This window comes from Paramisgurnus dabryanus, chromosome 1, assembly GCF_030506205.2.
Source record: "Paramisgurnus dabryanus chromosome 1, PD_genome_1.1, whole genome shotgun sequence".
Classification (NCBI taxonomy): domain Eukaryota; kingdom Metazoa; phylum Chordata; class Actinopteri; order Cypriniformes; family Cobitidae; genus Paramisgurnus; species Paramisgurnus dabryanus.
In genome coordinates, this window is record NC_133337.1 from 51,903,994 (window position 1) to 52,013,663 (window position 109,670).

A 109,670-nucleotide genomic window follows, 5' to 3' on the forward strand; every position below is an offset into this window, starting at 1 on the left:
GTCGTGTTTGATTTGTACCGAAACAGCACCTCTCTGTGGCGAGCCGGGGGCATCGAAACTGCAATGTAGCAGATCCTGCATCTTGATTTATGATGATACCAGAGATCAGTTACTACTACTACTAGTACTACTACTACTACTACTACTACTAGTAGTAGTAGTAGTAGTAGTAGTAGTACTTTATTGTCCCGTAGGAAATTTGTCTTGGGCACGTACAATACAGTGATTGCTGTTACGATTACATAAATCATAGAACTTAAAAATATCAGTTACAAAAAATTAATAAATAAATTAACGTTTTTACAATTATAATAATTTTCACTAGAAAAGGAAACAAGATTAAATAAATACAATATCTACTCATAATTAAGATTACTTACATCATTAACCAACATTTATAAAATATACATTTAAAAAAAGTTGTGTACTAAAAACACGGGAAGACTTTTTAACAACAACAATTTTTTATAATTATTTTATTGATATACATGTGCTGACATATAATTAGAATATCATCAAAAAGTTGATTTATTTCTCTAATTCCATTCAAAAAGTGAAACTTGTATATTATATTCTTTCATTAGGCCTACACACAGACTGATATATTTCACATTTTTATTTCTTTGAACCTTTTCCCAATATTAAAATTTCTAAGATGCTGAATTTGTCAGTTATAATCATCAAAATTAAAATAAACATTTGAAATATATCAGTCTGTGTGTAATGAATGAATATAATATACAAGTTTCAATTTTTGAATAGAATTGGTTAAATAAATCAACTTTTTGATGAGATTCTAATTATATGACCAGCACTTGTTTATAACATTATCAGAAATAATAATTTATGTAATGAAAAATTATTTATAAAATGTATAAGAATTGTAAATAAAATAAAATATTAGAATAGCTTATTAATATTAATTACTATATACACTATATAAAAGTTCATTTAAAAATATATATTTTAATTTTTAATACACTGTATTAATAAATATATACACTGTATTAATAAATGTATACAATTAAATAAATAAAATGTACTAATTTATTTAAATAAAATAAATAAAAAAATATGAGCTGATGTCCTTCCTTAGATATAACTTTACACCAAAAACCACTCCACAATGATAAACACATTTTTCAACTCTTTTAAAACACTTTCAGTATGAATAAACGTTTAACATATTTGGAAACCGTGGCATATGATGTAAGAGAGGCACGAGTTGAAGTCGGTGACGACAGATTTTTTGGTGTTGTGAGAAATTGCTGAGCGTTGCTAGGCAACCATCCAGCGGTCCGAAAGCGCGTTGGAAACCCAGAGGGAGAGGGTTGTCAGAAGAGGACACGGATTCTGCAGGACCGCTAAACTTGGTATTGTTCAAAATATTTATGGCTCTGCATATATAGTCGTTTTGGCAAGTTTGAATGCATGTTTATTGTGAGATAAAATAGTATTATTAGTTATAGTTTTGAAGGACATAAGGTTAGTTTGTCAATTGTATAGCCTAATAGTGGTCTAAATGTATCACGATTGTCCAGTATTAATGTATCCTATCAAACTAAAATGGCTCGTGTTGTTACAATAATTATTTTTTAAGGCGGTACTAAATCTACACTGTCGTGTAGGCTAATCTTCGTTTATGTGCAGCTCTGAAATCAGTTCAGTGTTTATTTCTTTATGAGTGTCATGACAAAGGAAACATCTCAGCTTGTAGTTTTACATTACATTAATCAGGAAACGTTCTCACGTTACGTCGCATTGAGTCTGCTCATATAACTCGGTCTCTTTTACAGCTGGTGTAATATGTCAGCAATGCACTGGGAGGCCAGACGCCGCCAGCAAGTGCTGGACCGCAGATTATCTGCAAAAGTCAAGCAGGTGGCCTTACCTGTTCAGATATACCTATACATAAACTGCTTGTTTGATCATATTTATATATATATATATATATATTAATTATATATATGTGGGGAACTAGGTGACACCTTTCCAATCATCTCATTGACAAAGTGTCCAACTTTACCTAAAATCACCATATGGAATTAAATGGATTTTGTCTTTTTTTGTCTTCTCTGTACTTTAGGCAGAGATGAAAGGAAAAAATGAAGAGCAGTCACACACACACAATGTACCTACAGGATCCAGTAACACTCGGGGTATGCTTGTATGAAAGGTTACAAATTAAAAAATTGCCAATTGTTGCATTAAATCTTCTTCATGGGATTTTTAGTAAAAAAAAAAAAACAGACTCATACAGAATATTGGTTTTCTTTAGAGGTTGACAAGAAATGCATTTGTAAGTGTCAGCCTTCTGACGAGGAAACATATATCAAGAATAACAAAAAATACTCGGTGAGTACATTTCTTCAGAGACTGCAATTGTGTAATAGACTTCTTTAACCTGCAGACCTTTGTGTGAAAAGTATTTTGCATGAAGCCACATTTAATTGTATCTAAAATTGTATTAATTTACTCAAAAGTACTGATGCTATATTTGATCCAGTTTTATTATTTTGTCCATCTGCTGTATAATGTACAGGTGCTGGTCATATAATTAGAATATCATCAAAAGTTGATTTATTTCACTAATTCCATTTAAAAAGTGAAACTTGTATATTATATTCATTCATTACACACAGACTGATATATTTCAACTGTTTATTTCCTTAAATTTTGATGGTTATAACTGACAACTAAGGAAAATACCAAATTCGGTATCTCAGAAAATTAGAATATTGTGAAAAGGTTCAATATTTAAGACAACTGGTGCCACACACCTGCAAAGGCTTTTAAATGGTCTCTCAGGCCTTGTCCACACGGACACAGGTATTTTTTATAACCGTGACTTTTTTATACGGTTATAAAACATCACTGAAACCGAACATTTTTGAAAACCCCTGCCAGGGTTAGGTTTTTCAGAAACTGCGGTTGTAGTGTTGTCATGTAGACAGTTGTAAACCGTTTTTGCTTCTGATTGGCCAACGTGGCTTTACAATTAGGGTTATATCACCACCTGCTGGTGTGGCATGCTCTTGACAGTGCATGATCGCGTGTTTTTGCGTGTTCATGTAGGCGTTTTTTTTTTACTTTTAACCAAGCATTTGTGGAGGGGATTTTATTTAAACTGCAGGAGGAAAAAAATACACTTGTCCGTGTGGACTAGGCCTCATGCTAGTTCTGTAAGCTACACAATCATTGGGAAGACTGCTGACTTGACAGTTGTCCAAAAGACCACCATTGACACCTTGCACAAGGACACTAAAGGTCATTGCAAAAGAGGCTGGCTGTTCACAGAGCTCTGTGTCCAAGCACATTAATAGAGAGGAAAAGGGAAGGAAAAGATGTGGTAGAAAAAAGTGTACAAGCAATAGGGATAACCGCACCCTGTGGAGAGGATTGTGAAACAAAACTCATTCAAAAATGTGGGGGAGATTCACAGAGTGGACTGCAGCTGGAGTCAGTGCTTCAAGAACCACTACACACAGAAGTATGCAAAACATGGGTTTCAGCTGTTGCATTTCTTGTGTCAACCCACTCTTAAACAACAGACAGCGTCAGAAGTGTCTCACCTTCAAAAAGCACTGGACTGCTGCTGAGTGGTCCAAAGTTATGTTCTCTGATGAAAGTAAATTTTGCATTTCTTTGGAAATCAAGTTCTCAGAGTCTGGAGGAAGAGTGGAGAGGCACACAATCCACGTTGCTTGAGGTCCAGTGTAAAGTTTCCAGAGTCAGTGATGGTTTGGGGTGCCATGTCATCTGCTGGTGTTGGTCTACTGTGTTTTTTGAGGTCCAAGGTCAATACAGCCATATACCCAGAAGATTTAAAGCACTTCATGCTTCATGCTGCTGACCAACTTATAGGGAAGCAGATTTAATTTTCCAACAGGACTTGGCACCTGCAGACGGTGCCAAAGCTATCAGTACCTTGTTTGAGGACCATGGTATCCATGTTCTTAATTGGACAGCAAACTCGCCTGACCTTAACCATGAAAATCTATGGGGTATTGTAAAGTGGAAGATGCTGTGTGCCAGACCCAACAATGCATCAAAATTAAAATAAACATTTTTAAATATATCAGTCTGTCGTAATGAATGAATATAATTTAAAAGTTTTACACTTTTTGACTAGAATTGGTTAAATAAATCAACTTTTTGAGGATATTCTAATTATATGACCAGCACCTTTACTGTATAATAGTGCAGTGATTTGACAGTTTATTGACAGTCCCTACAGTACTCCCAGCAATGGTGAAGATGGGGGCCAGACCAATGGGCAGAACCAACGCCACATATAAAGATCTGTATTTTAATAATAAAACATCTGTATTAATCTTTGCAATTCAAATAAAATTGGTTTCTCGAAAGGCTCTGATTGGATCTTGTACAGTACCTTACAAGTTTAAAACACAAATAATTAAATGGAACTTTTAATGTACAATAATGTGCAATTTTAAAAAAACATGTTTATATTATATTATTTACAAAAAAATTCCAAAATCCATTCATTACTCCATTTAAATAGTATGATCTGATGTTTTACTATCGATATAGTCAACAGTTTAAATGCAAGACTGCCGAAATTGTGTAACAAAATGAAAGCACTTTTAAAGCGGACTAAATATTGTTCGAATTTTATGGCATCTGCATTTAAGGACAAACTTTGGCAATTGTCTCAAAGCAGAGGGATGTAATGAGGTATAGTAGAATTCACTCCACAGTCAATATATTCATAGGCATCTGTAGACAACTGTTCTGAATGGGACAAGTAGGAGACGTTGATAGTCAGTCTGTAGTAAACAAAAAGGATTTAACATTATTAAAGTATATATATATATATATAACACAAAGTACTTTAATATGAAAGCCATTCATATTTCAATAGATAGATAGATAGATACTTACTGCAAATGCAAGAATAAGGTGTGAATCTGAATGGCGGGTGATTTGCAGTAACTACTGTAAATAAAATGAAAGTTTATTGACATTACAGAAGGTTTTATGGATATTTTATGCAATAGAGCCAATACATGATGTCTAAGTGTATTGGATCAGCCGGGAAACAATATGCAGTAATAAATTTAAAAGAACTGTAACACGTTTGTAAAAACATACATTACATCACCCTATATAATGTAAAGAACATTCATTGAAAATATAATCTTAGTATCTTTAATATTGACTGAGTAAGGTCATGTTAAAGATTTAAATTAAAATAAAATCAATAATTGAAATAAAATTTTGATGCTCCTAATTTATTATGAGGTCGAATATAGGGTACATACTGATTTATTTATTGTTGATTGTAGCATTACTTACTTAAGACCTTTGTCTTCAATAGCAATGTCCGAAACAACTGTGATCTGTGAAAGGTAAAAATGTATGTTAAAAACTGTATTCGTTCAAATTTATTTGTATTCTCAGTACAATACAAAAAGGATTTTTGAGCATTTTGTTCACATTTGTTGTTTTGCCATGTCTTGTATAATGCATTCAAGAACATTTGAATACTTATTTTGTACAACAGTTAGCATACAATAACGTTTTACCGTCTTCTGTGATCGAGGAGGGAGTATGGTCACATTGGTGAACTTGGTCTTGCCAACCACCATTTCAAAAATCAGTGCCTGCACATTAAGATCTTTAGCCACAATACTAACAAAGTTATGATTGGTGATGTTGAGTTTGTTCTAAAAAAAGAGAGACAGAAAATTGTGAGGATTATAAAAAGTAAACAACATTAAAAAAGCAAGTCTTAAAGTGTGATTATTGCTCAAGTTCACTTACAGTGACCACCATGTTTACTTTATCTGGAGTGAGATAGACAATAGATGACTGTAGTTCCACGGGTGACATGTCAATGCTCCGTGGAAAAAGGAAAAACAGGATCAGAGCACAGACCAGAAGGCAAAGCCCAACGGATATGCACACGTACAGTTTCCTGTGGGACATTAAATCATGTTATACACATTCACCTTAGAATAAAATGAAGTGCCAATAATACAATTACACTCTTAACGTGCAATAAAGTATGCTTTATTGATCCCTCCCTTGGAGAGAAGATATTGCATAAGTAAACTTATCCGTGTGATACTCACGTGTGGTGAGGCTTTAGTCTTTGATCACTGCAAGGAATGACAGCCACGAGTTGGTTCTCCTGACCTGAAGGTGTTTTAAAAAGAGAGGATAAGGGTTTTTGCTTAACAACAGAAAAAATAAAATCAGAAATAAATAAATAATACTTACCTCGCGGTATACGCCCAGTACCCTGGCAGGTAGGGCATGGATCCGACTGTCCTTCCCCATTAATACTCCCATAGTCCGTCCATTTAGAAAGCCTCCGTTTATCTCCATATTTATTTTGGGTCATAATGGTCCGTTTTCAGAATGATGTTGGATCTAATGTGATTAAATCCAAAGGCATCCACCCTGAAGAAGAGACCCTGTCTATTATAGGTAAAATGCCTGGTTAGCATCATACAGTAAAGCTTGTATTGATCTAGTTAAACATAACTGTAAAACATCTTCGTAAAACTACAGTAAATCAGTAAAAAGAACAGTAAAACTCAAAATCAATGTCCAAAGAATTTACACGCCATTATAAAACATGGCAAAGTTCACAATATTTCACAATATAAAATTTTCTTTGGTGCCTGCTGAAAAACCTTTTGAAGAAATCTTCAAATTTTAATGGCTTCAATTATCAAATATTTATCTATGAAAACACTTCTGCGTAGTATGTTTTAGGCCTTATTCCAGTAATTCCCCCTATGTTTCCCATCTATCAGAAAACAACCAACCATCAGATTCCAACACTTTACCAGGAGAAACCCTCAGAGACCATAATAACTTCAATTAAAACCAATCAGTGATTCTTGGGAATTTGGAGAAAACAGGTTTAAATGTTGAAAAAAAAGTTAGTTAAATTACAAAATCTGAAGGTATATCATTATAGACCAAGGTCTTGACTGTTCAGCAATTTACCGGTGCAACCTCCCCTGTTTGTATTTTTTTCATAAAATAGGCGTTTTTCCAGTTATTACTCATCATACAACGTTTACTTTAAGCCTAAATAGAAAAAGTAATGGTTTTTTTATTTAACAAACATATTTTTGTATAAAGAGAAACTATTACTTTAATAACTCAACAGCACTCAAGAAATATATTGTAAGCATATTCATTTAAAACAAATAAAACTCCGTCTGACAGTGGTGACACTAATCTGACGGTGGTGACATTGGCCTCATTATAACATACAATTCCAAAATGTATACCACTCAAGTCAATGGCTTCTTGCTTAAACTTTATGTAAATATTTGGTCCAAAAAATAACAATCCTGAGCACTGTGATGAACAAATATCAAATCATAACTTCCTAAAATACATAAAACCTGACAGAAAAGACAGAAAACCTGACGGTGGTGACAAAAACCTAATATAGATAAAAAAAAATAGATGAGTTGTTCACATTAGCCATCTTATTTCCCTTCTGTTGCTAGCTACTTCAGACCTCTTCTTAAAAATGATACATTTATTTCATAATCTAATATTTTTTTATACAAAGATGACTGTGTTGACATGTTAAGGTTGTCACAATAGCAGTGTCCAAAAATATGAACAAGTTTAAGAGAAAATGGCAAACATACAGGAGCTTGAGTGATCTTGAAGATTGCAGTAGAGCTGAAGGTTTGAAAATGGGGTCCTCAGAAATGCATTTGAACCTGTAATTGTCTGATTTTATAAATATCTGAGGGTGGTGACGAATATGTGGGACACATTTTGAGCAATCACAAAATAATAGTAAATAGTTTTTAATACATATTACAATGTACTCTTTCATGTGGTAAATATATTATTCAATTCAATCATTACTTTTGGCTTTTTTAATCAAGTTGAAATGATTATCTCTTAACCGACGACAGCTGTGTAGGCAATGGGCCAGCATATAATCATTAAATTAATAAAAAATAAACGTATAAAAGAACTTTACATATGTGCAATAGACCCCCTGATTATAACATTGATTCTTTTTCTTCATGAAAATTTTATTAATTTCCAACAGAATTAGCACTTTTCTGGACATGTTTTTAGTTTCAAGAATCAGTGCAATACACTTCCTATTAACGTTACAACCATTAAGTACATTTGCATTTCCGTGATAGTTGTTTTATTGGCAGGAAGATCATTTATGGTTTACTTTGAAATGTGTAAAAATTTACAGATATGTGCTATGTCTCAAAAGTGAACAGCTGTCACTGGTTAGGAATGCGCATGTGACGATGCAAATAACGTTAGCAGGTTCATTGCGTTTTGATACGTCACCATAATGTTTAAAAGAAACAACAAATAAAGATAATACAATCGTATAGCGTTTTGAAGATGATTGAATGTTTTAAACCACAAGACGGGATGAACTTAAGTTTCCTTCATGTAAACACTCGTCGTAGCATAACATTACAAAACTTGTTCATGTTGAATATCAACAAAACAATCTTCCACCTACCGTTAAATCATCGAAACATTCTGGCTTGATATCTTGACTTAATTTATCTGTCGACTATTATCACTCGCCGCTTAAGTGAACTTAGTTGAACACTCTGCATGCGACTTGAAGACTTGTGGCGTTGCGTGCGCGCAGCTCTGCTACTTCCTCCTTTGATCTTCATCTGTTCGATGTCGCCCCTCTGTGGTCACCATTTGTATCGCGTGCCTCCATTATGCTTTTAAGTTGTTTGGTGGACAATGCAAAGGCAACAAAATCTTAAAAATGTATTTTTGTAATGTAATACAAATTGTGGGCTTTACATGTACACTATAAAGTTTATTATTTAGTACACTGTCCTATGTTTATATGTTTTGGTGTAGACTACTGTACATTTAAATGTTTCTATGATCTTTAAAACTTTGACCATAAATATCTGAAATAAGTTGATCTGTTAAAAAAACTTTGACCATAAATATCTGAAATTAGTTTTACAATCAAAAACATAACTGTGCCAAAAAAAAAGAAATTCATTACAATTCCAATATTTTGTTTACAATTATATTTTGTTTATTGGATGGTGTGGGAACATTAATGAAGAAAATTCAGCAAAGAGCCAAGAACACTATCAGAAAAAGTTGTCACTGGAGTGTTACCTTTTATTAAATACACTTTTGTACCTAAAATTGGTACCTCAAATGGTACATATTAGGAAGTTTAAAAGGTACCATCCCAGTAACAAAAAGTTTTTTCTGTGAGTGAACAGAATAATTTTTTTAAACTGGTTTATAATCTAATTATCTTATTATGAGACCTCAAGAAGCTGGATGATAAAATGCTAATATTGTATTTTTGCAATTCTAAGCAAAGAATGCTAAAGATGATAAAATATAATGTTTTTATTTTTTTATTTTTGCACCCAATATAATTCCCATAGTTACATTTGTGTTATTCCATAGTTTTCCAAAATGTCCAAAAAAAAAAAAAAACATTATATATATAAATTACCCTAAACTTTTGAACAGTAATGTTTACGTAATTTATATGTATTAAAAACATAGTCAAATAAGAATCATGATTATTGTATCGACTGGTTTTGATATTCATGAAATGAAAGTGTAAAAACTCAAACAAGGAGAAAGAGAAGGGTTAAAAACAAAACTGTGCTTAGTTCCTGTCCATTTTGGAGGAAGCTGAATTTGGGAATAACGGTTTTAACCTTTAGAACATTCCACTGTTTCAGCAGTTCCGATGTTTGTACATTAACCTTCTGTTTGGGGCAATTTGAACAAAAGCAAATGATTCATGGTGCTGTATAAGCAAATACCACACTTATTTCAGTCATGTGTAGATAAAATCCAGCACGTCCTGAACACACAATTCCAACAAAGGTTTATGTGGAATGTTTTTTATTCACCGTGTTGGACACCAAAAGCCACTGATAACCTTTGAGCTGATAGTAATACATTGGTAGCACATGAAAATAACAAAGATGATCATAAATGACGCCTAGCAAAAACTTCATCTAATCCATCACTGGTTTTGTCAAGCATGACGAAAAAAATCTCATTGCACACATTCCTATAAGTTTAATAGCCAAACACCTTAATTAATGTGATCAAAAATAAGCTTTACAAATATAGAGGTCACTGTGACAAATATCAAATCAACACAGGCAATAGTTTTTCCCTTCCTCTAGGAGGCTAAAGTGTCCAAACAAACTAAAACTTTCAGGACACCGTCTCAAATTATGCTTAGCTTATCAAGCAGTACAAAAGATACCTGAAGCCTTTCTAATAGAAGTCTATACATGTCAGTAGGGCACAGATAGCATAAAGACTGCTAAATAAACCATATGCTGTTACCCCATTCATTACGTCTTATAAACATTAAAAGTATACAATCACGTAATTGCATCATAGCAGCTATTAAGTAGACCCTTTTTAAGGGTCCATACTACGTATATCTCTAACAAAGAACATTAGAAGCGTTTAACACCATCCAGCTCCTGCAGAGATTGCTGCGGCACAATGAAATCATTTACAATTTTATTCTTCATGTACTCATTGAGGTTGCCGTGTTACTTCCTAGTGTCTCGAGATATGCCACTCGCTGTCGGTCAACTGCACTAGCTCACTGACCACATCAAGCAAATTGTAGTGATGCTTTCTCAGCAACCTCTGGTTTAGCAGCTGGTTACTAAAGCCCATCTCCTGTAATACCACCATCAAGGAGGCATCTTCACTCGCTGGGTCAACGGCAGGCCGCTGTAAGTAAATGAGCATGTTAAAAATCAATTGCATGCAAAGTTTAGTGATAACCAAAAATGAGAACGAATCAAGTGCATGAAGCATGGGGCTAGCAACAGCAAGCTTGCAGGTTCAATTTCTGCACGGTACACCTCAAATGCACTGTAAATCACTTTAGATACATGCAAAATACATCAAAAAGTGATGTTATTCTGTGTGAGAGAAAAAAAATTACCTGAGGTGTGCTCTGGCCTGTGAAGAGAGCTTTATAAGCAGAGGCGGCCACAGAAAGCGCTCCCTTTACCAGCCCCTCTGTCAGCCCACCGTTACGTACCCTGCAGAAAAACAAAAGCGTGTGAAATAATGATGACTGAAGAGATTGTGAAACAACAGGAACAGAGCAAACATGCTTTACTCAGCAATATTGTTAAATATTTGCCTCTGTTAAATGACGTGCCAAGAAAGGTTTTATGCTAACCACACTATAATAACATTGAAACCTGAAATGTCTGCAGAGCCATTTCCTTTGTGGTTAGAGTCAAACAACTTTATCTTGAAACTTGGCTATGTTTACTATATCTAAACACTATGTTACACTTGTAATGTTTAGAAGTTAAAAAGTGGATTATTTGGTTTTACCTGAGATCCTGGGAGCTGCAGGTCTCAAAGGCACTAACATGGGCCTCTGAATGAGCCGTTATGCAACCTGAGGCGAAGCAGACACATAATTCTGAAACAAACTTTCCAAGACTACGCAACCACTTTCAAAATATCACATGAACTACATCATGGTCCAAAATTAACATTTGAGAAGTGAGCACCAAATGCGAGTAAAAATAAAATAAAAAGTTTTCAAAAGATACTTAAAGATATATTTCGCGCTCAAAAAATAAAATCCTGTCATCGTTTTCTCATCCTCATGTTGTTTAAACCTTTTATTTTTTTTCCGATGATCGCAAAAGAAAATATTTTAAAAAATAATGTTAAAGGAAAACACCACAGTTTTTCAATATTTTACTATGTTCTTACCTCAACTTAGACATATTAATACATAACTATCTTTTTTCAATTCATGCAATTAATCTTTGTACAGCACCTTGTGAATGTGTTAGCATTTAGCCTAGCCCCATTCATTCCTATGGCTCCAAACAGGGATGAATTTAGAAGCCACCAAACACTTCCATGTTTTTCCTTTTTAAAGACTGTTGCATGAGTAGTTACGTATGGTGGCACAAAATAAAACTTTTGTTTGGAGCCATAGGAATGAATGGGGCTACGCTAAATGCTAACACATTAAGTAGCAAAAGATTAACAAAACTGTACAAAGATTAAAAGTGCACGCATTGAAAAAAGATAAGTATGTATTAATTCATCTAATTTGAACTGAATTCCATCGTTTTTGTTTTTTCTACTATGAAAGTCGATGGTTACAATCAGCTGTATGCTTACCATAATTTCTCAAAATATCTTCTTTTGCGTTCATCAGAAAAAAGTAATTCATACAGATTTAGAACAACATGAGGATGAGAAAATGATGACAGAATTTTCTATTTTTGGGTGAACTATCCCTTTAAATATATTTTTCCATGACTGACAACTTACCACTTGTGTCATCGTCAGGCTGGCGTGATGTGCTCTCTTCAGAGGTCCCTGGTGCCAACTCAAGATCATGAGATCTTACCGATCTTTAATAATAAAAAATCATTAATATATGACATCATATTATAGTTTTTGCATTATTTACTATTATTAACTCTTTCCCCACCAGAGTTTTTTTAAAGTTGCCAGCCAGCGGCAGCATTTTTTATGATTTTCACATAAGTTTAATGCTTCCATAAAATGTTCTTCTTTAAATATATAAACATATAATATATCAAATGAAAGAACAGACCCTCTGCTTTCAAATAACCCAATTTTATCCTACCTTTATATGTTTTCTTTTTATTACCTCTCAAATATGTGTAGGTTTCTTCAAAAATACAAAGTTTTGAACAAAAACCTGAGATAATTGCATTTTTGAAAAGAACTTTAGATAGAGATCAGATTCAGACCGATTATCAAAACATACACAGAGTTTGCCCTTTTTTATAAGTTTGGTAAGAGTGCCACCTGGTCAATAATAGCGGAAATACGGATTGCCGGAAAAACTCGTCATTGGCAGCCTTTTCTCAACTACGGGGAAAGAGTTAAGAAAATGATTAACACTCTTTTTCATTTTTACCTATGGGATCGAAGAGTTGGAGCTGGTGACAGAATTATGGAAGGAGGTACCACCTCTGGAATTAGAGGAGGGGTGTCCAGTATCTGAGAGGTGCAGAGCATCTTATTCAGGCTATTTTGAAGAGCTGGAACAAGGGTGGTCTCTTCGGTCTCTCCTTCTGTGGTGCTCTGGACTTGTGGTGCCTCCGGTTGGTTGGCGAGAGGGACTGCACTCTGGGACATTGCTGAGCTATACATGGAGTCTCCGAGGGGCCTGGAAGTATCGAAGCAGTCAGGCAGGATGACAATGTAGTCCTCTGATGAGGCAGAGGACACCTGGCTGCTCACCTCATCCCACTCTCCCACTTCTTCCTCTTTCTCATGATCATTTCCATGTGCCTTTTGTTCCACTTCCTCTTCGTTCTCCTCCTGTGCCGCTGGGTCGGTGTAGATGTTCTCATTCGAGCCAATCAAGGCCTCTGAAAATACTGCGGTAATACCACATGTTTTTCAATTGAAAACCATATAACTCGAAAGCAGAGCACATCTAAGTACATTCAGCAAGTTAAAGTTTGGCACATTACCTGGCATGACCGGCTCTTCTGTTATGACTGGCTTTGGTATAGGGGGTGGAGCCTCAGGTCTATTAACGATTGGCAAAGGTCTGTCGTTCTTCATCAGCGACAATCTTTCCTGAATGCGAGTAGTGTCGTGAACTGTGAGGAAAATTACAGCCAGAATTAACAAATAAAAGTAAAATGATCAAAACCTCTATAGGTGTTAATGCAACAAACTAAAGCTCACTGTCAGTCTTATTCAAATTGGGCCGAGTCCTGCGCTTAGGCTTGCGCTCTGGCTCCTCCTCCAAAGTTAGCGAACGAATCACAGTCTCGCAGACGAACTGCGTCCCACTGATGTCTTCATCTCCTTCCTCATTGGCTGGAATGTCCTGGAGATCGTTTTGTCTCTGTGGCGGCAACACTAAGAGAAAACAAAAAGTCACAAGTTCATTAAACCATCCATCAACAGGCTCTATATAGGCAGTATACTGCGATATGGGCTGCGAAGAATTTATTATAAAAATCATAACTATGGAGCTGTGACCATTCCAGATTGGGATGCTTCAATTCTCTAACCTTGATGTTTTTTCCCGCCCAAATGTCCAACTTTGACTTTGCTCGGTCCCGTTCCGTGCTTTCCAAATGAAGATCCGTGATGAGGGGGAGGAGATTGGGTCATATCTGAGAAGGACACACAATAAATCATAAACAATAAGGCTGGTCTAATTATTCGCATGACCCTGAGGATGTGTTACATAATTGCAAATGAAATGAGGCCTTACCAACTGGAGTGTTGGCTGGGACTTTCTCCAGTTCTTGCACAATATTTATATCCAACAGCTCAAAGGACAACAGGTCCTGAATAACAAGAAACACATTAATGAACAAACACATTACACATCCATGATACGGAAGTGTTTTTGTGTCCGGCGATACCCACCTGTGCTGTAAGTAAGTCCACAGAGGGGATGCAGTATTCTCTCCTGGAGCTAGTAGACACTTGAGCATCACAGTTTTTGGTGCCTGACCAGAAAATCCCCTCTTTCCCCATTAGATATAGATCAGTCCTCTACAAATAAATAAAAATATTTTTTAAATATTTAATAACTACATCAGGAGCCACACATCATTGTATGCGTATTTAACAGTCAATATTTCAGAACATTGGACTCACCAGTGATTTGGTGCAGTGAGAGCTGAGTTTCTGCCCTGAGTTTGGCACCACTACAATGCTACACCACACTCTCGGTCCAAACTGCACCCCGCAGTGTGCCAGGCGCCAGTGGGAGGTGTAGGTGCCCTCCAGAATGGGCGCAACAAACGCCACACTCACCACACCGACCTGACCTGGCTGCAGAAAGGGCACTGCAACCTCTTTCTGTTCCCGTGAACTCAGAGTCAGGTTCCCCCACATAAACTTCAACTGCAAAGACAAACACACAGTGCAAAACTGCAACATACGACAGGAACATCTAAACGGTTCTGAAATGTCTGTTTGATTTAAGTACCTTGGTATCTGAGGTCCAGCTGATGTTGCCAGTGTTCCTCATCTTCCAGTACTTGATGAACTTGGTGCCCGGCTCCAGACATGTGCCATCTGGTAGATTCTCATCCAGAAACAAGGCAGTCATTGTGGGCACCAAGGTGGAGCAGGAGACCTTGGGACCCCTGGTTTGAGTGCACAGAGGATTGTCAGAACAGCTTTGTTTCAGCGTCTGTCTTTTCCTTGAAGCTCATATCAAAAAAAGCAAAAAAGGACGTAATACATAAAGGCAGCAGGTGCATTTTGAGGTAGTTCCATCCACTTGCCAGCGATAACTCAACTATAACAGACAATGTGATAATCTTGAAAATGATTGTTCTGGGCTGGGTGGGTAGGTAGGTCACCCAGCCCTGACCCCTCTCAGTGTGGCCCTTACTCTGGACTGGAAGTCTGAGGGTCTGGGCACAGGGCCGAAGCCGGTGCTGGTCCTAGAGACGCGGCAGGAGCAGGGGCAAGGCCCGAGGTGCCGGTCCCATTAGAGGCTCCACTCCACAGCAGACCTCTCTTCTCCAGCCGCAGCTTCTTCTTGATCTCCTTCACCTCTGCCTTCAACTGCCTCCTCTCAGCTTTCAGCCGCTGCCTCTCTGCCTTACGCACTGTCCTGTCACCCCGCCTCAGAAACCTGGGTGAAAATGAGCCAAAGTGAAGTTCGTCCAAAGCTACTTACAGTGCATTTAATCATCACATGAATACCGAAGGAGAATCAAACCCATGACCTTTGTGCTTTAACTACAAAAACCTCCACACAAAATTCTGGAGGTTTGTTTAGTATTAAAGTAGCAAAAAGCATTTATATGGCTTGCCTGGGTTCTGGGGTGACTCCACGTTCAGGAACAGACAAAGGAGTCCTTGTTCTCTTTAGGTTGTGGCTGGGGTCGTGTTTATGACTGCAGGGCTCACATAAGATACAAGATGGGCAGACACTGTATATAAAAAAAGAAAGACACGTTTAAGGACTTAGATTTGATATCCTTTGATAACTTGATTATCCCATAAACAGTGCATGTTGACACACTAAGCACTAAACTTATCAAAGTGCATCTCTGAAACATTTCAAGGACCGGACGAACCTGATAAAGCATCAGGACGTTCTTACCTGCACTGATATCCTCCACCGGTTGCTGGACCTTTGCAGCTACTGCAGTTTGGAGTCGAGCTGGAGGCTCTTTGTGTGGTGGAGCTGGTTGCTTTCTGGGTACCGGAGGTGCTTGGCTCCTCTGCAGGAGGATCTGAGGCTTTGTGTGTGCAACATTGGCCAGAAAACTCACTACACATCCTGTCCACCACCTCCCGCACAACTTGGTCTTTAAACTGCAAAGTGCATAAAAAGCAGTTTGGAAACATGAGAATTCGAGAGAGAAGTTTCCCCAAATTTTTGTTATTTAAATAATAAAATTACCCTATCCATGTAAGACTTAAACCATGTTGGGACTGCTTCCTCTTCAGTTTTCATCCCTTTGTTTTCCTTTGCAACGGCCTGCTTAATAAAAAAAAAAAAAGTAAGGTTTTAGTCAATAATAAGCCTGAGTATTATTCATACATTTTATAGCTTGCACTATATGAATAACTATACAATTATTTGAGAATACAGTATGTCTAATTACACACAATTTTTAAAATAATAAATGTAAAGGGCTTACAGATTCCCGCTCGGGGGTCACCTGGGTCTCTTTATCTGCCATTTTAACTCTTGCACGATATGGAGGAGCAGGTCTGGGATCGATCTTTAGTTCCTTTAGCTCCGTCTTTACAGCACCACCCTCTGCTTGGCCTTTCATCTTATACACATTCATATGTAGCTGGTTGCTTTGTTTAAATGAACTCTGGATGGGAAAAATTAAGAAAGTCAAAACTTCTGTACGAAAAATAGAACAAATAAAATATGACAGAGCTTTATCATAGCACTACAATCACACAAAATACTACAAAATAATTTATATTTTCAAATTTACCTTTAGTGCTTCTGTGTATTCATCTGTAATGTTGATATTAATAATAAAAACAATATTTAATGTTTATTATGAATTAATATTGTCACATTACACAAGTAACATATTTGGTTTAAACTGTATTTTATGCTAAATACAAACCTTGACTGTTTATGCACACCTGTAAAGGTAAACATAAGAGGACAATGTCAATAGAAGACTCATAAAATATAAATAATAAATTAATTACTGTAACCTGTATAAATATTGTGTAAATTGAAATATAAAAACACATTAAGAAACATTATTTACCTCCTCGTTGTCCTCGTCAAAATATTTCACTTGGAAATGAATCAAGCCAAATGTAGTTTTGATCTATATCATAAAGACGAAACTACTGTCAGCTAATCAACAAACAAAATTACAAACTGTACGGTACGAAAAATAATTATTTAAATAATGACATCGAAGATTGACAGACAATACAGTAGATCAAAGTAAAAATAAAATATTTTCCAAAATGACACTTTATTTACAACCTGTAATCTGATTTATGTTCGAACACAAAGGTCAAAAACCTAATGACACACATTTTGTTATGATTCAATAATATTTATTGTATTTAGACGTATGATCCTATTGATGTGTTAAACCATAGCTGCTATCATAGGATCATGTGTCTCGACTTAGGTTTAAACGTCTTATATCCCGATTAAGGTTTATTTATGTAGGCCTCGGCTACTTCGGCCTTCCAAGAACAAAAATCTAAACGTCCCCACATAAACGCCACCTAGCAAGGCTTAATGACTCCTTACCCAGGCCTCTACAGTATCCCACTGTGCTTTGTTCGTGTCCAAGACGGGAAATTTCTTCACATTGCCCCTAAAGTTCACTTTGACAGTGACGGGGAGGTTCATGACTGTGAGCCAAAGTCAGATGAACCGTTTGATGCGTGGATGTGACGATCTGAATGCCCGTACTGGTGTCAATACTGTCAGACTTGTCTTTTGCGTTGTTGTTTACATCGCTGGAATCGTACACGCCCCCAACACACGTGACAGGAAGTGTTTCATCTTTACGTGTGATTTACAAAATATATTTTTTTATTGTTTGTAAAGTTTCATACGGATAAATATGAAACTGTCTAAAACCAAAAAAACATATGTTTTACATGAAATTATGCCGTCTCTTAATAAATATAAACAGTAAGAGTACCAAATCTAAATAAAAGCATTACAACTGAGAAGGTGGGAAATATTTTTTTCACGTAAAAATATTAACATTAAAATATTTTAAACCATCTTAAAGTATTATATGTGCTGTTACATGTGTTAATATTTCAATCACGCAATATTTTTTTACAAAAAGGAAAATAATACTCGGGCATGCGCCTTGTGTCTTTAATGGTGTGTACGTCATCTAGAAGCGCGCCAGAGCCTTGTGGCTGACAGCAGTTTGTGAGCCACACGTATAGTTAAAGCTTTTAGGACAATCTCTATCTTTTCTCGTTTATTGAATGAATACGATGTCTTCGCTTATTAAGGTGGATAATGAAATCAAAACAAAGGTAATCATTTTCCAGTTACCTTTATTCAAAATTAACGATTAGATGAGCAACGTTAGCAGGCTAGTAACGGGCAAGCCGGCTTGCGCGTGAGTCATCTCGCCAACTTTCACACGCGTGTTTACTTTAAAAACTACTTATTAAGAACTTGCGTATTGTGATGTAAAATTAATTTACATATAAAGTCTTTATTGGAAAATTGGGGCTCTCACATGCAGTGGGAGAGCTAGTGACCTGGAGTGCGTGGATGAAGCGTGTTTGTAGCACAACAGCATGCGCTGCGGCAGTTAGCAGAGGAAAAACGGGCACACGAGTTTGTACTGATCGGAGAGATTAAAGTATGTTTGTATATTTAACCATGTTACATTAACATGTGATTACACAGAAGATCGTTTAGGACTTCAAAATTCATATCTCTGTAATTTTGGGATGAATGGCGATATACGGTAAATACGGCCTCATGTGAGATGTAACCATTAACTTCACCTTTATTGAAAGAGCCTATGATGAAAATAAGGTTCAAAGACCCGGTTTTCCTCATTGATTGAAAATATACAGATGCACAACATGCAAGCTATTTGGAAAGCTTATGTCTGACCTTAGTGTATATTTCTGGCAGAGCTTCTGTTACAAAGACTGTATTGTCTCATTCCATATCCCGCTATGAAAAATACCGATTTATTACCAAAACTCGATATACCGACAAGCCCTACTACCTGTAGTCTAAAGAGTGAGAATTGGTTTGTTCAATTCATGTCCAATTTTCCCTTTCAAAGATTTCTTACTCTTGACTTCTGACTCACGTGACATTTTGAATTGTAACTGGGACAATTTTTGTTTTGCAATTAAATTTCATTTTGTCTTTTGTCCAGGTTGATGCTTTCAGGGAACGAATTACAGCAGAGGTAAATTACAGTTTGATAATTATATAACAGTATTTACTGTATCTAGTTTGATAAAAGCTTATTGTTTCTGTTAAATTTTTTATTTAAATTTAGGCTGAAGACCTGGTCGCAAACTTTTTCCCGAAGAAATTGTTAGAGTTGGACCAGTTTTTGAAGGTGTTGCATTCTGGAAATTAAAGCTATTTTTTCTTACCCACCTGTACAAAACACACGTGTAATCGTGGTTGTTATAAAGTTTGTTTTCTTTTTTTAGGATCCCACAATTAATATTCGTGAGTTGAAAGAAATTCATTCAGAAATCAATTTGACGGTACCAGACCCAATTCTACTTGCAGACATCCATGATGGACTTGAAGGAGTAAGCTATTTAAAAAAAAAATTGTTGTTGTTGAGAAAATGTAATATCCAATCTATTATTGAAATGTTTAAGAAATAGTTTATCTGTATTGTGTTAAAAAAATGTACATTTGTTTTGTATTAAAAGACTAGTCCATAACCTTGACATTTTTCCTCGATAGCAAAATGCTAAAAAGAGGAAACTGGAAGATGGTGCAGGAGACGACAAAGGTGAGTTCTCTTGTCTAGAAAACTATCAAAATGTGGCAGTTGTTTGCAATACTCTGCAATAATTTGATTCTGGTATGTTTGTAGTTGGCGGGACCAAAGTCTTTGTCATGCCTGGTGGAATGATGAAAAGTAATGGCAAGCTGGTGGACCTGATTGAAAAAGTCAAGCCTGAAATCAGAACTCTTATTGAGAAGTGCAACACGGTGGGTTCATGCACTCATATTTTCAGACACCCTACTGCTTATTGAAAAGCATGTTCTGTAACTAATGTTATTTTCTTTGATTTTCAGGTCAAAATGTGGGTTCAGTTGTTAATCCCAAGAATAGAAGACGGCAACAATTTTGGCGTCTCAATTCAAGTAGGTTTCCCTTATTTTTTTTACATTATCAGAAAAATGGTCAAAAATGATCCCACTTTTGAGGCAGTACTCTGTTAAAGGTCCAAAAATGTCCCTTTAGGTACAGATATGTATGCATTTGGTACCAATATGTACCCGTGAGGGAGGTATTAATATGAACTCTAGGTGCAAATGTATACTTTTTAAAAGGGTTCAAATTATGTACCTCGGATAAGAATTGAAAAAACACATTTATACCTGTGGAAGGTGTTTCCTGCAAAAGCAATTTTTATTACTAAATTCTTACTTATTCCATAAATATTACAGTATGCTCTTTGGGTGCACAGGTGTACTTTTTAAAAGGGTACAGTGTTTCCCACAGGATATTGAGAGACTGTGGCACTGATGATGTCACACACTAATTAGCATATGTGACATCATGTTTGCCTTTGATCGAGTGTTGGCACCTAAAAATGTGTTTCACTTCTACTCTTTGATCTGTCACATTATATTGCACTTTAAAACAACTGAATGCCATTTTTACATATCTGTTCTGTTTTCAGACATAAAACGAGTAGACTATAAAATAGTGACTAAACACGATCCAGTTACACCTCATGTTGCTCTTCTCAAGTGTTGTTGTGTTATGAGCCCTTTTTAGTTTTAAATGCGTGTGATAGTTTTATTGCGTATAGTGCAGATAATTTGGTGCAAATTCAGAAATATGAGAGAATACATTGTTGCTATTACAAAGAGTTACACTACAGAACACATGCGCTGGCATAATGCGTCATAGGGAGGGAGAAAGCTTGCACACAGACTCGCACCAAGAGAACGGGGGTGTGTGTGGGAGACACTACTGCTAACCTTTCTTTAAGTCATGATAAACTCGATCAGCTGACTTTTCTGTCAGTAACATCCATGACTGTTTATGTGAAAAAGAAGTTCCCATGGGTCATGGAATTTCTGGAATATCATGGTATTTTAAAAGGTCTTTCAAACATTAAAAATCAGGGAATTTTGTATAATTTTAATACCATATCGGGTCCAAGGCTCCACTGACTACAATTTAAACAGTTGTTTATTGGCACGGTTTATTCATTTCATGCATTAAAGCTACAAACTCGGTGTGTACACTGTTATCAAGGCTCACGGCATCCTGGACATATTTTGCTTTTTAGTCAGTAAAAGTCAGAAATTTTGAAACTTGACTTGGCCTGGGAATCCTGGAAAATATATGGAGGAATGGACATCGAAAACACTGCCACCTTTTCACTGTCATGTGAGAGAGAGGCGCGCACTGAAGAGGTGCAGCACGCAACATAAGAGAGAGGGGACAATGAATTAAGCCGTTTAAATTGTAAAATAAAAATGTAAATGCGAGTCATGAAAAATCTATTTGTGGCAGCCAGTGTTGATTCTGTGGCGGGCAGCCACGAATAAATCAATGCATGGTCAACACTGGGGTATCACCACAGTTACAGCCAGGGACCATTTTTTCTAACAATACAGTTGTACTTTTATGCATATTGCAAAAGCTTTTGTATTATATTTGTTGCATGTAATGATTAACCAATGAAATTGGACTTCCTACCTTTTAATGTGAAATCTTAGATTTGTGACTTGATGTTTGTCATTTTCTTCTTCAATAGGAGGAGACCGTTGCAGAACTGAGAACGGTTGAAGGCGAGGCAGCATCTTACTTAGACCAGATATCAAGGTACTTCACAGTCAGTGCCCATCATTAATGTTGTCAGGCAGATTCAGCTTTTTAATATCCATTTTCTTTCCAAAGATACTACATCACAAGAGCAAAGCTGGTTTCCAAAATAGCTAAATACCCTCATGTTGTAAGTTTCTGTCAGTAAATCGAAGCGTAATAAATACTTTATTTTTAAGCCTTAGTTTTGTTTAATAGACCGAATTATTTTTCATAGGAGGACTATCGTCGTACAGTGACAGAGATTGACGAAAAGGAATACATCAGTCTTAAGATTATAGTGTCAGAATTGAGAAATCAATATGTAAGTATTTCCAAAACAAACAAAAATGCAAATACTACTATTCTCCTCTTGACATGGCATGGTAATAATTTGTATAAATACTTAATTGTCCCGCAGGTAACATTACATGACATGATCCTGAAGAACATTGAAAAGATAAAGAGGCCGAGGAGCAGCAATAGTGATGCTCTTTACTAGGATCACCATCCTCTTTTATTCTTAGCCAATTGTTCCCCGCTTTGGAGTTGGCGTTGACTTTCGCCTTCAGTTCCAGAGTAGTCCCGTCATCCATTATAACCAGGCCTGTTCATATAGGCCTGAGAACATGCCACTTAAGATAGAATGGTAAAATATGGTTACTATTTTAAACCCTTTAAAACTAAGCCCTTTTGTTTTGTTTCTAAACGGACAGTGTCAATGTATTAAGGCAGAGCCTAAACATGCGTCCCAAGGAAACTGTCTCAAATTTTCTTTATTAAAGAAACATCTCACCAGTGGGTTTCTTTTTATCTTTTGCAAAGCCAAATTACACATTGTTCTGTAGGACTTCAGGACATTTTAAGTATTTCTGGGCCTCTTCAGGGGTAATATGATTTATAAGAGTCATCCACCCATGATGGTCAGTTTCTCCAATCGGAAAGAAGAAGCTCTCATCAATGCTGTATTTCACAAGTGGTTTTATGTTGTTGTATCTGACATGTACATGTAGGCTAAAGTGGGAGCAGTTTTTGTGCAAAAGTTTATTTGGACTGAGCTGACAGTTGTTATTACAAAATGAGTTACATAGATTTTTCATCTGAAACTTCAAATTCTGGAAGCTTTTTATGGTTCTTTTTGTCCAGTTTTGAGTGATACATTTTGCTGAATAAACTATTGTTTTTACAATACATTAAGAGGACATCTTTAACTGCTCTTCTTTGTTCTTTCATTTTATTAGATTTTAAAATATTTATGACCCTGAACCACAAAACCAATAATAAGTAGCACAGGTATATTTGTAGCAATAGACAACAATATATATTGTATGGGTCAAAATTATCAATATTTTTAATGCCTTAATGAGAAGAAACAAAGTAAAGATCATTTAGATTTTTTTTTTTGCACCCCCCCCCCCCAAGATTTTCAAATAGATGCATCTCAGCCAAATATTGTCTATCCTAAAAACATATATATATACAGCTTGCAGATCATGTGTAAATCTCAATTTCAAAAATAGTTTTGTGTTCCAGGTTCACGTTTATGTTAATTAAGAATTTGCCACAATGCAGTATGTGAATGAATACATGCATGTTAAACGTCACACAGGACACAATACACTTGTTATGCAGCCTTGATTAACCTTTTTAATTTTACTATAGTTCGACAGGTTACATTTTTACTGTGATGTCCTCAGCATTCATTCACAGCAAAATCTCCAGTGTTAAATTAACACTGCTTGGTGTGTATATAAACTTGGGTATTTCTACACCAAATTTCCCATTTGTTAAATGAACACTGCTTGGTGTTTAGATATAGATAAAAAATGAACACTGAATCATTTTTTGCATTCTTCATATAAACATAATCATGACACATAATAAACTTCAACACCTATTCAGTGTTACTCTGGGTGGATATATATATATAAACACACCAAGCAGTGTTCATTTAACAAATGGGAAATTTGGTGTAGAAATACCCAAGTAAATTATTGCAAAAACATGAACGTTGGTATACTGTAAAATAACTAAAAACAACCAGTAGAGGGCTCTTAAGACAGTATGGTACCCTTTAAATTGCATGAAATTATAATGTTTTGAGCTGCTAAAATATGACCTGGTAGCAAACTACTGCTAAATGAATTAAAGGGGTTGTTTTGAATGGTGTTTTATACATGCTTCAATTGAATAAAGGTTGCTTATATTTAAGCAGATCATAAAACTGATATTAATATAAAACAGAAGGCTTTTGTTAAGCCCATTAGTGTACATTAACCAAGTTACCAAGAGATAATCTCAGGTATTACTGTTTTATGTATGCTTCTAGGTAATAAAACTAAATTTACAATTCATATCTACTCAAAGACTTTAGAAAAAACACAGAACTTATTCCAAAACATAAATGTTGCACATGTCGAAATTCCATATATTACACAATTATCCTATGGACCTAGAAGAGAGAGAGAGAAAAAAACAAATTTAGAAAACAATATATAAAAGTGGTTTAATCAATATGTGACCCAGTCTGTGTCTATTATTGTATTTACTTTAATTACATAAAATCATCTTATATAATGTAAAGAACGTTCTGTGAAAATATAACTTTGACATTTTTAATATTGAGTAAGATTATGTCAAAGATTAAAATTAAATCAATGATTGAAATTAAACTTTTCTAATTCTCTAATAAATGTTTCTAATTGCTAATTTACATTATGAGACTTTAGCTACATTTCATAGACAGGGCACAGGGTCACAAATTTTCTAATTTGCTCCAAACACAGACTGTAAAAATAGGCTCCAAACCCTAATATCATGCGGCCATGTATTTTTGGGTAGTTGCAGTTATTTCCAGCAGGTGTCAGCATGGGAGGGTTGGTTTCAATGTTTCAACATTTTAAAATAATAATTGTCAATTAAAACAAATTCTTTATAACTGTGTCAACCCATTAATACACTGATATTTAATCCTTGAACTAAAGGTTTTACTATACTGTTTCAGTCATAATGTAAAACAAACAATGAATAATTGTGAATGTAAGTACCTCACAGGATATAAGCAGGATGTAAAAATTCTTTTGGGACAATGCCAATATCACCATCCAGCTCCCCGACCCACCATCCATGAATGTTATATTCCTAGATTAGAATGAAAGAGGTAGAAATTTACTGGTGGTTAACAATAATATAAGGGCACTTATAAACACTTATAGGCTCAACACATTTTTATTTAGTGCATTTGCGTAGATAAAAATAAAGTATGTGTTTCTAAATATTTAAAGATGTAAGAATTCTGTTACTTAAGCTTTTTCTCAGAATAAAATGTACTTTTTGTTTTTATTTAAATTTTCTCCGTATAAAACTTTGTAATATTATCAATATATTTTAAAGACTTAGTTTTTATTTATGCCTGTAGTACCGTAAAGCTGCTTTGCCACAATGCCAAATTGTGAAAGCACTATACAGAAATACACATCTGAATTAAAATTAAGTGTCTATTTATTCTTTTTTATTCTTTTTTTTCTTATGAACAGTTTACATATTATTTTATGATTGTCAACCCAACAAATTAGATTTTTATGTTTTTTTTACATTTTTGTACTTTGTTGCTACTTATGGTGTGTTAAAGATTTTAAACGCACATACAGTGAATATAAAATATTTAAATATATATTTGCTGAAATAATGTATTAAAATGTTAACCATATTAAAAAGTGCACCATTAATACAATATGTGAATTGGATGTGAACTAAGCCACTAAAATATTAATGTGAATTTAAATACAGATCTGAATCTTAAAATGTTTTCCCTCCTCTCCTTAATCAAATACCTTCTGGATTTATTTCATGCCAAAGCTCTGACACTTTATAGTAAGTGGTGGAGAGCCACAGATCTGAACTTTAATGAATGATGACAGATTCCACGGTGGTCCAGATTCAACTGGACAGAAGGTTATAAATGAAGAGCTTAAAGAACTAGGAGATGAAGCGATGTTGAGAGACGCAAGGTTTTAAGTGCTTAGGTATTCCAGGAGCACACACTGTACATTTAGACATGATGAGCATGTCATTCATCCACTGCCTGCTGTGGAGAGTAGGAACTAATTACCATCCTCTCTTTAAGCACACCCACAGTGCTGAGAGCCTAATGTAGCTTCAGCCCATGCAGATGAGCTGTTTTAATGATGCTATATGGAATAAATTCCATCTGGACAATGAGATGAAAGCCGCCGGGGCATCAACGCCTCCGTAGCATAAAGTGCATCTAAAAACTTCAACTGTTTCAGACACATACAGCTACGGACAGAACTGAAGTAAATGAATAAAGAAACAAAGCATTTTGTTTCGATTCCTCCTAAGCTGATTCATTTAAAATGAGGTTGCAAACTGAATACAAAATTGTAAATAGAATTAATTTAAATTGAAAGAAAATTGCTATTAATTGTAGGTAAAAAAAATTCAGTATAAATTATCAAAGTAGTCCATTCTCTAAAAAATGCTGGGTTATATTCAACCCAGTGTTGGATCATAAATAGACAAACCAAGCCATTGGAGATGTTTATATTTGCCCCAACAATGGGTTAAAAAACAGCATTTTGGGTTGAAATATCCCCTGTTATCCCAACAGGTAGGGTTCATCCTTTTTGCTGGGTTGAAAATAAAAAAGGTCATTCTACAAAAAACGTCCACTTATGGCATGGCAAGATGTTATAAAATGTATTTCTTTTTCTAACATTTAAACTTAGACCACATTATTAGATTACTCTTTGACTTTATTAGTACACATAAATGACAGCTTAATGATTTTTTTATTTTTTGTGTGCATGTACTTCAAGACTGTATAGACCGTTTTTTTTACCTTACTTGTTTAGCAATATTAAAGGCGTTTATGAAATATTATATTACATTTTTTCAGCTTTAAAGCTTAATTCTTAAGTGTAGCATTCATTGCATTACAATTTATTATCATGTCACATGTGAAAGATTTAATTTAATGTGAAAGAAAAAAACACCAGTAACACCAGTGACACAACAAATCGCCAGTCACTGGTGTTACTGATCTTCACTGCTGTTACCCAAAAGAAAGGTAACACCAGTGACAGTAACACCAGTGACAATTCATGAAAACTGCATTTTACAAAATTTCTGCTGCAAAGTATCAACCCACATGTTGTCAGTCATTGTATATTCACTAAATTAAGTAGTTTAATCCATTTGTATTCTAATTTTTGTTTTTTTTTGCAATTCCCAAACAATAAAGGAGGTCACACCAGTGACTTAAACTAAAAGCTTCATATGAAATCATGAGATAAATGAGAAGATTTCTGATAACGGAAAAGAGACAGTGGACTTATATGGGCGTCTCTTCATAGATCTCCAGGAAATTGAAAGAAGAAAGTCAAGTGATGTCATCAGTGTGATTTTTATTTAAAAATAAGAGCTTTTTTGTTAAACGGTAACACCAGTGACACAACTCCAGGGGACCACTACTCTCATTATATATTTTATAATATTTATTTAGCATTTTGTCTTTTAATGTAATTTACATCATATTTGATAGTTATGGACACATTATTGTATTTTAAATGGAAGAAAACACTGTTTTTGATCTCAAAATAAAGCATTTTCTCTATGTACATGACTGTGGGGACGAGCAATTCTGTGGTGCTTGGAATTCTAATTAATTAATAAAAATCAAATATTGCTACATTGCTACCCAGTCTCACAAAGTTTCGTGATATAGTCACATATTTTTTTGATTCTTTTTTTGTGATATTATCACGAATTTCTGCGTTTTTTTCGTGATCGTATAACGAATTCCTGTTTTCGTGTGATTATCACATATTGGTTACTCAACTGCTTTTTCCTATATTTAAACCATTGTCGCTTCGGTTTAGGGTTAGATTTGGTGCTTGCATTAGAATGTCACTTTATACATTGGTTTATACAATTGTTTCTGATTAATTTTTTTATATGTCACCTGGTGTTGGGGTTAGAGTTGGGTTTGGGTAGGGATGTCATTTTATGTAAATCTAACCCTAAACCGAAGCGACAATGGTATGAAAATAGGACAAAACAGTTGAGTAACCAATACGTGATAATATCACGAAAAAAGAATAAATGAGAAGAAATTTCGTGAGACTGATGGCTCAAGAGGGTGTAATTGTTTAAATAACATATTGTTTCATTTTTAAATAAAAAAAAATTAAAGGGTGTTTCAAGTGTAATATTTCTGTAAAGGCTAGGGACAGAAAAATGGACATTTCCGTAGAATGACCCAAAAAGAGAATTCTTTAAAGTGGAATAATCAATCTGATCCCATTCCTGGAATGAAGATGATGTGGAAAAAGATGTGGATTGAAATTGTGAAAAGATCTTTTAGCCCAGATTATCAATGATGGAGTATAAATACTTACAGGTGTGCCCAATACCGATCAGCCCAACACCTCTCCCCCTCCGACACACCTCTATACCGTCCCGCCTCAACCCCCCACCCCTCCAACACGACGTAACTACGGGTTCAAACAGAGTACACGCGCAGTACAAGAAAGAGAGTCAATACATTCCATTGCAGTCCTTCTCATTTCGATGACTCGTGTCCTTTTCATGCCTGCCTCATTTTTCCTTTGCAATCTGTTGTTCTGCAATGCGTCTGTCAACTAGAGGCATTTGGGAGACATCCAATCTGTGCCCGACTAGAGAGAGGGTTGTTACAGAGATTTACCCAAAAGGACTCTATAGTTTGGACTGAGATAATAGGTGCCTTTTGGGAGGCTGCTGCGCTCTTGCTCGGAGTATCAGGGCAGGGTCAGGTGTGTTTTAGTTTGGTCTAGAACTGAACTGCTTTTAATAGGGGCCGTGCAAGGCGGTGGGCAGCTGTTGTTTGTGGGCTGTGAAAGTGAAGTGCGTCGCTCCGATGGCGCTGACCTCCGTATGACCTTCTGACGAGGAAGGAGGATTTGGCACGGGAGCTATCGAGAGTGTGTGTTGCCATGACAACACCTGCAGTGTGCCACTGTTATCATTTATTTCTGACTCAGGGGGGTGGCTAGCAATGGTATTCAGATGGGCCCATTGCTCTCAAGCGACCAGGAGACAGATTGACAGCTAATGACGCCTGGCTTGACTTGAACAATGTCATGTGGTGTACGACAGGCTGAGTGGTGACTCCTGTCTCTATTAAAAACTACAACATCCGTGCTAGAATAGCGAGCACTGTCGTATAGTTTCAAATTGATCACTTTACGCTGGGTTGTTTCAACAAATATAGACATTTTCTGGGTTCATTTAACATGATTATCACCAACATCATGCATTTGGATTTTTTTATCCAAAGCAACTTACTTTACTTCGTAAAATAATTGTTTTTACTATTTGTGACCCTGTCTGTAATAACCAGGCTCATAATCTAATTATGAGATATTTAGTAGCATCAAAGTTTGATTTCCCTCATTGATTTCACATTGATTTCAATCTATGACATGACCTTACTCGGTCAATATTAAAGCTATCAATGTTATATTTTCACAAAATTATGTGGGATGATTTAGCTGGGTTTTCACATTTAACATTGTCGTCTTAAATTGTATTGCCGTGCCATTTTTTTAAAAAGCAATAAGCTACTTGAGTTGCAGATTTACATTACAGTGACTTTTCGAGGATGTTCTCCGCAAAATGCAAAGCAGACGACTCTCGTGGATTATTATTTATTTTCTCTCTCCTTCCTTTTATTCTTCCCCCTATTCATTTTCCCGTAAGTCTACACGTTCAACACATTTTGCACCATCCTCGATCGCGTTTTTAATCATTTCCCTTATTTGCAAAATCTCCCTCAGTGCCTCTCAACATTCATTTTTTTTCTGTTGTAAGCAGAAACACATTCACACACACACACACCGCGGAGGCAGGAGCCATGGTAATAAGAATGAGACATGAGGCCTCTGCCTCTGGCCACCAGCTGACTGAGGTAGACCTTGGTGTGATGGAGCACAGGAAGTCTCTCATTGCCCTGCCGCTGAACCCGCTACTCGGGTGCTACAGTCCCCCTCCCTTCATCTCTCTCCAGCATCTCTTTTCCAAACTCGCGTCATTAGGCGTCAGCTCCGCACACTCGACGCTGCACGGGGACTCACTCATCCAGCCGTCTTAAAAAACAAACAGCCATACGTCACGTTGTTTGCTGCTCCTAAGCAGCCGACACGACAGGTGGCGAACAGGTATTGATCTGCCTCTTGAATAAAGACAGCCGTCGTTCAATTTATCTCAATCAGCCCGTGTGATTTGCATTCATTTCCATCTTAGCTTGCCCATAACATCTCTTCATATTTGTTTGCCGTAGACTTACTTTTTGTTATTTAATTCAAAGCGCCGGTGATGCAGCACAACAGACACTGTCTGGAAGGTGTGATTGTGGACAAAATGTGGAAGACCAGATAATCTGCCAATGTAAAAATACGCTTGGGAATTACTGATGGCACTTAAACTTAATAGGCATTTAAAGTGGATTGTGTATGCTGCTGAGCGCCTGTAATGATGGCTGTTTATGTGGCCTTCCATTTATAATAATTATGCAGAGTACGGGAGGGGGGATGGCCGTGCAGTTCTGGACTATTGGCTTAGGCTGAATAATGACCTACTGTAGTTGACCGGGAGATGACCGTTGCCTTCGGCATGACCCCAGAACCCCAGACTCACCCCTTGATGCCTGTGCTGGTAAATAGAAAGCTCAATATGTCTATACAGCTCTTATTGCCACAAAGAAAGCTGGTCCTTAGATGAGTGTGTGAGAACTGGTCGAAAGGAGGGACTAAAGATCGCCTCTGTCTATTTCCACTGGATTTTCCTTTGCTTTTATGGCACCTTTTCCTTTTCTTTGGACATTTTGTAGGAGACTGACCCCCTGGGCAGAGGGCCAACTGAAGCAACCATTCGTCTGAAGTTTACGAGGTTGTGTCCCGCAAGGGTGAAGATAGCAGACACAGTTTGGTCTGTGAGAACTGATCTCTCATATGCAAATTTGTATTTATGTCCACCATATGACCTTTATTATCTGATACATAAACGGACATGCTTTTTTGGATTTGATGCATCTTAAGGGGTTAACTTTGCATCTGTTTCCATATAAAAATAAAAGTAGAGCACTGCACCAGTAGCACAAAAGGTTGTGAGTTTGATTCCACATAATGATACAATTTATACCTTGTAATGCACTATAAGTTGCTTTGGATAAAACCATCCGCCATGCATATGTAAAGGTTTGCTGTATGTTTCCATAAAGAACCTTTAACATCTACAGCAGTGGTTCTTAAACTGGGGGCGCGAGATGCTGCCGGGGGGCCCCGATTTTATGACATTTTATAAAATACATTAATTTATCATGAATTCTGTGTATTTTAACGTAAAAATAAAAAACGGCACTGCTTTGTATAATTTAATGTTTTGTGTAATTAAAATGTTACGCTTTTTGTCATACATTTTCTTTGGGGGGGGGGGCGCAAAGTAATGCACCGTACACAAGGGGAGCCGCATGCTGAAAAAGTTTGAGAACCACTGATCTACAAAGCCTTTCTGTTACATAAAACTTTATAGTGGAAAAAATTGTATAAAAAAGGTAAGAACATGACTTAAAAGGTCCCTTGGAGAACCAAAAATGGTTCAGCATCCCTGCAAGGAAGGCTTATTATTATAAAAGTAATCTGAATATAATAAAATATTCTTGTTCGACACAAACTGACTGTCTAGTATTTGTTTCAACAAAACTGTAACTGACCCCCCTAGTTTGCAGAACCATACAACCTTCAGCCATAAGGTGGCAGTAGTGTCCACAGACGCAGTGACGTTAATAGCAAGTTGACTGACATCCCAGATTCCTCCTATTGGTCAAAGTGTAAAAACACAACCCTATAGAAAGGCCAAAAATGAAAGAAAGGCATGTCAGTGGACCTGCATGTTAAAAGGGTCCTGGAGAAGTTTGCCTTACATCTTAAGAGCAATAAATCTCTTCCGGGATTTTAAGGGAATTCCACTGGGAATACTGGCATGTGTTGGGTCTGACCTTTGGGAGTCATGTACTTTGAATCTAGGGGCATAAATTAAGATTCAGGAATGCACGAGGATGGCATGGTTTAGAAAGAATCTCTCTGGGCCCCTTTGACTATACAAGCAGGAGACACCGAACACATCTTGCCTCGCAAACAAACCACATGAGTGAATCTCCCAGTCCAGGAATCAAAGTACAGTAGTTTTGTAAAATAGGTGATTAGAGCAATCACAAAAAATCACAGGACTCCTGCGGCTGTGAGTCTACCCGTAAGGATTGAGTAGGCTGTATAAAAATGCCAGATGGATGTTTGGGCTTTGGTGCTATTTCATGTTGAAATGTTATGAACTGAAGAGCCATGCGGCACAAGCAGGGAAGAGAATGGCAACGGGTGGGTGATCTGAACCGATAGCCACAAGGTGGCTGTACAAATTTAATTTTCATGCTTGCACCTGAGCATAAAACAATAAAATAATAACAATAAAGCCACTAATGAAACTGCTCTCAAAAAATTGAACACAAGCTGTCACTGCACTCTCTACACTGGAGCGGTATTTTGAACCTAAAAGGTGCATATTGGTACCTCAAAGGTACTTATCTTTACCAAAATGGTAGGGGTGCGCAGGGCAAAAACTAATGCGGGGTTAGTTGTAACATGGACTGTTTGCATTGTTGCACAAGGTTGAGCGTTTTGGTTTTACTGTATTTTTTTCACGCTGCCAAAAAACGGTCTACCTTCAAATTATTGGAAATGTATAATGTTTTTCCAGAGAGTTATTGATGAACGAGTGTTTTGGAGGCATGTAAGTAAATTTTTTCATTGTATGTTTCTTTCAGTTTCTAAGTTGGGTGTGTAAGATACCAAATCCAATGCTATGTCACATTAATCAGTGTCTTGTTGACTAAAACATAGCATCGTTTTTGAAATATGTCTGCAGCTCTTAGCAACTTTTTTGGTGGGCTTGAAAATATTTTGACCCAGCGGGGTTAATTGTAATGCTGTGTTACAACTAACCCCTCAGTACTTATTATATGAAAACCGCTAACGTTAGCGTAATTCTTGCCGTTGTTTTAAATAGGCTACACACGAATGATCGCTGGCTGCCAACAAAATAAATGTGCCTGTCTTATCAAAAATCGTGTGTCAAATTTATTTTTGTTTATATCTTTAATATTGATTGAATAAAGTCACGTCAAAGATTGAAATCATAATGAAATGAATGGATAAAATCAGACTTTGATGCTCTTTATCTCAGAATTTGATTTTGAAACTGTATGGATATTACAGACTGGGTCACATATAAAAAAATGTGGTAACACTTTATTTTACGGTGTCTTTGTTACACATGTTACATGTAATTATTATAGTAATAACAGTTAATTATGCATAATTACATGCAACTAACCCTAAACCAAACCCTAATCCTAACCCCAACCCTATAGTAAGTACATGTTATTAATGATTATTACTTAGTACTTAAATGTATAATTACACTGTAACAGTAATACCGTAAAATAAAGTGTGACCAAAAATGTTTTGTCATAATTGTGCTGCTTTTTCTCACATATTTAGACATTTGTATCCATTTATAATTGAACTATTGTTAGAAAAGGGCTGGATGAATGAATGCAGTGTGGATACCTGTCTATTATAGACAGATATATAAACAATATCCACTTCAAGTATATAGACAAAATAGTATTGAAATATTTGCCTGCAAACTTAATTTTTAGCAAGTTTTACAACTAACCCCCTGCATGTTACAATTAACCCCACCTATGGGGTAAGTTGTAACGTTTGCACTCCTGTCACGTTTGGTGTAATTGTCCGAGAATGATAAGTACTAGACACAAACTTCAAATGTTAATTTTTAGCAGAGATGTGTATGTTGCTTGTGTAAAAATATAATTACATCAAACTCAAATATTTTTTGATTGAGCCAAAACCAAAAAGCGTTAGTGCCCCGCACTCCCCTACATATTAGGACCTTTTTAAAAGGTACCATCCCAGTGACATCGTTGCACCTATTTTCTCGATAGTGTGGGATGGTACCCTTTAAAAAAAGGTCCTACCATGTATCATTTAGGTACAGATCTGTATACATTTTGTAAAAATGTAAGTACTAATATGCTTTAGGTGCAAAGATGTACTTTTTTAAAGTGTACCGCTCCAGTGACAACTTTTGTATCATTTTCTGAGAGTGAACTATAGATACTGGATAAAGATATTATAGATAACGATTCATTATACTGTAAATAGACGTACCGCTTTGTGTTAATAGGCAGAATAGCTGTTTATTCACTGCAAGTGTCGGATCAATAAAGACCAATGCCAGAGCTTTTTTAATCTGTATGCTCTGCTTACACCAACAGCGTGACGGAGCTGTCAACCTCTTTGATTTGCGACATCACGGCGGTCAATCATAGCACTGCCTCAAAAACCTGTTGGTTAGCGAAATTGATTTAGCACTTCTCACGTCTTTATCACCTTGTAATTACGCTCGGTGTTGACACAAATATACCCGGCCTCCCCTCCACGCCTCTGTGGAGCCAAATTTATGCACTCGAGTTTTATGACCGCTGCTTTATGAGTGGGTCTGCCAGAGTTAGACTTGAGCTCTAGCCGTTGGCCTATATTTCATTCAGTAAGGTCAATGTTCCTGGGAAGCCCCCGTAAAACAACGGCAGCCCCACACTGCCCGAGATGATTTGAAGAGGTCTGAAGAGGTCCACGAGATCTGAATGATACAACTCTGCTGCAATTTCGATATTATTGCCATCAATAAAAGCTATTTCAATTATGCGTCAGTCACAAAGGGATTAAAAAGTAACTGTTGATAAATGCAGTACGTGTCTGAATAAAAAGAAAATCGGAGATGTGTTACGGTTATCTGTTGTGGATATGCTCACTGTTTGCATTATGTGGCTAATGATAAAAATGAGTGACCTGTGCACATCTTTACCATGGTAAAATCTTTTCTTTAGCTCACCTTATTTTTCAATTCAGATTTTAAGGTTCATTAACTTTCATATCAGTGCATTGCATTAGTGTGAAACATCAACCTAGCTTTCTTTTCTAACTTATCCCAGATATATTGAGCCTAGCAGGGAGTTAAAGGCAACATTAAAACGCATTGATTTTTTTCAATAGGGCATTTTTAAGAAATAGCTACACTATGCGTTCTTGCTAACATCCTATTTGTAAAACACAAATATATATAGATTACAGTGGATGTATCAAATAAAGTGGTTTGCATGGCTGAACACTCAATTTTCTGCGACACAACTACAGTAATGAATCAACAGCCTATTATTGAGAATGTGCCTGTGCGACCACATCGCGAGCGGTCTACAGACGGATACAGTGTGTTTTCCATTATGTCAATATGAAATACTACACAACAGGCTCAGTTTGTTGTCAGCAAACCTCACTGCTATCTGTAAGGATAATCTTTACAAATGCAACTGCAACGTAAAAATGCGATGCTGAAATGCTATTCATTTTTAAAATTCTATGATTGTCATACAATAATCAACATAAATTTAGGCGGCCAAAAACCCAGCAGCAAGCAGCCTTCTTTGCAATATGTTTTCATAAGAAAGTACTGACTGAACGTAGACCGTACCATCTTTGTCATGTGGAATACAGTAAATGAATAGTTGCCAAGAGAAAGTCAGTAAGTATTGACCGATATGACTCATCTTATGGCCAGCTGCATATTATTCATCATTACTGAGGGAATGGAGAGAGAGAGTAAGAGAAACGGAGAGAGACAACAGGCAGAGCTTTCAACTAACAAATCATGCAACGACAAAGCAAAACTGATATAAAAGTCTGTTTTATGTAAAGATGTGTTAAGATTAAAGGGACATTCCACTTTTTTTGGAAATATGCTAATTTTCCAGCTCCCTTAAACATTTGATTCTTACCGTTTTGGAATCCATTCAGCTGGTCTCTGGGTCTGGCGCTACCACTTTTAGCATAGCTTAGCACAATCCATTGAATCTGATTAGACCATTAGCATCACGCTAAAAAATAACCAAAGAGTTTCGAATATTTTTCCTATTTAAAACTTCTGTAGTTACATCGTGTACTAAGTCGAACGGAAAATTAAAAGTTGCGATTACTATTTTTGGGCAGTGCGTAATATCACTACACCTGCTGCAGCCATGTTACATCAGCAAAGTCACTGATTATTACCCCAGAAAGAAAGTATAGTTCCTAGCCATATATGCCTAGAAAATCGCAACTTTTAATTTTCTGTCGGTCTTAGTACACGATGTATCTACAGAAGAGTCAAGTTTTAAACAGGAAAAATATTGAAACTCGTTGGTTATTTTTTAAGCGCGATGCTAATGGTCTAATTAGATTCAATGGATTGTGCTAAGATATGCTAAAAGTGCTAGCGCCAGACCCGGCGCTAAAAAAAGTGGAATGTCCCTGAGATGTTAAAGTGTGCAAGATGGAAGCAAACACAAACCTTGCTGAGGATGTAGATGAGGTCTCCTCTTTGAAAGGCCAACTCATCTGGTCCCTCTGCTTCACAATCCCACAGACCTTGGTAATAATTTGCATAATCTGGGATTGCTTTATTCAAAACACAGAAAATGTTAATCAGTTTGCAAAATCTCTACTTCATTACAAACATTCACAGATGAAAATACTCACCATCTTTGGCACTGCTCTCTTCAATGATGTCAGCAATTTCATCTTCTAAAAAAAAATAAAAACAGTCAATGGTTAAAGAAGTACAGAAAAATGATCTTAAATTGTAAATGTATCTTTTAATTAATCTAAAACACCCCATCTGTTTTATATCTATGTTAACCCAACATTTTCCGAGCAGATTTAACCGTTCTGTTTTACGATCAACAAATTCAAACTCTTTTACAAGAATATTAAACAATATCAGCAGGTCTGGAAGAACGGTTAACTCCGGTTTGATGTATAGGGGAGGTGCCAGGCTAGGTTAGATGACTAGTGTGTTTCGGGCAGACAGGCATTGATTTGGGGCGTGGCACCTCTAGGTCTATGAGGTGACAGTGATAGCCTAGCTTTCTGTCTCCCACATCCATCCTCACGCTGTCAGGCTGCCGATAAAACCACCGTACAGCAACCTTATACTTCCCACAGCACAAGCTTACCCTGGGCTTCCAGGAACAGCATGGGAGAAAAAAACCTGTAAACCTAAAGTAGGCGTTCCTGCAAGTGCCAAATATGTGGGATTTAAAAAGTATGTTTCAATCAGCTAATGTAGCTATCAAAACCAGCAACGTCAAAGTGAATTGATGTGCATGTATAGGTGGAGTTTGTAATGTGAAATTTGAAATGTGATTTAATAATGGCTGGTAGCATATAGCACAAGCTTCTTTGTGAGATGGTATAACATTCGATTCGATTCGATTCGGTTGGATGGATCGGTTGGGTAAAAGAAATTCATTTTTAATGTTTTAATTTTAATAAACTTCAGAATTGATTTTGATATGCCTGATTACATTAAAATAAATAAAAAATGATGTCCCCATGTACTATAAAGCAAATACATGGATATATTTGATAATACTTTAACCAATGTAAATAAAAAAATTGTAAAGCAATGAAAGAACCTAAAATATTTATTTTTATGTATTATATTTATATTATACATTAAATTAACCTAATATTTGAAGTAAGTCTGACTTGTTTTTTTTTGTAAATGAGCATTTTTTATCAGACTCTTAATGGATTCTACCAAAAATCGTTATTTTTGATAAACCTGCGGTCAGGATTAAGCACATTTGAAGTGAAAGTATTTAATGAATGTATATAATACGTGCTGAAAGCATTCGGTTAATATCAGCAGCTTTTGCAAACAAACTTTAATTATAAATTAATTGTAAATCAACAATGAACAATAAAATGTTAAAAATATTTACTTGAAAAACTTTTATTATTTATTTGTTAAAAAGATTAAAATACTACTAAAACGTTTTTGACAATTGTTGGTTCTTGTTAGCTAATGCATTAACTAACTGAAACTTAACCGCATATTTGCTTTGCTTCAGTGATGCCTAATTGACTCTGATTAATTTAACCAATGTAATACTTTAAACAATGTAAATAAATAAAAAATTTAAAGCAATGAAAGAACCTAAAATATTTATATTTATGTATATTTATATTTTACATTAAATTAACCTTTTATTTCAAGTGAGTCTGACTTGTTTTTTGTTTTTTTGTAAATGAGCATTTTTTATCAGACTCTTAATGGATTCTACCAACAAACCTTTATTTTTGAATGACCTGAGGCCAGGATTAAGCAGATTTGAAGTGAAAGTATCTAATGAATGTATATAATATGTGCTGAAAGCATTCGGTTAATATCAGCAGCTTATGCATCTAAGGTTCCTCATATTATAAACAAACTTTAATTATAAATTAATTGTAAATGAACAATGAACAATATAATGTTAGAAATATTTACTTTAAAAACTTTTAGTATTTATTAGTTCAAAAGATTAAAATACTACTAAAAAGTTTTTGACAATTGTTGGTTCTCGTTAGCTAATGCATTAACTAATTGAAACGTAACCGCATATTTGCTTTGCTTCAGTGATGCCTAATTGAGCTCTGATTAATTTTCATTAAACACTTCTAAAACTATTTCTTTGATGAGATTAGCTAACATACGCCGCACTTAATTCAGCAGTTTTAGACAATATGTCATGGCAACAAGAACTGCTCAGCACTTTTCTGAACTGAAAATCTGAGAGGCGCAAGAAGAGATGAGAGATGAATGATGGGTGGAAAAGTGAGAGAGGTGGTCACTCGATCTGCCATCTGTGGCCAGCTCAGCTGCCCAGCACACATGGCAAAGTAAGGTGAAAATGACAGCACTCCAGAGTGATGTATGTCTCCTCAGAGGTCTCATTTGGTCCCTCTGAGGGTCCTGCTATCACTTTAGGTGACCAGATCTTGATGTATCTGCTTTTATTGACGGTATTCAACACTATGGACCTGATGGTTACAACCTCAGCTGCCTGATCAGCTTTTCTCATACAGAAATCCCATTACGAACAGTTAATTTTGCACAAAACACTAACAAAAGTGTAAAGGTTTCAGGTTAGTGGTCTTTTATACATTCATTTAAAATAAGAAATCTAAATATACAGCCTGATCTCATGGGAATTCATACGTATTTTAAGAGTTAGCTCACTTGTATGAATTCATACAAAGTGAATTATACAAAAACACACAATTATCTTAAAAAAACAATAATGAAACCGCACCCCTAGCCACAACCCTAACCCCAATGTCAAATTATACAAAAAAGTACGAGGGTGGTCATACGAAATAATACAAATTAGCCATCTCGTAAAATTAGTATGAATTGTCATGAGATTGCGTTGAAATAAACCAATATTGCCTATACTGTAATCTCATATAATAAAGCAGTATTAAATCTCTTTAATTTTACGTGACAAGTATTATTAAAATTCTGTAAACTTTTTTGTATAATTTTAACCCTTTTTTATTTAAAGTGACAAGTCTGTATTAATGAGATACTCTATGTTTTTCTGTACCTGGAAGAACCTCATAAATATCATCTTCCTCTTCTTCCTCATCCTCCTGGGCTCCTGCTTGGTCCTCCCATTCCTCATGGGAGTTTTTGTCCTGGAGCGGTTGTCTCCGACTTGGTGTTGGAACTGATGCAGGTGCTGGTGGTGGTGTCGTGGCTCGTTCAATATCATCATATGTTTCTTCCTCTTCTTCCACTTCTTCTTCGTCAAAGGGGATGAAATTAGAGCTCAGATCTTGGAAGGAAGCCATAAAACATTAACACATTTAATAGCATAATAATGAGAGCATGTAAACAAATAGAGGGCTAAATGTCTCGAGACCACTTGTAAAAAAAATCTATTTAGCTTTTTACTACATGTTTGTTTAATTAAAAAATATATATCACAGACATTAAAAATTACGTGAAAAGTAGAAAAATATACAATAATTTCAGAATTGCTTGGTATTTGGTTCATCACGCACTTAATGGTATGGACTGAGTTTATGGGAAACCTGATGATCCATGTTATCCCAGCATGATCTAAGGATGCTTCAAAGGGAGTCTTGTGTGCATGAAGCAAAAAACAGGGGACATTTCACAAGACTTTTTAACATGCCAAATAAATCTTTGGTGTCCTCAGAGTACATATGTGAAGTTCTAGATCAAAATAGTATATAAATACTTTATTATAACAAGTTCAAATTGCCACTTTGTAGGTGTGAGCAAAAATGTGCCGTTTTGGGTGTGTCCCTTAAAATGCAAATGAGCTGATCTCTGCACTAAATGGCAGTGCTGTGGTTGAAACGTGCAGATTAAAGGGCGGTATTATCCCCTTCTGACATCACAAGGGGAGCCAAATTTTTTTTTTTTTTCACATGCTTGCAGAGAATGGTCACATTTTCTAGGTTGATAAAAGCACTGGGGACCCAATTATAGCATGTAAACATGGAAAAGTCATTTTTTTGTGATATGTCTCTTTTAAATTTGTAGGTTTAATCAACTTGAATTTATAATTTATGTCAACTTTTTATCAAATTTGTGACTTTGATCATGGTAACTTTTTTGTAGTTACCATGATCAAAGTCATGACACAAATTACTTTCTTTATTAGTGACCTAGAAATAGTACACAACCTTAAAATTCATAAATGGCATTTTTTTCTTATATAACTTTCTATTTACTACCAGCTACACAAAAAAAATTCCTTGCTGCGCTTAATTTTTTAAGTTTAATCAACTTGAATTTACAATTATTTTCAACTTTCTTGACTGGTGAGGAGTTGTCATAAATTAGAAAAGTAAAATTCAATTAGCTTAAGTTATTTCAACTTTATTTTCATAATTTATAAAAACTCCTCACCAGTCAAGAAAGTTGACATAAATTGTAAATTCAAGCTGATTAAACCTAAAAAATCAAAGGGGACATATCAAGAAAATCTGACTTCCCTTGTGATGTCAGAAGGGGATAATACCGCCACTTAATCTGCACTAACCAACTACGGCACTGCCTTTTAGTGCAGAGATCAGCTCATTTGCATTTAAAGGGACACACCCAAAAACGACAAATTTTTGCTCACACCTACAAAGTGGCAATTTTAACATGCTATAATAAATAATCTATACGGTATTTTGAGATAGAACTTTACACACATACTCTGGGGACACCAAAGATTTATTTGGCATGTTAAAAAGTCTTGTGAAATGTCCCCTTTAAGTGCAACAAAACATTTTTACAGTGTAGGTTTAAATCATGCATTTTCAAAGTGATTTCAGATGTTTGGTTCTCAACTGCATATTGTATAATGTTAAAAAAACAGATATGGGCAACGTATCCTACCTTCTTAAAAATAAAGGTTCCTAAAATGTTGTATCTATTACATACAGAACCTTTAACATCCACAGAACCTTTCTTTGTAGTGAAATTTTTTTTCAGATAATAAACTGTAAGACAGAAAAGTTTGAAAGGTTCTTTAGGGAACCAAAAATGGTTCTCCTATGGCATTGCTGCGAAGAACCCCTTTGTCGCAGTTATTTTTAGTAGTGTACTACTGAAAAATATAAGTGGTAAAGTGTTGACAGAGGAGTGTTAAAGCTGACATTTATTACCGTGCTAATACAGAATGATTTTTGTGCCATTTGCCTGTATCTACACGTGGTGCGAAGGGGGATGGTGAGGGAGAAAACTATCTCAGGAGTGTCCATTACTTCCCGCAAATCAGAGGGCCGCATTGAGCCCATTTTAGAGTGGCGAGGGTGCCTCAGATCTGTCTCAGATGAAGTGAGGGCCTGATTGCAGGTGACTGAGCTCTGTAACACAGGCTATCGTATCCTCACTGCCTGGATGCCAAGCAGGACCAGATCGATGCCCCTAAAGGATGACCGCGCAAATCCCAATCAATTTCCTGTAAAGAGCGCTGCGCTACGGGGAAAAGGAGGCAGTCCGAGGCACGTTGGACTCAGGAGCTCTGTGACGTGCTGGATGAGGAGGTCTAGAAACTATCTTATTGGCTGAGCCACAAAGAAAGTTATTTCTATGCCTCTTTTTTTTTTATCAAACTGCCCTTTTCACCTCAAGATGATCATTGCGGTGCTCAGCTGAAGTCAGATGCATTTAGCATAATATGTACAAATGCACTCCATATCTACCATACCTTTTAGAACAAAATTGATCTGGTCCACCCATTCCCGGGCTTCACGGGGACTGCTGGCAGTGAACTGCAGAGAGAGGACATCGTTTTGTGAGTTGGGGGTCTTTGTCATTACAACTCTTTTATTGTAATGACACAAAAGTGATCGTATACAGTTATAGAGTCGTGAAGGGGTGTGCGTCGAACCTGGTATGAACGTCTTCCGGGAGAACTCAGCTCAAAGCACGAATTCTTCCTGGAGTCCTTGCGTATGCCGGGTACCAGATCTGCACTGTAGCCATTGATATTAAACGAACCCTTCTGCTGCTTATCTGGATTTAGAAGAATTGGGTATTCATGTAGCTCAACTGGGAGAGTATTGTGTTAGCAGCACAAAAGATTAAGGGTTCAATCCAATGAAAAAGACAGTGATAAAAATATATACAGTGCCAAGAAAAAGTATGTGAACCCCTTGGAATAAATTGGTTTTCTACAGTAATTTGCCATAAAATGTGATTTGATTCTCATCTAGGTCGTAACAATAGACAAACACATTGTGCATAAGCCGACTTCTAGTTTCTTGTGTCCTTTTTTGAAAACACCCATTAAACATTCACAGTGCTGGAGGAAAATATAAGTGAACCCACAGACTAATTACTTTAATGAAAGCTAATTTGTGTCAAAAGATGGCAAACTGCAGTTCAGTTAATAAAATTAGTTTAAAGAGTAACTAAACCCCTGGTGAGAGCGTGACTCCACCCACTGGCAATATTTGAAAAATGCAAGAAAAGTGGGCAGATCCCAACGAAGATAGAGGGGACGAACTAAGCTCGTATCAAGTGTGTGGTGAGATCGTAACAAGGGCGTGGTGAGCTTGAACCTGCTTACATCACGAGTCATTTTTTGGACCCAACATCCAATAGGAAAATTTAACTGCAGTAGCCACCGTTCAACCTGAAGGGGGCAGCAATCAGACGTTTTTACACTATATATTGTAGTATTGAAACACTTTATATCCAAATGTCAAAAAATTACTAAAATCAATGAACAGCACTAATAAAGCATCATTCTTACAGATCATTTACTAAAAAAAGTTGGTTAAGGGTTTAGTGCTACTTTGATTGATAAAAAGACACTCAAACATTTTAAGATTGCTGTCCTTAAGAAGCATCAGCTCTTATGAACCATGCCTTTCTAAAGATATCCGATCAAGAGCTGTTGCACTCTTTACAGCTGAAAAGGGATACAAAACAATCTCAGTGGGCGCACAACCAAGATGACTCTTACGCAACAACGCAGAATACTCAATGAAGTAAAGAAGAACCCATGAGTAACAGCTAAAGGCTTGAAGACATCATTGGAACTGGCACACATCTCGGTTCATGCAACCCAGTATCCCGAAATTACCTATAGTCACGTCAATTCTTTTCCATGACACTGACACGTTTTTCCGCCTTTTTGCGGGAACATGTCACACATTTCTGTTTACGTGTCACTGTCACGTATTTGTTACTCAACTGTTTTGCCCTATTTTCTTACCATTGTCGCTTCGGTTTAGGGTTGAATTTACATTAAATGACATCCTTACCCAAACCCAACTCTAACCCTAATGCCAGGCGACAATGGTGCAAAAATCATAAAATATAAAAATAAATAATGAAAAAAGGTCTAAACCAATACTTAAAGTGACTTCGTAATGCAAACACCAAATCTAACCCTAGTGTCATGGAAAAGACTCACAAATTTACGTGACTATAGGTATATAATTTCGTGATACAGGATTGGTTCATGAGTCTACCATACGTAAGTCTTTGGACAGGTACAGTGTCTCTGGCAGAACACCACAGAGAAAGCCCCTGCTCTCCTGAAAAGCCTGAAGTTTGCAAAAGAGCATCCTGGCAAACCCCAGTGCAACCGGGAAAATATTTTATGGACTGATGAATCAAAAGTTGAATTGTTCGGGAAAAACACTATGGCACAAAAAGGGCACAGGTTACCAACCATAAGCATCATCCCAACAGTGAAGTATGGTGGAGGGAACATCATGATTTTGGAATGCTTTGCTGCCTCAGGGCCAGGACCACTTGCCATCATCGAGGGGAAAATGAATTACAAAGTTTAACAAAATATCCTACAGGATAATGTCAGGGTGACTGTCTGCCAGTTGAAGCCCAGTAGAAGTTGGTTAATGCAGCAGGACAATGACCTTAAGCATCGAAGTAAATCCACAATAGATTGGCTTAAGAAAAACAAAATGTGCCATTTGGAGTGCCCTAGTCAAACCCCAGACCTTAACTTGTGGAATGACCTAATAAGAGAGCGGTTCACACAAGACATCCTACAAATCTGTCCGAGTTGAAGCGGTTTTGTAAAGGGGAATGGGTAAAAATTCCTTCTGAACGATGTGCAGGTATGACTCAGAACTACTGAAAGCGCTTGCTTGAAGTAATTGCTGCCAAAGGAGGTTCAACAAGCTATTCAATCCAAGGGTTCACTTACATTTTCCTCCAGCACTGTGTATGTTTAATAGGTGTTTACAAAAAAGACACAAGAAACTAGAATTATTCATGTGTTGTCAGCTTATACACATTGTTATTACATAGATGAGGATCAGATCTCATTTTATGGCAAATCCAGTTTATTCATAGGGGTTTACATACTTTTTTTTTGCCACTGTAGCTTGAATGAACTGCAACTTTTGCATCTGCCAAATGCATAAATGTACTTTTTTGATGTTAAATAAAACACTTTTACCTCATAAGAAAGACAGAACATACCTTTCTCACTCCCAAAGTAATAAAATATGGTGTTGTTCAGTACACACCAGCGCTTCTGCCATTCCATGCCGAAGAAACTATGATCTAAACAAACGTAGAAATGTTCGTAATGCAATGCTCTTATGTGTTTATGGATATAAATATAGGTTACAAATGATTACCACGCCGTTTCTTCTCCAGGTAACCTTGCTTTAGGATGTTGCTTAAGTCCTGTGCAGCCACCAAAGGGATGTCCTCGAAAACTGTAAAGTCAAAGCAAATAAATGTTATGAAGTGGTACTAACACACATAAAATTTAAAAATAAGTGAGGCAATAGGCAGCCAAGCACAGAGGCATAAAAAAAGTGTGTATATTGTTTAAATAGTAAAAAAAATGTTGATCTCTTCTAAGCTGCTAAAATATAATACATTATCCCATTGTTAATATTTCAGAACGTGTATTGTAAACATAAGAGATGAGTTTCCTGTAGTAAGCTCTATAAAGTGAATAGCTGTATCAAATGCACTAAACTTATCTCTCATCAGGGCTATTTTGCTTTATCACAGATTTTCAAACATAGGCTAGGACATAAATCAATAAATATACTGTAGCTCAGTTGGTAGCTACATAAATGTCAAGGATTTGATTCACAGGGAACACACGCGTATGTTTGAATGCACTGTAAGTCGCTTTGATAAAAGCGTCTGCCTAATGCATACATGTGAAGTAACAAAATCATGACATTGGCACAGTAGGTGAACAGTTCTTCAGACAGAGACATAAATCTTTAACCTCTTGATCCAGCTTTCATCAGCATCAAACCTCAGAGATCAAAGAGAAGGCAGGTGGGTCTCTGGGCACGATACCAGACCTGTTTAAAACTCATTTAGACATGAGCAGATGCTTCCCTCCACCCCACCGATGACAACATAAACTCTGCGGTATCTTTTCTCTTTAAACCATCTAATGCATATTAAACAGACAAAATCCCGCAGTCAACAGCGCAGCCGTCCGAAAAGCTGGGAGGTGCATTTAACCTGTCATTTTAAAAGATCACGGTAACGGCGACTTAACGCCGACACGACCACCGTTGATCAACTCGATGAGCGCAATACGACGCAAGCGGTGGATGTAACAGCTTGGGGACTCTAATGTCCCTATAAATAAGACTCAGCTCATCAAACAACACAAGAGTTCGTCACTACAACCCCACTGTATGTGACATCACCACAGAGCACCTCGACCTGCCATGTCACACGTCCAGTTTACCAGACAGATGACCATCTAGAAGAAAAGCCCGTGACCCTCACACACATTCACAAGCTCGCGTACATCAGCCGCAGACGGACACACGTAAGCCGTTTCCGTACGCGCGGTCACAACTACGCCGTCATAAATACAACAGTTTGTCAAGGGTAAGCTGATGGATCATCTAAAAAAAGACGGCCTTAGTCCGGCCACTTCTCTCTTCATTTTTCTCCTCCCGACACCTTTTACTCCCCTCATCCATCCACATCCCCCTCTCTTCATTTATCTAAAAGGTCAAGCCCTGGTAATAGTTCAGAGGAAAAAGAATAAACACAAGCAATGTGAGAATGGTGTACAATTAACAGTCCCTCTAATCTTCACACACCTACTGACAACCTTCTTCCCCGGGCCCTTGCTGTCTGACCCCATGGTGCGGTCATTTAAGCATCGGCTAAATGAATGGTGAAAGAGGAATATGCTTTCAGTCATTCTTCACAACCTGCGCCGGCGTTTCTTAGGAAACAGAACAGTGGGTGTGTTTCAAGACAGTCGCTATATTTATAATCCTTCCACAGGGTAGCAGTGTAACCAAACATTTCACCTACAGAAAAAAAGCATGTTTTTGTATTCCAAATCCCATCCCTCTCCGAGGACATGTAAGATTTTGATTGGACGTATGCACACGACAGCCAACTTCAGTCATGTGTTTTAAACCAATCAGAGCTTGACAGAAGACAAAAAAGCTGGCAGACAGAGAAGAAAAGAGCCCCTAACCTGATCCTCGCAGAACTGCCCAAACTCCTTCTTATTTGATCAAACTGATTATTACATACATAAAAAGGCAAAAGTCTATTATAAACACATACACACTTTGGTAGTACTACTGTGTTATCATAAAAAATGCACATGGCAGGCACGGGTCTTGTGGATTTTCATTTCGGCAATAAATTGCATTTTTAATTATTCAGAACGGTGAGGTTTCTTAACTCTAACCACCCCTTGCATTCTCCCTCCTTAATTAGCACAGAGCCAATCATTTCCATTTAAAATGCGCTGTGGATGTTTATGAATATTTCAAAACGTTACATCACCATCGTGCTCGGAGGCTTTGTGCCAACAGGCCTTTTCAACTTTCATTTATTTTGTTTTCCCATACTGTTTGTAATTTCATTTGTTTGAAAATACATCTGTGCCAACATCAATAATTACAAAGTATTGAGAGAAGAGTAGAGATTTCCACATAAAGGGAGTACGAGCTAGCATACTTTAATCAAAACAGAGAAGTCTTATACCCGCTTGTCGTTTAGCAGCTGTCCGACTCTGAGCTTAATTTTGCCCACTTTGTTTGTAAGTGTAAACGAGAGCAAACGTGAGGAGGAGATGTGGGAACGGGAGAAAAAGGGAACGACACAAAGCTAATGACTTTCCTCCAGGCGCTCTCTGCGGCTGCTAGGAGCTCTGTGGTGATGCATGGCACGGCCGCTGCAATGTGGCAGGGCAAGATTGGTGGAGTGAGGCATTGAGCGTGCCACGCGGGGGAACGTTCATCAGTGCCACGGCGGACGAAAAGTGGGGACTGATGCCACGAGAGAAGCTCAACGGGATATCGGAGAACCGGGGATGGCTGGCCCAGACTCCCCCCGCCCCCTCTTTCAGCAGCATGGAGGTAGGCACAGCTCCAGGTCACATTGCCCCTATCATTCTGCAACACATGCCTGCAGCTGCCAATGGGCTTCTGTGTTTACTCCTAACGGACTCATTATGCCGAAAATTTCTCGGTAACAATGATATAAAAAACGAATTGGATGGAAAGAGCAGCAGGTCTCAAATGAGTTGTGAAAAATCACCTCATATACTTTTTAATTAATTACAGGTCCTCAAACTAGTAATTCATATCTGATTATAAAAGCGAGGGCTCTGTGCGGATTTAACATCATCATCAACATGGTTAATATTGCGCTCACAGGTGACGTTATGAGCACAGTAGTTGATCCAGCTATAAAAATGTGAATGTGAGCACCATTAAATAACATCACAGGTTGGTTATGAATTACTGATAGGCCACAGTCAGAACTGATAGGTGAAAAGGCCTGGGTTTGCCGATCACATAAATGAAACAAAATGTACTTCAGACACATTTCACATTGTGTTTTTTGGAAAAATTAAAGCAGGAAGAGAGCAACACAAGCTGATCATGCCTAAATTAATCCTTTGTTGGGAAGAGCATTTATAATTCAGTTATTGTAACACCAGCGCATTGCAGCAGTCATATCAAGTGTATTTTAGCTTAATTCAATTCTTTACTTGGTGCTACAAAATCCCATAAAAGAACCATTTTCGTCTGTATGGTTTCATAAAAGGTTCTTTGAAGTATAAAATGGTTCATTAGACTAGAATAAAAGAACCACACATGGTTCTTCTACAGCATTGTTGTAATAACCTTTTGTTAAGAGTTTAAAATTGACAGTTTCAATTATCATTTGTACAACTGACATGAATAATTTTGAAACAAGTTGTTTGAGCAAAAAATATAATTTTTTGTTTGAGGATAATAGTTAATGACTAGGAAAAATGATTAGTTTGACTTCCATAGTAGGAAAAAAATATTTTGGAAAAAGTGTGATAAATGAAGAAAATATTTTAATAAATGATGGTAAACACACAGCAGATCATGACCATAGACTTCCAAAGTAGGAAAAAATATGATGCAATTTATTGGGTAGCATCAACTGTGTGCTTACCATCATTTATTAAAATATTTTCTTCATCATTTATCACACTTTTTCCAAAATATTTTTTTCCTACTATGGAAGTCAAAGGTCACTCTGTGTGTTTACCATCTTTTTCAAAATATCTTCTTTTGTGTGCATTAGAAAAAAGAAATTCAAACAGGTTTAGAACAACACGAGGATGAGTAAATAATGACAGAATTTTCATTTTAAAGTGAACTATCCCTTTAACCTCCTAAGACCTGGATGTCCACATATGTGGACATGATTTTTTTATGTTTGCACCATAACTGCTTCATGTTCTTAGAAAACAATTTGGTTATTATATTATTCCTAACCTCAAAATAGCTGGTAGAAATCTGAAAAAAAGACAAACCAAAACCCGGGTCTTAGGAGCTCGGTTAATGTCCATCCATATTTATTTTTCATTCTTTTTATTAGGATACAAACATAATTAAAAAAGTCAGAGCTAAGTGTTTCCTTTAGGCTTTAGTCATACTAAACACATCTTAAGCTTTTTGAGGAGACTGAAGTAATTTGATTATAATTAGAAATAATTCATTTCGGTTTAAGAGATCCTACAGCTGCCTGCTATAGTGCTCAAGTAGAAGGGGAGTACCCCTAAATACTTGACACTTCAGCTTATACTTTTATACTTAAGCTTATTGTTTTTTAAACTACATACAAAGTTCCAATCTGGATTCTGTATTCTAATAAAGAGATAAAGATAAAGAGAGAAATAATAATATATGATCACTATACAATTGCAAAAATAACAAATTCAATGGTGGACTAAAACTTTTGCACTGTACTGTTTGTATATATACAGTAAAAGTCTTAGGCCACCATGCTGCCATTAGATTTGTTGTTTTTGCAATTGTATAGTGATCATATATTATTATTTCTCAGTCTCTTTATTAGAATACAACCAGAAAATACAGGAAAAGTGTATTTATTATTAAAACAGTATAAAAGTATAAGCTGAAGTGTCAAGTATTTAGGGTGAACTTCCACTTGAGCAATAGCAGGCAGCTGCAGGATCTCTTAAACCTAAATGAAATTAAATCCTAATTTCTAATTCTAATTGAATGACTTCAGGCTCCTCAAAAAAGCTCAAGATGTGTTTCGTGCCAAGAGAGCTCACCAAATACTGACTGATGCTTGAAGAAGACATTTAGTTCTGAAAATTGTTTTGTTTTTAATTTTCCTGTATTTCCTGTTTATATCTTAAAAAAGAGTGAAAAATAAATATTGATGGACATTAAAACTTTGCTAAAACAACAAAGCTGGTGATGGTGGCCTTTTGCACAGTACTGTATATATACATATAGATATAGATATAAAAAGAGATAGATAGATAGATATGGATACATACATATAATTCTCTCTCTATATCAAAGTAAATCGTGCAAGGAATCGATGGTATCATTGGCAGCCATATCTACTGTATGTCTTTCAGCAGCGAAACTGCTGTTTGCTGAGGATGCACGGGCCTGTGGCTGACCTCGGCATGAACCTCTGAGATGAGGTGAAACAGAAGGCACGAGGGTCCCTGGGGGGCCGATGGGAGAGGCAGGGGAGGAATGCTGATCAGGGAGAGATGGAGAGAGTGGGATTACTGTGCTCTTCTGTACAGCACTTGATTAGAAAAAAGGAGCACTCAGAGCATCCTTAACCCCCCCACACCACATGCACCAATATAAAAACTGCACACAGAGAACAGCAAATTGACACATTTTTCCTCATTAAAGGCAAAAGCAGTGGCCTTTGTGCAATGCCTGAGCATAGCAGACATTAGAAGGGTGAGAAAAAGAGGAAACACAACGGGAAGGGGGAGAGCAAGACGGAGAGAAGAAGAGATCCCTAGGTGAACGGCTCAATTGAACATCACCTATCTAAATTGTTCTTAACAAGAACTGATTCGATTTGAATGAAAAGGATCTGTTATTCACAACATGAGACCTGAAATCATGCGGCCCCTGAACAGTTTTGCAGTATTACTTATTATTTACAAGATACCAGGACGGACCCTCAGTCAGGCCCTGTTTAAAGGTGCAATTGCGGGCTTCACATATTATATGGGAAACCATTTAGCATGCTTTAGTGCCACAACATTGTTCCTCTACTTACGACCCACGCCATACAAGAAGAGAATTTATAGCCTAGCGATGAGTAGGGAAAGCACAGGGGGCCCTCCGTATTGAGACGTGAGCCCTATAAATTTACCCCCATACATTATGACATCCATTCAAAAGTTTAACTGCGAATACTATAATCCTGAGATGGAAGAGAGGTGGACCGAAGTGCATTTGACTTGAGAAGATGTGACTTAAAAACGGTGTCATCATCACACAATTCTGTAATGAACAATAAGTTAAAATGTGAAAATACACTTAAATACATAGGAAAGCTTGGAATTCAGGTAAATAGCAAAATAAAGAAAAATAAACTATTTAAATATGAATAACTCATTTAAAATACCTGACTGTATTTGAGCAAGAATTATGCTCCTATATAAAAATATACCCATATCCACAAAGCTCTGTAGGCAATATGAAATTATGCTAAAAGATTATTTGAAAGGATTAATTCCTACTGGATTCCAGTACATTTTACATTTTCGTTTAATTTAAATATTATTTAAAATGACTTTGGGCCAAGGTATAAAATGCTTAAATAAACTGCTTACATTTTAGACAATGTGGCATTAAGTGCATTAAATGTGTTCAAGAAAAGTAATTGCTCGGGAATCAGCTTTGATTTATTGTTGTTTTATCAAAATAATTTGGGATTTGTTGAATTATTTTAAGAACTTGTTAAGAGATTAATTAGAAAAAACGGATACTTATAGCAAACGTAAAATAAATCGACATATTTAACTGATATTATCAAACTTCGCATATTTAAAAATGACATACATAGGTCTTTAAAAATAATATTACTTAAGAAAATTCAATAAGCTATATTATTTTGGTCGGCTTGTTTATTAAATTTCCCTCGAATACATTATATATATGAGAGCTATGAAATATGCCAGCAGACACGTGTCGACTGTCGGAAGACGCAAACCTTGATTCATGATATTGAGCATCGATCAGATGAGGAATGCAGCCCTGGTCGTAAAGTTTGACGTGTTTGTTAACGTTTCACATACATGTGTGCCAAACAGGTATTTATGACTGTCTGATAAACTCCAGAGAAGATGCTGTCGATCTGTTTTATTTTAAAGGGAAAGTACAATTAGCTGATTTTGAATTTTAGCAAAACGAGGAACTGGAAGGAATAAAATTAAACTCTAGTAAAATCATTAAGGTTATGTCTAATACTATATCGTTTTAAAATAATTGGTAAAAGCTTGATAAAAACCCACCAGGGGGCGTCGTGTTAAAGGAAGGTGAATGGTGTTCTCAAAACTTTGAGTTGAATTAGGAATCTGACTGTATTAATTTAGAAATAATAAATATGATTTAAATAAATAAGAAATCAAAAATAACAACAACTAAATTACATCCATATAACAGAATAACATTTAGCTCTATTCTTCAGTGTTTGTGATTAAACGAATGTCCAGAAATAAAGGAATAACATTTAATGTCTGACTATTTGGTAAAATACGTACTTTCGTCTTTTACGCATACATTCCGTCACGTTTTACCCTGACTTAATTCACAGAAACTAAAGTCAATGAAGGACGTGAAAAATGCTGGTTTGTAAACAAAGTTGCTAAACCACAGGACGAAATAAAAGAAATCACTAAAAATATAAAAAATTATGTTCTAGGGTTAATAAAAAAATCTGAAATACATAAAAATTCCGATCACGTATAAATACATACACGAGTTTATTCCGACATACTTAAAAGCAAACAAACAAGGTCTACATTTGACTTATTTTATAAAAAAAAATTTTATATAAAAAATAAACATTTATTGCCTTACATTGTATTAAATGTATTCATTATCGCTTAATTGTTGTTCTGTAAATTATTAATTATAGTTTGAATAACATAATTACATTAGTTTTATCATGAGTTTTATATTTTACTCGCTTTTATTGTTCATATAAATTTACCGTCGCTCTTCTAATGCGGGTTCTGCCATAAACCAACAATTTCAGTGGTCCAGACCTCTACAAACAATCATAATGTCATTACACAAACAAAACGTTTAATTCGTGACCTTTAAATCCGTTTTAAGTAATGCGCAACTGTTGCATTCTTGGATAGCCCGCACACTGCAGCGCTGAACTTGAAGAAAGTGCGTGTGTCCCCGAGTAAATAAATTAAAAGTTCAAAGACTTTAGTATTAAACAGTAGAACTGCAATAGCCAACAGTTAGACATTTGTAATCTTCATCCAACCATATGTGTACAATGTTGTCATTTTTAAATAAAGTTTGTGTTTTATTTTAGTTGTTACATATGCCAAAGGCTGCAATTTTTCCATCTTATGCTTCTCTATGAATACTTGAAAGCAGGATAAGTTCTCTTAAAGTGTTTGTATTGGCTAAAGACGTCTCTGGACTACCGCCAAGCAGGCATTGTAACAAAACTAATCACTTTACTGAAAATGCTGTGACATCAGAAGGGTTTTTGTTGTACCTTGTAATCTTTCAAATCAGGCCTGCCATCACTGTCAAAATTTTTTGGTTCAGTTGTTACCAATGGTTGGTTAATCACAAAATGCAAAGACACGCAGGTCGGCCTTAACCTCCCAAACGTCCAAAGCTCTCCCTAGTTGCTTGTTCAAATTCACCAAGTCAAAGCCCTTTTATGATTATTATTACATGTTTCAACACTCAGTGGAAAACATATGGCAAATCTCACATCTGACATAGTATTTTCCATTTTTAGACGGATAAATGATACCCGCACAGACTGACAAATCAGACCGTAGAAAGACATGAAATGGAAAGAAAATTTTTGGCCGTCTCTTCTGGTCATTTTAAAGATATAAAAATATTCAAAAGCTACTTAAAGAACCTCAGGAAGCCAGAAATATCAAATGGATTACGCCGTTAAACAAAGTACAATAAACATTCTTAATGAACAAATGCTAATTTTTTTTGGGGGGGGGGGTATTTTTACAAATGTCATTGTAGAACATGAAAAATAATGAACATTAAAAATGCAACAGACTGAGGGAATCTGCATTCGGCTAAAACCAAAAACAGACACCCAGACATCCGAACAGCACTTCTTCTCAGTGGGTGTGCCGACTAACACACCTACACACACTTTCATTTGTTTCCCAATGAAAGCATCAGGCCACCTGGGCCTTGCATCGAAACTTCATCAATCTCCAGAAATGGAATCCAGTGGAGAGAAAAATCAAATTCTCATTTGCAAGATGGGTAAGAGAGAGAGAGCAGAGAGAGAGAGAGAACTAGAGGTACCTGGAAAGGCTAACCTCTAGCTGAACCCACAGCATTGAATCGTTTTGCCATTTGTCTGTGATACTGACAAGCTGCAAAGAAGATTAGACACTCAAGGTTGTGACTTCCTATTCCTATCCTGTATTTTATACAATGCAAGTCATGAACGACTTCCTATCCTTACCCAGAGTAACTATTACTAGACCTAGAAATACAAACGAACGAAGATGCATATAATAAGGCAAAAATACATAATGAATATTGCAACGTACGTGATGTTGACTCATCACTGCACAACGAACAGGGCGACCGACAGCAATATGACATAAACGGCTGAAAATCTCTTCTGAATAGTCAGTTCACTGGGCAGGAGGGAAAGTGAGACATGTTTGGGTGAAACAGTGAAATTACAAACGCAGAGCGAGGAAGAGAGAGAGAGTGAGAGAGCGGGAGAAAGAGAGAGAGCAAATAACAGCATCTGCACCAGCATCACAGCCTTCAGAGAGTGAGATGAACTTTTGAACCCTTATGGCAGAAGCAGCGATGCACTAAGGATGCTCGGCTCTCATAATGTGTCTATTTCAATTAATTAATGCGGAGGGAAAAAGAGACTGGGAAAACGGCAGTGCAGAGGATGAGGGGAAAAGATGGTGTCATCTTTGCCAAAATCATTTAACATGCACTGTGAAGCCTGCCAATGCTTCGTACTTTACTCATATTAACTGCACAAAAGCATGTAGGAATATGAATTGGTATTGGATAATTACCAAAATACAGATTGATGACTGGATCAAAAACGGAGAAAAGATTATTACATTTTTATACACCTATCCCACCCAGTGAAACTTTATTTGAACTGGGATGTTGCTATGGCAACAGAGGTCGTCAAATGTAGACACTGTTGCCCTAGACGGAGTTCAGACAGGTCACGGAGTGACCAGGACAAGACCTCAGGGTTAAAAGTTTACTGTAGGGAGGAAGAAACACTCAAAGAAGTGGGCACTCACAGGAATGGGCTGCAACCTTATGTTTAGGAGATGGAGTTAAGAGGCTACACGGATGAGTACCAGCTGACACAAGCTCCTCCAACACTGAGGTCTATTAATGAGCATTCAATCTAATGCACAATTCTAATGTGCATTCAAACTGCATGCCTCTGCATGCTCTCATACTGAATTCTTAAGCATTAAGTCTAGAAAAAAGCAAAAATATGAAGAGATTAAAAGAGGGTGAGAGTGCAGAAGAGAGCTCTGTTGAAATCCGTGACAGTAATTGTGATGATGATGACGTGGATGATGCAATACATTTGCATATTAGGCTGGTCACTTTAGTTTGTGAGTGGTCGCTTAACTAGGCTAAAATGTCTTTTTCATCGATGCAAGCTTGTTTTGGACTCTCCGGAGAATAATTAAACAAATCAATTTCCTAACCAACTCAACTATTCATTTAAAGCCTGTAAGATGTTGGAAAAAATCAAATTTACATCTTGATGATCTAATTTGCGATAAAGACGCAACTTAACTCGGAATTCTCAGCTTCTCTCTGATTGGCTTCTTGAGCCCTGCCTGCAGAGACATGGTGGGGTAAGATAACAGGAACGAGAGGAGCTTTTGTTTCTGGACATAAATCAAGTCACTGGACACAAAGGGCCTAGAGCATGTGCAGCCTTTGATAGCCCATACATTGATATAGCCTCCTAAACATACAACTCAGACACATGCACTATAACTGTTTTTTCGAATATATTTGTTATAATTGTAATAGTTTGTGGATTTTATGCATTGCATTTTTTTTTAATAACTCCGATGCAATTTTGCATTTATACTGTATAATTTTAAAAATAACCCCATCCATAAACATCCACTACTCAAGGAAATTTGTAGCAAATTAAGAATGTATTTTATTTTATTTTTTTACATTTCCTAAACTTGACCTGGCAAAATATCCACCCCACCGTGAAGCTCCTCCTGTCCTGAGCTTCCCATCTTCGGCTGCAGGGCTGCTGTCATCCAGACGAGGCTGCAGGCACGGTGGGGTCAACCGTGCGGTCTGCGGGTGAAACTCAGTTCACATTACCATACAGACAGGGGCCCTGACAATAGAGCGCCCATCTGTTCCTGTCAGCTATAACAAATCTGATGTCAAACCTCCCTCTGGAGACGAAGAGGCAGCCCTTGCTAAATGAAATAACACTGACTCCTCCCACCGACGAGTCAACTGCTCCCCGTCCTCCAGTCAGGTTAGAGCACAAGCAGACACAGTCAATTTCCCTTCCTCACACACAAGCATGCATATGACATCACGTTGCAAGTAACGGAGCAGGAATTGAATGCCTATATTGAACGATATTTACCCTTCACGATGGGGTAAATTTGAAAATATCAGCATGCAAGGACACCAGCACATTTATATAACGTATGAATTCACTTCAGCTAAAAATAAAGACGCCCAACATGGTGTGTCCTTATTGAATAAGAAGCAAATGAGAAAATAGACCAAATCTGAATTTTGAATTGCTTGAAAATGGAGACTTTAATCTTCATGAACGTATTCATTTCCCTCATTCTAATTTTGCACACTCTGAAATGGTCTCCCATTGAAATTCCAAATGCCTTCTCATACGGTTTGATGTGAGATTCCCGATCGGTGAACTAAAAGTGAACCCTGAACTGCACTTGCCCTTGGTGGTCATTATCTTTATTGAAAGAGCGACATGATGCGAATCTTCTTCGAGTTACTCCTCTTTGACTTACACGCCTTTTCCGGCAAAGAACGGAATCAAAAGGAACACATACAGGTTTGACCCCTATTGTTCATAAATTACAAACATATAAAATAAATGGCATGGTGGACAATTCATTTTTACCAGGGTGGCGAGCGGTTTTGTGCCAATTAACAAAAAGTTGTTTTTTAAATAAGAACAGTTTTTAAACTAACTTTCTTTTACATAGTACCCTTCTTTAAATTTTTCTATTCGATTTTGACTGTGAAAAGAAGACTTGCTTCTGTAAAAAATATAACCTAAAAATAGGTCCTGAATTTTCTTTTAACACATTTAAGAAATCAGTGCAACAAAATTGAATTTATTATATTTTATATATATTTTTAATTCAATTATATTTCTGCAAAGCTTCAGGCTTTTGATTGTTCTGAAAAAACTGTCAGTCGCATGATGACTGATAAAAAAAGAACGAGAAAATTGATAAAATGGCCCTTAGGTACAGAGTTAAGTTTCAAGAGCAGCTGGACTAGCGGCTGATGATCTGTCACAAATCTAGCCTGAAGCAACAGCAAACTGCCCGCATTGGTTAAAAACATCAGCACAGCACACCAGAACGCAAACACAACAAACCGATTCCAAAACCGACCATTTTCAATCTGCTGTACATCCTGTTTCTGACTTTCTCTCTCTCTCTCCAGCACTTTCTTTTAAAACTTTGAATGTCATTCCTCCTGATCAGGTTTTTCAAATTGTACTACACATACAAGTTTACTCAAGAGGCCAAGCGGGATAACATTTTAACAACATGTGTTGCATATAACCAAACACTGTAAGCATACCACAACCTTAAAAAAACCCTCATACACTTCCAAAAAAGACTTCTGAGGCTTTGATATCCAGCTCTCCTGCCACTGGAGGGAGCTCTTCATCCCCTTTCTATGGAGGTAAAAGAGCACCCTCTCACCCCCATCACACACTCCCCATGCCTGCAGCAGAGTTATATGGGAATCCACTAGAGGGTGATCTGTTACCAAACACTTCCACTGGGGTATTTCATCATCACTATTGAAACCCTCACATTCCTTGTAGATGGGACTAGGAAATGTGCTAAACGTGCTTTAGAAAAGTTTCCTCTCAAATCATCACAGATTACATGCCTTGGACATATGAGTAAACTTACACAGGCACATATAAACACACAGTACTCACGCTCGGAGGCGCCTTCATCCTGGTAGTCGGAGGCCACAGACATATCATCCGAGGGAGCAGAACGTCCCAGACTGGAGCTCCGGTTGTCATCCGAACTATCCTCATGACTGGCTTCAACTGGAGTAGAAAAACAGAAAGCAGGAGTTTCGTATAACTAGAAACTTTGTTAAAATAAATGAGTGAATAAATAACAGTCATACATATAAGGGGAACGCTGTGGGAGGATAATCTAATCGCTTTGGGGAAACAAGCTTGATTTCTAAAGAACCTTTTGTTCCGGGAAAGACCGAATCAGAGCGGAAATGTGGGTGAGACATTCATCTGCACAGCACTGATTATGCAATTACTTGGAATTATAAAACAACTTACTGTGGGGAAATTCTTGTGGATGTCTGCAAAACAAAAGAGGATTTTTGTTAAAAAAGATTTGGAATATATATTTTAAAAAGTACAAAAATCAAGTTTTTGCTTAGGTTTGTTATGAATATTTTGAAGAATATATATATATATATATATATATATATATATATATATATATATATATATATATATATATATATATATATATATATATATATATATATATATATATATATATATATATATATATATATATATATTATATTATATATATATATTCTTTAAAATATTCATAACAAACATCAGCAAAAATTTTGATTTTTACTTTAAAAAAAATATTTTATAACGGTTATATATTTAGATATAATTCTATTCAAATATATATTTTATATTATATATTAATAGTAAATATACTGTAAATGATAGTGTCATTAAATAATCACAACTGCACATTCACTTTTAGCTATACAGTAAAACAAATGGTGAAAGTATAAATATAGATCAAGTTGCATGTTGGGTGTAACATGCATCTGTACAGCTGTGCACTGCAGTGTTTGCAAATATTCCGTTGCCAGCTACACCTTTATCATGTGACACAGTACCGAAAAAGCATGCATGCTCTTGCAAACACCTTGTTTTAGCAGAGTCAACCACAAAACCACTCTAGTGGGTAGAAGGCTGTAATTGTACTCCATGACTCTAAAAAAAAACAATAGAGCTGTGCAATTCACTTCCTGTTTGTTTAACCGTTGTCTTATATGTATCTTTATTGGAAGCAAGAACCTCAAGTATTTGCATCTGAAGTAAATCTTGGTTATTGTTTAATGCAAGGGTCTCCAACCTTTTTGTGAGCAAGGGCTACCACAATGGATAAAACATGGATATCTGGAGGGCTACTTTTTGATATAGTCTACTCAAAACTTTTTTGTTTTTCTTGTTGATTTTATTTTACTTGTTGATATGTTTTAGTATTGTTTAAAATGTTAACATACGTAAACCAAGCCAAGCTAATATAAAAAATGAGACTATTAACAGAATGTGCTTTAGCGGGCACCTCACAGGCTCCCTGGTGCACTATATTGGAGACCCCTGGTTTAATGCAAACCAGAGCATATAAGATCACTATTTATGTGTCGGCTCTGGAGCTTGTGAGCACACAAAATAAAAAAAAATGTGACTGTCTCACCTTCTCTGGATGACATTAAAATTTCGTATGAGAATTTCCCTGGATTTAGAAGCAGCATCACTGAGTTCCTCGTCCTGAAGTATATCAAAGACAAACAGTTCACAGTCTGTAAAAGACAGATGTTTTGTTACTATTTGATTTCAGAATGTAGAATACAAACCATAAAAAATGAGCAAACAATAATAACAAACAAAGTATTAAACAAACTCCACTTATGATTGTACTTCAGCTAAAAGTAGTTAAGATTAATTGTTAAAACTTTTCTTTTGTATTCCAGGTGTGGTTAGACAAAAACTGACTATTATACCATGTTGTACTGTTTTATCAAAAGTGCATACATGTTATAAAATATGCAAATAATCACAAAAAGACTGTTCTTTTTATGCAAATTACATAGTCGCCAGAATGTGAGGATGACAATAGTCATCCTGTCTGTGTCAGAACAAAGATAACAATCTTATGATTGGCATCATTCATGAAGAACCATTTTGTACAAAATGTTTTTTCTCTCTCTGGGGTAATCACAGCACAGCAGGAAAATTACAAGAGACAATTAAGCCAATGAAATCACAAAATGGTCTTATCAGGGTATAGGATATAGCTCAAATGTCACATTTCCAAATGCACCTCTGCCTAAACAAAATATAACATAAAATATAACACAATACAGGAGATAGGTGTTTTAAAAAAATACTGGAGCACTCAAATGAATGTGTATTAAAGCGTTTTTAATCTATAACTTGACACATTTATCAAATGTTAAGATCATATCAAAAATAATACAAGGGATAATAATACAATTATGCCTTAATAAAACAATTACACTAAAGTAATCACACAACATATACAGGCACAAAGATGATTATTTTATATCACAAAGTTCAGCATTCATTTCAGGTAATGATTTTTGATAAAAATGAAAATACCTTTTAATAGTTGTCTGAAGTCGTCAACTACCGTTCCCATCACTTCAACTCCAACAGAAACTGAAGTTAATAATGAAATCTGTCAATATGACTATGAAATTCAAACTTTTTTCAAATGAATGTGTTAACTTGTCATCCCACAAAACGAGTTAACAGTGTAAAAAAAATAAGACGTGTGAGATTTGGTCCACACACGCGCGCAAGTTCACGGAGGACATAAAGAGGAAGTGCACAGCACATTGTCATGTGAAAACGAAACAAGGTTAAGAGATGTAGGTGAGTTTCAATGTCCAGTAATATGACATACACGCCATAACAGTTTAAAATTAATCTTCTTAATCTTTTTTTCACATTGTATTTTAATTTAAGGCCATCCACGCGGTTACGGACTATCGAGTAGCCTGAATCTGTTTTTATGCCTTCAGGCGTCTTATACGATTTTAGCAACAGACCAAGCTCTGTAAACAGACACAGCTAATGACAGAGGAGTATCTCTTTCATGACCATCGATAGCATCACTATACCATCACCGGTTTAATGTGTAAGTAGTACCCATAACACTCAATTCACTGAAAGTCTCGAGATAATGTTGCGCTGCGCGTATAGGCCTGTGGCGTGGCAAGTCACGTGACTTCGCAGCGATATTAGCAATAGCATTTATGTGCAAAATGTAGCAAAATTTTAGGGCTATAAGGGCTATAGTTTACCGTTGCACAACTGCTACTGTAGTCTATATTTTCTTAGTACTTACTTTCTGCAAAAGTCCTTTGCAAAGTCTCTCTGATTTATTTGCATCGGTTCGCAAGCACATTTGTTTAGCTTTCACGATTTTCTCCACAATTCTGAATTGGCTCTTTGATGCAAAGAGATCACTTACATGGACGTGGATGACTTAATCTGCTGTTTTTGAAGTTATTAACATTAATAACTAAATTGAGTCAGACCAAGGACAGTTTGTTTTGATTTTACAGATTGATTGTGAATTTTTGAAACCCTAAAATTAATTGGGTAGGATTTATTACCTTCAAGGTTATACATTGCCAACATAAACTATGCCTTGGACTTTAAATTCAATTGAGTGTAATACTAGATTCTTACTTTTTTTTTTAGAAAATGTAAAAGGTGCTTGTCTTTGCAGCAGTTGCTACATCAGTTTTTTAGTTGTGCGTGATTGCCTGTGCATGTGTGGTTTCTTTGTTCTTGGATGCTGGAAACATTTGTTTTGTCGTTTGTGTCCCTGCAAACAATGTGACATTTAGTCGTGGTCAAATTCTTTTTTTTTTAGTCAATCAAAATTATTTGAACCATGTTCTCCCTGTCATTTTGTTGTGTGTTAACATGACAGCTTATAGGGTAAACAGGTTGCCAAGAGCATCAGTTTGTCATGCCACAAGGCTATTTTGCTAAAGTTGTATTTGAAAACCAAAGCCCAAGGAATGGTTTATGTACATAGGTGTATGTTCTTATTTTTTAGACTTTCAGAGTATACTCAATTAGACCATGCACGTACACAGGCATTAACACAATGTGACAAAATACATCATGGTAGGAAATGACACACAATAGAAAAAAATTATTTAAGTGATATTGTGATCTTTCGTTTTCTTTGCATGCTAAACAAGCACTTAAATCCAAAAATATGTAGTACAATGACTGGAGAAATTGTAATGTTTAAAAACTGATATTATTTAAGAAAACTATTGAATCAGTATCAGAAAGAGCTTTTTTTCAAGTGTGCTTGCACAAAAAAGGAATTTTCTTTGGTACTTGAAGATTCCAGTACAAACATCTAATTACAAAAAAATTTTAATATACAAAAATATAAAAATATTGTACAAAAAATATTGGAGACAATTGTACAAAACAAATAAACTCTGTGAATTTGTATTTGCGTAGTTGAATTATAATCAATTAGTTGACAAAATATGCCCATAAATTAACAAAAAGAAAAATTTTATGTTCATTAAATAAAAATCAAGCCTGGAACATAAAAGTACCTAAAGTTTATTATTCTACACCCAAGCATGGGATGTATTGTCTTACAGCTTATATATTACACAGTCAGTGATTAATTTTAGGCTAAATGTGGTCAAAAATTCAAATTTAATTTTTTTATTTTTCTTATAAAAAATTTCTGCAAGTTAGATGTAAGGTGTTTCGCGCAGGTACAACGTAAAGGGAGATCTTGAAAGAAAAAAATCTAAATTGAGTAAGGGGGAGTAGAATTCCAAGGAGAGGACATGACCGAATGACCCCTGCGTCACTGTCCCTGCAGCTATTGGCCCCTTGTGAAGGTAGATAGAGGAATGAGCGTGGCCTTCAGTTCCAGCATGAGCACTGCCTGCTGGGCAAAGCCATATGAAAGGATCTTGCCTTTGTAATCCGCCCGGGATTACACCTCCCAACAATGCACAGCTGAAAGAGCGACAAAGACCCAGTATCAAACACAGGCCCGGGCTGATGAGAGGAACCTGCTATGATCTCCTACCACCAACACTGCCATCAGCACCTCTCATCTCCCCAAGAGAGCTCCTTTAGCATTCGCCTGCTCCTTTCTTCTGTCTCCTTATCTCTGAACACTGGCTTTTTATCTCTGCATTCCTTTTCATTTGCGTTTCACTTGGGGGAGGGGCAGATCTCTGTCATCTGAGAGCCCCCCCAACCGACCGGCCCGCCTCGACCTGACAGAAATCACACCCCGACATGATCACACACCCCTCGAGATAACCAAGGGGTCAATGGAAAGGCACTGGAACAGTTTGAGAGTTTAGTGTATTCCATTATGAGATTTAATTACCATCAACTAGTATATTATGCTTTTCCTTTAAGCCGTATTAAAACACTTTGGCCTTTGCTATGCCTCTGGCTCATTTCTGTTGCTGCTTTGACCTTCTTGCACTCAGATCAGCTACTTGCTGCTAATTAACCTCTCGATGCATGCATGAGACACTTTTAGGGCACCTACAAGCAGCACTTAGATGTTTGTGTGTATGCTTAAGGACCTACAGGTGTAAATATTTCCAATGGGGGAAGTATGATAGATTGTATGTCATCACCCACATATAAATCAATTAGAAAAAATGAACGAGACTTCTTTTGCATCATCAGTAAAGTGCAAAACTGTTTAAGTTTATTTGAAACCTGAAATTATGACCCAGTTTGGTTTGTGAAAACCAAGCTAAAGTATTATTTTGCGATTTATAAGGAACATTCTGTGAAAATATAACCTTGATGTTTTGACTGAGAAAGGTCATGTTAAAGATTGAATTCAGTTATTGAAATCAAACTTTGATGCTCCAAATCCCATTATCATGATACATTAGCCTGGATTTCACAATTTTTAAAAAGATTATTTAAAGTGTGCAGAAAATGCCTTTTTTGTATAACAGGCAATATATGCATGTCTTAAATGCCAGTTTAGTCAATATTTTCTCTATGGCGCCATAATCAAAAAGGCTGTAGTTGTTTTATTTAATATTTATGTGCTATCTTTGCATACAATCTAAAAAAAAAAATGCTGTGTTATTTTCAACTTTGGGTCAAAAGGGGATGAGCACACGCTGTTGGGTTGTAATTTAACCTATGCTGGCTTGTTTTAAACTTTTGTTGGGTCACATATAAAAATGTTCTGGGTTAATTTAACTAAACAATCCAAACATAGTTCTACTATCTTTTCTAGTCTTACTTTATACAGACTTTATTTTCTCCATGAATATAGAGCTGGCATGGCATTTCAAAAGAAAAGAAAGACAGAATTAAACCCAACACGGCTGTGCTCTTTCCTTTTTGACACAATGCTGGGAAAAAATATCCCAGCACTTTTTTTTGAGTGTAGTGTACATTTCTATGAATTGTTGGAAAATGCAAATCATAAAATAAAGTTAAAGGGACCATGGAATGAAAATCAAACTTTTCCCATGTTTAAGTGATATGATTGGGTCCCCAGTGCTTCAATCAACCTTGAAAATGTGAAAAAGATCACCCAGTAACTTAGTTTTGGTAAACCATTCTCTACAAGCACATGAAAAAAGGGAATTTAAATTTGGCTCTACTTATGATGTCATAAGGAGCTCTTATTATAATAATACCACCCCTTAATCTGCACTATCCAACCACAGCACTGCCATTTAGTCCAGAGAAAAAGAGAGAAAGAGTAAATAATTCACAGCACAATTAAGTTTCAATTGCAACAAAGTGTTTGCACTTCATCCGCTTATTTGCATTTTAAAGGACACGCCCAAACCGGCATATTTTTGCACACACCTACAAAGTGGCAATTTTAAAAATGTTATAATAAATTATCTATATGGTATTTTGAGCTAAAACTTCACATATGTCCTCTGAGGACACCAAAGATTTATTTGACTTTTTAAAAAAGTCTTGTACCATGGCCCCTTTAATGCTTGAAATCGTATACTACTTGGTTTTACTGCCTTCATTGTGTAGTGCTGCACCTTATATTTTGCAGGTTGGAATATGCAGCCATTGGGATTCAGAGCAGGGCGGATTGGTGTAACAGTATTCACTAATATTCACCCTTCAGTGCCTTCTTAAAGAGACCAGGGAGGCAGTCAGTGATATCAATGATCTGTCACTGATAAAATGATCTGTCAGCTTTCATTTGTCTCCCTCTGGCACGCACTACTCGCCTCTTTAAACCATGTGACTGACACAGCACTGGTAACGCTTTGCAAGATTCCTACAAGAAAAGCACATTCAAATAATTGTTTGATTCAATTATGACAAACCACAATAGTGTTGATTTTGCAAAAGCAACTGTCAATTTTTGTGCAAGTGGGAGAACTTCACTTTTCTCCTTATCGAATCATTGTTGTGCTGTGAAGAAGTCTTCATCCTTCATGTGTCTGTGTTACACTGCACTTTGCCAATATCTGTGGCTGCTTACTGGCAATGGCCCAAACCCTTGTCTTAGGGGCAAACCGATCCTCTCCAGTTACTCAGCTAATAAAGTACTGGACAGATTGAATCGCCTCGTGAGGACGTAGATACGATTGAGTAAGAGGGGGATGGTTGTGTTGGTCAGTTTGGAGAGGGCCGGAGGAAATCTTCCTGTTCTTCCTGTTTGCACCGAAAGGAGGAGGCCGCATGTGGCCACTGTCTTTGCTGTTGACTGTATGTCTGTGAAAGACAAGACACATATAATGACCCTCTGACCCCTGTTTCAAGCCCATGAATAGTGTATACTGTATTCTTTTTATCTCTTTGAGGTCATGCACCCCAGCAGAGTGACATGCTTCAGAGAGACTTGAACAAGACTCAGGAAGTCAAGCTAGGCATTTGATTTGTAAAAGACCATCTGACAAGCACACCCAGCAGGGAGAGCATATACACTGCATGCTTTAGATCTGCCCTAAACATCACCTTAAAAGTGACCTGACAGCAAAGGCGGTGTACTTGTCAATATGATTTTATTCGAGGAATTGGATATTTAATGCAATTTTTTTTAGTGCAATTTTTTTTCTTGGGTTTTAGAGCACTGTAAAAAGCATGAAGTTGGAACTTGGTTTTGCAAATCAATTCATCCTACTTTTTTAATTTTGGCTTAAAAAAGTTGACATAACTTTGAAATTCAAGTTTAAATTGTTTAACTTAATTTTTATAAGTTAAAGTAACATAAAAATATGTTGATTTGACAAAAATGCTGCATATTTTTTACAGTAAGGGCTTTAGGTCTGATCCACTGTCCTTTGTCAAGATAGTCGAAATTTAAAAAAAAAATAGCAAAGCCTGTATATAGAGTCATACATGTACTCACAAAACAGCTACTCAAACCAATCAAGTGAATTATAGGATTTACAGTTTTTGTAAGAAACCACTTTTTGCCAATAAAGTGTTACACATTCTGTTATATGATTTGTAAAGTACATACACTTCCTTGTAGTGTTTGCCTTATGCAAAATATTAAAAGGCCACCACATATTCACAAACTTACTGGGTTTTAAAGGGGACATAGCATGGAAATCTGACTTTTTCCATGTTTACGTGTTATAATTGGGTCCCCAGTGCTTCTATTAACCTAGAAAATGTGATAAAGATGAACCCAGTAATTTATTTTAGGTAAACCATTTTCTGCAAGCATGTGAAAAAATAGGTAATTGAAATTTGGTTCCCCTTGTGATGTCGAAAGGGGATAAAACCACCCCTTAATCTGCACTATCCAACCACGGCACTGCCATTTAGTGCTCATTTGCATTTAAAAGAGACACCCAAAAATGGCAAGTTCTTGCTCAAACCTACAAAGAGGCAATTTTAACATGCCATAATAAATTATCTATATGATATTTTGATTTCTGGGGACACCAAAGATTTATTTTAAATCTTAAAGTCCTCTAAATGTCCTCTTTAAAGTAGTATTGCCGACTGTTACATGCCCTTCCAGATCACATCTATATCACCCTGTCTTTCCATATATAGCCTACTTCTTACCTACAGATCATTGTTTAAGAATGCTATTTTTGTCTTCCCTCAACTCTCCAGTATCTGCAGACTGCTCCTCTTGCCCCACATTTGCTGTGAAGGCTTTTATGCAGGCTGACAACGTGGTGAAAAACAGCCTCCTCCTCCAGGCTAGCTGAACATCTGTCTCTGTAGCACTGTGGCTGTTCCACTGATGCCCACAGATGGGAGACCCAGTAGGAGCCCAGAGGTACACAACTCAAAAGGACCTGCAACAAACAGTACACATTCCTGATAACTAAAGTAAAAACATTTTATTGTAGCTCGTTTCCTTTTGACCGACTAATATTTGTATGAGCAGCTTTCTTGCACATGGTAGTTTTAATAATGATGACCCATAATGGCATATTGATGTATTATAAATGGGAAAGAGACAAAAGTGTTTTTAAAGGTCATCTTGTCACATCACCAGATTTTGTCTTTTGCTTTAATTAGATTTACACTGGATTGGCAGATTGTACAAACAATCCTTTGAATGTAAATATGGTATATTAATGGGGAACTGCATTACATATCTCAATGACTTTTTTTATTTAATCAATATCCAACCCACAATAACAGTTAAACTTTCTCAATAACAATACTATTTGTCACTTTATCCGTTTAATTATATTTAGTTTTATACATACCTAATTACATTTTAAATAGATAAGTAATTTTGGAGATAGAAAACACTTCGGTTGACCGTTGGGAAGACACCCTGCTCATCTCCAACTGGACAGACCCATGGCTTTTGTGAATTAATTTAGGTTTGAACTCTAAGTGAACCTGGTCAGTGGAGAGGGTGCTGACAGTGCATGGCTGCTGGGGCAAGATCTGTGCAAACCCAACACCCTGAGTAAATATTGGAGCAGTCCATCCGATGATAGGGAATGAAACAGGGTTTTCAGGTCCTTGCAAACTTTCTAAAAGAATTGAGATGGTATCTACTGTTTAATTGCCTTTGCCCTCTGTAACAGCTGACCTCTACAAACAGATTTGGCATCTTTTGCCAAAATAACCAAAGTAAATAATGACACTGATTTACAGTAACAAGTTTATTTAAATTAAGGCCATTTTGGAAAGGGTTTGCTTTCAGTAAAGCAGAATTTTGTTCATTGCTTGGGGTAAAAAAGTACATAAATATAACCTTTAGTATTTGTTTATATCCTAATAGCTTTTTTTCTACTCTAAAAATGTGTAAATGAAGTGGAATGGTGACTTGATTACATTTGGATGTAGGAGCTTACTAGGCTAAATAACTTTTTGTTACCTGAAATATCAGTGTTGTGGCAAGTTAACATGAAAAATATAAAATAAATACTGAGCACCAAGGAGTGTTTACATGTTTAGAGAGCCTACAGGCACAAAAGGTGAAAAGGTCATAGGAAGCCACCCGGTGTGTAATGCAACATTCCTCTTGTCAAATTATACAGACTAGAGCAACACTGATTTAAATTAGCTCCATTGTATTGTGACATGACAAAGGACACAATCTCACAAATATCATGAAGAGCCTTTAATTAAAAGAAAATCAATAAATTGACACGTTCCCTCATCTCGAAAGGACAAGTTTTTTTCAAAAAAATAAAATATTTATTTATTAGAACTTCACAGGCCAGAATGTTCTCAAATACATGAAGATGCCATTCATTTTCACTTTTTTTAAAAGAGGTACGAATCTGTAGTGCAAAATAAGACATCTACCTGAAGAGTCTCGCTTTGGACTGTTAAGCGTAATGTATGTTTGTTCATTTGAAACAAATGCAGCAGAATGTATGTTTTATATATAAAAAGCAAACATGCATACATTAGCTCATATTCAACGCTATGTCCAGGACAGTATAATAAGTTAAGTAGATCCACAGCACGATCATAAAACATCTTATGAGTTCGTTTTTCACACAGGCAAGTCAAACGACAGCAGAGGAGTCTGAAGTAGGTGAAGCACCAGGGGAAGACGAGTTTGAGTTCTCTGCGCTATCACCAGCAGAGCAAAGAGTCGCGCGTTTTACGAGCGGTGCGGTGCCCTCTTTCTCGCGCTTCTTCTGCTTCATTCTGCGATTCTGAAACCAAATTTTAACCTGCGTTTCATTGAGTTCAAGGGTGGCGGCCACCTCCACTCTGCGCGCCCTGGTTAGGTACTTATTGAAGTGAAACTCCTTCTCAAGTTCGGTAAGCTGTTTGGTGGTAAAGTTGGTGCGGATTATATTCTGTTGGCCGTGGATTCCGTATTCAGCAGCTTTGACTGAAAGAGACAAAAACAGTGGAGGAGTACAAATTAATAATTGTGTTGCATTGTGCTGTCAGACCTTACCTGACATTTTCAATGTAAGATTAATATCCACAGTAGTCATTATACATGCATTCATGCATAAACCCCAACTTACCTGTTTTAGGGGGGTTTCTCTTGACTTTCATCCAGTCAAACGTTGGCGCTTGTTTGATATTAGTCTTGGAATCGCTGTCACTCTCAGCAGAGACTTGGTACTTGTTAAACGAACCGTAGCTTTGTGATTCATGTTCTCCATAGGTATAAGGCTGATAATGGCTTGCAGAAACAGATCCTGGCCTGCAGTTAGATTCACTGTATGCTCCGATGTTGGATCCCATGTTAACAACAGAAAAAGCAGGGGACTGCAGACGCATGTGGTCATCTGCTGGAGTGAGAACGTGTCCATAGTCCGAGTGAGGTCGGGTTTGCTTGCAAAAATTGTTGTGTCCTGTTTTGGCCATGTCCATGTTCATGTGGTATGGCTGCGACTGAAGTTGTGAATAAGTTGTGCCATGAGTTTCGAGTGGTGCCGTTGGAAAAGTGTTGCCTCCGACTGGTCGTCCCTCGGGAATGTAATTATTTGTACTTGCACAAGCACTTGGCAAGTATTCTTGCTCCATAGGAAAACACCCAACCTTCGAACTGTAAGTGTTACCGCCACGGTTATAAATCGTATAATCTAAGTAGGAATTCATTGTTGACTGACCAAGCAAAATTGATTAAGCAGGGTCAATATACGCTGATGTGTGGTCCCAGTGCCCCTACAACCTCTAAGCAGTATGTCAAACCACACAAAGTTCTATCCGTGCTCATATCGGTTAAGTGACAGATCATGTGACTGATTTTGCACCAATAGTGTGCGACCTGCGGTAGCACTCTGGGCGTTGCAGGTGTCCATCAAACGATTGGCATTTACATGACAAACACATCAATCGAATCCAGCCATCAATCTGATGAACTCTCGATGTGTTGGATCTTGGGCTGACTGAATGTGAATTGAAGACAGTTGAAATTTTCAAAACGAATTTAATATTGTGACGGCTAGGGCAACAGCAGACGTCGCAGAGAACGTAGATCACTGACTTGGAAAAGTACAGCTTTGTTTTTTCCAGGTAACCTATAGCTGGTGGAACAACCTATTTTATATTTAAAACATATTTTAAAAAAATTAAAATGTTACAACAGAGCAAAGTTATAACGCTATAATATTTTGCTCCAAACCGAAAGGAAACATACATTTTTGGTTTTCTTAATGTTTCCTAAAAGCCTCTTACGTTTTATTGTTATTGTCACTGCATTTGTTAGCTTACAGGTGACAAACGTTTCGATTCCATTGGGTAAATGAGACTCTGAAAATTATGAAAAGCGCTAGAAGAAAATTTGAAATCAACAGCTGACGATTAGCATAGATCAACATTGCTAAACATACCTTTAATAAATTGTCAGCCAACAAAATACCCAAATCTCATTAACTAAAACTTCAAACTAGACGTAGTACCAGTAAACTAAAAATAAATTTTAATTTGTTCAATTAATTTTTATTTTGTGTGCAATCGTGGGTCTTGTGAATATGAAACACAGCCGGTCAAGAGAAGCGAACCTAAATCTTAAATTAAAAGCAAGGTATACGATAATGTACAAAAAGAAAGAAAAAAAATTGTCTTCTGTATGATAAACCAGTTGAGAGTCCATAGGCTACTCAAAAGGTTTCAGCCACTGCTTTCAAACAACTAATCATGTTTATTTGTAGCAGTAGTGGTGGGTTGCTGGATAAAGATGGTTCAGCTATAAGGCACCCTTCTAAAGCCGCAGGCTTTTATCTGCTTCTAACTATATGTTGGAGTAAACAGGCCATTTCCACACACCTTCTCCTGCATAAATAACGTCTGAAGTAGCTCTACTGGCTGGGCACTTGTATAAGCAGTGCGTGCTCTTTTTGGCAATGATTCCCAGCGCGGTTTTCTTGTCGCTCCTGCATTCTGTTAAGGAGGATATGAATTTTAAAGCATTTACTCAATTGTATTAACTTGACATCAACCATCTTTAAATAACTCTGCATAAACAGATTTTACAGATTATTGCTTGTGAAATACATGGATTAGTAATATTGTGTGTGTGTGTGTTAGTGATAAATAATTGTTTAATTTGGGTTGCCATATGACAGCTGCAGGCCTATTTACTCACCATCAAATGACACGGCGCTGTGATTCTTCTTCGTGGGGTTTTGCGCAAATTTTGTCATCCAAGGAAAGATGGGGTTGGCAATACAAATAGACTTGTTGATTCCTACAATTACATCTCCATTAGTTGGCGGGAAGGAACACTGATGAGTTGGTACAAGCTGAAATAAGATGTCGTGAAACTTTAATTGTTTAACAGCACATTTGTCCCCATTGTTTGTTTTTTATCATCCTATTTAGCTCTTCTCCATATCTACAGGGCTGGTCCATGCTGTCTTATAGCTGGTATATGGTCCATGCTGTCTCAATAAGGCAATATTTTTGTGTTTGTGTCAGAAGCATTGCGACTTCGTTGTATTTCCTCGCTGGCGTGGGACAGATGTTGATGTTGTTTTCATTTTCAGGACAGATATAGCTAAACGCTGGTGTCATGTGACTGTATGGTTCCGGAAGACCACTGGAATGACCTACAGGGTCAGAACAACACGATGTGAGTCAGTGAACATAAATCCATCTGAGCAACTGAAAAGGAAAAACATGAATAATGTCTCTCTTGTGGAGTATACAGCCAAACAGAAATCAAAATCTCTTGACTACTGTTGACAACTTTATATTTACATTTAATGTGGCAGACGCTTAAGCGACTTCTACAGTGCATAAGTTATACTATTTTATTAGTATGCGTGTTTCGGACCGTTGTGTTGTTAATGCAATGCTCTACAATTTGAGATACAGGAATACAACGGTTATTTTACCTCAATTGTTTGTTTTATATAATAAAATTGCTATGCTGAATTGTATTAGATAAATGCACAATTTTAGGTAATGCGAATTCAAGCCGTGGACAACATTCGGATTGAAACGAAACACTTAAAAAACTAGTATTAACATATATTTAGACTTTGCTATAAGAAATTTCGTTATATAGTCACGTTTTTTTTTTTCGTTTTTTTTTCGTGATATTATCACGAATTTCCGCGTTTTTTCGTGATCGTATAACGAATTCCGGTTTTCGCGTGATTATCACGTATTGGTTACTCAACTGTTTTGTCCTATTTTCTTACCATTGTCGCTTCGGTTTAGGGTTAGATTTACATAAAATGACATCCCTACCCAAACCCAACTCTAACCCTAACGCCAGGCGACATATAAAAAAATGAATAAAAAAAAATTGTAAATTCTAATGCAAGCACCAAATTTAACCCTAAACCGAAGCGACAATGGTTTAAAAATAGGAAAAATCTGTTGAGTAACCAACACGTGATAATCACACGAAAACAGGAATTCGTTATACGATCACGAAAAAACACGGAAATTCGTGAATATCACGAAACTTTGTGAGACTGGGTATCTAGTGAAAAGATGTAATGCTTGTTTGTGTCCGAAGTAGTTGATATATTAAATTCTCGGCCCAATGTAAATGCAATGGTTTAAGTGTAGCTAAAAAAAATTTGAAATAAAAATCTGATTTTTTTAACACTCTGATGTTTAACTATTGGGCTAAACAAAAACAAAACGACAAATATTCGTACATGTGCAATTAATTGTATATTTTTTGAACAACCCTACTGCACGTACAGTAAAATAATAAAGTTAACTTATAATTTTTCGTTTTATTTAGACCCGTTATTGTAATTTTTGGATGTTATGTCTATTGCTTTAAGCAGAAAGGGGAGTTCATTCAACCAGAAGACCAATCATTAACCACTAATATGGTAAACATTTGCAACGCTTCAGAATTATTATTTTTTTTATTTATTTGTTTTTGCACATGCCCGGTGCATATCTCCATGCGTTAACTTAAATAATATGAACAGCTGATTGGATGCTACACACAGCAAAATGTAAACAGAAGGAGGCTTCTTGTAAAAAACAATGGGAAAGCGATTGTGCGGTGGTACAGAAGAAGGCACAAAGCCCTGTGAACTCGTTTTGAACCTAGAACGAAATACTGAGGTGATTAATCACTCAGACAGATCCTACGCCATTCACAAACTGTGAACTTACTCCTCAGCAGCTTGACTTCGAGCATGGAAAGCTCTACTTGCATGTTTTAAAAATAAGTCACAAATAAAAAGGATAGGATATTTTGTAATATTGTAAGTGCAAATGATAAAATAATCCAACAAAAAAAATCGCCGCGGATTACTACTCTTGTGATCATTTTGTTTCTTCAATCTGAATCTGAAGTCGTTTAATGTTTTAATGTTACAGATTTTGCTCGTCGTGAGACTTACTAAGTTTGCTACAAAACAGAATAGACGCTTACCTCATATTATGAAAGATCCCATGTAGCCTACCAGATGTATAAGTGGGTAAATTTATAACAATCAGACCCAATTTAAATAATCAGATCAACACAAATAAAAACAAAAAATTTGTTAATATTTTCATATAATTGACATTTTCTTTCTATAGCTAAATATCAGAATACTGAAAGGAAAACTTTCTCTTCTGAGAGGATTGCAGCTTGCGTGTTAAAGCTGATGGAGGCAAAGAAGGATGTCGCGTAGAGTTAGCAATCAATATAAATTGAACTGCGAAACAAAAATTAAGCAAGATCAGGATGTTGCTTCAAAGCAGTATTGACGTGGCCCACATACTATACGACCAAAAGCGTTTACCACAGTCAACACAAACCGGGAATGAAGAAATGTGCTATTTTCAATTAAATAAACTGATAATGTTAGTTGTAGGTCAGTGACATTTAATACATTTATTGAGGGGGAAACTATAGTTAATTATTAGACGATCATATTCATCAGTTTCAGCTACATTAGCACATGCAGTGTGATATATTAAGTGTGTTTGTGTTCATTCAGATACTGTTACTGTTATGCACATTTTCTCTTAAAAATTGAGTATTAAAGGTTTTTTGTGTATAATGGGGATGATAATGTCAGTTGAAATTATTTTCTTAGAAGGGTCACAAATCTTGTTTTTAAAAATAGGTGGAAGTCGTGAGACTTACTAAGTTTGCTACAAAATTCACAAGCACATAAATATAACATTTCAAATGAACTATCGTGAAAACTAATATGCGTCAGTGCGGAATACGTAAAAAATATTCTCCAAGATGGCAGCTAACATATTTTCCATAAAATGGTAGTAAATGCGACATCTGTTTCGAATTATTCGTGCATGATATTGTAATTAGTGATATTGAAGATGAGAGAGTGCCGCTGTCTCGGGATGGTCCTGCGATCAATTCCCAAAAGGTCCGAGGGCCTTTGATCTCTCAAGATGATCTGTTGTGTTTCATTACCTTGCTCTTCTGCTCGTAGAATAGTGAATTCGTCATAGACAGTGCAATAGTCACCACTCCCAAACGAACCAGTCTAGGCCTTTAAATTTGCCTTAACCCTTTTATTGATATTACCAGCCCTTAACCCTATGACTTATTGCTTATGATGCGGTTTAATATAACGACCACTTCTCTGCAATAAATTATCGAGATGGATTAATTTATGTAGGCAAAACATTTACATAAGCGTTGTCTGACTGTAATTCTTATACTGGGCTTATAAAACAGGTGACGGAATACCCCAAATCCTCTAACAGTAGACAAACATTGTATTCGAATTCAGTCGACTGTCACAGTTCATAATAAACCTTAATAAAGACGAAAACGTTATACAATTATATGTATAAATATAAAATTGATTCCATAACATAGGCTCATTTTATACGTTATGAAAATTACCCGAGTTAGAACCGTGTGCAAGATTAGTGGAAACATATTCATCTCAATACTGGCTTTAAAATGTTTACTTTGTCACACACATAACTACAGTACAACGTAAAAGCTTTAATAGGCTTACTCACAATGTGTGGTGTTTAATATGCTGTGCTCCTAACCTTCTCCCTCTTGACAGTTTACAGCAATGAGGATAGCTTCCTGCGAGCTCCAGAGAATTTTCTCCTAAACTCACACAAGTTAGCTAGGCAGAAAGCCAGTGTTGACGAATTGGCTCCTTTGCCTTTCTGCTCTGCAACCTCTTCATCAATTATTTAATGAATCACGTGACATGGGGCAAATAAGGGATGCGGAACCAGTATCCTTTGAGTTTCATCTTTTTACCAGTCACAGTAAATTTGGTGCTTTTTGTATTATTGTAATAATAACGAACACGACCTGGGTAAATATTACACTTAGTAACATTGTGAGATACGATAGATAATTACTGTGTATTGTTATAGTATGCAGGCTAATATAAATGCAAAGAAAATATCAGTAAAGTGTCAAGAAGCTCTTTCATCAATTCACATTCAACAGTATTTGAATTATCTGAATGTATGGGAAAAATTACCTGTCATGTTACTTCTCGATTATCTGCTGTCTGTAAGGACTCTTGAATGGCACGTGGAATCCTTTGGTGTCTCCAGATAGTCTCATATGTTTGTTGCTATATGAAAATAAATGAAAATGAAGTCAAGTTTAATATGATATTAAAATATTAACACTACAGAAACAGTTTACTGGAATGTCATGAACATCACATCCTTTAATATTGTTTATTGAGGTTTATAAAGTCGTTAGCTATAGCAGTTATGCTACTGAGCCTCTGTGTGCCTTTGTAAATTCAGCATTTTTGGTTTGCATCTGGAAAAGGAGCTCTGTCGTACAATTTAGATATTTTTAAACGTGCTATCAAACCCTAAACACAAATTATCCTGCAGGAAAATAAAGACTTTATTAAGTGAAATTCCAGCCCTAAAAACCTAAGACTGCTGTTTTAATCTTCATAAATTAATGCAGGCCAGAATGTGTTACTGTGTGACACGTTGTAGCGCCATCAGGTGTTGTGTACTTTTCAAGACTTTCACATGTAAAACGCACTCCCAAGAAACAAGTTTCCAACATTGAATTACATCTATTGTTGGAATTACAATCAAAAACAGAAAATGCACAGCAATTCCATTTTGGCGTTGTGTTTATATCAACTACATATTCCCCAAGACACGAATTTGCGACTCTTAATTCACACAAATTCGGATCTACAGGGTATATATAGATGACAGGCATCCCATGATTTCAAACGGTGTTTTACAAGGCCAATGACAACTGTTCCTGGTAAGCATTTCATTATTTCATCAATGAACAGCTAATCCCAGTACACCCCACCCCTTCTTTTTTCTGGTCATTAGTTATGTGCTCTTATGCTTTAATTCTCAAAATCGATATAATTTCTACATTACAGTGCATTATTAAATTACGCTTTACTAGTATCTCAGTTTAGGCTGTAAATCAAGTTTTCTTGTCGGATTATTTAGATCAATACAAACTGTCCAACAGGAATGAATATTACATTATTCCACTTCTGATTTACTGCACATATAGCTGGATTAAATCCTGAGGCCATGTAAAGAGAAGTAAACTTACTCTGTCGGCACAAAGTGTGGTCCTCAATCCTTTTTCTCGTAGTAGCTATTTTCTGTGCCTCCAGTTTGAACACTTGCACTTAATCCATTTATATAATTTTACGTAATTAAGCATATAGCGTTTTCTTCCAGACTTTGATTTCGTGTGTGTCTCTGCAGGTCTAGCCTTCTACCAGCTTCTTTGCAGACATCACACAACCTTATGGGCGCATAACGATCGATTCAAGTTGAAAAATTCAAGACAACCTTAAGCGAAATACCATTTATCAACTTCATTAAACATGCTGCGGCAAACTTCGATTAATTATTTCCTGAATGTGTTATCACAATTTTACAACAGACATTTAAGACCAGTAATAAAATACAATTTTATTTTTAATTAACCCTGCAATGTTGTTGTTGTTGTTGTTGTTGTTGTTGTTGTTGTTGTTGTTGTGAATTCTCTCCTTTAAGCATTGCCTTTAACTTTTATTTTAATGACGCAGGGGTAGTAAAGTTGGGATTATATCTATACCAAAAATTGAATATAAAATTGAAATACTTATAACGATAATATAATATACAATTTGTAATACAAACTGCTTCTAAATACATATTTAAAATTGCCTGAAAATCCTCCAAAATGGGGCTAAGGATGCTTTTGTTAGGCGTAGCTTACATATAATATTATTGCGTTTTTAGTTAGCATTTTTATAACATTCTCTCTCTTTTTTCTTTATTGTTTTCTTTTTAACAGTATTTTCATTTCAAGAAGACCTGAGAATGATGCCAATAATCCCAGACCAGACCCTATTAGTGACCTCAGCATGAACTTTGATCCTTCACCATGCCACGCACTGTCACAGTACAAGGATTCTTGTCTTGTATAATATTGATATACTTAATTCTTTCAATATTTTATTAATAGCATTTTTATTTGCAAACTTAGCTTTCCTCCACAAGCTATTAATTTATGTCGATAATATCTTATAATTACCCTCTGTCTTATTTATTTAAATTGGTTTTAATAATCAAGTATACTGCCATTACCCTCAACAAATAAATACATTCTGAACTGTCCAATGGAAGTGCTTCCGATTTTCGAGTAGCCTGGTATATTTATTTCTCCCTAAGTGTAATTCTGATTAACGAAAAACAACCATCAAAATTTCACGCTATTCACAATGGGTAAGAACAGACCAGGAGCTCGGTGTGAGGCGGGCCCTGCTGGCGATGAAGTAGTGTTACATCTGTCTAAATGACAGCATAACAAAACCTTTACGGCATATAGCTTTTTTGCGATTTATGCTAAAACACAATAATATTTATATTAAATTATATTTTCTATATCTATAGTTTTGGATAGTACAAATCTACCACAAAGTGTACGAAGTCTCTCTCAACAATTTCGTTATATTTATAATAACTACATGTATGAATTTCAAAACATTCACCATATACTGTATATCTGAGTAAGGGCGCATAATTTATTTCTAAACTGCATAGCACTACCATCCAGTCTGGCATGAACCTTGCTTCTTGGGAAGGCATGTGTGCCACTCTCGTCTCCTGACCTCGGAGTGATCCCTTCCCAATGAATAATTGATGAGAACAGCGCCCAGATTACCCCTATCAATATGCAAAACACATTATAGGGGTACAATGGGATTTTAATAGTTATGAATCGAGAAACCGTTTCTACCAGGGGTAAATAGTACAGTTACACCATGTTCTCACCTCTACTTGTACCTCGTGTTTTTCTTTTAACTAAAACACAAACAAGAAGCAATCATATTTTCTGTGTATGTCTTTAAATTTTTGCAAATATGCAAACACATCAAGAGAGTATTTTAAAAAATATATTTTGCCTGCTTTATCAGGTGTTTGATGAAACCAATTTACCACGTATTCCTTCTTAGTTTAAAATAGCAACTAAAATAACTTCATTCCAAATATTGCGGTTCAACACTAAAATAATTTTAAAATATGAAGTGAAAGAGCCTGAAGATTTTTGTATGCAACTATTCATGTCAATCAAATTAACACATTTAATGAAGCTTTGCAGTTAAAAAAAAACAGCCGGGTTAGCATTACACGACACAAAATATTTTTTTTTATCAATAACGAAAGCATTTTTTTCATACGTTGCCGTAAAATCCTTTTAACTAAAATATTATTTGGCTAAAGTCCTGGTCGTATTGAATAGTACAATTAATTAATGTATTGTTAAAGACAAAATTAAGATGACTTACTCTTTTAAAGAAGACATTTTGCGTATCGTTTCCCCTTTAGCAGAAGATATTCAGAAAATGATTGCTGACAGGCAGGTCAGCATTGAATATTACGAATGTTTACTGAGAGTAGTCCGCATGCTACCCACAACCTTTAGAATCCCGCTGAAGCAGTTAAACAGTCAGTTGCATTCAAGAATGTGAATTATGAAGCACATTGTCAACCCCCCTAAAACCATAAAACTAACTTTATGGACCTCACGTGATGTTTCAGAGCTACCAAGAGTTACATGTTGTTGTTTTGGGAGGGCATCATCCAAAATGCACTGGGGTATGTATGTTGTGTTTCAAATAATGCAAATGGTTACAATAACCTGTAGAAAAATCATCTAATTTAAGCATTGCTAGGTAAGTGAAGTTGCTGAGCTACTGTTGTTACACAAATGCTGAGTAATAAGATTCCCTGTGAATAAGAAACCAAAATATTCTCGCAGAATGCAGGAATGCTTACGCGGAATGATACACGATCAGTTGTCATTTTATTTTATTAGTTTTATGTAATAGGCCTATAACAGGTTTTTGACCTGCAGCTATATCGGAGAATAATAATTTAAAGTGTAAGATATCAGGAGATGAACTGGCAGATAAAATGAGCACTACAAAATATAATTTATGGTCCATTGAATGACAAATCAAATAGGCCAAACAGAAACTATATAAGACTGAGAGAAAACTTTATTTTTCTTTTAGAATGAACTTATTTTCATTTAAGACACAAATACAAAAAGGCAGATACCATCAACATGTCAATGACAAAACATTTTTTTTTCTCCAACTTTTAACACAGAACGTCCATAACTCACATTGTGCACTACAAATAACATATTGGTCACTACTGTATAAAGACATTCTTCATAGGACATCTTACGAGCCCAAAATAATCTTGTGCTGCAACCTAAGTACACAAATTGTAAGTGCGAAAATATTTATTTTTCTCGAGATGCAGGTATCATCTACGAGAAATCATTAAGCCTGACACATAACAAGAATATAGCATGTTGCGTGAATAATACATGACGTTTCAATACAGGTTCAAGGATACAACAAAAATTTGCGTTTTTTTTCCACTATCTTTTAAGACAGTGTTATAGGTAGTGCGAGTTGTACATAATCTTTGTAACAAGTCTAGGGTACGTTGCACGAATAGCTCACATGGAACATGCTTTCCTCCACAAATGTATAAACTTGACACACTTGACATTCACACTCATTTTATGGCAATTGTAACTGGTTTAGCATAAGTGATAACAATATTCAACAGCTGACAATTTCCGTTGCACAGGAGAATTACACGTTGTCAGGTGATATCAGCAAGCCGAAAGGTGCAGCGCTGTAACAGTAGTCGAATTTTCAACCGATAACGACATATGATCAATTTTGAAAAGCGCTCCCCGCTGTAGCCAGACTCATACTTTTCAGTTTATTGTCCTTCTTCCATTTCATCCTGCGATTTTGGAACCAGATTTTGATTTGCCTCTCTGAGAGGCACAGCGCGTGAGCTATCTCTATTCTCCTCCTGCGCGTGAGATATCTATTGAAATGGAACTCTTTCTCCAGCTCGAGCGTCTGGTACCGAGTGTAGGCTGTTCGAGCCCGTTTCCCATCAGGTCCAGTCATATCTGGCGTGAGCAAGGGCAAAGAAATAATAAGCAAACATCACCATGCGATCAAGCGGAAAGGGACTTACAAAATGAATTCTGAATGTTGGACTGATTTTGGTTTCATTTAGTAGGCTACTGTTCCATTTAATGGTTGCACAATAATTCCACAGTTATCTCCCATTAGTGTTATTGACTATATTTAAACTCTACTCAGGTGAAATCAATGGTTCGTTTTATCATTATTAGATTTGTTAGTTCAAAACGAATAAAGCTTAAAATATTCTAAAGAGTAGTACAAGCATGCATGCATTTTGAGCCACGTATAGCAACTTAACTGTTAACTATTTTGAGCATCATCTAGATATGGCTTACACAGTATGACGCCTATAAATAAAAAATAATAGAGATGTTTATACCATGACTAATGTGCAGTTTCCTCATCCATGGAAATATCTGTGGACTTTGACCGTCGTTGGGTGTTGTAGTCGAGGTCGCGACAGATTCTTGCTTCTGCGTACGTGTGGTGCTGTTCGTCTGTGCTCCATCCTCGGTCTCGGACGAGACGTTGGTCTCGTCAGTGTCTGGAAAATGTGTGCTATTGCTGCTGGTGAGATTGTTGCTGTTGCTGTTGAGTCTGTTGTTGCCCGTTGGTGTGCCCTGGTCAGATGGAGGAGATGAACCTTTCAATTCCAGAGCCTCGCTGGTGGCACAAGACAGGGGATCTGGAGACGAGAGCGAGCAGCTCGACTGTCTGTACCGGGTGTCCTGACCCTGGTTTTGGAAAGCGCGAGAATTATCTCCAACTGCCCCGAAATGGCCATTGTTGGGACGATTTACACTAAGGTCTATTCCATTGTAGTTGTAACCGAAAGACCCGGAATGCATGCTGGTGGAGTCCCTGTAAGAAGCGTTCATAGCGCCGTTAGTACCATAATTTAGTAACTGATAGTCAGACCCATTTGGATAGCGCCCTGAGAACGAGTTTAGAAAATAAGAGCTCATTTGGATGTTTTAAAATGTCTTGATTTGTAGATCTTGGTCGTTAAAATCCAGCGCCGCACAATTTATGATGTAATAATGAATTATAGCAATGCACTGTACTTCGTTTTTGCCATGTATGCGGCCAAATATGGGAGAGCGTTAGGGCATCACGTGCCTTTGTTGACCAGTCGTAAATTCTCTCTGATGACTTCAAGAGGTAATTCATGCTCTATGGTTACAAATGATGACGAAATGATGATCGTTAGGTTCAACTCAATGGTGCCTCCCCATCGCGCGCCTCATCCCACGTTAGCAGAGGGCGTCACCTACTGGGAGAATTGTAAAAATGCCGAAACACCTGCACATTTCGGGTGCTTTGCAGCATCCTTGAACGATACATTTTTACTGCACAGAATAAATAGTTTTATTTGCAAATGCATTTACGACAAAATTATACCTAATAATAAATATTTCACGTTCTTTTAAAATATATATTTTGTGTTTTTATAGATTAAAAGCAATCCTAAGTGCTTAGGCGACTCTTTGCCATAAGAGTGCCTCGGTATGAAACATTGTGGTTTATTAACATATATATAGGTTAGTTGTTGTCTTTTTTCTTTTTTTTCTTTTTTGTGTCAAGTAAATGAGATCAAGCTGGACGTAGTGTCGAATTGCCTGATTTTTCCAGCATAGCTTCACATGGATGCTTATTTTAATTTTATTAAACATACATAAAAAGCACATGTGTATCAGAAAACATTTGATATCATGTCTAGTGGAGTTCTTTACACAAACGCATACAGATGGTAATAATGAAATGTTTATATGGCTAACGCGGCACATTACTTTTAAAACCAGTGCAAGCACTCATGTCCTGATAAACCATAAACCACAAAGACAAACCATTATTGTTAAACAATTATTTTATTGACAAAATGGCATTGCTAACGTATTATTCTTAGTGCATTCACATACACATACACAAACATGACGCCCCAATAAATTAAACATCAAAATCTCCCCCTTCCTAGCACACAACATGGACTAAAATACATATTCAGATCAAAGCTTTAAGCATGTTAAACAGGAACTCAAGTTTTCCTTCAAACAGACATTAGAATTTTTCAAACAATAAGACAGCGGCTGTCTTATTAGTTTATTATAGATAGGCCAAACACAGTAGTGGTTAAATTATCTCCCATATATTTTCCTGTCATTACAGAGATGATGTGGATGTCTAGTTTTAAACCACAAAATCGTGGTTTAATCACAAGGAATAGTCTTTCTTGAAGATTTTATGTCTACATTAATGTAATAGGTAGTTTTCTTGTTGGGCAGCACAGTACTTATTAATTAATTAAACTACATGATATGTACAACGTTTTAGGGATTCCTCATAAACTGTTTTTAACATTTATTCGGCTTTTCCACCATCCTCCTCTTCGCTGGCTTTTGTGGAGTTCATCACTTTATTCTCTTTTTTCCATTTCATTCTACGGTTTTGAAACCATATTTTTATTTGTCGCTCCGTCAGACACAGAGCGTGTGATATCTCAATTCTTCGCCTTCTGGTCAAATATCTGTTAAAGTGGAACTCCTTTTCCAGTTCAAGTGTCTGAAACCGAGTGTAGGTTTGACGACCCCTGCGACCAGTGCTGCCAGGCATTCCTGTCAAAAAATGTGAAAAACAGACATGTCAACAGTAATGCAGACAGTACAGCAGATAAAATACTACCGTTACACGTGCCACCATTATCATTATCGTGATAATTGTTATTACTTCGGTGCCATCAGAATTGACAACTGCGTTCATCGTGCAAGCATGTGGGGATCTGTTTCTTTATTGAATCATATCGTAAGTATTTCAGTGTGTAAAAACACATCGTGTTCGTCGTGCTTACAATAAAAATAAAAAATAAAGGTAAATTTAATGTTTTGCTGGAAATTGCAATGTTTACGATGCAGCCGTTGGCTATTTATTTAGTTATTTAGACTGCGTAGAACTCATTTTCAAGAATGTAGATTTAATTGGTAAACAATATGTTAAAATGTTGACATATCTTAAAAAATAAATGTGCTATAAGTGGTTCATCACAGTGATGCTACAAGAACCGTTTTTTCTTCCTTACGAACCGTTTAGTCAAACGTTCCTAAAAGAACCATTTCTTTCTTACTTTTTTATAGTATGCAGAACCTTTCCCGTTACAGAGTACCTTTTCTGCAATAGGAAGGTCCTGTAAATGTCAAAGGTTATTTTATACCACCAAACAGTCTGACAAATAACCTATTTTTAACAGTGTACTACGTAGTGGAAAGTAATGTGACTTACAATTCTAATAAGCAAAAAGCATCTCAATGTGTATCTTACCATTACACGAGTTCATCCTCTGCATCCACGGGTAAACCGGGGTACACGATTTGTCTTCACTGTTAAAATATCTTTCTGTGCCCTGTTCAGTGCAGTCCGTCTTGCACTGGTCCTGGGTTAGGACCAGCGAGTCTTCCAAACCTCCGAGAGCGCACGAACGCTCCGCGCTTCGGTAAAGGTTGGATGTAGTATAGTCACAAGCACTGGTGGATCCGGCTCTCCCAAAAACCCCTCCAGCTTGCTGGTAGTATGACGAGGTGTAAACTTTGTCCTGGACATTGGTCGCTCCGAAAGTGGCGCTTGGATAGTGTCTTAAAGGGTCTGTATATCCAGAGGAATATAGCGGTATCTGACCCAAGAAAGACTCCTGTCCCCCGGGTAGAGACACGGGAAAAGTTGAGTTGACGAAATAGGAACTCATGGGGTGGCCAGTGTTATTGTCCGAGTGTTATGATTTGTTGTGTTTTATAGTCCAAGTGGTTTTTGCCATTACTTTATCTGAGATTTGGTTTTAGCCGAAGGGGGGTGGCGAGGTGCCAATCTGAGACCGCGGGGAGAGAAACCAGCTGATCAGTCCCTGACCAATCCTGAGCATTTCTGGCGACAGGGTAACATTTAAGGTGGGGGCCCTCTTGTTGCACAGAATGGAATCCCCGAGCACATCAAAACACCCAAGACTCAAGTGTTTTTTTTGCGCTTTCTTTAAAAAAAAAAAATCAACATTTAATACGATAATATCAACAATACCGCGCTTTATAAAAGCTCATAATTCACTTTTGCAGACCTTGTAACGAAAAATGCGGCTCAATAATTTTAAAATTGTGCGCCTCGCTTTAAAATCGACTTTCTGGTTAGTCAGAAATGTTGAACATTTTAATACAAACGTTTGATTGGTCCGATGAAAATTCACAAATTCACGGACAGACTCCCTCTCTAAAGAACAAATATTCACCATAGTAATTTATAAAAACAATAAGCCTACTAAGAGTTTCGCTGTTCATTCTTTATTATAACACAATATTATCAATACAACAAATAATGCAAATGCATAGTGTAAATGCAGTAGGTTAATTTCTGAAGACTAATATGCTGGTTTAAAGAAGACTTTGTTCCCAAGGCACAATCATTTCAAAAGGCCTATATTTCGTATAAACTCTTGATTATTTTCGCACTACTAAATATCATGGCCTTGTTTGTTAAGCAAGGAATAGGCCCATGTAATGCTTAGAACAAGTCAACATTTAATATTATAAACAACATCAACTCGAAACTTGCTTAACAAACAATACATTATAACCACATCGAACAGCAAAAAAGGTAAATCGATCAAATTTAAATTCAACCCAACCCACAAATAAAGCATCTCCTTCGTTTCAATTTCAAATCTCACAAAATGTTTTGTCTAAAATAGAAAACGTCAGTCCTTGTAGATTTTTTTAATTGAAATATTGTGTTTAATACACATAAATAAAGTATATCACATTTTAGCATTTTATTAACCCTCAAAGGAAAAGACTAACCATTAATCACTATCAATTTCTGTAAATTAATAAAAATTGATCTTTAGAGGTATTGAATATCGATAGGGTGTAGCTTCATTAGTTCAAAATGACGTTATTGTTGTTTGTCCCTTGGATTGCTGGTACGTTCTTATAAAGTTGAAAATTTACATTGTATATAGGACGACGTAAAATATCTATTTCATTGTAATATCTCATTAAAGTTTACATTTCCCACCATCCGACTAAATATTGGATACGAAAGAGTCGATTATTTATTTCTGTTTTATACAGCGTTATATGTACGGTGGTCCCCTCAATCACAGACAAGAAAAACAAAAAGAAATCTTACAGGACAAAGGACATCCAAAGTACACAAATTTCAGTCCAAGGTCAATTTATAAGTGAAGGGAGGAATATCTTGTATAATTAAAAAAAAAAATATATATATATATATATATAAGACTAAAAATGACATCTAACAAACTGCACTTGTCGACCCAAAACCTAGAGCCTATGGATGCTAGAGGTCGTGAAGTCAGATCACATAAACAGAGACAGCGCCTCCCAAACCAAGACGTTCACCACAGTTACCAAATCTCGTCACTAGATGACATCACAGAGCAAGAATTGAGATAAGGTGTGCTTGTTTAGGGTTCACCTACAACAATTTCCCATGTGGATGTTTTTCAAAACACATTTTTTTTGTTATTAATTATTTTAATTAAGAATTATTAAACTGTCCAAAAGTGCTGTTAAAAGTACTGCACTTTGTAATACATTTAATTGACAACAATCTCATTTTCCTTATAAACATCTTTAATAAATGAGAAAGCTTGTTAATGCTTTTGAGGTTTTCTGAAGATTTCATTTTTTTTATCAAAAACTTCTCTATAAGTAGGCCTAATTTTTCTTTAAAACACGAATCTATCGTTAATAATGCGAAAATATATGTCATAAATGTCCGAGAAACACTTTCTAATAAACACCAAAAACTAAATGTTAAAAACATTCAACTTTCATAGCTCATTTTCTATTAAAAATGACAAAATCGGTAAGCAGTAAATAGATCATAGAGAATTGCTTATTCAGAAACTTAATGTTGATTTCTAAACTTTAATGCACTCTTTACATCTAAAAACCAATAAATTAAGCAGCCATCTTGTAACTGAATAATAACAATTTCCCCCAAAATTAAGCAGCATGCATTCTTAGAGCATATAGCAAAAAAATGCGATACGCATTATGTCGATCTTTATGCATCAAATCATCATGCGACGCGTGAGGTCTCTTCATACCAATTCTTATCAACATGATGCCCTAACTCTTGTCTCTTTTTGTTTTGTATACAAGGCATACTTAAGAGGACAGCGTTTTAAGGAAATCTATGTACACCAGTTTGCATGACATCGCTGGACTAAGTGAAGTGAAGAACCTTGTAGGTCCAGTCCTACCTTTCCTCTTCTGTCCATCATCGGTTCAGGGGAATGCTCCAAAATAGTCACGCAGATTCGTCTATTTACCATCTCAAGTCACGTTACTGGATGCAAGACAGACTGAGGTAAAACTTGACAAATTGGGTAAGAATGAACTGAGGTCCTCCCTGTATCTTGATCCATGCACTCCTAGCTGATGTGAAAATCTGAAGACGCTTCGTGCTAGCATGACGTCGCGTGCTCACCATCCACATTAACGCACACAAATCGCTAAGTCAAGAGAAATTCCTCTTCCTCTGCTTTAACAAAACGTAAAAACATTAAGTACATAAGGACAGAGGTGCTACTGACTGCGCCCTGACCAAAAGAATGCTGCATTATAGCCACTTGGGAAATCATAAAAAGTTCATGTTCACAGAGAGCTGTCCACGTGACCTTTTTCAGCCAATCCACGTGCGGAATCACACATAAAGTTCTACCACAAAGTTGTAAATTTTCATAAACAGCTGTGAGTTTATTGCTTTGCTTCAGCAGCAACTCGGTCGCCGCCATCTTTATTCGTTAAAATAGAAAATGCACCACTACACGTTATTAAAAAACATAGATAAATATAGCATTATTTATTTCAGATTTTTTTTATTTATCGGAGAAACTATTTGTAAGATTGATTTTAGAGATGCATTATACATAAGGTACAGTACTTGTATAAATGCATTTTTATTAAACTAAACAATAAAAACCGGGTTTGATGACTACCTAACCCTAACCTTATAAGAATTTATGCTTAATCCGTTTCCTACAGAATGTAGCACAAGTGGCTATAACTGAAAGACATCAGTTACCCTAAAATAATAGGACACTATTCCACGTTTTCTCAATTGTGTGCATTCTTTTGTCAGGTGACTTTAAGAGAAGAATAGACAAATGGAACGTGTAAGCTTTTTACAGCACTAAACATGCGTGGAGGAAAGAATTGCTTCCTGTATCTAGGAACAAACACTTATTTCCGACGTTTATTGGGGCAATAAAACAGTATAACCCAAAAGTGACCGAGCATGGGCTGTAGGTTAAACCCTCGAGAAGGCAATGCTCTTGAAGCTCACCAGTGCCTGCTGTCCAAAAAAAGGCCTAAAAACAGCATAAGAGGTATACATTAATAATTATTTATATTAATATAAATAATTATATTTATTTTTTAAGTACAAACTTAAGCTTATTATGTACTTTGACATTGTTCTGGGCTAATGTTGCTGTAACAATATGTGGAAATTGTATGTAATTCCAAAGCGTTTTATTTTAGGATACTGGCATGTACATTCTATTCGTTACATTTTGACACACACATTCATTTATTTTCTGTAGGCTACAGTATAGGAAAGTCTGCTACTCAAAATCCAAATGTATGTTTTTTTTTTCTAGTTAGGCAATGTTTAGGTTGTGTTATCATCGACACGAATTGCAAATTATCTTTTCTTTTAGTGGATTCGAAGAACTTCGTAATGTAAAAATGTCCATTTATGTTTCTAAAATACGAAATTTCTATTACACTCAGTCTGTAGTTTATCTACAATGTTTTCCTACGAAAAAAAGAATTAATAAAAATCAAGTGTCAGGAACTGGAAATTCTATAGAATGGTTATATTTTGGCTTAAAGGTATTTTTTGTCATAATTTGTATAAATTAATTTTGAAAATAAAATTTCACTTTCATTTTGGGGATTTTATTTCATCGAACACACAAAAAATGGTTGTATAAGGTGAAAAAGAAACAGATTTAATGTATGTTTTTGATTCACATTTTAAAGTAAAACCATTTTAAATATTCTTATCATTTTGAATGTTTAGATACTGTTAAATACCTAAATTATACAGTGCTATTTAGCCAATGTAAAATGAAAGTATACTCAACGAATAAATTGTGGCATAGAATTGTTATTTGAATTCTTGTAATTTTATCTATTTTCAGTTAATTTATTATATACATTAACAAATATATAGTTGCTCATGGGAAGTTGTTTTAGGATGTAGTTTTGATATACTCAGAAATATGAAAGCATGCAGCTTTTAATGAGTAAAAATTAAAAAAAAGTCATCGAATTGAGTTAAAATTATTTGATAAACAGTTTGACATGCTGATAGGCACACCTTTGGTCCAAATAACATTTTTATATTGTCTTACGGCCAGACTACAGAAAATTACCAGATTTAGTTATACATACCCTGTCATACACCGTTTTTGTCGTTTTTCTTATAACGTGGCCTTTAAAACTCTGATTTATCTCATGGTCTCTTGAAATCTCTGTTTATTAACAAACACACAAACAACCACACGCACACACACGTTAAACTACGTAGTTTAATAATATATAGTATATGTAGTCTTCATCCTCCAGTCTATAACATGTTATATTGTGGACAGGACATACTCCTATTTTTTTCCATTTGAATAAACCATGTATTGGTGTAAATTGTACAGTTATATGGTCCTTTGGCTTTCAAACCATGTCACAACAGTGAAATTCTTGTGTTACATGTAAGGGGCTGTCTACCTTTTTTACTTTTGTTAAACTACTAAAACACGTGTACATTGTGCTTTTGTTGTTGTTTTGTGCGCGAGCAATGCTTATACATTTGTACATGAACTTTGTACATGTTGATATAAAAATTCAACATTTTTTTTTCGCTTTTTCTATATGATAACAGGTAGCATGCATATGCTTATCAAAGCGGCCTTAATCACACTCTCTCTTTACTAAAAATACTCATGATCTTTTCGGCCTTGTCGTCTTAGCCAAAATGGCCTGTGCATTTATTTTTAAAACTCTGTGTCTGATTCGTTAAAAAATACAAATTGAAGTGTGATTTTGCTAGAAAACAAAATGGGAGCCGGTATATCTGAACATATCGTAAGGTCAATTCGAAAATAAATTGTTAACTTTTATATTAAAATGCACTCTCTATATATATATTTTTTATTCTATTATTTTTATATAAATAAATATACTCTAGATTAAGGATCATATTAAAATAGTATAATATAATATAATATCATATAATTTAATAGCATCTTTAATGAGATTTGCCGCTTCAGAGCGTTGTGTACATATAGACTACAAATTAAATGTCCATGTAATTATTTTAGGATTTTGCCATGAAATTGTCTTCGTTTAACAAAAGAACAAAAAAGTTTTAAACAATTAGTTTCTCATTACATATTTTGTTACAAATAATGTTTTAATTAATCCCATTAATTTGATTATTATAGTGTAATGGTGTAGTTGTTGTGTTAGCCTATACCTGGAATTTTGTATTTTATGAAAGATTTACCATAGAAAAAACCTTTAATTTTGCCCAACTCTCCAAAATCTGTATAATCATGGTTTAATTCACTATCTAATAATTTAATTTACTTCGAAATAATACATTTATTATATTTTTCCCATCACATATCTGTTTATAAAAACTAATGTAAATAAATATACAGTGCTCTACAAATTAATGTAGCCTACGATTTAACAATACTCTTCAGTAAATTACACAGTATAGGCCAGACTTCACCAACTTCAAATATTTATTTTCAGAATTTCGACTGATGGCAGCCAAATCTCTGAGAAAAATGTACCTCAACAAGAGGAATCCTGTTTTTGGTATACAATCACAAAAGAGCCAAAGATTGACACCAGACTCCTCGAAAATCTAATCTGTATAATAAAAGCCAATAAACTGTCTCCTTGGAAGTTCTTCCTGAACTTTGGCTTGGGGTCAAATTGTTTTGGTTGACCCTATGTTGTGAAAAGCTAAATACTCCAGTGATTTGTAAATATGGAAAAAAAAATGGTTGTAATTTTCATTGTTTAATTATTATTACTTTACTTTTTTGGTTGAAATATATTGTCACCACTTACATTTTCTTGTTACATCAAATCCAGGTGCTTTAAACACTTTAAAACCTTTTCATGGTGTTTACATGTCATGGTCGTGGAGGTTTAACTGTAATGTGTGGTGCGCAAAACCTGATCCGCTTGTAAAAGTGTGACATTTTCTTTGGGTCTGTGGGGAATACAGTCTTGTTTTTTTTTTTTTATTAAAGCATTGCAATTGAAAGGAAACAGAACAAAGGAGACCAATTATGCGTTTCTTCAGTTTTATTGTGGCTTCTTTCAGGAACCACTTCCAATTAGAGACAATAGAAAATACAATAGGACAGTGCTTCCACTGAACTGTAATATCAAATATTTACACAAAAAATTGCAGAACAACATTATGCGTTTTATCCATCCTCTCATCACCCATGAATACACTGACTAAATGATTGACGCCATGAGCCATTAGGTAGTTCGGTTGAAGAGCTGTAAACTTGATTCATCATTTCGTACAGTAATTAACAATCACAAAAAGTGCATTTTTCACTACAGTGAGATATACAGCAATGCACTCACTACTGCTGATCCTGAAAAGCAATTGTCAACTCATCCAGAGTTATACTGAAGAGAACATAAATGATGGAGACTCCCAGTGCTTATGAAAGAGATGCGGGGCCATGCACAGCCTTTCCATTATATGCCAGCCCTAACAGTAAATCTGAAGAGTAAAAAACAAACACACCAGTGAAACCTTCAAACACTTAAAACTGATATGGCTTCATCCAAACACTCTTAAAAGAAACAGCAATTATTCCTTTATTTAATATCAACAACATCAAATGCCTCATAGGCTGCAGTTTTCGACAATATGAATTTAGTGATGAAATATGATTGCCTTTGTATTCGATATACATAATGCCTTTAAAGTCTGAAAGACGGAAGAGTGTGTATATTCATTTCAGTTTGGCCAATGATGTGTTTATGGTCAGCAGGCTCTTTAGACTTTTAAACTTTTTCGGAGTCCTCATCTGATGTGAGTTTTTCGGATACCTGGCTGCCCTCTTCCTTCTCTCTCTCCATCTCCTCTTGTTCCGCTTTGCTGCTTGGAAACTTGTCTTTGTTGTGCTCTTTTTTCCACTTCATGCGTCTGTTTTGAAACCAGATCTTCACTTGTCTCTCAGTAAGGGCCAGAACATGAGACACTTCAATGCGCCGTTTGCGGGTCAGGTAAGGATTAAACAGGAACTCCTTTTCCAGCTCGAGTGTCTGATAGCGGCTGTACGTCTGCCTGCCCCTTCTCCGACCGGTAGCTGTGGGGGAAAACGTGTTATATTAAATCAAAAACACTTAAAAATGATCGCGTAAAACAAATCCAATTGCTATGTTAACATTTCTCAGTGCTGGGATGTTTCAGTACTGTTTAAACAAACACAATGCCTTCAAATAGTACTTTATTTAATGTATATGTCTTCATTAATCTCACAAAACGCATCAAATTCATCAAACACTAAAAAGAAATAACAGATGGAAAAAATGTACTCTTTTGTTTAATATAAACAACATCTAAAAAACAGTTTAAATCCAAAATGCTGATGGTTGGTTCAAATATGAACAATTTCTAAATAAAACCAACGATTAGGTTTGTCCCAATCCCAATTATGGGTTGAAACAACCCAACCCATTTTTTAGAGTTTGGCTTCGATTTTTTTAACAACAAAAAAATAAAAGTAATAAAAAATTCAAAACCAACACAGTTTTATTGCCATTAAGCCATGTGTACGGAGCATTCCGGATTTTCTTTAAGGGTGCAATTTACCAGTAATCAATAGGTGCCATAAAGCGTTAAATTGGGGGGTAATACGTAGGCCAACTATTGTCTATAGTGTTTTAGGGTAACCAGAGGTGTTTCTAGTTTCTCATCTCACCTTGTGGTCTCATCCACGGAAAGAGCTGCGCTGCGCACGGTTCTGCACTTTCCAAATCATCCCTGATACCGTTTACCTTCAAATTACAATCCCCAAATTGCGAAAAATCCGCATCTGGTGAGGCGAAGAAGGACTGTCTTTGTAACCCGTCCTGTCCTAAGATGTTTCCCGTGGCTTCTCCGGGATAAGGTACCGCGCATGGGTTCTGTTGGTAAGACGCGTGGGTGAAGGATGGTGTACCGTGGTGGTAGAAGTCCGTGAACTGTGCCGTATGTTGAAAAGCAGATCCAGTGTTGTGACCGTACAGCACAGATGATCTTCCTCCAAGATCCTGCCCATACCCTGAGCATTCATAGTAGTTGGATCGCAGTGAATCGCCTCCTTTTAATTTAGTGAAGAGGGAATTGACGAAGTAAGAACTCATTGCTTGCGGATGAATGGGAAACGAAGTTTGACAACTGTATTGAGACCAAACAGTCTGAATAATTCAAGCAAATCAGGCTTACTATTGCAATACAAGTAAATGCATCCAAAGAGAAACTAAGTGCATAAAGTGTCGTAAATATTAATGCCAAGTCGATTTTTAACATTTATCCGTAGCTACACCCACATGACTCCTTGGTGAGGGCTCCCGAGCAATAAATAGTTTTCCTTTTCACTCTCTTTGAAAGTGAGTTGCATTTCATATGGGCGTCAGTTATTGATTCCTTTTATCTTTAGATTGCCTCGCCATCTCCAAACAACAGACAAAGCGCGATCTGGTGATAGGAAGAGCACAAGAGAGTGGAAATGGGGATGAAAAAGGAGAGAGAGGGAGTTGTTGGGAAGGCGGGGGTTCTTAGGTGGGGTAGTGGTGGGGGGTGTTGGAGTGTTATTGGTAAACCATTTCAGTGCCAACCGAGAACGCACACGATATTTAATAGGTTAATTTCAGATATTAAGTTGTTTATGTATTTGCCATAGGCTACATTAATTTAATTTGGTACTGCAATGATTTATGTTTGTAAAGCAGGTCGATTTAACGCTCAAAGGCATAGCCTAAGTTTTTGGTTTGTTTGTTTAATCACACAGCTTATGCTGAAACGCAGATGTTTATGCATCTCGAATATACGACAGAAGGTCCGTTTTTAATATTTGGGATTTTGCGCTTTTTATTTATTCTATTTGGGAATTAAAATTTCCTTAAAAAAACTGTACGGTATTTTTACTGACTTTTGTAATAAAAACGTCACTCTTTCTCCGTAGGTTATAATGTTGTTAGGCGCGCGTTCCTGTCAGCTTTTAGAGTAACACCGCCACCGTGTGGTATACATCGTTTTTTCATCCAAGTTCATTCAAGGACGATCTATATAATATGCTTTCCCAAAATAGACTATTATTGAAATAATTCAGCAATCATAATTAATTTGTAAACTTTAAGCCACTGACATTTTCATAATTTCATGATGTTTTTTTAAATTATCGAATAAATATTCAAGTTTTTTGTATAAATTGTTATTTTCTTTTGTCTAGTTTGCAGCATTAAGCGAAAGGTGAACAGAACCGGGAAAGTAATTTGCCGGGGAAAATGAGAAGCCGAACAACGCAATGCTGAACAGCTGCAAGATATTTTCATACCACAGTTGCTTTCATTTCCCACAGTTACTTTACGACCAGAGAAACAACTAATTAGATTTTACTGCCTCCATTTTATGCACTGTTACATCAAGCCACGCAAAATTAAGTGTAAGTCTATTCTGTTCCAAGAAAACATCCGCTGTCTCTGCACGAACCCTGCGCTTACCAAGAACATGTGAAAAGCAACCAGATTATTTGAAAAGTATATGTAGTACATTTATTATTATTTTCCATCCATTGTTATTTAGACCGCTGACAGATAACTGGATTCATTCAAATGTTTAACAATAAACGCGAAAGAACTATTCACATATCATAAATTTCGAAAGACTAATAATGTAGGACTACTTAAAGACAAAAGAAAACATTTTATTATTTTAAAAACTCTTTCTATAAAATGTCGTATTTTAATATAGATTTCAATACACTATAAAATGCTGGTTTGGGTCAAGTATGGAAATTTTCTTGTAATTTAACACATCGGTTTGGTTTGTCAATATTTTCTTCAACAATTGATTAAAGCAATCCAGCATTTTTTTATTAGTATGAAAGGTAGGCTATATATATCTTTTCAGATACTTTTTCATATTTCAATTAATTTCAGATATAATTTTTTATATTATTTGAATACTCTGATAAATTGTGCATGCATGCAGTGAACAAATTTAGACAAGTCAGGGTGTGATACAATGTAAACAGGGATGTTACATTCAACCATGAATAGACTACTGTATTTACCATACCCTACCTTCTGTATTTTAGCGCTCTTTATGTCCTGTTTTTTATTTGTTTGTTGCGGTTGTCGTTGTTTTCATGATTTTAAAATTCAAGGAGGCAAAAGTAATTTGATGATGCAATGCTCCTGCAACTTTGAAATATTTACAATTATCATTTATTGCAATGTAATATTTAACTCTCTCTCCTAAACACAGTTTTAGAATGATAATTGAGTAAATCTTTGTGTTAAAGTAACAACTGTAATTTATTCGACGTAAAGTTAACTTAATGGTAACAGGGATTTTTGTTTGAAAATTTATCGCTAAATTGCACAGAGATTAAAATGACGCAAAAAATAAATGTGTTCAAGTTCATTAAACTCTCTTAAACAGAGAATAGTTTATTTTAAATTCTAAAACAATATGTTCAAAAAACTATTTTAATACTTCTGGTTGTCAGTCCACGTCTACAGTTAATATTACAACAACTGTGAACATAAGAACTGACTCTGGATATAACATATGTAAAATAAAAAGCAAACAGTGTTAATCTTTTTGGGAAACGTCTTTCTTAATACAATTAATTATGTAGTTATATAAAGTTTAGATTTTTATGTAGTTTTAAAATTATTAGCAACGTGTAGGCTACTTTACAGATTAGGCTACCGAGTATCGTTATAAGTTAATTTTACATTTACTTTCGTATATTGTGTAGCCTACAATAATGTTGCAATAGCCTAAAAAAGTTCCGTTTAAGTTTCAATTAATGGGGTTGATCAAAAGTCTCTCGTTCCTGACATTTGTAACTTTTCTTAAGTTTCACTTACAGCTTCAGAAAACTAGGAACTAAATTAATCGAAAAAAAAAAATGTTTTTGCGATTAGAGGCAGATTTGCGGCGCTATTATTGTTATCATCATTTTATTCTTTTTTTTTTTGCTGCAGCCGTTATATGTATTTAAATTTGTTAAATCTTATATAAATCATATCAGACAAAATCCATCAATTCTGTAGAGTCAGAAATAAGAGTTACTATTTTAAAAATATAATAAAATACTCTTTTCTAAATATTTTTTTGTAATATTTCCGTTGGCTCAGTAACACACATCAACAGATTACCATCAACAAATACCATCTAACAAAAGCTATAGAAACTGAAAGTACAAAATTATTAAAATAATTCCCTTATGGCCTATCAAACTAGGGAGGCATATAAGGATGCATAAAAACATGGGCGGTTACTTACAGCAGGACCAGTCCATTGCATTGTCCAAGGTTTTAAGACCTTGAAAGCCTAACTAAATTACAAGAAAAAATAGGCAGAAAAATTAGAAATGGCTTTAATTTCCACTGAGCATAGAAAATAAATTGTACATTTCCAGTATGAAATACAGGTAGTTGATGCAACATCTGTGGTGTTGAGCAAAGACGCTGCGTCAGTGGCCTTGCTCATGCGAGGAGACTCTGCGAGAGGCCTTGTAAAGGGTGTGGGAGAGATGTGGCCTCGGCACAAGAGGAACAGGGGTGGAAATGATGTAAAGAGCTTTGGGGTCACAGGACATTGAGGCACCCTGTAGTCGTCCTGGAACGAGTGGAGGCACTCTTAACATTACTGCTCTCGCTCTCGACTCAGCCAAGGAAGAGCTCAAACTGGCCTGACGCCAAGCAAAAGAACCATTTACTGTAAACCAGAAAAAGAGGTGCATTATTTCATGTAAATGACTCTTTTTATAGTTTAACAATATAAGACAGAAAATCCAAAAGGCTAATTAAAAGATATTCACTTGTCCAAGGTATTCGTTGGGCACTGGCAGCCTTTGTTATACAGGCAGATGTTTGCTGCTCTGCATTTGCTGCTTGTATCTCCTCATCTACACAGCGTTTGGAGGCACCTGTTTCAGTATGAACTGGCTGCAGCAGACCTTGTTCCAGTGAGGGCCAGGGCTTTCGGTTTTGCATGAGCTGGGAATGCAGGGAGGGTTTGGCTTTTGTAGACAACTGCTGTTGCATCATAGTGCAGAGGCTCTTCTGCTTACATGACATCTCTGCAAGGGGGTCCAGCTGGAGAGAGATGCAGTAAAATTGGTTGTTGATAAGCAAGGCACCTTTTATATTACATCGGTGGAAACATGAAAATGTCTAATGAAGGTGGAATACTGAAATAACATTATTTAATCACAAGTTATCTTTTCATCCCTAAAAGAGTGAACTCTTTTTCTCACATACCTTATGGTCATTTCTGTAATATGAGGGAAACCTGAATTGTTCATATGAGGGGTTGATAGGTTCAGAGGGGTGATTGGCACTTTGAAGTAGCTGGCGGACCTTGTTAACAACACCCATGTTCAGAAGCAGGGTCTCTCGTTGGTGAAGCTCACTGACTCTCTCTGCCTCCTCTTCTTCTGACAGATCAAAAGCAACAGTTGTCTCTCCTTTCTGGACTGGACGTTCTGGCATAGTTGATAGCTAAAGAAAATGAATCAGACCACAGGGAATTCATGTTGGTCCTAATCAAACATAGACACCCGTCTCCCTCTAGTGGTAAGTCAAAGGAACTGTATGTTTAGTCAGGCAAAGAATAGTAGCAGACATATGCAACTAAATATATGATGGGCAAAGATTAATCAGGATTAATCGCATACAAAATAAAAGTATATTAATAGAAATAATACGTAATTTGCATAATATATGAGTGTGTGCTGTGTGTAATTAATATGTATATATAAATAAATACACACACATTTATGTATGTATTTAAGAAACATTTGTATATATATTGTGTATATATATTTATTTATATTTTTATATATTCTATACGATAGACCACTTACAGAATTTGGGTTTGGATGTGTGGGCTGAACCTGAATTCTTCTTGGCTTTACTTTTTCGCCAGCAGATTCACCTTGAAGATCTCGCTTACGTGAGCCCTTCTTTTCCCATTCTTTCTGCTCCTGCTTCAGACGCAATTCCTGCAACTGCTGCCTACAAAATTCCAAAATTCCTTTGTTTCAGTGCTGTTGCATGCCACAGTATTCCTGAGAAAATCTTAAAAGTACTGTATGCATACCTGGCACACTCCTCCCTAGCTTTTGATGCTGTAGTCTCCTGGAATAGAGAGCCGCTGTGTTGGAAATACTTTTCGTATTTCTCTCCTCCCTCTCTCGGAAAAATCCGTCGGAATCCACCCATGTGTTTTGCCTCGTATCTCTCCATCTGCTCCATATTAGCAGCCTGCGACTGTCGAAGCTCCTCAGTCCTTAAAACACACATCAAGCATTTGTAATTTCACTTAGTTTATTTATACAATTAAACATTTTCCAATACTTAAAATTTTTTAGGTTTCTACACCGATAAAATGTATACTAGAGCTTTTGTTTGTCTGTGCTTTGAGGTACCTGGCCTCTTTAGAACGGTTCTGCTGCAGTCTCTCTTTTACCCTACGCCTCTCCTCCTCTGTGATCTTCCTCCTGTCACAGGCTCCCAGGTTTATCAGCACCAATGTATCATAAAGCAGGTCGTCCTTCACCTCCCGGTCCAGACGGGAGTCTGTGGTAAAGCTGGGAGAATGGTTGACCTAAACAGACAGTTTAAGATATAGATGCCAGTGCTTCTACACAGATCTAAAATTTTTGGGGGAAATATTTAATACTTTATAGAAGACGTTCAGACTCTATTAAATATAATAATATCTAAAGTAAAGTAATGATAGGCCTATTTGAATGTATGTATATGATTATAACACAACAAATGATAGAGGTATCAGTAGAGATCAGTGGCCGTGTGTTTAATGCCGCTCAGAGTAAAATTGTAGTCTTAAGTGTGTCAAAATTTGAAGGATTATGTAATACTCTTATACCTAGATTTAAGATTAAGTGTGAATTATAAAGCTTCCTAAATTGATGATGAATGTGACGGGTGTTGTTGACACAGGCACACACTGCAGTCATTGAGACAAAGCCGTAGTTCACTGACAATCGGGGCATTTTCGCATTCATTATCACGGATGTATCGCCTGCGATAATGAATGCAATATTGCCTAGCTTGTCAGTGAACTACAACTTTGTGTAGTAAATGCCGCTCCATCTGAAAGCAGGTGATGGTGATTTACTACTATTCAAAGAACTGGCTTTACTGACAAGATGCACATGGCAATCACATAAGATTTATCGTCCAGCCCTAGCAGCATGCAAATAACATAATGGCTGTGACAATACTCTGGCACAGGAAAGAGTACTGCGAGTGGGAATCCAAATCATGTTAGGATTTAAGTTAGAGGTAATTATGAATGATTTATTCTACATTTGCATTGGCTTTTCAAAAAGCAAGCTTTAAAATGAGTTTGAACCTCAAGAAGCCAAGGCCTAAGTCGATGGTCCAATAACACATCAAAGCCCAGGATCTCAAAGCAAGCACTGCCAGATGCATGATTGGGGAAGCAGGTGTGGTAGTTGTGTTTGAGAACAGGATGAGCCGATATTAATGTCTTAATGATGACGTCCTCGATGTCTGCCCACATCTTCTCTGTATCATAACTCATGGCTTCCATGTGCTTTCTGAAGCTGGAGAGTTTCCTGCAAAATTAGAAGTTTCTGTAACTACACAGTTTAAAGGAACAGTAGATGAACTTTGTGATTATCTATATGCCAAATCTGTGGGAATGTGTAGATTACCGTTTGCTGCCTGTATCTTCATCTCGTATGAAGTTTTCACTGTGCTTGTTGATGGCATAGTTAGTTAAGTGCATGCAAACATCTTCCTGTGAATGGTAAGATGCATAAAGACAGAAATTCAAGGTGACCACTAGGGACAACCAGCACTCGTTAATTGATCATCAACAGAGACGTGCACAGACATTTTGAGGGACAGGGGCTGAAGTGGAAAAGTATGGCACTCATCATCGAAATTTGACAAATCTTGGGACATAAAGGGGTGAAACGATACGCAGGAGTCACAGTTCGGTACATACCTCTTTAAGGGGATCATGGTTCGGTATAACAGGAAAAAGCTACAAATACCAAATGCTAGAGGTCTTTTGATTTTTTTTTTTGCCAGTAGTGCAAATGACAGTTTGTTCCATCTAGAGGCATGTAGTCCTCCTCTGAGATACAACATAAAACCTCAAGAATGCACTCTTGTATGGCCCATTTTCTTAGAGCTGATAAAAATCAGATACTATACTTTAAGGTGAACGTGATATTTTAAATGACAAAAATTATTTAATTTTGGCTATATTCTTTAACTGATAAAAGCAGCTTCTGACCACAGAATTAATCATGTTATCAAAAGTCAAGTCAGAATCAAAAGTAACACCCAAGTTTCTAGCATGTGTGTGAATGTTACCAGATAGACAAACTTCCGTCTTTGCTTCATTTAACTGAAGGAAACTGGTTGACATCCAATGTTTAACATCTCTCATACAGTCAAATAAATATTGCAGACTAGAAACTTACTTTGATGAATAGGAACACAACACAATGGGCCCTATTTTAACAATCTGAAACGCAAGTGCGAAGCGCAACGCGCAAGTGAGTTTGTGGGCGGATCTTGGGCGCTGTTGCTATTTTCCCGGCGTGAGAAATAACTCTTGCGCCGGGCGCAAATCAAAAAGGGGTTGGTCTGAAGTAGGTTCATTATTCATGGGTGTGGTTTGGGCGTAACGTCAAATAAACCAATCAAACGCTATCCAACATTCCCTTTAAACGCAAGGGCGCAAGTTCCATGGTGGGTTGCTATTATTATGACGGATTTACCAGGCGCACGCCAGGAGCGGTTCACAGCTGAGGAGACCGACGTTCTTGTAAATCCCAAGCTTGCCAGCATAAATCGGGCACGCCGTGTAACGGGAGGTGGATCTGCCTCTACACAGCACCTGACGCCAGCAGAGGACATCGCTGCGTCCACCCTCACCGCTGAAAGGGTTTGGGGGCTTTGAAATCGGACCCAAGAAACGCAAGCAAGATCCAACCCCAAAGTACTCTTACAAATAAAGTTCATATACATTAAGGTTTCTTATGAAAACATTTAAATTATTATTTACATAAAATAAACGTAATAAAGCCACACAACAAACTTATGAAAATATTTTAATCGTTATTTGCATGAGAATTTTTTAACGCAGCCACACAATAAATAAAAACTATCACCACAATGCTCACTACTATGATTCCCCTTATCTCGTGTATTAAAAATATTAATTGTACCAATTTATGATTTGCAAAAATAACTGTTGCATCTGTGTAGATTAGATGCGCGTTGTGCACGCTATACATTATGGTCAAGCATGCGCCCTTAAAACAGCATAATGAACAACGCGCAACTGACTTTAAACTTTTTTTTTCTGGTCAGTGGCACAATTGTTTTTTGAAACTGCAAAATAGCATCAGGGATGGTTGGCGCCGGGAACACGCCTCTTTTTTTGCGCTGAACCGCCCAGGGAGCGCAAGTTCATTCCCTAGTTTGCCGACGTGCGTCTGTGGAGGGAAAAACCCGCTGTGCGCCGGTGCAAAATACGAATGATACATGCGTCACTGACAAAGTCAATTGCGCTGGGTGCAAGATAGGGCCCTAAGTATCATCTGCGTAAACGTGATATGAGACATTATACTTCCTAAAAAATGGTATACAGGGGGAGCATGTATAAAGAAAAGAAAACAGGACCCAGAATTGAGCCCTGTGGAACCACATACAGGTTGCTGTCAATCAACTCTTTCTAAAGGGACCATTTAAAAAACACGTTTGGTGTGATTGGGCCCTAAGGAAGAGGAAACAATACTTGATCTTAAACCTTCAACTTTGTCAATAAAAACTTGAGAACATTTACAAGCTTTGGTGACGGATCAGGAAATAAGTTAGACATTGGTTTTAACAGACTATTTATAGTATTCAATTTTATTTTTGGATAGTGGGCATTTTAGCAATAAGATCTGAGAAAGAAGATCTGAGATAGACTTTTCAATTTTAAAAGATTTTTTATAATGGGTCAAACAATCTTAAATTGATATCATTCATAAGAAATTTGGAATTAGTGCCAAAGGAATTCCTTTCCGCTTTCCTACATTCTGTCGAATAGCCCAAGTTCCTTAATTTAGCCAGGGCCAAAGTGTTTTTTTTTTTTTTTTTCATTTTAAAAGGAGCAGCAACATCCAGTATATTTTTTTATTTATAATACGGGGCTGTTGAATGCTTTATTCTGTTTGGTTGAGAAAATTTTCACAGGTGTTGATTATTTTTCAGTAAAATGCACACCTAACCTGTCAAATGTCTTAAAATAACCAGAGGAGCAATGTCTGTGGTAACTGTGGTATAAACTGAATAATTCACTCCGGTCATTTTAATTATTTGAAAATAATGCACAGCTACAGAGTAACGGCACACCTTGGGTGTGCATTATTTTCAAATAATTCAACGGCCCGTTGTCAATTATTCCTTACATAGTGCATTAAACAATTGCATTTTACGTATGCAGGTTTCAGTGTCTTTACCAAATTGCTGCTAGTAGGCTCAATATATTGAGTTGTACAGAATCGAACCAGGCCTTCTTCGTACATGAAGATGCGGAAAGGGTCACAGCTGGTTACCAGCACATATATCCGCAGGTCAAACTTGAACCCATCAATGATGAATGGCTAAAAAACAAATGATAATAAAAACACATTCATTTTCTTGCATGTACCGGAGTTATTAGAATATATGCCTTAACTAGAATTATTCTGTTGGTGGCTATAATTGTAATGTACAGTAGCTGTGTTACCTTAGATAAGTACACCTGACAGATCATATCGTCTCCTGCCCGAATTTCTTTACTGGACTTTGTAAGATAGATACCACGACCTTGGCAACCTGAATCTGGCTTACAGATGTAAGTTTTGTGCTTTTTGGCTCTGGTGTAGGCAAGAAAATCACTATAACTGAAACATAAAAAAAAACATTTTTAGCCTCTATTAAAGGGTTTTTTGTGATATCATTCCATAGTTTAACTCGAAGAGACTCACTCAGCAGGGAGGCACCACGTGCGGGGGAAAATGTTGTACTCCTTTGGAAAAAGTTTCAACATACGGTTCATGTTTCGTGCAAGCAAGTCCTTCCTGCAGATTTCGCTCATGCCAGGAAAATGATTGATTTTCTATGACGGGCATAAACATCTTGTAAACATTTTAAAAGAGGCAAGAATAATAAAAAAGATGTTTGATGATGTTTGACAGCAAAACACCTGGTAACGCTTCATATCCATGACCCTATCCAGTGAGACAGAGCAGTCTGTCCAAAACAAGGTCCAGTCTTCTCCCTCTGCGGCTTCTCTTAGCCCGTATCTGCGAGACGCACGGCGCACTTTAAGAAAGGAAAAGAAATTCAGACTGTGCCATTTTATAGAGTAGACAATGATGTTTAGTCAAGGTTTTAATATTACTCATTATTGAACAATTGTGAGACTAATGCACATATCAAGTGTTCAAGCAAAAAATTTAGATAAGCAAAGCCTCACCACTCTCGTATTTGCAGTTGGTGAGATTTATCCATAGTCATCTGAAAGAAATAAAGAGAACAAACAGACAGACCTGTGCATTGCTCAAGTATTTCAAAGGTATTGTTTACATTTTTCACAAATGTTTTTAAAGATGCTTGATTCTTTATGTAGTAGTGGCCAAAAGTTTAAACAATCAACATTTTCACACTTTCTTGATTTAAATATTTCATTAAAGATTCATAGAAAAATGTTTATGCATGTTGCATTGATGTGTTTGGAGTTAAACCTGAAGCTTTAGAATAAAAAAAATACACATAGCACGTGCAGAGTTAATAAAGACATGGACAATGACTACAAAATATTACCACAAAAGAGAATCAACAAATATGAATAACAGATAAAATTGTAGTTAGTGTATGCTTTCTTATCAGTAAGTTTTTGTTTTAAATGCATTTTTGCATAAAAATAAATCCCAGATTCCTAAATATCCTTTTTGTCAAATTATTGTCTCCACACACCTTAAAGCAGGGGTGCCCAAACTCTGTCCTGCAGGGCTGGTGTCTGGAAGTTTCTAGTATGCTTAGAAAGATCCTAATTCACTTCAGGTGTGTTTGATTGGAGGCTGGAGCTAAACAGTGCAGGACAGTGGCCCTCCAGGACCGAGTTTGGGCACCCCTGCCTTAAAGGTTTAGTGTTGGGACATTAAAGGTGTCATGTGGGACTTTAACGGCATCTAGCGGTCCACCATAGATATGTTCACAAGATGTCGCCTTTGGGTTCTAAGCATGCGTCAAAACCGCTGCCATCTTGAAACAGGGGTCTTGCCATAGGAAGTAGCCAGGTAATGCTGCTATCTCCGCCTGTACTTCGAATTCATGGATGATGCCGAACGTTTGTGCTGCGTATGGATGTTAGACCTGATAGCACTATGCATTGCAGTTAGAAAAAGTAGATTTTCATAATATCAAAACTTTATTTTTTTCCTGGACTCAATGCTAAAAAATCGCATTCATGATGATTTATGGTGATTTTATTTCTGTTACACCATTGCCTACAATGACGCTGATGCAAGGTTCCCCTGTTTCAAGATGGCGGCTCCATTTGACGCGTTCGTTCCAACAGAGGTGTATAATACTTAAGTATTTTAGTTACATTTTGTGTAGTTAGTATTTTAGTGTTTGTCTTGGGAAAAAATTTACTTTTCTTTACTAAAAAATGCTCACTACATTCTAAAGCATAGAATCATACTGTGTATTCATTATATATTGCATATAAAAATTGTGTACTTATTTTGTGTAAAATAATTTTTACTTAAGTAAAAGTACAAAAAATTACTATAGGTTTAATGTACTTAAATATTAAATATAAACCAAAAACTTTAAATTATGATAATATGTTTTGGAATGTATGTTTTCCAAAGAAAAACACTAATAAAATACGAATAATTGAAAATTTACTTTTATGTAGAAAGAAAAAATACTTAAGTACTATACAACTCTGCGTTCCAATGAACTGCTGTAGCCAGGGTGACATCTCGGCTAGGGTGACCATACGTGCCATTCTTCCCGGACGCATCCCATCCAGGATTTTGTGTTTGTCTTCCGGAAGTCGTATTTGTCAACCGCATACGTCATAGAGGATTATTATTATTATTACAGGAAAGTAACCGTTACATTTCAAGGTAAGAATGAAACTACGATTGTATATCTTATGTTTTTAACTGAATGGCGTATGCGGTCAACAAATACGACTTCCGGAAGACGCACCGAAATCCTGGACGGGATGCGTCCCGGAAGAATGGCACGTATGGTCACCCTAATCTCGTCTGCGTCCGAAAACTCTTAATTGCTGCCTTCTGGGGCAGCTTTACAAGGCAGGAAGGCATCAAGGGATGTCCGAATTCAATGTTAGGTTTACTTCCTGTCTCCTGAGATACCTATGCATGGGCGTACAATAAGAATGTGATTGGTCGAGCCTGGTCGAGTTAAAAAAAATAAAATGGCGGCCAAGGAAGGGACTGGAGCACAAATTTAGTGTAAATATAGGTAGGTTTTCCCTTTTACACCTTTTAATTGCATTTCTAGCGAGAAATTTGTATTGTAGTTTTCAAATATGTGATAAGTTATCACAAAGGCGCTCTCTGTTTATATTTCAAACACGCTGCCTTTGAAGTGTGTCCGAAAGTCTTTCTCTGAGCTGCCTTCATGCCTCCGAAGTCATTTCCTCACCCCTCCCTATTAAAACGCATAGTGAAACTATAGTAGCCCCCACAGCACAAACACATCATCATCTGAGACAACATGACAAAACGCACTCTATAGGACAGTTTGTCCATATAGGGCCACTGTAGAAACATGGTGGGGGCGAAATGGTAACATCCATATAAGGAGACCCGTTGTGTATGTAGATAAAACGGCTCATTCAAGGTAATAACAACAATACAGTTCATTTTGTAAGGACTTTATACCACTGTTAATATAGTTATGTATATTATATTGCATTTCTTTTCTTCTAAAAGTCACACCTTTTTGTACAAATGTCCCTCTCCCGGTATAACTTTTGGGCACTACTGTATGTACGTAAATAAACTCTCTGCATAGTTTAAAAATGGCTTACTTCTTTTTTCTTTTTTTCTTCTTGTTAACTGCAGATAGAGGGATTGGCGTGGTGCAGGGGTGTGCATTAGTGTCACTTCCCCATCCTTCCCCCTCCACCCCTGCCTCGGGTTCACACCTGGACGCTTCACTCACCGAGCACCTCACTGAGTTCTCCGCTGGTATCTCCATTCTGTGACATAAATGTTTGATGAAGTCACAGCGATGATTTATGAGGCTTCTAGATTTAGTAATCTGCCTTTGTTTAAGAACCTATGAGCAGAAAGATCTTAAATTGTGTCAAGTCACATGCCCTATGTGAAACTCAATCAGCCATATCGGTGGTTCCACTGGTAAAGGGCATAATGCCAAAGCATGGCATCGTGTTTCTGTCATCATTACCCTCCACAGATGAGTACCCTACCTGTCAACAACATTACATTATAATCTAAACAGACCAAGGCGAATTATGTGGACAGAGTGATAGTACATTAACGTTTTTTAAGGTCTGGCTTATGGCAGGGGGTTTAAAGCTTGTGGGTCACGGTGGGATTAGGTGCGTGGCACAGTCACTTGGCCGTTATGTTGAATGACACAAAAATAGTGTAATCCAATTAATGACAAGCAATGACAAACTACTCTCTAATTAAAGAAAACAAATGTGTATTTTTACCATAATTCCATAAAACATTTTGGTGTGTGTGAGGTAAATTATACCCGTCTAGGTGGGCCTTAAATACAACATTATTCGTACCTCAAAGACAGTCAGCTTTGTTTTGTCCAAAAATTGTTCTGCTCAACAAAAAGGAAGATATTGCATTGATACAGCAATGTTTGTAACGAAACAGTTTTTGAGCACCACTGACTTCCATAGTATTCAATTTTCCTACTATGGAAGTCAATGGTGCTTCTGATTCCTGCTCCACACATATAGGGCAACCCAGGCAATGATGTCGGTTAGTAGACATGTACCTTATTGCTAATTGGCTACAAGTGTGTTTTGGCACTCGGCCCAACTCCCTTTTCCAAAGTGTTTTTCAAAAATCATGCACCCCGCCTTTAAACCAATAAAACTAAAATGTCTGCTTGTACTCTCTTTCTGTCATCTCTCAGTTTATATACACACACAGGTTGCTTTTAAAAAAAAAAACTCAGTTCCTAAGATCACCCAAATAAAAAAATTGGGAACCCCTGGCTTATGTATAAAGGACAGAAGGTACAGTTGGACACCCCTACAAATTGTGAGAGACCTTTGTGCGAGGTAACTGTATTCTGATCCAGTGATCTGAATAATGCTGACTGTGAACTCTTGTCCCTGGGCTCAGATAAAATGGCCAGTTGACCTTAATGGTGGGTAACATTACCAAAGGTAAAAAACAAGAACACCTTAGTTTAGTCTGCAGTTCATGTATGTTGTCCAAATCTAAAAGGCTTTTTAATCAATGATACATTTAGTCAGTGAAAAAATTATAAGTAAACACTGTTAAGATTTCTTCACTGTCTGTCAAAGGAAAACCAAGAAAATAGGTGGTGGAATAACATACAGCCTCTGATAGGATCAGACAGACGTGATACATTATGCAATGAAAGTGTTCCTGTAGCTCAATTGGTAGAACATTAACAGGTTCAAAGCCAGTCTTTTTACTTTTACTTAAGGAAATGTTTTCAAATCTTTTACTTCACTACATTTCGATGCATAATACTGTACTTTTTACTTCACTACATTTCATTAAAAAAGTTGTTTTTTATCTTGAATACCTAAATACATTTTAAGAATACTAGTAAGTATGTATTATCTTACATTTTAAGTATACTAGTATGTATGTATTATCTTATGTATACTATTACTATCTGTATACTTTTACTTTTATATTAACTCTTACTTGAGTAAAAGTACTTAGTTACATAATACTTAATTAAGTACTTACATTTTTTAAGATATTTCATGTGAAATGTAGTGGAATAGAAAGTATGATATTATGCTTCAAAATGTATTGAAGTAAAAAAAACCCTGATAAAGTACAGATACTTGAAAAAAAAATGTTTTCGCAAAATATGAGTACTTAACACCTCCACACTGAACCTTTTAATCTAAGATCTCTTTGGATAAAAATATCGGGCAAATGCATAAATGTAAAGTTACACAATCTGTAAACTTTGCACAAACCTGTGTCTACTCTTTGGCAGTCAAAATCTGAAAATTCTCCTGTCCACGCCACTTAGCCTTCAGTTGTCCAACAGAAGGTCATCATCCTCCCCACTGTGAGCTAGCTGTCTGTCTGAGGACTGGCACGCAATCCCTTACAAAAAGAAACAAATTTACCTCTTCTGTGCTGGGTGGCCAAACCTGGATATACTTACATACTGATACACTGAAACCTTAAGATCAAGTGACCTATTAGACACACAGGAGACCTAAACCTGATACATGACCACAAAAATGAAGGCCAGTAGGAAAACAAGAATCAGAGAAAGATAATCCCCCAAAACTTGTCAAAAGTGATTAGAAAAGTGGTTGGTTGCTAGAACAATGAAGTATATACTAACATAAGTTGTTTATTGCAGTATATTGGGATTAATAAAATGATGCGTATTTTTAAAATATAGTAAGTGACTAGTAAGACGTTGCCTATGTTGTTGTCATTTTGTTGTATTTTTAAAATCAAAGTTTTTTGAACAATAAACTCTTCATTTTATTATTAATGAATAGGTTAATTTTTATTACAAGGTAAAGTTTAAACAGTGCGTTATCTAACCCGGTTTAGTGAAATTACGCAAAACTACGCAAAATAAATAATTACAAACATTCAAAATACTCATGGATTACCAGATGAAGAAGTTATATGACGTTATACAAACATTTAAAAATGCATTAATTAAATCATACATACAAAAATTAACTGGAAATGTTATAAAATTAAAAACATAAGTTTTCGAGTCCAGCACCTAGCCTACCGCGTGAGACTTAAGTAACTTTATTCACACTGTAACTGTAGCACATTAGATATAGCATACGTTTAAAAACGGCATAATAAAAACATATTTTTAATATTTAAAATCATTATCTGAATATATAAAATAAATATTCGAATAACTACCTGTGAAGCAAATAAAGCCTGTAACGCCAGGATAAGCTTGATTTCGTCAGCGCACGACTTTCCCTTCACAATTGCCATGGCAACAGAACGCTTTTCAACAGGTTAGCCCGTTAGCTAATGCTCCTACAGAATAATAACAGTAAACAGACACAGCGAAGCCCGACACGAGACGACATAAATAAACACTCACCTGTT

The 109,670-nt window shown here is 36.3% G+C and overlaps 9 protein-coding genes and 2 long non-coding RNA genes across 17 annotated transcripts in view; 3 read left to right on the forward strand and 8 right to left on the reverse strand.

Moving 5' to 3' along the window:
- LOC135758671 (uncharacterized) overlaps positions 1-4,364 on the forward strand; it is a 5,084-nt gene extending 720 nt beyond the window's left edge. The window contains exons 1-5 of one of the 2 annotated variants that reach the window (XR_010536562.2): positions 1,300-1,373; positions 1,797-1,881; positions 2,087-2,159; positions 2,279-2,355; positions 4,229-4,364. This is a non-coding gene — a long non-coding RNA (uncharacterized lncRNA). Of the gene's footprint in view, positions 1-1,299; positions 1,374-1,796; positions 1,882-2,086; positions 2,160-2,278; positions 2,356-4,228 lie in introns of those variants that run through there. The other variant, XR_010536563.2, reaches the window with a different exon arrangement.
- Positions 4,365-4,618: 254 nt separating this feature from the next.
- tmem106a (transmembrane protein 106A) lies at positions 4,619-8,665 on the reverse strand. 2 transcript variants are annotated; one of them, XM_065262791.2, is made up of 8 exons: positions 8,504-8,665; positions 6,247-6,429; positions 6,099-6,162; positions 5,788-5,941; positions 5,550-5,690; positions 5,320-5,363; positions 4,906-4,959; positions 4,619-4,790 (listed from the first exon to the last, which is right to left on the reverse strand). In XM_065262791.2, exons 2-8 carry the CDS (start codon positions 6,368-6,370, stop codon positions 4,676-4,678), a joined length of 696 nt encoding a protein of 231 aa, XP_065118863.2. In that variant the 5' UTR covers positions 6,371-6,429; positions 8,504-8,665; the 3' UTR covers positions 4,619-4,675. The 2 variants fall into 2 exon arrangements, with proteins under 2 accessions (XP_065118863.2, XP_065118862.2); XM_065262790.2 differs by having other exon boundaries at positions 6,247-6,447.
- A 1,209-nt stretch (positions 8,666-9,874) lies between these two features.
- nbr1a (NBR1 autophagy cargo receptor a) lies at positions 9,875-18,001 on the reverse strand. 3 transcript variants are annotated; one of them, XM_065262451.2, is made up of 21 exons: positions 17,777-18,001; positions 17,274-17,336; positions 17,124-17,142; positions 16,986-17,008; positions 16,695-16,856; positions 16,433-16,510; positions 16,130-16,344; positions 15,837-15,956; positions 15,410-15,655; positions 14,999-15,158; positions 14,665-14,913; positions 14,431-14,559; positions 14,273-14,348; positions 14,067-14,171; positions 13,735-13,911; positions 13,515-13,646; positions 12,953-13,418; positions 12,334-12,416; positions 11,371-11,437; positions 10,967-11,066; positions 9,875-10,749 (listed from the first exon to the last, which is right to left on the reverse strand). In XM_065262451.2, exons 1-21 carry the CDS (start codon positions 17,876-17,878, stop codon positions 10,570-10,572), a joined length of 2,952 nt encoding a protein of 983 aa, XP_065118523.2. In that variant the 5' UTR covers positions 17,879-18,001; the 3' UTR covers positions 9,875-10,569. The 3 variants fall into 3 exon arrangements, with proteins under 3 accessions (XP_065118523.2, XP_065118521.2, XP_065118519.2); XM_065262449.2 differs by having other exon boundaries at positions 16,674-16,856; XM_065262447.2 differs by having other exon boundaries at positions 16,433-16,513; positions 16,674-16,856.
- A 370-nt stretch (positions 18,002-18,371) lies between these two features.
- psme3 (proteasome activator subunit 3) lies at positions 18,372-23,231 on the forward strand. The gene is made up of 11 exons (XM_065273300.2): positions 18,372-18,528; positions 19,398-19,430; positions 19,524-19,586; positions 19,684-19,788; positions 19,949-19,997; positions 20,082-20,200; positions 20,288-20,356; positions 21,988-22,055; positions 22,131-22,185; positions 22,273-22,359; positions 22,456-23,231. Exons 1-11 carry the CDS (start codon positions 18,478-18,480, stop codon positions 22,534-22,536), a joined length of 780 nt encoding a protein of 259 aa, XP_065129372.1. The 5' UTR covers positions 18,372-18,477; the 3' UTR covers positions 22,537-23,231.
- skap1 (src kinase associated phosphoprotein 1) lies at positions 22,493-60,991 on the reverse strand. The gene is made up of 13 exons (XM_065273295.2): positions 60,753-60,991; positions 59,827-59,932; positions 58,650-58,672; positions 58,281-58,397; positions 45,182-45,262; positions 45,021-45,104; positions 42,451-42,575; positions 42,268-42,331; positions 39,640-39,870; positions 36,746-36,790; positions 36,558-36,664; positions 25,082-25,175; positions 22,493-24,486 (listed from the first exon to the last, which is right to left on the reverse strand). Exons 1-12 carry the CDS (start codon positions 60,790-60,792, stop codon positions 25,083-25,085), a joined length of 1,116 nt encoding a protein of 371 aa, XP_065129367.1. The 5' UTR covers positions 60,793-60,991; the 3' UTR covers positions 22,493-24,486; position 25,082.
- A 47-nt stretch (positions 60,992-61,038) lies between these two features.
- On the forward strand, positions 61,039-77,981 carry LOC135744391 (uncharacterized). The gene is made up of 3 exons (XR_010530737.2): positions 61,039-61,293; positions 67,251-67,419; positions 77,782-77,981. It is a non-coding gene; the product is annotated as an uncharacterized lncRNA (long non-coding RNA).
- hoxb1b (homeobox B1b) lies at positions 68,254-87,832 on the reverse strand. 3 transcript variants are annotated; one of them, XM_065273297.2, is made up of 5 exons: positions 87,219-87,832; positions 75,974-76,069; positions 71,668-72,130; positions 69,599-71,462; positions 68,254-69,456 (listed from the first exon to the last, which is right to left on the reverse strand). In XM_065273297.2, the coding sequence occupies exons 4-5, from the start codon at positions 70,176-70,178 to the stop codon at positions 69,122-69,124; spliced, it is 915 nt and encodes a 304-aa protein (XP_065129369.1). In that variant the 5' UTR covers positions 70,179-71,462; positions 71,668-72,130; positions 75,974-76,069; positions 87,219-87,832; the 3' UTR covers positions 68,254-69,121. The 3 variants fall into 3 exon arrangements, with proteins under 3 accessions (XP_065129369.1, XP_065129368.1, XP_065129371.1); XM_065273296.2 differs by lacking the exon at positions 87,219-87,832 and having other exon boundaries at positions 75,974-77,308; XM_065273299.2 differs by lacking the exons at positions 75,974-76,069; positions 87,219-87,832 and adding an exon at positions 75,489-75,894.
- Positions 79,975-82,131, reverse strand: hoxb5b (homeobox B5b). The gene is made up of 2 exons (XM_065262573.2): positions 81,333-82,131; positions 79,975-80,934 (listed from the first exon to the last, which is right to left on the reverse strand). Exons 1-2 carry the CDS (start codon positions 81,916-81,918, stop codon positions 80,687-80,689), a joined length of 834 nt encoding a protein of 277 aa, XP_065118645.2. The 5' UTR covers positions 81,919-82,131; the 3' UTR covers positions 79,975-80,686.
- hoxb6b (homeobox B6b) lies at positions 82,503-84,950 on the reverse strand. The gene is made up of 2 exons (XM_065273301.2): positions 84,266-84,950; positions 82,503-83,565 (listed from the first exon to the last, which is right to left on the reverse strand). The coding sequence occupies exons 1-2, from the start codon at positions 84,684-84,686 to the stop codon at positions 83,312-83,314; spliced, it is 675 nt and encodes a 224-aa protein (XP_065129373.1). The 5' UTR covers positions 84,687-84,950; the 3' UTR covers positions 82,503-83,311.
- A 3,526-nt stretch (positions 87,833-91,358) lies between the features above and the next one.
- hoxb8b (homeobox B8b) lies at positions 91,359-93,732 on the reverse strand. Its single transcript, XM_065273269.2, has 2 exons — positions 92,988-93,732; positions 91,359-92,372 (listed from the first exon to the last, which is right to left on the reverse strand). Exons 1-2 carry the CDS (start codon positions 93,409-93,411, stop codon positions 92,068-92,070), a joined length of 729 nt encoding a protein of 242 aa, XP_065129341.1. The 5' UTR covers positions 93,412-93,732; the 3' UTR covers positions 91,359-92,067.
- A 2,840-nt stretch (positions 93,733-96,572) lies between these two features.
- Positions 96,573-104,202, reverse strand: ttll6 (tubulin tyrosine ligase-like family, member 6). Its single transcript, XM_065273294.2, has 13 exons — positions 103,802-104,202; positions 103,529-103,647; positions 103,311-103,441; positions 103,070-103,226; positions 102,801-102,944; positions 99,990-100,075; positions 99,665-99,890; positions 98,715-98,893; positions 98,387-98,575; positions 98,151-98,301; positions 97,546-97,785; positions 97,104-97,380; positions 96,573-97,000 (listed from the first exon to the last, which is right to left on the reverse strand). Exons 2-13 carry the CDS (start codon positions 103,547-103,549, stop codon positions 96,756-96,758), a joined length of 2,046 nt encoding a protein of 681 aa, XP_065129366.1. The 5' UTR covers positions 103,550-103,647; positions 103,802-104,202; the 3' UTR covers positions 96,573-96,755.
- Positions 104,203-109,670: the final 5,468 nt, after the last annotated feature.

What these genes read in the sequence shown, in the direction of transcription:
- hoxb1b (XM_065273297.2), bottom strand. Translation starts at nt 70,178, where the DNA reads ATGAATTCCTACTTAGATTATACGATTTATAACCGTGGCGGTAACACT. An exon ending in GAGAAACCCCCCTAAAACAG is followed by an intron (nt 69,457 to 69,598) that starts GTAAGTTGGGGT and finishes TGTCTCTTTCAG; the next exon opens with TCAAAGCTGCTGAATACGGA.
- skap1 (XM_065273295.2), bottom strand. Translation starts at nt 60,792, where the DNA reads ATGGGAACGGTAGTTGACGACTTCAGACAACTATTAAAAG. An exon ending in TCCACAAGAATTTCCCCACA is followed by an intron (nt 58,398 to 58,649) that starts GTAAGTTGTTTT and finishes TTTCTACTCCAG; the next exon opens with TTGAAGCCAGTCATGAGGAT. An exon ending in TTACTTTGGGAGTGAGAAAG is followed by an intron (nt 42,576 to 45,020) that starts GTATGTTCTGTC and finishes TTCTAAATCCAG; the next exon opens with ATAAGCAGCAGAAGGGTTCG.
- nbr1a (XM_065262447.2), bottom strand. Translation starts at nt 17,878, where the DNA reads ATGAACCTCCCCGTCACTGTCAAAGTGAACTTTAGGGGCAATGTGAAG. An exon ending in TGACCCCCGAGCGGGAATCT is followed by an intron (nt 16,514 to 16,673) that starts GTAAGCCCTTTA and finishes TTTTTTATTAAG; the next exon opens with CAGGCCGTTGCAAAGGAAAA. An exon ending in AGAAGAGCCGGTCATGCCAG is followed by an intron (nt 13,419 to 13,514) that starts GTAATGTGCCAA and finishes GTATTACCGCAG; the next exon opens with TATTTTCAGAGGCCTTGATT.
- hoxb5b (XM_065262573.2), bottom strand. Translation starts at nt 81,918, where the DNA reads ATGAGCTCTTATTTTCTAAACTCGTTCTCAGGGCGCTATCCAAATGGG. An exon ending in GAAACTGCACATTAGTCATG is followed by an intron (nt 80,935 to 81,332) that starts GTATAAACATCT and finishes TGCTCACGCCAG; the next exon opens with ATATGACTGGACCTGATGGG.
- hoxb6b (XM_065273301.2), bottom strand. Translation starts at nt 84,686, where the DNA reads ATGAGTTCCTATTTCGTCAACTCAACTTTTCCCGTGTCTCTACCCGGG. An exon ending in GAGGATGAACTCGTGTAATG is followed by an intron (nt 83,566 to 84,265) that starts GTAAGATACACA and finishes ATTTTTTGACAG; the next exon opens with GAATGCCTGGCAGCACTGGT.
- hoxb8b (XM_065273269.2), bottom strand. Translation starts at nt 93,411, where the DNA reads ATGAGTTCTTACTTCGTCAATTCCCTCTTCACTAAATTAAAAGGAGGC. An exon ending in TCCGTGGATGAGACCACAAG is followed by an intron (nt 92,373 to 92,987) that starts GTGAGATGAGAA and finishes TTTCCCCCACAG; the next exon opens with CTACCGGTCGGAGAAGGGGC.
- tmem106a (XM_065262791.2), bottom strand. Translation starts at nt 6,370, where the DNA reads ATGACCCAAAATAAATATGGAGATAAACGGAGGCTTTCTAAATGGACG. An exon ending in AGACTAAAGCCTCACCACAC is followed by an intron (nt 5,942 to 6,098) that starts GTGAGTATCACA and finishes AATGTCCCACAG; the next exon opens with GAAACTGTACGTGTGCATAT. An exon ending in CTCCTCGATCACAGAAGACG is followed by an intron (nt 5,364 to 5,549) that starts GTAAAACGTTAT and finishes TACCTTTCACAG; the next exon opens with ATCACAGTTGTTTCGGACAT.
- ttll6 (XM_065273294.2), bottom strand. Translation starts at nt 103,549, where the DNA reads ATGGATATGAAGCGTTACCAG. An exon ending in GCTAGGGAGGAGTGTGCCAG is followed by an intron (nt 98,302 to 98,386) that starts GTATGCATACAG and finishes GGAATTTTGTAG; the next exon opens with GCAGCAGTTGCAGGAATTGC. An exon ending in ATTACAGAAATGACCATAAG is followed by an intron (nt 97,381 to 97,545) that starts GTATGTGAGAAA and finishes ATCTCTCTCCAG; the next exon opens with CTGGACCCCCTTGCAGAGAT.
- psme3 (XM_065273300.2), top strand. Translation starts at nt 18,478, where the DNA reads ATGAATACGATGTCTTCGCTTATTAAGGTGGATAATGAAATCAAAACA. An exon ending in GGGAACGAATTACAGCAGAG is followed by an intron (nt 19,431 to 19,523) that starts GTAAATTACAGT and finishes ATTTAAATTTAG; the next exon opens with GCTGAAGACCTGGTCGCAAA. An exon ending in CAGAATTGAGAAATCAATAT is followed by an intron (nt 22,360 to 22,455) that starts GTAAGTATTTCC and finishes ATTGTCCCGCAG; the next exon opens with GTAACATTACATGACATGAT.